This window comes from Brachypodium distachyon, chromosome 3 (genome assembly GCF_000005505.3).
Source record: "Brachypodium distachyon strain Bd21 chromosome 3, Brachypodium_distachyon_v3.0, whole genome shotgun sequence".
NCBI classification, from domain to species: Eukaryota; Viridiplantae; Streptophyta; class Magnoliopsida; order Poales; family Poaceae; genus Brachypodium; species Brachypodium distachyon.
The window spans coordinates 36,924,366-37,063,020 of NC_016133.3; the positions used below are offsets into that span (position 1 = coordinate 36,924,366).

Consider the following 138,655-nt stretch of genomic DNA (forward strand, 5'->3'; position numbering starts at 1 on the left):
AATGATTGTAGTCGACCCATCATGCTCATGATTTATTGGATATTATCAAATCTTGTTTATTCAATAATATCATTAAAAAAAATTAACCACGAGTGGTCGATTTATTTGTGAAATATTATATTATATTTGTGATGATTTTTCTAAATGACCTCGATCTAGTCAATAAATGTTGAGATGAGTATATGTTTACAGACTAACATATTACTCCAAGATACTCCCGGATGTAGTCAATAAATGTTGAGACAAGTATACTTTAATGAATCATCATGTTTCATAGTCATAGATATATGGAGATTTCAAACCCAAGGTATTCCCGGATGTAGTTACTCCCATGTTGAATATTCTACCATATGATAGAATATATTCTACTTTATCATTTTTAATAAATTCAGATATTATTTCTTAGGGACGTAAGTGTATATCCCACTTAAGTCGCACTTCCAGTTCGTTAGGGATTTACCAGATCAAATTTTGACTAAAAATTTGAACTAAAATTGAAAATTTGAACTAGATCGAAGTGGGACATTGGCAGGATCCCACTTGACACCCTATTATTTCTAACATACTTCAAAACAAACTACATGAAAAAAATGCAAGTTTTCACTATGTTTTAGAAATACTTTTATATTTGTACATATATACAATGGAGTATGTTAAAAAAACTTGTATATTCTACCTAAAATGTAGAATATATTCTATGTTCTACATACATACTACATACTACCTAAATTCTACATACTACATACTCCCAATTACGCTATATTCTCCCTAGTTTGTGTGGTCATGCATGGTGAGAAAGTTGTCATCTTACATGCATGTTAGCGAGCGGTGACTCCAGACATGCCCTTATAAATCAAAACTAAAACCACACAGCTCATATCAGACGACATATGAGTACATTTTCAATCCAGAGATGCCAAATGCTACTCTGTGTTTCGTACGTAACTAGCAGGGTAAATAAAAAGATAGCTTTAGGATTTTCATGACACACGAAGCAAGACATATGGGCTATGGCCCATAAAGATACGATTTCCAGATCGACCTGATCTACCTGCGGTTGAATTAGTAGTTAACCGTAGTTGGGGATTCTTGAGTCATGTGATCGCGAAAGGGTAGTTGAGCTGACTAAACAAGGATGTCACGTACTCAAACATGGCATGCTACCCGCAGTTAATAGTTAACCGTATTTGGGGACTTTGCAATTGCCGATCGAGTTAAGCATGCAGCACATGCATGCGGATCATAAAACAAAGCAAACGCTTATCAACTCGAGTATCAAGTCTATGTAGACATACATAAGTGAAACAGGAAAGATAACTTGCCAAGCGTACCGAAAACTCCGTGCAATGATTGATCATGGGCAAAAGCAGATCTGCGCAGCACATAAACAGTGCATTTATATGGATACGCAAAGTCAAGATTTACTGCTCCTCCGTCTCATATTAATTAACGAAATATTACATTATTTAAACGCTTTTTGTATAGATACATTCATATTTGAGCAAATTTGAGTCACTTAATATGAGACCGAGGGAGTAGAAAGTTACAACTTACAAGAGCACCGAAGTTTCAAGGACTTGACAACCCACAATCACATGACACATGGCCCTTGTCACTACGTCACGGTAGATAACCGGACGCATTCCAAAATGCGTCAATTTGGCTTTAAAGTGCGTCAAATTCATATTCGTGGCATTTTAAAAGTGTTGAATATACTCGTGTTGGCAAAAATATTTGACGCACTTTTATTGCCAAAATATACGGTTGAAGTGCTAAAAGTGCGGTTAAAAACCAAAATTAACTGCATTTGAGCAAAGTGCGGTTAGCAAAGTGTGGCTAACATAGTACGGCCGGGCAAACGTCTACCTGAGGTAGTGTGTGCATGTATTTTCTTCCTTGTATGAAATGGCAGATATCCGATCCTGACTTTAACTTAACATGGTGGTACTGTCTGTCTGTATGTCGAGATTGTTGATTTGCCAGGACTACTGATTAAAGTCAGAGAAAAGAACAATCACGTCAGGGTTTTACAACAACACTGATACTATACAAGTGTGGAATTAATATTTGGCATGGCCAAATCACAAAGACGACGCACACACGTAACAATTACAACCAGTTGGCCGATTGGCGCGGTTCATCGTGATCAGTGTGATAGGAATACGATTGCAGCGGCGACTTGGCCTGTCGTTGCCGACAATACAAGCTATCGTTCCTCCTGTAATTCGCTCCTGATACTCCATATTATATTATAATGAGGAAAAAAATTGTCCTCATGCAAGTTAACAGTAACAGGTGCTACTAACATGTAGTGCTAGCTAGCCCTTAATTGGCTTGTATCAGCAAAAAGTCAAGATTGCACTACTGTACACGAGTCAATCTCATTTCATGAACATGCATATGCTGCAGGCGCATGACATTCCAGGAGCATATGTTGAGTGTTAGATGCGATTATACACAACGAAGCGTACAATACCATGCATCTCTCAGAAGTCAGAGAGCTAAATACAAGACAGAAAGAATTTAAAGGTTTGGCTGCACGTACTGCAGCTTAGTCAACCGCCACGGCATCTGCAATTAATAGAGGTTTCTTGAACCCAAGGTGAGCAAATAAGGCAAGATACAATGCCATGCATTGGATCGAATTCGCATTTGTCTTTTTCATTTACTGCTCCTCGAGCATGGAATGGATTGAAATTAGATTGATATTTTTTTTTCTAACATGGTAGTCATACATAACTTCAGAGAACACTCAACATAACTAATCCATTGTGTAATTTTTTTTTCAATTCCATGCATTGGATAGAATTCGCATTTGTCTTTTTCATTTACTGCTGAAAAAATTACACAATGCATTGTGTAATTTTTTCCCCGAGAACATGCATGCTGTATCTATGTGACAAGAACCATTTTAGAAAATTGCAAAGCGTCCGCCCCATACATAACTTCAGAGAGAGTATTTAATTTGTGTATATCTTCTACTACTCGCTCCGTCTTCTGATTCTTGTCTCAAATTTGTCTAAATATAGATGTATCTATTCCTAAAAAGTGTTTAGATATATATAATGTTTCGACAAGAATTATGAAATGGAGTGAGCACTATATTTTTTGAGTATTTTTACAGTACCCTGGTACTCCATAAGGAGAACCCGGAGTACCAAATAAATCTAACCGTTGATTTAGGAGGGCATATTAGTCAATTTTGCATGACCTTTCGTCCAATAGAACAACCTATAATTTCCAGGGACCTTCGTCTATATCGAGGATCAAGCAGATCCGCTGGCCGCCGCTTGATCCTCCCAATGTAGAAGATACCTGGGCACGTTTTGGTTTCAAATTGGATCCAACCAATGTAATCGTTAATGCAGCCATGCCCATGCATGAGCAACCCGGAGCGTAGAAATCTGCTAGACACCGTGATCGCAGGCTGAGCAATTTTAATTTATGGATCAATCTCGTTATTCCCAAGAAAAATACTTCTCCTACATAGTATAGTCATAATTGCATGCACGATCTAAAATCTGCATCACAATCAAAGTCGCCGATGACATGATTTCCTAACTCGATCTGATTTTTAAGGAAAGTATGTGATTTGGCCGGCCAATCAGCCGCAATCGCCGCCTCTCTTGCCACAAGAAAATAGGAACCGCGAGTGAATTAAGTAATTTCTTTATCACAAAAGTCCTAGTAATTATCCTCTTGATTACTATTTTACCCCTAAGTCGTGGTTTAGTTTTTAGTGGTGGTACTCTATATTATGTGTGATGGAGTACCAACTAAGGTCATCCATCAGATTTAAACAAATAGACGGCTCATATTAATTCCGGGGTATTGTAAAAGAACCCTATTTTTTTTATCTGCCAGGTGGCACAAGAACTACGTCAGAAAATAAAACAAGAAAAGGGTAATCTTTCTCCCATTATGCGGTCGGAAAAAAGTTCAGGTAATCTTACCATACAAGTTTCAGAAATTTATTTTTGTACGGATGACAAGATAAGATAGTACGTCCTCTGAAGCTGCGTTAAAAAGAACGTGGAAAACACGACAAGGACCAGAAAAATATAACGCCGTTGCCGGGGATCGAACCCGGGTCACCCGCGTGACAGGCGGGAATACTTACCACTATACTACAACGACTTCGCTGTTAGATGAAAAACCTTATCTTATTTATTTATTTCATTAAAAACTCAGACTCCTTTTGCGAGTTAACACCAAAGAATTGGCATACGTAATTTCCTTGGCAGTTTACTTGCAAATACATCTAAGATATACTTGTTCAGCGTGTAGAAGACCCTGAATTTAACGACATAAATTCTCGTATTCATTTGGCACAGCTAGTCAAGTAACAGCAGCCGGATTCCCAATCATACGAACATACATTGTATTCCGTATATAGTAAACTGATTCTGTTGTCCAATTATGGGTTCATTTACATATTTCTTTACATACCAGGGGAGGGGCGGAAGGGAGAAAACAAAAACAAGAATGGACTATCATCGCCCCATTGTCAACAAATGAAATGAATAGCTTAAAGTCAGGGTACAGATAAGCCTTGGATTGAAAGGAAAAAATGCATCCAGCATTGCACACTTCTTGAGATCATCTTAAAGGTGGCCTTGAGAACGCCGTCTGTGCCGATGTGTATGTGGAGGGTGCGAGTGGAACCGTTGCGAAATCGGAGTCTGGGCGACCAAACTGATGTGGCTTTGTGGAGGGGCCGGGCACCAGATTTGCAGGGTGCTCTGGTTGTTGGAAACTTGACATGTTGCTTGTACTGGGCGTTTGGTTCTCTTCCTGCGAAAACCTAGCGGCGGCTTCTGAAGCTTTTTGTTTCTCCCTTTCTTCTGTCTCCTTGAGTAGAAAGTCAACCCAGAGATCCGCAAAGGACTGCAAAGTGCAAACAATAGAAAATCCAGATATCAATGAAACAGGTAGCACTGACAAAAAACATTTGTCAAACTTCTATGTCACTTGTTCCTTAATTTTTTTTATACGGATGACAAAGTAACAGAGATATGCTTAATACGTCAATGAATGCACCATCATGGCAAGAACAAACAAATATAATGGACATAAATACCCCACCTGGTTATCCTGAGATGCTTCAGCAGATTTGCCTGCTGAATTTCCACCAACAATTCCTCCAACTAGGCGTCCAGGAAGACCCAAAACACCACGAACGACACCCCTACCAGCATTGCTTTGTGCAGCACCAATTCTTTGTTTGTCTTCCTCCGAGAAGCCAAGCATGCGGACCATAAGATCCAATACCTGGACATAGCCGATATTTCAATATTAACTGATGTGAAATTAAAGTTGATAGGTCCATGGCACCACAAAGAGTTTGAAGGAGCCAGGCACCTCTTTGTTGTGATTCCTTTGGAAGTACGTGACTAGTAGTTTAATAACAATTCGTCTGCAAGAAAAAAAATCAACTTATCATATAGCCATTACGGATAGGTCAAACTAAAGGTAAAGCACAAATGGTATATACATCCTGTGACAAAGAAAGCTTGAAATAAAATGGGATCAACCGATTCTTTGATATATCTGAATTTTGCAGATGTCACAGTATGACAATAAAATAGCCAGCAGCAAGTGCAAAAAACTAATTACAAAAAAACAAAACGAGATGAAAACCGAAAAATAATACTCTTTTGTTAGTTGTTCCACTTTTTGTAATTAATTTCCTAGAGAGGATTGGGTATTAAAGTTTATCAGCAGGATTTTCCACGGACATAATTGGTTCTGCAATTTCAGAACATTTATTTAAGTATCGATAGTTTTTATCAGTTTTGCACCGAAATTGCCTTCCGCGCAGTTTGCATCCATGTCTCTTTTATCAGTGGATAAACCCAATACCAGCTGAGTGTTCATGTATGTACTCCTTAAAATCATTAAAGAAGGGAAGAACCAGCACCTGTCAACGGAGTTATCTGAATCAAGTGACATCCTATTGACTGTTGTCATGCTTTGTTCTAGCGCACGTCTTAATCTTGAATTGTCATCCTCAAGCTTCTGCATGGAGCGCTTCCCATCCGCTAACATCCTCTCAGCTTGAGAAAGTTTAGCAGCTATCTCATCTTTTTCTCTTCTTGAAATTTCAATTGTTTGATTTGCCACCTGCAAAAGACAAATTGCTTTAGCGATGTTATTCAGAAAATGGCAGCATAATTTTTTTACATGGTCTAGAAATCAAAGTGCGCACGCTCAAATGCAATATTTTTAATTACAAAGGCAATCGATCAACTAATTCATCAACCTAAGTGAAAATGAGTTAAATGATATTGATAATAGGCCTAATGGCAATTGTTAGGGATTAGGATGCGGAGGCAGACAACCCTGTCCTACCAAATAAGGGAAATATCACATTAATTAAGAGTATCTTATTATTACATAGTAGCATATTATTAGGAAATCATCTATTAGTTAAGATTAGACCATATTGTTAGGGGCTAATAATCTCCATATAAATAGATGAGGCGCACGCGCACCCTCCATGGTCAATCAAAGAAGTTTTATCCTTTTTCATATTAGTTTAGTTCTTTCTCTCGAGCCTAGTCTCATCTACCCTTAAGATCTGGCAAACACAACAGCAAGTTACAAAGTTGACAAATGCTTGCTGAAGCATTTATGGTGGAGGATGCGTTTGCACTTTGCAGTCCTTACCTTCAAAGACTCTGATAATTTAGTCAACTCTTCTCTAGCCATAGCTAAATCGCCCCCAAGCCGTTCCTGGATTAAAAGCGAGGACCAAAATCAGGGTGAAAATTTGCAATAAAGAGCACATTAAGCTTCAAATCAAGAAAGTCCAAAGAATTCGATCACCTTTGCTTCACTCTCAGCATAGTACTGTCCAAGGGCAGTCTGCAGATTAAGCAGCTCCAAGTTTTTTGATTCAAGTGCATTCATGCAGTTTGCAAGCTTGTACTTCAAATCTTCTAGTTGTTCGTTTGACCTCAGGTGTTCTTCATTTATGATCTTCTTACTGTCCTCCTGCTTTGCCATCTCAACCTTTAAAGCCCTTTCTAACTGCACTATGTGAGCTCTTTGCTGCTCACAGAATGCCCGCAACTCTTCAATGACTTTGCTATCTTCATCCATCTTTTCTTGGTCTTCAAGGTCCTATGAAGAATAAATTAGTTTGTATTAAGTTTGCTAGCATCAGCCCACCACTCCTTTTATTTTAAAGTAGATGAACAGTTTTTGCATAAGCTAGCACATACTAGAAGTTCAGATAAAGTTATCTGCAATAGCTTATGCAACACCTTATCCTCTATCCATCCCATTAGATGGCTGAATTGCAAGTGTGCAGACTAAGAAACAGGATTAGATTGTTACCTTATCTAACAAATGCTGCTTCAGCCGAGACAAATTTTGTAACGCTTTGTCTCGCTCATGAGAAGTGTCCTGTAAAGCTTTCTTCAATGAAGCCATCTCTTCCTTAACCTTCATAGTCCAACTACAAGCACATCAGTATTTTTATTCTCTTGACCATTCAGTAATACTGCACATTACCAAGCACATCAGCCTATTACTTCTGACAGTGTAAGATGGCTCTTATTAGCTAAAATTGTAGAAATATCGAGGCTATTGAGTATCACATTGAAGGTCTGAACCATCAAATAAACAACAAGAGATGGTGCAACTAGACCAAAGAATGCCTAGCAGTCTGTCTTATGTGTCTTCTAGAGACATGAACTACTACAATAGTACAATTCCAAATTATGCATGTAATATGTCGAATTTACAACAGAGGACAAAGATTTTACCTTTTCCATATCAGAAATATTGTTAACTGCAGAAGTAGCATCGTCTCCTTTTTGTGAGGTACTCTGCATACTTGCAAGATCAGCCTCAAGCCTGCCCTTCCCTATCTGCAGAAGCAAGGAAATCGGGTGTCATATCGCTATGTCGTATGATCATCCCAATTACAGTACTGGCATATCAATATCGGTAAAGCTGCAGTAAATTTATAATCATGTTAGGCATTATTTAATCATTTAAGTAATAACTACATTAATTTAGACCTTTAAATCTGAGTTCTCCTTCTGTAGAGCCATCACCATACTTCGAAGGCTCTGAAGTGATCCATCAGATGCATGCTCATTGTCCCTTGTGCTCAACTCGTCCTGTAAGCGTCTCAACTCTGCTTTCTTCTCACTTAGTTCCTTCTGTAACTCTTCCGTGGAAGTTGCTATCTGTGAAAGTGCAAAAAATTTCACATCCCCATTATGCAGCCAGACAAAAATAAAAATAAACATGGGTCGTATCCACCATCTATATGCAGGAGAGAATTCTAATGATATAAAAATATTAAAGGTAACAAAATAACAGGAGTTATTCTGATATATAGACCACAGACATGGATAGTGAATGTATCTATTTCTCTTACATTTATACTTACCCTATCTCTATTGACCTTCAGCTCATTTAGCTGCTGCTGAAGAAATGTGTTCCTCTTGTTTTCATCTGCAAAGTGGAAATGAAATATTAAAAACAAATTAAGTGCAGTACATCATAAGCTGGGCTGCAAACTATTTCAAGACAGAAGAGTATAGACTTCAAACTGGCATACCTTCTAACCTCCTTTCCATCTCATCTTCTTTATTGGAATAGTTACTGAGTTGCTGATTCAATTGTTTGATTTCATTTTCAAGACTGGCCTGTTTAGCAGCAAAGTATGATCTCTCTTCCTCCAATACACCTCCCTGTAAGAAGATATGCATTCAATAAGACATGGTGCCCCTTTTTTCAAAACTTCACTATAGAACAAAGCACAATTTTGTCAATAACATCAGGATGAGGGTGTGAACAGAAGACAAGCTATGAATTTGTAAGTTAGCATAAGGTGATGATACTGCTTATAACTTTACCTTATGCTGCCCTGCCAATGAGTGCAGACCATTTTGCTGGATACCCTGTGAAGCACTACCACCATACCCATTCTGCTTTAAAACATTCAATGAATTTTCTTGAACTGTGTTTCTTTGCACTCTGCTCGGAGATCTTTGTGAAGCACCCTATGAAAATTGAAGTTATTGATGTACCACACTGGATGCTAGTTAATCGGGAATAACTTAAAAGACGTGGACATAAAATCACTCAATTACATTAGAACTGCCTGGGACTGCCTTGACGTTAGAGATTTCCATACTTTTTCTCAATGAGCCATTTTCTTCACGTAGTTTCCCCAACTGTTCCTGTCATAACATATGCAAGGCTGGATGTTAGAAATCTTCTGTGCTATAAAGTCAATGAGATGATAAATATTTTAAATGCTTTGGATAATATCACGACTTCACCACAATAGAAATTGACTGTTTTAGTGGCACTAAGCGCTAAGCTCAAGAGTTGAGTATAGTATCGCTAAACAAGCTCAAGACATGATCTGATTCTGACAAACAGATATGCAATAAGGGGGTGAGAGAGAAGAGACCTTCCAATCATGCATACCTCCTTTTCCTTCAACATGGCAGCATAATTAAAGGACAATGCCTTTATTTCAGCCTCAGAAGATTGAAGCTTTTGAATATCTTCCTTGAGTTTAGAAATCTACAATTGGAAGCAATCCCATCAAAGGAGTATTTCCACAGCTAGCCACATAGAGAAAGAACACGAACATATGTTTTCAGAACAATTCTTCATCATGCAACCATGTAGTGAAAAAGCATTCACCCAATCATACCAACAACCTTTTGCTCTACATTTCAACAGTAGGAGAGCTCTGGATATTTTATAACATCTACAAGAGCCCTGTAATAACAATAAAAAAACTTGTAACAGCAACATATACTCCACTAGTCCAGTCGCGCCCCTTACATAGAATGCGTGTAAAATGTCCAGTTAAAAACAACACAGAACGCATTCATTTTGATCAAACCCACTAGCCTAACCATTTCATTTGCAATTGCCTGAAGTCAGCGAACTGGTAAGCGACTAGCTGTTAACAAACTAAAAGTTCTGCATTGCAAAAGTAAGAACAGGGCAATCGACACAGAAAAAACTATTACCACAACAGAACTTTGGTACATACTTGAATCGCCTTCTATTTGAATAACAAGGGTTAGCTCATCAGCACGAATTGCCTTGGCATATCCTGTCCGTGCGGGGTGAAGGTGAATCATTTGTACCTGACAAGCCTACGCACTACAAGCTCGCAAAGGAAGAGCTTCGGATTGGGACGTGTACTCGGGCCAATTCGAGACGGGACGGGACGAAACGTGCGTGGGACGGAGCAAGGGTACGTTACCTCGTCGGGCTCAGCGGGGTCGGGGCGGGAGTACCGTCTCCGCCTCCCGGACGACGGCGGCGTAGGGGCGTGGTCCCCGCCCCGAGATGGCGACGGCGCGAGGAGCTCGTCCTCCGCGGCGTCGTCGACCTCGCCGGCGAGCCGCGAAAGGCTCTCCCGGTAGGTCGCGATTGAGCTCCGCATCTCCGCCGGCGCCACCGCTTGTTGGCCGGTTGGATCCCACGGGAGGTTTGGGGGTCGGGGAACGAGTTCAGGGGAGGTGGTCGGGAGATCTGGGAGAAGTGAGTAACGGGGAGGGGGGCGAGGTTGGAGACGAAGACAAGTTTTTTTTCTTCAGTTTCTCGTTTTCCTTTAAATATATTTTGGAATTATTTCGATGTTCTCGCATAACCGTCGGCTGGATGTGATCATGTGAATATTAGAGCTTAGAATTCAGTATTCCTCCTTCATAATTTCAGGTTGGATGTCAAAAGCTCTGTCCAACAAAAGATGTCGCATCTTCCCCCTTCCAGTTCAATTGAAAATTTGCAAAAATATCCCTCGTATTTGAAATTTCGAATTCATATCTCAAATTCAAACTGAAATCTTGATTGGTCCGTCGCCATCCCGCTGCCTGAAAAGAGGAAGAAGAGCGAGTCTAGAATCAGAGGAAGAAGAGCGGTGTACTAGAATTCAAAAATACAATCGAAGTCTTGTGAAAATAAAATTTAGAAACACCGATTTAAAGGTCCGTCTGAAAAGAGATGTACGGGGGTTTGACTCCTGGTTGGGTACACGTGCCCTAACAATTCAACCAGTAATTGATTTGTTATTTGGATGTTCATAAAATTGAGAACTCTGAATTGGCACTCCAGTTCTTTGGTACTGTATTGGATTTGAACTAAAATAATCTTCTACCAATTCAAATACTAACCCTTCTAGTTGGGTGGAACTGGACTACGGCTGCACCTGCCACCGCCAGTTCTTTGGTATTGTTGAGCTACTGGGCTTTACATGACAAAATTTGGAAATTGGCTGCGGCTGGGCCCCCACTCGGCCCAACGTAAAAAAAACAGTTGTTATGTGAAGAACTAATGATACTTCAAGAAACTTAAACCATTTTACACCGGAGGTTCTTCTATGACGCATATCCATGATTCAGAGACAAAAAGGACCAGGTCATCGCGGCATCTCACTTGGAGAATGGAGACCATGCCTTCCTTCCTTGTCACCGGCGGAGGAACCCGTGAACCAAGCCTGCGGTCTCAGGACAAAGCAAAATAAGCCAAGTTGGCTTGGAAAGGGGCTAGAGCTGTAGTTAATTTCTGGAAAATTAACCACGAAAATTGCTAAGACGGGGGGAATGTAACTAGCTCTATGCCTCATTTGTCTGCCCCCCAAAACCAGCTGAGCTCCCATCCGAGCGCTATAGCTTTCGTCTTACATGACCTGCTCTCTTGTGGACTAAATTGGTTTAATTCTGGCAAGTTTGAGGATTGCAATGCAGTACGTACACTCAGCGTTAAATGTTCCCGTTTATAAGGTTCTTGGAGCATCTTCAGCGTTGAATGGAACTACTCAATTTGGGTTACAAACTGAAAATTCGAGATTGTTTAGATAGGCATTATCCACACCTAATAATAAAGGGAGGAGTGTTTTCTTCGTCATCGTCCGCCAGGCACATTTGCGTTTTGCCCCATCCAGTTTTCAAGAATCAACCCACGGTCCGCACATGTCGTTTCTCCCCTGTCAGCCAGTCCCCACGAAACGGATCCTCCACAAAAGAAGGAAACTCTAGGCCTCTAGAAAATCCTCCGCCACCGTCGCCCAACCCGGTGCCCCGGCCGTCGCGCCGCCCAATCCGACCCTCGCTCACTGCTCCGCGCCATCCATCCAATGGCCTCCTGCGCTTTATGCCGCCCGACGCCCGCGGCACAGAGGCAGGTAATAGCGCCAGGGGGCTGAGATCCGAGCGGCGGCGGCGGCGGCTGTGTGTGTCCAGCTCCTCCTCCGCCCACCAAGCACCACCTGTACCCTCCCCTACTCCTCCTCGCCTCCGTCCGCTCCCCGTAACCCTCCCGCCCACGTGCCCACGGAACAAGCACATCAACTCATTGCCCGCCCGGCCTCCTCACACCACCGGCTCGGTGTCGTCATCGTTAACGGCGGTGGCCTCCATGTTCTCCGCCGAGCCGAGCGTGGTGCTGCGAGCGCTCTACGTGCATGGGGAGCTGCCACATGCGCTCTAGCTGCTTGAGTCCTCCCCCGAGCCACCCAACGAGGACGCGTGAGTGGCGCTCTTCCACCTTTGTGAGTGGTGACACGCTGCGCCGCAGAGCACGGGTTGCGCGCGTGCCCGTCGCATACGCCACCTTCGAGCTCTGCCTCAGGAACGCCATGCTCGGCATGCTCGTCCGGTTTGGGGAGTCGTGGCATGCGTGGAGGGTGTTCCTAAAAGTGCCCGACTGAGATGTGAGTCGAGGTCAACATGTTAAATTAAATGCACTCGTGACTATGTATTCCAAGTGTGGTGATATTGAGGTTGTGCGGTGACTGCATCTCATGGAACATGATGGCTGCTGGACATTCTGAGAACCATGAGTGTGAGGCGGGGCTGGAGATTTTTCTTCACGTGCTAGAGGATGATCAAGTGGAGCCGAATCTCATGACGATAACCAGTGTGACTGTGGATTGTTGTCTGACCTTGATTTCGCAAAGGAAATATGCATGCATTAGTCGTAAACAGAAGCTTTGCCTGTAATCCTTGATGTCAAATTAAATTGTTGTTCTTTCTATAAACATGAATTTTTATGTGCAGGTGTTTAAGAGGCCGTGACAACGCACGGTCACTGTTACTAGTAAACTGAAAAGGATGTAGGACCACCGTAAAAGATATCTCCTCCACTAAGAAACCTATCAATGTCAATGCATATGTATGGTATTTTCTTTCAGTTTTTTAAGTCACATCCGGCATACGAAATGGTACGCAAGACGTGTGGAGTAGTACATAAATAATACTAATATCACTTGAGCAGATCAAAGATCGGGGGATGTTTACTTCACCGGTGGTCACTCCACAAAATCATTTACTACATTGTGACCTCAAAACTAAAAAATGCATTGCATAATCTCAGCAGAAAAAAGAAGGGGGGAAAAGAAAGAACATTGTATACAATGACTTTGTACTCATATTTCCCGGTTGAGGTAATTGATTAAGGTTACTTACCATGTCATGTCACAACGATAGATACCAAATCAAATAAAGGAGTAAATTATTACCACATCCTTGTATGCTTAGATCACCGGTGGTCAAGTGGCTAATTGACCTGAAAATACATACGGAGTAGCATAATCCCAGCAGAAAAAAGAATCGTCGTATGCTTAGATCACAATGTGGGAGTAGGGTTTTTTGAGTACTGGCGAGACGAAGTAGCCTTTTGAAATGGGAACTTCAGGGTTTTTTTTGGAATAAATCGATATTTCATATATATATTTTGAAACGAGGAAAACCCCGTCCTCTACAAAATCGATATTCACATGTCCCGCAATTAGACAAGTTTTAGCGCCTAAACCTCGGGACCATATATAAGTGGGCAAGCGATCTCTATCTTGTAATCAAAATAAAAAGTAGTTCTATACCCATGAGAAGATTAAAAATATGAATCTTGAGACAAATTTAGCGACTAAGCTAGTTTGACCGGGAGATCAACTGCAAATCCAGATAACTAAATATAGTCGGTGGTGGGGAAAGGTTCGGTCGGGCGCTATTTTCAGTTATCGTCCGGTAACCACATTTCCTGGCAGTTAGTTTACTATGAAAAAGATACCGTTTATAAAAGAAACTTAGGTTGCCTTAGCATTGAGGTGGATTCTTATTATATCATTTATTTCACCCAGTTTTGCCTATGTTATTGTTGGTTAAGCATTCTTTATCTGTTTGTTTTGTATTTTTCGCAGCAGATTATAACGTAAGTTAAGCACAACACATCTCAGGTCTCAGCTATCGCAAACCGAGTATTAGTCACGAGTGAGTAGTGTTGAACCCGTGGCCCCTTGTTAAGAGAGATAGCTTCATCCGCAGTGCCACATATAGTTGCATTTGTGAAATCACATAGATTCCGGATATTTTTTATTTGTGTCAAGAGTAGTCCCACCAAAATATGCCAACCATTGTCTAGCTAAAACATTGGTAAAGGATTTCCAAACCCATGAGTGGTCAAAAGTTTGACAAGATTTGTGAAGAAATTGTGGGATGAATAGACAAGATTCCATAAGCAACCAAAATTTTGACAACCAACGAAAACAAACACCAAATCTATTCGGAGGCTGCCGGACGTACCCTCGATCGATACATAACCATTTTCAAAACAAAACAAAAATCAAAATTTCATCAGAAATCCTGTCAGATAAAGAACCTTGGTTCTCAGCCAAACCAGCCGGTTGTTGATTTGATTAGATCAACTGTCAATTCGGTCCTCGCTCAGCCACGTCAGTTACCACTCCATAAACACCCATGGTTTGCTCTTTGCATACATTTGCACGAGAGCCCACTTGCAATGGCTGCTGCGCTCTCGTGCTCGCTAAGATGTTGGACTATCACTGGGCATCATCGCCTCCTGCGCGTCGTCGTCTTCCTCCTCCTCTCCCTCCACCACCAGGCATCGTCCCTCAATTTCCACTACGACTACATCAACACGACCAACAAGGCCGACTTCGGCTCGCTCGGGGACGACTGCAACATCAGCGACCACAGGGCCGAGCTCACCAGCCATAGCGACCAGAACTACATCAACAACCTCGGCCGGCTGGTGTTCCCCAACGCGATGCAGCTCTGGGATCCCGCCACCGGCGACACGGCCAGCTTCTCCACCGCCTTCTCCTTCGGCATCGAAGCCTTGCCGGGGATGGAAGTCGGTCACGGCATGGCCTTCTTCCTCACCGGCGCTCCAGTCGGCACCGCGTCCAACGTGCCCACAAACTCCTTCGGCGGCTTCCTCGCCCTCTTCGGCCCCGACATCCTGACTAGCCGTGGCAACGCGACTGGCTCCGGCGGTGACGACTACCGGATCGTCGCCGTGGAGTTCGACACGGTCAAGGACGACTGGGACCCCAGCGCGCGTCACATCGGGGTCGATCTCAACAACATCAGCAGCTCGTTGGGCAACTACATGGTCTTGCCGGACGACAGCTTGGTGGGCCGGGTCATGTCGGCGCGGATCGACTACAACGGCAGCACGGGCCGGCTGGACGTCGTCCTGCGCAACGGCAGCAGCAGCGACGACGGCAACACCACTTACGCTCACAGCACCATCGTCGACCTGCGAAGCGTTCTGCCGCCGCAGGTCGTCGTCGGCTTCTCGGCGGCCACGAGCAAGGATCGCGTCGCGCTGCAGTACGTGCTGTCCTGGTCCTTCTCGACCACTTCGCCCGTCGGCAACGGAACCTCGGCACAGCCACAGCAGCGTCGGAGGCACACGGGCAGCACGCAGGTGTTGGTCGGGGTTACCGTGGCGGCGGTGCTGGCTCTCCTGCTAGGCACTTTCGTCGGCGCGCTTCTCTGGCGCTCGAGACGCCGGCGGTCTGATGATGATGATGAGTCTTCTGACGAGGTGTCCTCGGGCGAGGAAGACGACGACGGCTCGTGGGCGATGGAGGAGGACCTGGAGTCAGGGGCGGGGCCGCGGCCGTTCCGGCTTCGCAAGCTGCGGGCGGCGACGGGGAACTTCTCGGAGGAGGAGAAGCTGGGGCAGGGCGCGTCCGGGTCGGTGTACCGCGGGCGCGTGGACGATCTCGACGTGGCCATCAAGGTGTTCTCCCGTGGCGGGTCGGCGCAGGGGAAGCGGGAGTACACGGCGGAGGTGACCGCCATCAGCCGGCTCCGGCACCGCAACCTGGTGCACCTCATCGGCTGGTGCCACGGCCGCAAGAAGCTGCTCCTCGTCTACGAGCTCGTCCCCAACGGCAGCCTCGACCGCCACCTCCACCACGGCGGCGCCGGCGCCACGTCATCATCATCGGCGCTGCTGCTGCTGACGTGGCCGGCCAGGCACCGGATCCTGCTGGGCCTGGGCGCCGCCGTGCTGTACCTGCACGAGGAGTGGGGCCAGTGCGTGGTGCACGGCGACATCAAGCCCAGCAACATCATGCTGGACGAGTCCTTGGACGCCAAGCTCGGCGACTTCGGGCTCGCCAGGCTCATCGACCACGGCGCCGGGCTGCAGACCATGACCGCCGTGGCCGGCACCCCCGGGTACCTCGACCCGGAGTGCATCGCCACGGGGAAGGCCAGCACGGAGTCCGACGTGTACAGCTTCGGCGTCGTGCTGCTGGAGGTGGCCACGGGCCGGCGGCCCATGGCCCCGCCGCCGCCGGGGGAGACGAGGATCTTCCGGATCGTGGAGTGGGCCTGGGCCCTGTACGGGCGGGGCGCCGTGCTGCAGGCCGCCGACGAGGCCCTGCTGCGGGGCGAGATGGGTTTCGACGCGCGGGAGATGGAGCGAGTGCTGGTGGTCGGGCTGTGGTGCGCGCACCCCGACGCGGCGGCCCGGCCCAGCATCAGGGAGGCCGTCGAGGCGCTGCGGTCCGGCGAGGCCGCCAAGCTGCCGGCGCTTCCGCCCAGGATGCCCGTGGCCATGTACGTGCAGCCTTATTACGACCCGGCTGAGAGTGAGAGGTACGTCGTCTACGACACAACGACGTTGACGGCGACAACCTCCGTGACGGCAGAGTACAACTACCGGACGAGCTCTCGCGACTACAGCACGCTGTATTCTACCTCGGGCATTCCTCCCGTGGGGTCAAAACAGTCAGTTCGCCTGCTCAGAGGAAGGTAGGTAGTTGCTCAATGGATGACCATTTCCTCTGTCCTCCTCGTGAACACTCTGAAAATTGTAAATTATGTAATGGGTTTTGCTATTTTTGTTTTGAGGAAAAAATAGAGGGTTTTGCTATTTTGAGTTCACCTGAAATTGAAGGAAACTCTGCTCAGCATATGATTACCCATGGTACTTCTTGCAGTGTAAGAATTCTCGTGTGCGCCGACTTCCTTCATGATGCATCACCAATGTAGTTCCCCTTGCCTTGTTCTTTTTTTTTTTTGAAGGACCCTTGCCTTGTTCTTGTCTTAGTAGATTGTTTCACATATGTGTCGTATCGTCTCGTGACCCTGAAACGATCCCGACTCCAATCGCCTGAGTCTCAAGGAAAGTGTAGCACTTTGATCACCAACATGGAAAACTTCATAACTGCAAACCCAACACTAATCCTGGTTTACTGACCACCAAGATTGTCGAGAACAAGCAGACTCTCACTGTCACTCGCTGCATACAAGGAACGAGAATCATCGCATTGCTGTTGTTGCTCTCGGGCCTTGGCAAACAAGGACACAACCGGGCCGCGGCACATAACGAGCCTCAGCAAGCGGTGGAGCATACTGGCCAGTGCCCGGTGATGAGGTCAAGGAGCGTAGCAGGAACTTTGTTAGCCTGCATCTAATTTTCTTTCCCCATTGAACAGCAGATGTTGCTGCTTGTCTATGTGCTAAACAAGCTTGTTTTGATTGGGAGGTGTACATGCATTAACTTAACATGAGAAAGCTACGACACTTACTACCGTACCAAGGGAGTATATATCTTCGTAGTATACTTATTTGCTATCGGAGATACTAGTACACACTTAAAAGAATTTGACTCAGGACAGTGCTAGAGCATCTTATATCTAGGAACGGAGAGTATTTGAAAGCTACTTAGAAGAGTGAGAGAATTGCATTGTGGTATCCAGTAGGGGGGTAACAGTCTAACAGATCATCCAGAGATTTTATGTTCACCAGTTTGAACTTGCCTACGAGCTTCAAGTAGCATATGCTATTGCTGTTGATACTTGGAAACCAGTTAACATTCTTGATTTGTATCTACAGCAATAAGACCAGCCAATACAAGCAGGCTGATCTCGTGATGGGACAAACCATCAGCACTTGAGAGATAAAACAAAATTTCTTCTGTAGTTGAGGATACAAAGTGCAAGGTATTATTGATCATTGTCTGCGCTACATCTTCCACTACATTGGTATTGCTATAAGTTAATCGAAGCAGGCTTCAGCTTTTGGTGTACACAGAAAGCTTCAAGACAAGGTTGTGTCCGTTTCCCTCTGACAAAACTGGAGCTCGCTCCGCATCAAAACTGAAAGCCTTCGAAGATATTACTAAACGACAACTGGACCTTATCCAGGAAAAAGCATGTTCACTCTTGAGAACTCATTTCCTCTAAGTTACACCTAGCCCCGCCAGCCCAATGCTCGAGAGAGCAGTACACTTGGCAGATTTGGAGAGTGTCATGTTTCTACAAAAGAAGGTGGCTCCATCTTCCGAGCAAATCCTGATCATGCCATCTGACTTTGGTGAAGAGCATACTTGACAACCTCGTAAAAGGATATGACAATTCCAACTGATGGGCCAGCACGTGCAACACGAGGACCAACACCGGTGAACAAGCCTTTTGGACCTCCAGAGCTAGCAAGTTAAAAACAGAGTGATGAAATGATCTGCTAAGTACTCTGCAATATATTGTGGACGGTTGTTCTAAGACTATGCTACGAAGTCAGAAGTTCTTTGTAGTTTTGTGCGTCATGGAGCTAAAATATCTATTTTAACCAATAGAAAGCCTACTCTTACTTTTCATAAGATCGTTCTGCAGTGCCCTAAATTCGTGCATTAACTCATATATACCCCTCCGGTTCAAAATAACAATTCGTTCTTGTGCCTGGGTTATGTGTAATCAAACATTACAGACTTTCCAATCAATATCTATTTGAATAACTAGATTGTGACAAATAAAAAGGTTGTGTGAGAAGATTTGTCTAGAAAATTATTTTCACACTATTGTAGTTTACTGTTATTTAAAATATATTCAATTATTATGGTCTGCAATATCATTCTCTTGATATTCAGTAAAGGAATGGTTTTTCTAAAACCCAACAGTTAATATTAATGCCCTCACTGACCCATGTTCCCAACAATTTATTGCCATGTTCACATACCTCACCCAGCAAGCTGCCCAACACAAATGGTTACTAAATCACAGCTACACTAAGGTATAAGCCCAATTGACCATTTTGTAGGTTGGGTTTTGGGCCACAAAAGCAGACATGTAGCCCTTTATTTGTTTGGAATGAAATGCCTCTGAAGTCTTAACAGTATATGGAAGACATACCTCCATATATCAACTAAGGTTTGCCTCGTCGTCATTCTCATTGCCTTCTGAGCATCCTTCTGAAATGAAAACAAAATAACATGCAAAATGAAAAGAGGAAAGCAACGAATGAATCCAACAAATGAAATTGATGGCAAGTAAAAATTATATGGTGCTTCATGAGGGAAGTGTACAAAATATGAAAGACACAAACCTCTATCTGTCTCCTTGTCTTGGCAACATCTAGAGGGCATGTAAGACCAGCTGCAAGACTACCTGCTACAAAACCAGCAGCAAAGTTTGCTCCCAACACACTAGCTGCATCGGCTTCTTCTCCAACAAGACCAAGAAGCTTTCTTCGAATCTACGTGTAACAGTGACAAGTTAAGATGTGTACCATTTGGCTATGATAATTATTTAGCATATCTAAGGCATAGACAACACGGACTCACCGGCTCCAGCGTTGACCAGCATATAGCAGAGAACGGAACATCCCGTGAAAGCTGTGCACCCACACCAGTCCATAGAACACGATAATTTTGTACTGTTTCAGAATTAACTAATTAATTAATCAACCAAACTAACGTCTTCCCCAAAAGAAAGAGTTATGTTAGTTCAAATTAAGATCCAGAATACTTAAAACTAACATATTTGACAATGAAAAACAAGCGTGACAAATAAGAACCGTTATACTAACATATGTGAAAACAAATTACAATATCATACCACTCTGACTTGAACTTGCATGTGGTGAAAGAACACCAAGCAATGTTTTCCACATTCCAGGAGGCTTTACTCCAGGCTGAAATTCCTTATATGCCTGATAACATAAAATAGTTACAATTTGAAACTCCTTATTTTACAATGAGGAAGAAAACACATTATATAGGCCTCTAAATTATCTAAACGAAAATATCCTCAAAGATATATGACATGAACTGAAATTTACTAACTAGATACTTGGAAGTTCCAATAGAGCATTACCTGCATCCGTGTCCTTGCCAATTCGATTGGGGAACAAGCAATGCATGCTAGCGAACGTGCAACTGATCCTGCTACTAGTGGGGCATATGGTGTCAAACCAGGAGCATTGCTTCTTGTAAAATCTTCAATTCTGTTGCGGAATATGTCATAGCAAGGCAAATATATTCCAACCTGCTTGTGCCCAAACGCATAATCAATGGACACCATTCAGTCCCGAGTGCGCAAAAGTATAAGTTCAGGAAGATATTGAGCATGTTAGATGATATCTGCCTTTACTTTAACAGACAGATATGGCTAAACACAAAAATGGTGCTGTAGACCTTATTTAGGGCATAGATTTATTTCGTTATACAAACTATAATTTGCAGATGCAGACTAGTAACAGTTAAAGCATGTAAGGCTTCTTCTATTAAGATGAGTTATACATGTAACAGCAACAAGAAATTTTCTCTTGAAAAACAAGTGCAAACGGCACGGCGAAGCACATGCTATTTTGCTTACTCCGCACATATCGGAGAGGTTGGAAGTACTAAATGATTGTCTACATTTCACGGAACGGAAACAAAATTAACACAAGACAGAAACTAGCACAACCAAATATAATATCGAGAACTCACAGTTGGAATAGCTAATGCCAAGCCTGCATTTGTACCTCTCCATAATCTACCAAATCCCTCCTGAAACAACCGATTAACAAATGTTTTGAGTATGTCTGTCCACTGTACGGTACTACTAACGTAAGAAGCTACCAAAGCACATTTGTGCTGCATTACCTGTCTAACAACTTTCAAGAATACGTCAACTGTGCCCTTGTACTGAAAGCAATCAGGGGGGCAGATAGGTTCCCTTCCCAAAATGACACCACGTGTGCACGATGGAGAGCACCTGAATTCAGACAGTATCTGGAAAGGATTATAAGACATCAGCAGCATTCCTCCAATGTACAACAGTACAAGAAAAATAGGTTATCCATTTGACAGCTAGCCCATAAAACCAACAGGGTCATTGACTAATGATTCATCCTATTAACATGAATAGATTTGTAATAAAGGAAAAAATCTTAGGATGTAAACGTGGATAACTTGGTTCAGGAATATGATGGCACTTTAACTATATTTCTCAACTCCATTTTCCATGACCAAAGACAAGATGCACATCCCAAATCTAGTTGCTTATCAGAATGAGGACTATATCACCTGTCAAATTGAACATAATTCTAAAACCCTGTGGTACAGTTTATACAAGCATATTCTAGCTTAATGACATTGTGATGTTATCTGTATTGCCCTGCAACTTAGATCTTTACCAGACAGTGACATAGCTAACATCATCCACTTCGAATCATGCGATATGACCTTATCATTAACTGCTTCTCAACAAACAACGAAAAATAAGTTGATACATGGAAAGTCCAAAGCTAATTAAAGTGCAAATGGTAGGCTGGCAAATCAATTACAGTGGCGAACTTTAGGGATCCACTATCCAGCAGAAGTTACCAGCAGTTCTAGCTAACTATGAAATTTAAGAAACCGAGTAACGAACTATCCTAGCTTTTGGACCAAACAAACAATTTTGTACACCTTCACATCCGGAAACATTAACGGTATCTCACACACCAACATAATCTATAAACCATAAATGACTAAACCCACACGGTTGTATCATTTCCCTTTTCAAATCTTCTCTCAGAGTTTTGCCATTTGAGATCGCTGGCCTTTTGTGCTTTAGTTTCCTGGCTTCACCGGAAGCTTGGGGGCAATAAAAAGCAATCAATTTCCTCCAGAACATATTGTAATTAGAGGCCAGCCAAAACACAACACAACACAACAGCAGAGCAGGCAGCACTAAAAATGAGATCAGATTGGTTACCGAATCCGGTCCGAGCGCCGCCATCTGTGGTGCTTGGTAGTAAGCCACCCCCGCCGCCTGCGCCTGCAACCTCGTCTGCACGTGGACACAGAAAAACCACCACCTATTAACCACCGCGAATCACACAAAAAAGGGCTCAACCGCGTAATGGAAAAAGGACGAGAGGCCCGACCTTGGCGACGTCGAGAGGGTTAACAATGATGGCGGAGATAAAAGCGGCGCTGGCGGCGGAGAGGGCGCGCTCGAACATGCCGAGCTCCTGGTCCGCCGGCGGCGGCCCGGGCTGGGAAGGCTGCGTGCCGGACGCGGCACCGCCGCCGCCGCCGCCAGAGCCAGAGAGGTCGACGCGCGTGGCGGCGGCGGTCATCCAGGCGGGGAAGCTGCCCCTAGAGCAGCCCGCCATAGCTCCAAGGAGCGCAGCCGGATCAATTGGTTGCCGAGGGGAGCGAGGTGGCGCGGGCGGGTGTTGCGGCCGTGGCCTGTCTCCCTCCCTCTCCCTCTCTAGAAGGAGAGAAGGCTCCGGGACGAGAGGAGGGGAGAAGGAAAGGGTTGGTGTTCTGTTTCCAGAGGAGTCCTTTGGGCTGGGCTGACTAATTAGGTTTTGCACGCCAGCTCGCCTCTCCTCCTCTCGCCACCTCCATGCTTACGGAAATCTACGTGACTGCGTCGTGTACACGGGGTACTGGTGTTTTTCAAAACAAAAAATGGAAAGGAATAAATTAGGGATCCGCAAATTACTCTTGACAGTCAATGTTCAGTGGAAAAACCGGCACATTTGATGCGCCTCATTTTTGTCCTGAATTTTTAGCCAAGAATCCAAGAAAGGCTATTAAAAGTGAACTTTTTTAATATAAAATGCTTTCTATATTTGGATATTTCATAAAATGTCACGTCTTATGACAATGGGCCGAATTATGCGTGGGTATTTTATCAAGTAATTAAGCGGAAAAAGGAAATGAATCGGTATCAAGATCTTGCTCAATAAAAGATGCTTGCATGATATAGTAGCAGATGATCTTCGCTCATTTTGTGTCAACGATCTGTGAAATGTACTATCAGATAGTATCGATTAAGAGATTTAAGGCAAATATTTTGGGCAAAGATCTATAAGACTGGTTGCATGGATGATTCGGAATTGCTCTGCGTACGATGAAATTCGTATGAACTCCATACGACAGTGCATCATGGGCACACAACAAGTGAATCGATGGCAGACGTGTAGTGTCATACAGAAATCTTACAGTTTTCGTCGGATGTATAGCAGTTCTCAGGATGATTTGCCCAAGCTTTGTGAGCCCGCGAGACTCTGCTCTTGCTCTCTCCGCTTTAAAATATGCAATTAGGTTTGTTTTAAATTAAATTTGTCGATCGAATATGTAGAAAAAATACAATATATACAAGTTACAACACCAAACTTATAGGGAACTTTATATTAGGGTTATTATCAATATATTTTCATATTGTATTTGTTTGCTATTATATTGTTAGTATTTTAGAAACACTGTTGAAATTAAATAAAGCTAGAATTGGGGAAAAAAATTGAGGAAAGACTTGGGAAATTCTAGATGTCTAGATACTAAAAAAAACTGAAGGGGTATTTGTTTTCTTGGAGCCTGGGGTCGAGCATTGGATATGGAGAAATATGAGAATTGTACCACAATTAACTTGCTGTGATATCTTAAATTAATTTGTTGGAATATTGTCACATGTCCATTTCTTTATACGTGAGTCCATTTTAGAAGTTTCTGATCGAACAACCCGTAAGCTACATACACTCTTTATACCTCTCCCACACTACAGAAAACTGCCTCATTATACTGCGGTTTGGCTGCATTCATGTGCACTTGGCCTCAAAATTTATGGAAATTTTTGGAGTACAACATTAACATAACACGGATCTTCATGCCATAAAATTCCAGGTTGGAGTCTAGAAAATATATTAAGGGACAAAACTGTTTGCGAGTAGTAGCATGTCGACAGTATCTCGACCTGAAAATTAGTGACGTGGTAGGTTCATGTTAAAAATTTCCATGCCCTTTTAAATACTCTCCAAGTGTCTCAAATTCAGTGTAACTTTGTACTTAAGTTAGTACAAAATCTGAATGAATCGGAGGGTATAGTTGATTAGAACACCTAAAATCGTGGGTGCATGCAAGACGTTGCCTGCCGCTGCTCAGTGCTCACCCGTGACGTGGACGTGCATCCTCCTCGTGTTTTGGTTGGCCCCAGAAAGCTTTCTTGGTCGACAAACAACCGGAGGAGGCAATCCATGATCAATCGTATTAGACGTCATGGCAACGGTCAGCCTCAAGAGTACTGGGGCAACGAAAACCACTTAAAATATGCTTGTTTCCATCGTTCGTCCCTCAAAACATTCTTACAAGGACAAGAATCTGTCACAAGTTCGAAATCTAGTCTCCACAAATTTTAAGCCTTGGGAGAATTGCATGGCCATGCAATATCCTACTTTTTTCCTCGTACAACAAATCATTATGAGCGGACAATACTGTTGATGCTTTTTCCTTGGTTTCAAATGGCACAAGTATACATGGCCTACTCTTTAACCTCAGAATAATATGTATCCAAGTTCACAACTATCACGGGAAGGCAAAAAAATGTGGAGATATACCCGACATATAAGTAAAAATAATTTCCTGAATTTGCTATTAAATTTCTATCACTCCAACATGGTGTTTGTCAGCAAAGAATGGTAAGGGTGGAGAGATCTACAAACGACACAGCTGGACAAGCAAAAACCATGATGCAACTTTGCAGAAGGATTTTAGTCAGCACTCATGATTCTCGGCAGTGTGGTCAAAGGTGTGACGCTTCTCCTTCGCGATAAGATATCAGATTCGGTATGAGCTGGCACTGCTTGTTCATGAATGCCACAGAAAAAATGGCAAAACAAAACAAAATCTATACAGTGCCGATTTGATCTCATTCTCTGCAGTTGGGATGTATCATTCAGTGTAAGCTTTAGCCTAACACGCTGTTCACAAAACTCTTCATCAGGAAAGCATAGCTCATCAAAGAGCTGAACACATAGCTCCTGCAAAGCCAAATTTTGTAGTTAGCTAGTGTTTGGACTATCAAGAAGTGTGAAATGACCTACTGATTTCAACAACACAAGTAGGAAGTATGCATAAATAACAGAACCACTATATCTTTTTATACTATCTCAGAAGTCCAGTTTACATTTCTTATGGCTTCGTCTTTTATCCACGATATTTAAATTTTTAATAAAAGAAGTATGTGCACCATGTCTTATTTCATAACAGTGGGACCCCAGATTCAAAAGCTACAATTGCACAGAACCAGTTCCTAACTGACAGCAGGTAAAAGTGCCAAGATGACAACAACCACTCCTAACTAGCTCAGAACACAAAGTAGATCACTTGAATATTTATGAGAAATCCTGACAACTGGAGCTAGGACACAAACAGCAAACATACAGCAAGCTGGTTTTGCCCAAGAACAAACTAGTTCGTGCCCGTTCTACCAAGCCTTGAAAGTTGAAACCATTACCCACTCACAGTGCAAATTATAAAACAACCATAACATGGCAAACCTGCTATGGTCTGAAACTAGAAACTGTGTCAACAAATATACCGTCTAAAATTTATTTTGAAAAATGGTAATTCTCAACTAGGGTAAATTGGTATGTTCATACATTATCAGTGACAGGTTTCTAGACGAGAGCCAGAGGCTGATCTTGTTGACAACCTTGTAAAAACTATGACAAATGCCGCAATTGCTATAGTACAGCAGCTATGATACCCATCTCCCCAAAAACCATTTTCTAGTTCTGCTCCTGCTGGTTTCACCACGATTAACAAATAATCCAGATTCCAGAATATATGCTGGCAATGGTATGTATTGTTAGGAGATCACTATAGTTACAATTTTGAAACTACGGGTGCTTTTCTTGAACATAGCTTTGCAACCTCTCTATCTTCTATGAACCTTCCAAGGAAATTATAGAATGCATGTTTATATATTTTAACAAGAGATTTCAATAGAACAGGACATCCAAGATATAGAAAAGTTCCTAGCTAACAAATGGCCCGAATAGTAAAGAGCAATTTATGAAGACTCATATCTTGACAAGAAAACTGGGTTGTTAAGATAACGTCCATATACAAAGTATTGAACAGTGAATAAAGGAATAACTAGGCCAAAAAAAAAACCCGAAGGAGGCAGGCAAACCTGAGGGCCATGAGGAACAGCATAGCTTTGCTTCATTTACATGCTTGACACCAAGCCCAATCATCCACGATCCTACACTAACATCATCATGGGCATATGTACGGAGAACAGACCTATCATAAAAAAAAAAGTGTCGCCAAAGATACATCACTAGAAGCATACTAATTAAAACTTCTCTTGGTTTCTACTTCTAGACCCTTGCTGCAGTAGGAAATTGGTATAAGTACATGAAGTATAGGTTGCGTACCTGTTTATAGAAATGAATTGAGCTACGGCTCTTGATATGACAAACATTTCACCAGAAGCATGTCGGAAGTATCTACCATTTGATACATTGAAATGGGTGAGCAACAACAGTAATTGTCTTGAATGTTCGATGTATTAAATAAAGAACGCATGTAACAGCTTAACGGGAGAGTTCACATTTACTAATTCAAGTTACTTACGATTTCCCGTCACCAAATTTCCACCAGTCTGGTTCATACCACTTATGAGTCCTGTTTTAGGGAAGCAGTTAGAAAGGCTTGTCTAACAAAGAAAGCATAAGCAAAAGAAAACATGGTACCAAATTCCTATGTTTCTTTACGTTGAAACCACTCACGCTTCAGAGAAGACCTCGCCTGATTTCATACAGCCTATGTAGACACGAGGCTTGTCCCAGTGAGTTCCGAGCATTGCACTCAAAGTGTCTGCATAAACATAAATGTGGTATTCCATGTTAAGTACTGTTTTTTCCAGCAGAAAAAGTGAGATGCTGTTTAACTATGGAACCTTTCCATCGAGTGCCAAAAAAGGTAATCCAGCATCCTAGATCATGCAGATTGACCATTTTTACAGGCCAGTGAAGTTCAAAAATATCGAGGCTCGTTGCTTTTTTAGATTTTACTGTACAGTTGCCATAGCTAACTAAAGAGGTTTTCCCAAGTTCATCACCATTATAATATCTCAATAAAATATTCTGGAGCACTTAAATAGTTAAATTAGCAATATCAGAAGTACTACTTGAAACACGACGTGCAGGTCAGCAAATGGCTGAAGCTCCTATATAGTTCAAAGGAAGTAGTTTCCTTTATACTATAATACAATGGGCACACACTCACACTAAATTTATGCTAGCATATTTATAGTAACTCGTAAAAACACCTTAAACCATTACAGTTCATGAATATTTATTACTTTCTCTGATCCATAATAAGTGTTGCTGATTTAGTACAATGGCCATAAGTATTTAGTACAACACTTTGTACTAAATCAGCAACACTTATTATGGATCGGAGGGAGTAGCATATTTTGGCAAACCATACTACTGGAAATAGTCAGAGAGATCAAGCACAGTCAAAATACGTCGAGTATTTTAAACATGAGGGAGGGAGTATTGCAAAAAATTGTACAGATATAAAAATAAACTAGATACTAACATACCGACAAGAAGTTAGCAGATGCAACTTACCAACATTTATGTATATATCATCATTGACCTTAGCATAAAATTCAGCATCAAATGTCTCTGCAGCATTAGCAAAGTAACTTTTTGTCTTCTTAGGAAGCTCTTCATCAGACTCTATATGATCATCCTGCAATGACATGTAATAGTCAAGAACTGCAAAGTGAAAAAATGTCCATTAAAAAAAGTGAAAACAAAACAACAGGCGTGCAAGTTATAAAAAAAAGGGCATGTGGAGTGGGGGTTCTATGATTTTCCCTTCTTGAAATCTGTATTCAACACTAAAAAAAGAAAAGAGTACGAAGCTCAATAAAGATGACATCCTAAACAGTGTAAGTAGGCTTACCAAGATCAGAAAATCTTTTGTAATTTTATTCTCATCATCTATTTCCCTGTCAAAAGTATCTCCCCGATTTGCACTACATGGAAGAGCAGCTGTCAGATATCTAGGCTTCATATGGTCGTTCCAGTAGGATAACAAAGTATGTGGTACCTTCTTCCAACTATGAAACGTACTATAATGCCTTTGTCTTCTTCTAATTTCTTCAGCATTGAGCCTGTACAGAGAAGTAAATTTAAACCACACAGATAACAAAGAGCAACTGTTAGTCCATTACTGAACATTAAGTTCGGAAACTAATGAAATACCCATAAGAGATTATTTCTTATCTTTATGAACCAAAGTTCAATTAAACTAATTAATAATAACCCTAAAAAGCTTTCATTGCCAGTGTCATTATGAAATAATTAGAACTGCAGTATTTGCTTCGAGATTATTACCCACAAATGCCAAGTGCTTAAAAGATTGTTGATCAAATAGTAATAATTTTACGCAAGTCTGGCTCTGTGTCCAGGCCTTTTGTACTATGAACACACCTTAAGAATTCCATCCAAGGGGCTTACTATTCTTCAGCAAACAACTACCCTATTGAATTGATGCACCTAACAAATTCTCCCAAAAGTTCGAAATGTTAGGGAAGGGTGCTTAATATATTTCAACACTCCCCCTCACGTCTAGGCTACTTCAGGCCTTATACATGGGATCTATGAAGGCCGCAACTATTTTAATTAATAGCGCATTGGCCGAGGTTTGAACTTGAGACCTCTCGTCTCTGATACCATATTCAATTGATGCGCCTAACCAATTCACCAAAAGTGAACTGTTGGGGAAGGGTGCTTAACATATTTCAACAGCCCCGTGCCTTTATATAGAACATTATATAAAGGCACAGGGCTGTTAGGGAAGGGTGCTTATTTTTTCCAGGGCTGTTATACAGAACATTATACAAAAGAGTCAAACATTCTGATAATTGACATAAATACAAAAAATATCAAGTTACTGACCCAAGACCCAGTAAGTGCTAATCTTCCAATGGTATTAAAATAATATTTTTTTTCTGTTTACATACTATGAACACTTTATAATTTGATTTCAACACTGAATTTAGAAATCGAACTACCACAGTAATTATATCGTGACCATGACTAGTAAGACATATACTCTGAAGTTGTACCTGTCGGAAGCCATGATTTCCTGACAGCATCACGATAGTTTTTTCTGCCAAAACTTGTCATTATTCCAATAACAATCAGTGGCTTCTTCCTAGAATGAGTCCCATTTGTCTCAGAAGTATATTTTCCAACAAAACCATCATGCTTTGCTGCAGCCAGCTCCATCTCAAGTGATGCCAACCGCTTGGCTTGCTGCCTAAAGATTAAAGCGCTTACTGAGTTACTACTATAGCTCAAAGTCCCAACAATAACAAAACAAAAATTGGCAAGCATACTACCACAAAAAATAAAATGTACACCATACCATGGCATTCAACAATTTGTCAGGTTGTCATTAAGAATTTGTATCATATGTATATTAATGTTGTCCTAGGTGACAGTTACCTGCATGCAACAACCTTCAAAGTATCGTCCACTGATATCGCTGACCGCCCCTGAATTTTACAGAACTCGAATGCTTAGGTCAGACAAAAAAGCAGCTAGTTGTACTAGTTAGCTGAGGATCTTAAGCAACATACCTGGCCAGTTCGCCTGTCAAGCTCTTTTATCAGGTAAACCCGATTCTGCGCGTCCTGCCACAATCTAGCATATCCATAAGTCAACAAGGTTTCCCTCTCAACGATCAGCAAAAAGTGAAAAACCAATCATTTTGGATTATTACATACAGCGAAGAAAGGATGGCTCTCTTGCATTGCTAAGGTAACAAGATCAAGAACAGGAACTAATTTAAATATTAACCAAAACAGAAACGCTACAAGTATGAACTGTGACGATACAAGATCCAAAGGAGCTGTACAATACCAAAGAGTCCGCTAAAGAAAAACCCAAGTTCACAAATTCTCCAATGCGACAGACATGGATTAAAAAAAATCCTAGCAAGATGACCTAGGATTCGCAAAGACACATTTCTCCCGACAGAATAATCCAATCCAACGATTGAGAATTCCCTATTAACTAAAAGGCCGACCAAACAAAACACCCGAAGAAAATGAACCGAACAGAGGAATCAGACGCGAGCATTTCAAAGTGCCGCTCGCAATGCGGCGAGAGAGCGAGCGGACTCACCGGCCGGCGACGTAGAAGGAGGCCATGGTGGCGAACATGGCGAGCATCATGGCCGACAACGGCGACCGCATCGCCCCCGCGGCCGACGGCGCCTGCCGCCGCGGGCCTTCCCGGATCTGCATCGGGCGGGATCTCTGTCGCCCCGCACTTCCCCCGCCGGATCCCCCGCCGCCGCACACGCGTGGGACTGGCGCTCCCGCTCCCCCGCGATCTCAGCAGGGCCGCCGCGCCACGGCCCTCCGCCGGCGTAGATCCCTGCGGCGCCCTGTGCAAGCCTCGTCAGTAACAGGCGCCAAAAGGGGTGCTCCGTGTCCCGGAAGCTTCTAGAAGCCGCGGGCGAGGTGGCGGACGCCGACTGGCTGAGGCAGCAAGGGGCTGATGGTGGGTACTGCCGCCGGTTGGTGCGTTGTGGACCGTTTCGGTCGGTGTCCCCAGTTTTTCTTTCTCGCAGCGATTTGGATTTTTCAGGGATTCCGATCCTGCTTTAGGAATGTTTCAATTTGGTACCGAAAGAAAAGAAAACCATTTGGTGAGGCACAACGTGTTACTCATGTACTGTCCTTCTTTGGTTGTGTTTCTTTAGCAAATAATAATGGGTGTTTATTTGTTGCTTGTAATCAGTCACAAATTGCCCCGATTAACATTTTGCAGACACAGTCAACCAAAATATTTTGCAGACAAGCTAAAAAAACATTGTGCAGACATATTTAGGCCCTTTTGATTCGCAGTATAAGAAAAAGTGAAAAACACAGGAACAGGAAAATCACAAGATTGCAACGTCATGCCCATTCGAATCCTAAATGATCGTGGTTAGACCAATATTTGTTGATTGAAAACAGGAAAAAGAAAGGTTTGAAAAGGAGATTGGAGTGGATGGAAAAAAAATCTTATGAAATGAAGTACAATGAAAATCCTTAGAAAAATTTATCATGGGGTTCAATCCTACAAATCAAACAACTAAGGATTCAAATTCTTTGAATCAAAGGAGCCCTCATGATTAAAACCAATATAAATATTCCTTTCTGCCAAAATTAAATTGCTCCAGCCGTAGAACAAAAATGCATCCAGTTATGAAGGAACACAAAAAAAAATACTCCGGAAAAAGAGAACACATATTTTGTCACACTCAAAGTACGCGCAAATTGTCCATGGAAGATTAGAATTGGGTAGTCTCGGGATTGACCACTACCACCTTGCTATGGGAGATGCATTGCTGCTAAGAGCATGTACAATGCAATGTGCTAAGACAGGTGTTTTCGAAAATAAACCAAGCATTTTTTTAAGCACCAGTGCTTTTTGTATAGAGGAGGTGCCAAGTTAGGTATCTACTTAGTCTAAATAAGCATCAGTGCTTAACAAAAACCGGTTAATTTTTCTAAGCACAAACCTAAGCATCTTGCATTGTACATGCTCTAAAGAGATAATTTGTTTTACAAGATGTCGACTATTAAAATGGAGTCGAGAGCTCATCTGCAGTTGGTGTCAATTTATACGCTGCTTTGTAACATCACCGTAGACAGAACTAATGAGCTTGGCCTAAGATCGGTAGCAAGCTAAGCAACCAACCGTCCAGCAACAAGGTTCGTTCATCCGCAACCTTTTATCATCACTGCATGCAAATTTAATGGGCCTGGTCCAAGGTCGCCAGTGATCCAAGCAACCAGCAACCCAACAACATCATTTTGACAGCTAGGGGACTCAAGAGTTTGTTGCTCTAGGAGATTGAACACTGGATCCCCAGTTGGTTGTTTCACTGGGCCGCATGAGACTAACGAACGAGCACACGATGTCAGACGCCTAGACCGTCGCGGAATTCAAAATTATAATTGGCTTCGGGATTAGCGGGAAGCTTGACTAGTCACCCAGAGACTCAATTGATGTTGTGAAATTGTTTTAAGGGGATAGTTATCAATCTAAATACTGTTATTTTAAATATAAATAAATATGCGAAGATAGAGAAACACGGAAGACACTTACACTTTGTTTGGACGTAGACATTGAGGCTTGGCATTAGACATTGGTATTGAGAAAGGACCCAATGCCAAGATTTAAGCTGTTTGGTTGTTTTAGGTATTCAACTTTGGTATTAGTGCTCAATATTGGACATCTGATCTGTAGGCGAAATGGGCTCCGTTCCGATTCAGAGATAAAAAGGCTCGACATTCGGTGGCATTCGGGATTCCTCGTTCCCTCAATCGAACACCCAGGCTCGAAACCCACTCAACGCAATTCTTTTTTCCCTTTTCCCTTTCTTAGCGACACACGGACTCATTGAAGGATGTTCTGAGCCCCTCCCTCCCCGAGCCACGCACGGCACAATGGGGCCGTTTGGTTTGCGTCCGCACATGCTGCTTTACCTGAAATTTGGTTTGTGCTGAAGAAAAAATAGCTAGCCTGGCCTGACGAGATATTTAGCCTGCAGTGCCTCACTGCATGTGCTTAGCCTGACTCAGGCCTCCAACTTTGAGCGCATGGGGGCTGCCTGAGTACTAATTTCACTCCAATTAGAGAAAAGAAAATCCACTTGTTCATCTTCAGAGGCACAGGCAGCAACCAAACAACACGTCCACATGCATGCCTCGTCACGGAAAAAATATTTACTTCCTGGTCCAACGAAAAATGTCTCAGCTAGTAAATTTGAATGCATCTATAGTTTTATACATTAAGTCATGTCGTCTACATACATCCAAATTTTGACAAACTTGAGACATCTTTTGTTGGAAGGAGTTAAAACATCTCCAACAGCATACTCATATTTTGAATACCCAAAACCAATATGGATATAGGAGAGAGAAAATATGGGTACTTAAATTCAGTCCAACTTTTACGGCATACCTAATACCGGCCCCACCTGTCATTAAGGGCATCTTCTTCCACCTCCACCCACACGAAGAACAGCATGAGGCAGGGCATGGAGGCGCGAGGCATCGACGGAGGAAGGACGGCGGAGCGAGATGGGCGAACGCGGCGGCGCTGGACCGTGGCGGCAAGGTCTAGGCGCGACTGCGGCGACGCCGGACCATGGGGAGCGCGTGGACGTGACGGCGGCTGGGCAGCGGCAAGGGAGGTCGCGGCGGAGCAGGCTGGGCGGCGCGAGGCTGCGGCAGCAAGGCTGACGCGCGACTTCAGCGGCGCGCAATCGTAGGGAGGGCGGCGGCGGCGCCGGGGGCCGAGCGGCAGCGGCTGGGATCGGGTGGAGCGGGGCAGCGGCAGCGCGGTGGAGGGTGCGGGCAAGGTGACGCGGGGCGGAGGCGGCAAGGGCCGGGCTGGGGGATGGCGGCGGTTCCCTACCGCCGGAATCGATGAGGAAGACATAAGATCGGGGTGGGCGCCGAGGTGGGCGAAGACGGCGGCGAACGGCGTCGGGGAGAAGCGCAGTGGTGGGGCGGGGCCGCCGGAGGTGCAGGGGATGGTGGCGGCGTACTCCGGCGGCCGGAATCGGCGCCGGCGATGGCGCATGGGATGGCATCGGTCGGAAGGATGTGGGTGAAATTTCAGGAAAGTGACGGTTTGGGGTGCCCGCTAACGTTTTGGGTCTTTTCGGTATCTTGGCGTAGAATATCCATATATGGGTATTTGGGGGGCAAAACATGGGTAGCTACCCAAAAAATTTTGGGTATCTAACTTTTATGGATATGCTGTTGGAGACGTTTTTTTTGACAAAATACTCATAACGGTTTTTGGCTATCCTCTATATCTAAGAGAGGAAACCCCACTACCTGATTTTCCTGTCTCCTCGTGCCTCCACGTCACCATTTTCCCTGCACCGTCGATCCAGCGATATCAAACGATCCAGTTCCCGCGACTTCACCAGTGCTCGTCAAAAAAAAGTTTGCACGCCACCGCGTTCTGTTCCAGACTTCGCCAGCATCTGGGCCAAGTTTCCGGCCCACCAAGTCCACCAAACCGTTCCCGTGGGCTTTCAGGAGCGCACCTTTCTCCAAGACGTCGACGTTTTCTCTTCTTCTCTCCAAACGAACATACCTCGATGTTTCCTCTTCTTCTTCTCCACTCCGCCACCACGACGGATGATCTCCTGAACCGACGAAGGGAGCTGAACAGGCGTGTTCCCTCCTTTAAAGACAACCTGCCTCCTCCTCCTTCGCCCACTGCCCAGACCTAGGGTTCGCCCGACGCCCTGCTCGTGTGGGCGCCGTGATGCCCTAGCCGCAGCCCGACGTCGCCTCGCCAGAGTCCAGACCAGCAGCTGGCACCACCTCCGCCGCACCAGGCGCCTCCCCCGCCGCAGATGTGGGGCCAGGTGACTTCGCCCCCGCAGGCCGCCGCGTACGGGCAGGCGTCCGCCTTCCAGGCCGCCTACAACGACGCTGGCGGCCCCTGGGATTGCAAATGTTGATGTGACAATCATGGAGGGCTGGCACGTTGAAAGGATTCTTTCACTTCTGATTGTCATGGGTGTTCCTTCTCTGTGGTGAGTTTTGCAACCCTGTTCACTGAGCTGCAATTGGTGTTTATGTACTCGGAATCAAGCTTCCTTTTTGCACCCCTGTTTAGCGCAAGAGAATATTGAAGCCAAATCTTAATTGCTTATTGAGATATTGTTTTGTATACCGCAACCATTTTTGCTGATTTGTTTTGTTGAATTAATCAGGGTTATTGAAATTGTAGGATTTGATTTGAAGAATGCACGGGTCAACGCAGGTCCTGCGGTACTGGATGGACGAGAACTACGTCTACGCTCACACCAGCGAGGTATGCGTCTCTATCATAGTTTGCATCAGATGAATATATGAGATGGATATATACGTCTACGCTCACACCAGCAAAGTCCCAACCTGACCTAAGGAGTGGCTAATTACATGATATTTGGAGAACTCGGAGGTTAGCAAGCTGCTTTATCTGAGTTTTTATTTGTTTCATTTGTCAAGATCGATATTGACTAAAACATGTCTGATTCATACCTGTTGTTTTTTTAATTTATGAAGCGTGAGATTTTTTGGTTGAGCTCAAGGCTGCTTCCGTAAATTGAATACAAGAATTCATTTTCCTACTTTTTTTTAGTCCAAGCTGCATGTCCATATTGACATCAGTATTTTCTCTCTTAACAAAATATCCAATTTTTCTTATCCAGATTATTATTATTTAGAATACACGTATACATTGATGGGACATGAATGCCATCTTAATAATGATTCTTTGTAAGTTCGTATTGAAGTGTATTTATTTCACATTTTCAAATTTATGTTGTATATTGCTACCAAATTGTATTTGTTTAGGCATATTTGCATATGAGTACATATAAATTGATAGTCTTTCTTCTTATATTTCTCATGTATTTTGTGTTTTTTTAAAGCTATTTATATTAAATAATAGTCCCGCAGCAACGCGCGGAGTATTATCTAGTTCTAACAAAATATAGGTACGATGTTCGAGATGCTCTAACTTCGTAGTGCCTCTCAGAGTGCCAGGGCTAGATTGGAGCACATGGTGGCAAGCAAACAGCCTCGAACTCTCCTCCTGCAGGCGGCGGCGGCACAACTAGGTCTCATCCCGCCCGCCTCCTCCTCCGGCGGCTCAGCCTGTCTCCCGCCCCCGCTGCTCTCCTTCCCGTCGTTCCTCTCCCGCCCCGTGCTTCTCCCCTCTCACGCCTCTCCTCTCCATACTACAGGTCAAGGACGATGAGACGGCCCGGCAGCCGCGCACCTCTCCCCCTCCTTCTCCTCCTTTTCCTCCTCCTGCTGCTACCCCGCCGCCCTTCCTCCTAGTGCTGCTGCTGTCCCGCTTTCCTTCCTTCTCCCCCCTTCGATCTGAGCACTACTGAAATCCGTTCATATGTGCAGACCGCAGGTGGTGCTCCAGGGCACTAGTGCTTTTTGGTAGTCAGAAACATCATACCCTGTATGTTTGCTACTCCGTTTAGCTATCAGCTAACTTGAGAATTATCTGGGATTATTGATCTTGATGCGAGCACAGAATAATTGTCCTAGTGAAGTGACGTCTTTAGGGCCATGAATCTCCTATGAGGATATTGTTGGATGCCTTGATGATATCATCTACTAGGAGGCTGGTAGCATGGCATGGATTTACCTCTGTACGTATTTGTCCGGATGAATTTGTCGATTTGGCATTCAACCTCAATATCAAGTCTGGGTTCCCAATATCTAAACATCCAAACAAAAATATTGGCATTCGGTTTCAATATCAATATCCCATAATATTGGTATTGAGACCAATTCAATGCCAAGCATCCCAATGTCTACATCCAAACAAAACCTTAGGTACAATATATGTAAACACCTATTCTAAGGAGATTGTGGTTTGGTGAAAAGATCTAAAAAGATGGGCTTAAGTGATGCCCCCGTGGCTTAATGGCTTGTACAATGGGGTGACTCTACCTTTTCTTAGCAACGCCACGCATGAAAGAGAGATAAATGCAAAAATGTTTTTGTTTTTTCTAACTAAGAGATGATCTCTTCGTAAAAATGATGAGGCAAAGATAAGTCAAATTTTCTATCGTAATAGATCTCACTTTTTATTAACATAATATTTATTTAATTTTATTTATCTAAGCGATTTGTGTTTTCTAAATAAAAAAAGAAAACAAGAGAAGTCTTTTTTCTTGGGAATGACAACAAGAGAAGTCAATCGACCATTGTACTGTACATATCCTAACTGAAAGAATCCTCTCCGCCTCTCTCCTTCGGCTCCTTGCCCCGAGCCTCCGACGCCCGCATCTTGGATTCCATCTCCTCCTGGGCTACTGCTCTAGCAGATCCGCCTCCCGCAGAACTTGCCACCCCTTGATCTGGCCGCCCACCGCGCCAGCAACAGCACGCAGCCGTGGTTCGCAGTGGCTAGGCGGCTAGGCCGCAAGGGGAAGGCAGCTAAGGTCCCTGGCAGCCACGGTGGTAAGCAATCCTCTCTCCCCCTTGCTTCCTCATCCTCGCATAGTTACTAACTGGATGTATCCGGATCGTCGCAAAGAAACGGGAGTGGATTTAGTTGATCTAGAAACAGTGGTATACAGATGCCACCAGACTTCAACCTGAATACCTGATCGTAATTTGTATCAGTATTATCCAACATTTTGGTATGATATCAGGAGCAAGCCGGTTAAGTATAAAGGGGATGAGGAGATCAACGTATCTGAAGATTGAAGCACTTGCTACTTTGGAAGTATTTACAGTCACCACCCGATTTGTTTTGGTGATCGAGTCCCCCCCTCTTGTGACCAAACTTATCAATCTAGAACAGACTGAATTCTCCAAAGGACAGAACCTGCTTAGCGAATTCCCATTTGGCTCTGTTTTTACCATTACCCAACATCTGCCGCCTAAACTGTTTATGCAGTACTCATGTACCATTCTATGAATCACTGCTATAAGTTCTTTTGCTGCAGAATGGTCTAGCTGAGTTCAGCATTGTTGTGTTGGTCCTATCCTTATAACTTGCAAGCGATGTTATGATACTGCCATGGGATGATCATTTTGAGTATTGAGATATTGAGTTACTCGTTAGTAAGCGATGTCACATCTCTAATCATTTTAGTAGCCAATTAAAACTCATAAGCCTAACATTTTGCTCCTTCTGCCGATAACTCTGTTGACCTCATTTTTCGTTAGTGCAGAAGTTGCTTGTGTCACTGCAGTTCTGTAATACCAGAGGAGCAAGATGGACATTTTTGTCATCATCTCACTTATCTTGCTTCTGGCGCTAGGAGCTTTCTTTGTAATCCCAAGATCCCAGAAAAAAGGTACCATCTGCATCCGGTGAATATAATGAGTCAGTGACTTAAGTTGGGAGTATTGGATTTATAACTACCATGGTATTGCAGGCGAAGCAAAAGAAACCGATTCAGGTGCTAATGGAACGGTAAGCTGTTCATCATTCAAAGTCATATTCAGTATACTAGTTTCTGAGCCTTCATGCTGTTGTACTACTGGCCAGTTTTCTTGAATGCCACCTTGAAGATCTGATGCAAAATTCTTGTGTTGGTTGTCTTTAGACATCCAGGAGCTATACAAAGGATGAGGTCTCAAAACACAACACGAGGAAGGATTGTTGGATAATCATCAAGGATAAGGTTGTAGAAATGCAATGGCCACCTCATTTACCCTTCTCTGGTGCACTATCCAGGTTTATGATGTCACTCCTTGCCAACTTATATTTGGTGGTTACACCAGGTTTATGATGTCACTCCTTATGTGGAGGAACATCCAGGCGGAGATGCCATTCTAAACAATGCTGGGGATGATTCCACAGAGGGCTTTTTTGGGTTTGTAGCTTCTTATCTTCTTCACTGTACTCTGTGTGTTCTGCCATTGCCATTTAAGGACTCATTGATTTTAAACTGTTGTTTTTTCACATACTCTGTATTTCCAAAGCAAGATAATTAGTGTAGGATCGTTAATAGATTCTTTATAGCGGGGTTCTTATGGCCTTTGAATATTTGCATCTTAGAATTATGGGTGCCTGAAGGACTAAATTATTAAAGGTTTAGCAATGATAAGCTCTATTTTCCTACCACAAGAACAGACAATGCCTCATGGACCAAGTTACTAAAGGTTTAGCAATTACAATTTCTTTTTTCTTCCTACCACAAGAATAGCAACTAAAAAAAAAACAGTTTCTCTCAATAAGCAAAGATGGTTAGGTTCTGAAGCTGCCTATCCATGAATTGGATTGCTACCGCTGGCACCTTTGGCAGTTTAGCTCAAGTAATTTCGTGCTCTGCTACTCATGTAGGGCATATACCAGAGAAACTGTTAACTGCTCTATGATATATAATGTTTATTTCTGTTGTTCTCCTTCACTTTGATAAGCTTCTCTCTTGCCTGCAGTCCACAACACGGCACTAGAGTATTTGATATCATCGAGGATTTCTGCATTGGCTTATTGAAGGCTTCATCATAGAGTGGTAGAAAGAGATTGTGTTAAGTTCATGGATAATTCATTGCTATCAAAGTATGAGAGGCCGCAGATTATCCATGTTTCAGTCTTGCAGTCAGGAGTTTGTTGTAGAGGTCAGAGTGAATTTGTTCTACAACTGCAATCAGCGCTGGGCTAAGCTCTTTTGATGTAGTTTTATTTTTCTACTGGAACTCCGTAGACATCATTGTAGCCACTAGTTGTGGTTATACGCTTCTGAATGTTTTCTTCTTGTCTGGAAGCATGAAACCATAAGGAAGTATTTAGATTTGATGTGCTCGATGCGTTTATTGATGTCAGAAGTCAGAACACTTGACTTGATTCATGCAATGAGAGGAAAATGTTTCTCATGCATTCCTGATAACTACATTTCTGTCTCTCTCATCCAGAGTCTTGTCAAAAAGGAGTAGAAACTTCAAAGTGAACCATTCAAAGTCCAAAGAGGGGCTTTACAGACTGTCCACAAAAACCAGTTCTCAGATTCAGCGGAACTTAAATTTCCACATCTTATTTTTTTTTCTCTCTCTCCCTTTTCATACATAAATCAACAAGATCGAAACCCAAACAAAAAAACTGTAGAAAAGAAATAAAGAATGGGACAAGATATGCTATTCAGAGTTCAGATGTCCTATGGCTCCCTTCTGCCTAGCTAGTGTGCTCCTGCTGTGATTACATCTGCACTGATCTGACCTTAGGAAGAACCATTTCTCTGTTCTTCCCTCCTGCCATCATGCCATGGACAATTTGGACAGGGGTAGGGGTGATCACACTTGCACTTGAACGATCCTCTGTTCTTCCTCATCAGAAAAGGCTCGGCATGTCGGCGCCGAAGGTCGGGTCGAACTCGAAGTAGTACGTCATGACGTCGTCGGTGTACATGGCGGGCGCCGGCCCTGACACGGCCGTGAGCGCCGACACCACCTCCTGGAGGTCGCAGTCCAAAGGCCACTCCGTGAAGGCGTTCACCGGGTACGACGCAGACATGGGCGTGAGGCCGCCGTTGGAGTCGGACGCCATCGACGGCGGCGTCATCGGCGAGGAGGCGTGCAGCAGGCTCGCCGTGTCCACGGTGAGGCCGGCGCTGAGGCTCTGCAGCAGGCTCTGCGCGTGCGGGTTGTGCTGCTGCTGCTGCTGCTGGTCCAGCGGCGGCGGCCTGATCCTACTGCCGGCGCCGGCGCCGGTGGATGATGCCCTGCAGGTGTGCTCGCCGTGGTAGACGACGTCAAAGAGCGCCGGGTCGTGGTCGGCGCGCTGCACCTGCTTGGTGGCGGCGCAGCCCTGCGAGTTGCGGTGTGTGCAGCGGTAGTAGCCCCTGGGGTGCTTGGCTCCCAGGATGTCCTTCTGCCCGTACTTCCTCCAGCTATGCCCGTCCTCCCCCGGCCCCTCGGCGCCGCCCGCCGCGCTCACCCTCACCTGGCTCGTCCACCGAGCCGTCGCCTTCCTGCCGATTCAAAAAGAATTCATCAATCAAATGCTCTGTTCTGTTTTTCTTTCGCCATGATCGATCGATTGAGCAGCAGCTGTGGTGTTTACCTCTTCTTGGGGTTGGGCTGCCTGAAGGGCTGCTGCTGGTGGGAGACGTCGCTGAGGGGGCTGGCCGTGCCGGACCGCGGCGTCATGGCGGCGGCGGTGACGAAGGCGATGGACCTGTCGGTGAGCGCGACGATCTGCGCGGCGAGGCGGCGGCAGTGCTCGACAGAGCCGGCGTCCGGCGCCTGCAGGTGCAGCTCCAGCTGCCGCACCAGGCCCTGCACGCGGCACAGCTCCGACACCAGCTGCTCCCCTTGGCTGCCGCCCTTCCCCTCCATGGCGCCCTCCATTGCTTCTTCCCCGCGAACGGTGCGTGTGTGTCCCGCGTCAAGCTCGATCGATCGGGTGAGAAGGAGCCGATCGAGGATTTGATTGGGCTTCTCGTTGGTGTGAAGGATTTTGCTGGCGAGTTGCGGTGAGAGCCTGAGAGAGTGAGAGGGGGTGGGATGGATGGAGGCGGGGAGACGAGGCTTTCTTATAGATGGGAAGGGGCGGGAGCGCGTTGGAGGAGTTCGAGTGAAGTGAGGTGGGGCATTACTTTGACTGACGGAGATTTGTCGGACTGGGATTTGATTGGCTGCTGCCATTGCCAAAGCCGGGTCGGGTTCAGGGCGGGCACCCGCAGAGTGCTATTCGCATTTGGGGCAGAGTCCTTTCGGCAAACGCTATTGTTTTCTGGTATGATCGCGGACATGAGTTGTGTTTTGGAACGGAAAGAGAATGTCTAGAACAGTTTCATCATGGAGCATGCAGCTAGTGATTTATAACTACTTTTTCTGATGCTAAATTCTTGTGGTGGACACACGGAAAAACACACTTTTGATACATAATTTTGGTTTGGATAAATTTGAGTAATTTTTTGTTAAAATTTGATCAAAATCAAAATTAGGTCAAATTAATGCAAAACTCAAAATGCAATTCAGAGGTTGTCATACAATTTTTTTTCTTTCATGTGATAAATTTAGTTTTCCAAACCAAACCAAAGCAACATCGAGGACATGATAACCTCACCACGTATGAAGGAAGGTAACCACGTCTCACATATAAGTTTGTAACTAAATCTTTACCGATCGTAATGCAATCTCGCTTACCCTCGGATAAGCGGGGCCCAATATAAGCACCTACTTTCTAAAGAAAAATAAAGTTCAGCATTCATAACACGCTATTGAGAGCAGCATCACCAAGGAATAAAATGTGTGCTGCATTAACATCCAAGGGCGGACAAGAACAAGGTTGATTAGTGAACTAGCCAGCAATACATGGTAACAAGAAAGCACCGAGACACACGTAGCACTTACAAAATTTGGACGTCGGCCATCTGTGCTAAGGTATGGGAAAAGGATGAGCCAGATCACACAATTATAAGCATGACAACGCCTGCATTTGTCTGTAAGTAGTGGTAATAAAGTCAACGCACTATTTACGTACGGTTAAATCATAATACCATTAAATAATACCAGGTGCATGCAGATGTTCTAGACTTTACTCTTTTTTTCTCAGGAAACAATTCAAAGTTTCTGCTCATCACACGATAAATAATCGGGAGCAAGTAACCCCAAAATCCAGCAGTCTCTCCGTCTTCTTGTCCATCCACCATCTTCAGGTCAAACTTTCTGCATCCGTAGATGGACATTGTCGTGACAAACTATAAAGTTCATGTCTGTGGATGCATAGGCATGATAGAGAAAAAATTTCGAGTTTTGTATTAGAAAAACAACTAGCGACAAACAACCAATTTACATGGAGTTGTTCGCAGTCCATTTTAAGATGTAGTATTAGTAAAACACAAGGGAATTGCGTGCTTCGATTACTATGCTATTCAACATGGTTAGTTCTAAAAAAAGTAAAAAATGATATGATCAAATCATCTAAATCTACTTTACCCTCTTTACTCTTTTCCATCGTGGTGGTGATTTTGGCACAAGCAGGACAATGGAATTTGCTTGCATTTCGTTTTCTGTAAGTCCAGCTCCAATTTCATGTCCTATTTCTGAATGTGGTGATTTTAGCACTCACACCCAAACACAACTGAACCTTCCTATCTTCTTTATTTAGCTTGAACTAAAACCACAACAAGCATTTAGAATTGAACTAAAACCACGACAATAATTGAGGAAATTTTAACTAAAAATGACAAATATTTAGGCTCGGAAGGAGTATATATTTTCGTGGAGCTGAAGCTTTTAATTTCAGTAATGCAACAAGATAAGAGTAGGAAACATCTCCTAAGTAGCATCAGCACGAAAAAGTAAATCTATTAATGACCAGCTCCGTTGATTAGGAGCTGTTCCAAACACACCCATAACAATTCTCAATTTTTATGTGTGTTAATTGAACCACCTTAAATTGAAATCCCACTGGTATGCAGGACAATGGTCTCATGTTTTTTTTAAATAAATAAATAAAAGTTTGCATGTGGTAGCATGATTTGCATTCCTTGCCACGGAATGGTTACAATAGAGTGTGTTTCAACATCCTCGATAAACCTTGAACCATTTTTGGCAATGGAATTAATATTGAACACCACGTAACCTTCTCGAAATGTAGTCGATGGTTCTTCTTTCCGGTTTCCGGTGTTTGACCATTATTGGAAGTTCCGGGTCGGTTTTGGTTGAGCGAGATGGCATCCACTAAAATCTAAGACTATGAGAATCTTGGACTAGTCCACGGTCTTTCTCTCCCGCTGCCCTTCCAGACAGAGATGCAAGTGACAATAGGAAGTCCAAATTTGCCAATAAGCTGCTGACCGATTCAACACTCTCCCCTAGCTAGCTCCCCCCAAATTCCACTTGCCTTGAATAATCATTTTGTGTCCTTTTACTTTGGTTTTCTTTCCTGCCTTGAAGTTGTTGTTTATAGAACGATATTTGGGTCAACCTGTAGGATGCATGCATCACTGTTAGGTGGCAGCAAAACATCGTGCAACTAATTCCAGTAACATTTCGTGAGTCGGTCTTGCGCTGTCACATTCAGATTATTTGTTTATTTTAGAAACGAAACATTCTGAGTAGATTAGATTAACTTGGACATATTAAGTCTCTGGATATTAGATTCATTGTATATTGTTTCTTTATAACGCCAAACTCATTATCTTAACATAATTTTCTTATTAAATGCTATTTTGGATCTGCTATCTGATATCTTCTGAGTAAGTACTATTCCTAAGTTAACTAAGTGATTGTACAAAGATTGGACACTACTAAAGTGTACTAAAGTGTCGGGCGTGACGAAGTTTCGTTATCTATATTGATTGACAAATATATAACGGTTCAAAGTGATCCCAGGGGAAGAGAGAAAGAGAGATGATTAGGGAGTTGTTGATTAAATTAACGGTATGAGATAATGGGAGTGAGTGAGGTGACGGTCAGTCAAAGATTTCTAGTCGGGAGAAAAAAAAAAGGAATACGTGGAAGCTTGACCGGCGTGTAGGAATCTTCAAGGCTCTTTGCGCGTCCTCTCCTTTGAACGGAAACAGGACGCACCAGAGACCGAGACGATCAGTGCGTGTGCGTGTGACTTCAGCAGATCGCAAGCAGCGCTACGTATGGGAGTTTTATTGTGGTCATGCGTGGAGTCCATGTGGTAAAGCCGTAAGCGTCAGGCAAAAAACAATTGCTGTTCACGGTCTTTTCTTTTCTTTTTTCTTCCTTCCCAATTATTCTCTTGCTTCTCCTCGGCTGTGCTGTGTCATCTCCTCCGCTGATCAACAGTGATCAACGCCGCCGAGCCCCCACAGTTTCCGCCTCTCTGCCGCGTCCAAGTTCTAATTCCATGTCAGGAAAATTCTACTGATATTTTCACCTGCCCACTCAAAGGACGCTTCCTAGCGTGCTTCAAAATTGTATCGACAACTTGGATCATCGAGAAAGAATCTTTATGTGGCGGTCTAGAGATGGAAAAAAAGTCCATGCATCTTATGACCAATAGTAGAAAATGCTACTACTCCGTACTATTTCGACCTAGGAAATTTGTACTACTACATATTTTGTGCTGACTGAAATACTAGGAGTAAATATATTGATTTTCAGGAAAAAGAAAAAGCTTCATGGATGCTTAATATTTACATCGAGGTGATACAAGCATAAAACATTGAACAGTACTCACTCCGTTCCAAAATAATTGGCGTGAATTTATATAAGAATTCATACAAATCCAAGTCACTTATTTTGGGACAGAGAGAGTACTAATAGTCTTAGTGGATAAAGCAACTGGCATGGAATCAAAGAGAGCATAAATGTGACCATACTTGGTCTAATCAGAACTTAAATCAAAATGTGGCAGGGATCCGAAGTTATCGCTTTAACTTGTTAGTTGTTTTACAAAATAAAATCAAAGTACTACTCCGTACTGTGTTGTTAGACAATTTGGTTGACCGCTAATTGAGAAATGAAACTGGACCGCAGGCCAAGTTGGAAGATAAGATTAGAGCCTTGTGCGAATAAATTAGCATTAAGTTAACGGCATAAAGTCAGATGTTGCATGTACTACTAGAGTAAAGAAAACAAGGTACTACCTTGTCAAAGCTGCTCTCAGTTTGGTTAGTTTCATGCTCTCAACCGGGTAACGCCATTGCTTTTTACATTCTATAATTAGTCATCGCTGTCTTGAGTAGAATTTAGGGTGCACCCATGCGCATCTGACTCATGGAATTCTGTCCGAATTCGACAGACAGGAACTCGATTAAAAAAGATATGAGGGTCGCACATGCCATCGTTTTCAATTGAAACACAAGCAAGGAATACCATCTTTGCTGTCTACCAAAATATGTCAAAATATTTGTATCCAATATATTAATTTGAAGGGTGTGAAAATCCAGCGGTTAAAATCAAATCAAATCATTTGGCGTTTGCCAAGTGGCAAAGCAAATAACACATGGAGGTGGAAACAAATTACGAGTAGTTGAGTTTATGCTTGGCTCAAAGATTTTTTTTTTTTTGAAAGGAGAGAGATTTTATTCATTAACAGCAAAGTAAATGTTTGAGCCTGTAAAGATAGTTCTGAGAGTTACAAAGAAATTTCAAGGGACATCCAAGAGACCTGTGATCACTATTAGTACAAGAGAAAGTAGGTTTAAAACTTGGACTACTCTTGGCTTTTTTGGCTAAATGGTGCGCTAGAGTGTTGTTATCTCTAGTAGTGAAGACCATTTGAGAATTAAGGGCAGAGTAGATTCCAATAATTTGGAGAAGATGAGGTCTAATGGACCAATGCCCCGGACAGCCTTCAACATCCCTGTTTTGGCAAGCCAGAACAAGGGCTTAATTGTCAGAAATCTGCTTAGCCTGATGTTGATGAAGATGGGAGAGAATATTGGCAGCTAAAAGAGCTCCCAAAGCTTCAGCCTGTATTGCAGATGACACTGGGGAAGAGATGGCCTGGATTTGCGCAATCCACCTGCTTTGAGGTTCCCTTAATTCGATACAAGTCCAGCTGAAGCTAGACCATCTTCAATACCTGGATCTTTCCAAGCTGCGTCTGACTAAATGTTAAATCATTGTAAGTGAGAAACCTGAGAGGTAGAGATAGGAGTGGTATTAGGGATTTGGTCTTCTTGTTCCTTCTCGATGATTGGATCAGCAGTGAGCTCAAGTTCGGTTCATGCAATCAAACTTTTGGCATTTGGAAACACCTGAGTGGGAAAGGTAAGTTTCCTGTTAAAGAGAAAATTATTTCTGGATTTCCAAATACACCAAAGAAAAGTGAAGATGTTCTGGATTGAAGCCTTGGGACGACCAGACTTGAAAATGGCAATGAGGGTGTTTATGATGGTGTTCTCAAGCTGCACATAAAATTCAGACTTGATAAACCAAGGAACTGCAAACCAAACAGCTTTAGCAAAAGGACAGAGAAAGAAAATGTGAAGTTCATCCTCTAGAGCTCCACACTTGGCACAAATTTTGGAGATATGTTTAGAGATCTTACCAGCTCTTTTACCTGTTGGAAGGGCACGTTGAAAGAGCTGCCATGCAAAGGTTTTAATTCTGGGGAGGAGATTCTTGCATTTCCAAATTTCCATAAGCGCCGAAGAGACCTGTGGAGATATAGAGATAGGAGTAGAATTCTGCAGGTTTTGAGCACAGTACCTGTAAGCTTCTTTGGTTGTACATCTCCCTGAAGCACTATGTTGCCAGCAAAGAATGTCTTTTCCTTCTCCTGGAAGAATAGGGGTCCTAAGGATAGCATCTGCTGCTGGGTTATCAAAGATCTGCAAAACAAAGTTAGTGTTCCAAGTTTTGGTGCCAACATTCCAAAGATCTTTGACTTCACCAGGATATCTGAAAGGGGGGAATGAATTTTAAGAGAGGAATGAATGTTTTCCCAGTGAGAGAACCAAGGAGTGCTCCAGATGGAAATTCTGCCTTCTCTGATCTGATAAAAGCAAGATTCAATAAGAATACGTCTGATTTTGAAAATGGAGGCCCAAAAAGCAGATTTGATGGTGTTGCAGTTAGGCCTCCAGAAGGAGAAATCAGGGAAATACTTGGCCTTGAGAATGAGAGAAAGATGGCTCTTGGACTCAGAAGCTAAACGCCAGGCTGAAGAAACTAAAAGACTTTTGTTCATGGCTTGCAAGTTCCTGATTCCTAAACCCCCCAATTGTTTCAGAGTGCAGATGTCCTTCCACACTCTAAGGCAGAGGGGTTTAGTCTGATCTCCATCCCTAACCCCAGTCCACCAGAAGTTCCTGATAATCACAGTAAGCTTAGCAAGGAAGTTCCTGGAAAAAAAAAATTGGACATATAGTAGACAGGAATGGAAGAAAAGACAGAGTTAATGAGAGTGACTCTGCCATCATGGAAAAGGCGATTGGCTTTATAACCATTGAGCTTAACTTTGAATTTGTCAATAATGAAATTGTAAGTTAAGGATCTGCTTTTGGGAGGGACAATGAGATGATGTCCAAGGTGAAGAATTGAACTGTTGAGGTCCTGGACATGGAAGATATTTTTGATTTGGGAAGCAAGAATGGGGTCAACTTTTTTACTAAATAGAATGAAAGATTTGCTCCAATTAGGAGTCTGACCCGAACAGCGACAAAAGTCATCAATAATGTGCAGGATGTTTGTCGCTTCTTAAATGGTAGCCCTTCCACAAATGAGAAGGTCATCTCCAAACATTAAAGAATGGATAGAGGGACAGAGTGGGCTTAAAGAAATACCGTTAAGATTCTGGGACCGCAAAGCATCTTGAATTCAGCGCAACATAGACGGCTCACATACTACAAGTCTACGATCACAGTAGGTATCTAGATGTCAGTACATGATTAAAGAGAGAAAGGAGCAAATATCGGTATTTCTGCTCCAGGAGAAAACAAAAAACAATATTTCATGTGTCGGTTGTCTAAAAAAATACTCGCTCCAATCCATGAAAAGTGTCGGCTGCTTAATACAAAATTTGTATTAACTTATTACAAAATGGGCAACATTTTTTATGTATCGAAAGGAGTAGTACACATGCACGCATCCAATTTTTTAAAAGTAATAAACATGTGTCCAAGTATGAAAACAACTTCATTGTTTTACACATCATCGAATGCTTTTATCCAGGACGCATACAAAGCACAAAACATTTTGCGTGCAAGAATTATTGACACTTGTAAATATTTTGTTTTGATTTTACTGCCCATACGCGAAGTTGAGTGCACTGTCGCACAGATGTTTTTTTTAACTGGACTGCACTGTAGCGCTACCGCACAGATGTTAATAGGCTGGAAACAAGATCCACGGAACAGGAAGGGCCGCAGTCCATAGCATTTCAATAGTTATGTACTTGTGTTAACGTAAACTTTTACTAGAAAGAACGGATGCAATATTAAAAATTGAACCCGGATGCCCCTTGCAATTAGCACATCTACAAAATATTGTATAGGAACCCAGCAACATGTTCCAAAAGCATTTCGCAATACCATAAAAGTACAATAATTGTATTTTGATCAGAAAGCTAACATCAGTGCATCACAGCGTACTCAACAGCAACACTAATAAATACGACTACCAGACCAAGGGTGCCTGATCTGGTAAATCTTTGTAGGCAGCCCTATGAGTTCACACCGGTACTTGCTAACCCCGAAGTGAAAACTTGTCACCTGAGCGCTAGTCTGTTTTGTGGTTCCCGTTGCTGGTTGGGGACCTGGACCGATCTCTGCGGCTTCTGTGTGAATCTCTTTCATGTGACGAGTTGCCCTTGCGATCCCTCGAGCGCGAGCCGTCCCTGCGCCGACCCCTCGAGCCGTCCCTCCGTCGATCCCTTGAGCGCGAGCGGTCCCTGCGGCGATCCCTTGAGCGCGAGCGGTCCCTGCGTCGATCCCTCGAGCGTGAGCGGTCCCTTCGGCGGTCCCTCGAGCGTGAGCGGTCCCTCCGGCGGTCCCTCGAGCGCGACCGCTCCCTTTTGCGGTCCCTCGAGCGTGATCGCTCCCTTTTGCGGTCCCTTGAGCGAGAACGCTCCCTTCTGCGAGGCCGGGCAGGTGATGGGCTCTTAGAGCGCTTTTCAGAACCTGCATTGCAAAAAATTGTAACATTTGGTTATAGTATCAATGACTTCTTAATTTATCTTTCTGAGTACACAACCAAGAGTGACATGCTGTTGATATGAATACAGCCAAGAGATCTAAGGTCAAGATATATTTTAAACTTTATAAAGATAAATTTTCCATGTATAAGTATATCACATGGTTGGATAAGTAACACCAGTGAAATAACATCTTCATTACTTAGTGATTTACTCTCAGCTTCAATCCTCCCAGATTCTGGTTGCTAAAATTAGAAACATCATGTTTAACAGAAAAATATTGTGCTTCAGTGAGATGTATGATTCCAACCATGTGATATATGTACTTGGAAGTTCTAAAGATCATTGACAACAAATTACAGACAAATCACAAATGGACATGATACAGAACCGACAATTGAAGAATTAATTTAAAGTACAAAATTAAGTTCTATGAGATAGTGTTAACAAAAAAAACATTGTACATTAACTACTCCGTCCGATCCATATTAGTCCCAGCTTTGTCTAGATACACATGTATCTAGACGCGTTTCATTGTGTAGGTACAGGCGTATCTAGACAAAGCTCCGACAAGTAATATGGATCGGAGGGATTAGTTAAAATGAAATGAGTGCAGAGTTACATGCTATTCTTCTCTTTCCTGCTCCAGTTTTACAAGTTGTGACAAAAGTGACAAAAGTAAAGGTAGAGTCTAGTAAACTAAAGAACCTGATCTTTGCAAGCTAAATACTGGGTACCTCATGCAGAATCATTGACCTTAAAGAGTGTTCTTTTCATGTGCATACCTCTTCGGCCGCAGTACTTTCCAGGAGTAGGAGTTCTCTCCCGAGTTCTTTTAGCCTGTCATAAAACAGCAGAGGAAAAGAACAGTCAACCTCATGCACATGAATAATATGTGGTACCATATGCATAATCTTAAGTTCTAGCACAAATCGGTTCTTACAACCAACAAAAGAAAGAGATAAGCAAAGTCACTAAACTACTCTGTATTCCGGTCATACAAGAAAGTAGATGGAAATAACTTTACGTTGCGTTTCAGCTCAACCAAAGCCAACTTTTATGCATCCTCTCCATAGTCGGTGAAGCCATAGTCAAAGAAGCATCATATGTTGCCTCTTGCTGTCAGCATCCGATCAGGGTGATTTATGTCGATGAAGCATGCATCACTTCAGGTAGCCTGGGTAGTGTTTGTCCGCAGCAGCATGCACCATGTAAGCCCAGTTGATGTAGACAAAACATGTGGATATTTCTTGATCATGAGGTCGAGGTCGGTGATGGTCCCAGTCGATGTAGACAGAACGTGTGGACTTTCTGGATCACGTGGTCGAGGTCGGTGATGCAAAGCACAGCACCTTTCAGTGCCACGTGTTCAAGACTCCAAGATTGCTAAATGGCAGCAGCCCTCAGGTTGGTGCAGAGAGGGTAAGCAGTGTTGGTGAGGGAGGTGTAGACGACAAGCGGTGAAGAAGAACGCGGTGGGGGTGGTGATAAGCACCAACAGGACAGCGGCACAAGCAGTAAGCATGGCATGCACCAACCAGGTTGACGTCGAGGCAGTCGAACACCATGCAAACTGGAAGGTCATAAGTCAGCATGAGAGGAGTTAAGACCCCAGTTTAAGAGGGACCAGAGGTGTTCCTCCATTTGAATACTAGGATTACATCAGAGCACAACACAAATGATCCCCTTCTAATTTACCCCGATCAATTTCACCAGGGCTGAACTTCTGAGCAGAACTGTCTCAGAATATAACATATGGTTTTGTTCTTTTACTTCTAATATACCCCATCTCAAGAAAATTCACCAAAAACTTTTAACTGAATAGTACAAGTTTCTATTCAGTTTCAATTTTAAGTTTTTAATTGACCAAATATAGCATATTCTCCATAGGCACAAAACAAGATGTCACTCAAACATGAAAGAATCCAATTTATTTCTCAAATAAGAACAAAATACCATGCAGAAAAACCATGTTCAAGATAGCAGATAACAGTTAGCTCTATCTTGGTTTTAACAGTTGCAATGCTTTCCAAATTTTAAGTTACTGCATAGATGAGACCTGTAAAAAAAACTAGACAGACTCTTCAGCAGGAAGGTGACAGGACAGAATAATGTATTGGATCATTTCAGTTAGTGTGCACTGAATGGTGTCCTACCTTCTCTACGGTGACCAGGCGGCCTTCAAGTACAGTGCGATGCAGGCGCTTGATGCAGCGTCTTGCATCCTCAACAGTATCCATACTCACAAAGGCAAAGCCCCGAGATTCTTTAGTACGAGGATCAAGAACAACATGACAGTTTTTAACCTGCAAAATATCATGTGATGGACATATAATCAGATAAAAAATGAGAAACGTAAAAATTAGATGATAGCACAATTGAGACCACACCTTTCCTTCCGTACTAAAGAACTTCTCAAGTTCAGCTTCAGTTACACGTGTGGACAACCCAGTGACATAAAGATTATTCCCAGGATTTCTTAAATCATCTTCGCTCTTATCCCTGATAAAGTAAGAATTAACAGCATTCCCCATGTTAGTGTGAAACTACAATTTGCAACTAAAATAAGCATGATCCTTCAGAAGCCATCTTGAACAGAGAATGTACTTGCCTGGATGGACTCCTATCCCTTGACCTTGATCTACCACGCCCTCTAGGACGAGGAGACCCTGAAGTACTGTGTCGCCCTGGCCGTGGAGATCTTGAGGCATTCCTCTTTGGAGGAGGTGACCTTGAAGCACTACGTCTCACTGGAGGGGGTGACTTTGAAGAACCATTTCTATTTAAAGGAGGTGTGATGGACCGTGCAGTGTACCTAGAAAAAATATTTTTGTGAATTAGATCACACAAAAAGTACAATGTATATCAGGAAATAATTTCACAGGGAGAACTAACCTCACTTCCTTCAATTGCGACATCTGATAAGAAACATACAAGAGAGGAGAACAGTATTAGATAAACAGCCACTAAGTTATGGATGTACGTTCAAATGAGTAGATGTATATAGAGATGATAGGTGTGAACCCATTACAGTATAGAAATGGATCAGTTGTAATCAAAGCTTATTGTAAGTAAGAGAAAAGGCAAGTAGTCTCGTCTTTTGGAAAGAAAGAACTGATATACACTGCTTTGATAGAAGAATGGCAGGTACAAAAGCTCTAGCCTAGTTGCCTAGTTTACTAAGCTTTTGTAAAAATGCACCTTCCATCACTGCAATGTACAAAAACACATAACACAGCCAACTGGCAACTTGAACGAAAAATGGTTCAAGGATAATTAAGCAACGAAAACTGTTCAGCAAGGAGTTCATAAGGAAATGTAAGATAGTCTGTAGTTAGCAAGAATAGCAAGACATGGGTGAATATGTTCTTTCCATTAGAATAGTCAGTATCCTAAACCAAAATTTAATAGAGTGAGTTCGTAAGTACAGGTCAAGTAGCTTCTGGACATCAACCATCTAGTTCTCTCACCCCAAGCCAATCTGTCAGGCCCACCAATAGTTATCCCGTTTGTGAACCAGGCATAATCCTTGTTAGTTATGCCGTTGTGAAACAGGCAAAATCATTGTTAGTTATCCCTTTATGAACCAAGCATAAACCCTGTTGTTATGCTAGGTTCATCAAGTAGGAGCTATGTTAAGGGTGAGGAGTAAACTGCACACCAAGGTTATCCAATGACAAGCATGGAAAACAAACCATCAGCATACTCAAATAATGTTAAGTTATTCTTTGAAGTTTCCATTCAACAGTCCAAATGTGTGATCATATGGTACGCGATGCTCAAGTATCATTAGTTACTTTAGAAATGCAGAAATAATGCAAGAGTAAACACAAAATAAATCCCGAGTACAAAATGCAAAACAAAAACGCAAGGAAACATGATGAAACCAGAATGACAAATAGACTTTCTCACTCCTTGTCATTCTGGTTTCATCATGTTTCCTTGCGTAATATTATTGTAATATTTAGTTAATGAACTTTCGAGCATCTCCTTAGCTTAGCATGCTACTAGTAAATATTAAGATGGATTAGCAGCGACAACAAAAAATTCAAGGATCCAGTTACTTCCTCACTCCCAACAATTTTCCCAAATGAGTGAAGGGATGCGACAGTGAGTACCTTGATTTAAAGTCCAATTAAAACATCGGCTGATGATAAGCTAGTCGTGGCCTACCTGGAAGGCAACAGAATGAGGAGGCAGCCTTATAAAAGCAAATTTGTAATACAGGAACGTGGATTACACAATTGGTTCAGCAAAGCAAATTTAGACACTAGAGCTGCGGATTCACACGTTGAATCACAGATCTTCGGCATGCGAACTCTAAATCAATCCCCCATCTAATCTAACCTCATCTAGGGAGCCATGGAGTCACGAACGCCCGATTATTGAAATTCTATCCACGGACGGATGGGTAGATTGACTATGCTATTGCAGCAAACAAATCCAAAACTCGGAAAAGGAGTATCGAGGAAAGAGAACTTCGGATTTGAGGAACGAACTAGGGCAAACTAGTCTAGAATAAAAAAAAAACGGGCGCAACGAGGAATCGAAACAAGAAGATTTCGGTTAGGCCTTACGGGTGCTCCCTGCGGATCCGCCGGAATCGAGCTCGCCGAGGCCAGATCTGGCCGGGGGGGAGGAGGATGAGCGCGGAGGTAGGTGGGAGGGGCGGATCGAGTTTCTTAAAATAGGCAGTAGTTGCATTGAGCACCCTACGTTTTGCAGTAATTCGCGGAGCTTTTCTACGGCCTGTCTATATATACGCTCCCGTGACCCGTCGCGCTACTGGGCCTGTCTGGGCGGCCCGTCTTATTTTTTTCGTTCGGTGTTGTTGTCTCGTCCGCTTTTGCTGGTTGGTCCATTCGTTCGCTAGCTCGCAGCCTCGTTGATTCCTTGCGCCGTTCTAAAAAAATGAACCGGTTCTTGTTTTCCTCATTTTTTTATAAAAATAATGCTAGCTGTGACCTGCCAGAATTTTGTAGATTTGCGAACGGAATCATGTAACTTCTAACAGCTCGTTGGTAGCCTCATTTCATTCCATTCCATAAAATTTTGATCGCATTATTTGGTTGAATTTGAATTCTGACCGGATTCAAAAATCATGTTTGTCTGCCACATGGATTTGTAGAATGAAAATTCGAGAGAAAAAGACATCTTTTAGAACGGAATTTTGGTTAGGTATAGTATGATTTCATAGAATTTCAAATTGAATTCTATGCCAACCAATCAAGTTGGTTTCTGAAATACAAAATGAACTTCAGAATTTCAGACCCAAAATGATGGGATCCAAATGAGTTGTAAGACGATCTTCATATCCAAAAGATATAAACAGATCCCATTTGCATCCACAATGGCAAGTCGGTTTTCCTAATTTCTGTGGCATTGAAATCGTTACGAGAAGTCATATGAAAACTCCTGCAGAGTCGCATGGGGTGGAGGATAATTGTACCTCGCGTGGATGCACATGTGCATTGTTGGCACCTATCTCACATGGAGCGGAAGCTCGGGTTTTGAAATCACAAAATTATAGATCTCAGGTCCAAGTGATTCGAGCCAAACGAGTGCACACATAATTTTCTCTCAATGAACCAACTTCTTAGGCTGGCATGAAATTGGATACATAAATTTAATCCCAAATTTCAATACAAAATTCAAATTTAACCAAATGAGATCCTATAAAAATATTAATTTATTTTTACTTTCTAACATTGAAATGAAACGAGTGCTTCCAAACAAGTAAAAGTTTTTGTGTTATTATATGAGTAAAATGCCTCTACAATTATAATAATTGAACTTTAGTCATCAATCCGAGTTATAGCAGCTGACGGGGCGACCCTCATTGGTCATGGGCAATTCTTGCTCCAAGTTTTGCTCCATGTACACCCAACTCATGGGATGGAAATGTATCTTCTCTTTGTTGAATAATTAGGTAATTTTGATGAATATTTAATCCAGAAAACAATGTGTAAAACATGTAGCACATTATATCATGCAAACTAGACAAATTAAATAGCAACGCACAGCAATAAAACTCATCTAATTTCACTGCATGAATAATAGAACTACTAATCAAAATCAGCAAGAAAGAGCAGATTACGTACGGTGCTGTACTCTTTTCTTGTGTTTGTTTGTTGAGGTCGGTGACGAGTCTGGAGGCGTCGATGTTCACGCCGGCAGCAGCAGCAGCCTTGACTACCTCCTGGGCAGCGGCCCGTGCCTGCGCTTGCACCTGTGCAGCAGCAGTTGCCTGGGCTTGGAGTTGGGCAGCCTGCTGCTGCTGAGATAGAGCGTCAGTCTGAGCCGCGGGATCTCCGAGGTCGTCGGCCATTGGTGATTAAGATGCCGACGAAACAGGGATGTGAAGAAGCGAGCAGTCGCGTGAGAACGCTCCCTAAAAACCTTATCGACCGTCTAATGGGCAGGATCTCGAAGCTCGGAGTTCCGGAGGCCTGCTCTCCCAACGATCTGTGCACGCAGTCGACGGGATGGAGTAGCAGTTGGCGGCGAACAACGAGATTGGATCGTGGGCGTGACGGCTAGGATTGTGGCATGGTTCGTCCGGAGGCCGCAGTCGTCTTATTATATAGGCACGCAGGCGGACTTCGGTTCGGTTTTGGAAACCAAAACCGACTCCGCAATTATCGGGATTTGTTACGCGTCCGCAACGGATTCCGACTGCCAAAAAGATAAGCACGACCCCACCCCGCACCGCACCGAACCGGCATGGCTCGAACTCGAAATCAATCAACGCGACGCGCACGCGCGCGTCGTGACGAGGCGAGGCGAGGAGCGCGCGTGGGGATTTCCCTTGCTCACTTGCTCAAGAGGTGAGAACCAACATATCTTATATATTGGTCTAACTCTCCCTAAATTAGCAAGGTGGGACTATTCTCACTTTCTCATCCCACTCCATGAATGGGCTTTTGAGATTTTTTAGGAATTAATTTCAGATTGGGCCTTGGGCCTAACCCAAAATTATAACAATCCCCCGCAATATCTCATAAGCACATAAAATTGCATTGATCCAAAACTCTGTTTTTGATATACCAGCGTTTCAGTGTTCAGTGGAGACCGGTTAAGGTTGAACATCCACCTAAACAAATAGCTTCACTCACGCACAACTGAATAATGGACAAACCTTGAATTGTCAGTTTTCTGTGTTAGAGCTTCACTAAATTGTTGTCTGGTACTAGGCTGCTGAATGATAACCCGCGGTGTGGAGCATATAAGTCATTTTCCAGGCCTTTTCATGAGCTTATTAGAGACCACCCAAATCTCATAGACTGCGACCAACAGTCAGGCTCATATAGGTGTGTTCTTTAGAGACTACTCTGTAGGACAGTATCTCCTTTGCAAATTAATGCAATGCGTTAGAACACATTAAGTTAAACAACCTACCATACAGTACACGAGAGTAATGCATCGTCCACGGAGTGGGATAAAGAATGTACACTCTCCTCAGTTATCCAATGACTTGTTTCCCAGCTCCTAATTCACGGGATCTCCGATCACCTAGGTTGATTTACCGCCATGGTAACTCACGTGGGTCACAACCCCATCTCCCTTGATGCAGATTGTATCACATTCCTTGATAGACTCTTTGTAAAGGGATCTGCCAGATTTTTAGCCGTTGGGATATATCCCAATGCTATTATTCAGGAATTTCTCATTGCTCTGACAGATTTCAGACGTCTCCTGACGTGTCTTGATGACTTCATGTTATCTTTAGAACTGTTCACTTTGACTATCACAGTTTGATTGTCACAGTTCATAAGAATCGTCGGTATTGGTTTTTCAACAATCGGCAAGTCCATCAAGAGCTCACGAAGCCAGTCGGCTTCAACCGTGGATGTATCTAATGCTGAAAGTTCTGCTTCCATTGTTGATTTGGTTAAGATCGTTTGATTGCAAGACTTCCATGAAACATTGCCCCCTCCGAGTGTGAACACATATCCACTCGTGGCCTTTAGCTCATCAACATCAGATATCCACTTTGAATCACTATAATCCTCAAGTACCTTGGGGTACCCAGTATAGCGTATACCATAGCTCATTGTGCCTTTTAGATAGCGCATGACCCTCTCGAGTGCACTCCAATGATCATCTCCCGGATTCTTATTGAACCGACTCAGTTTGCTCGCAGCAAAAGAGATGTCAGGTCTAGTTGCGCTAACCAAATACATGAGCGAACCAATAATCTGAGAATATCTCAGTTGGTCTCTTCCAATTCTGTGATTCTTTCGAAGCAGAACGCTTAGATCATAAGGAGTTGGAGAAGGTTTACAATCAGCATAGCCGAAACGACTCAAGATATTTTCCACATAGTGAGATTGCAACAAAGTGATCTCACCATTGTCGCCTCTCACGAGCTTGATGTTCAGAATAACATCAGCTACGCCAAGGTGTTTCATGTCAAAGCACTTCGACAAGAAAGTCTTAACCTCTTCAATCACTTTGAGGTTAGTTCCAAATATTAGTATGTCATCGACATACAAACAAAGTATAACTCCCTCGCCCCCACCATGGCAGTAGTATACACATTTGTCAGCTTCGTTTACAACAAAGCCAACAGATGTTAAAGTTTTGTCAAACTTCTCATGCCATTGCTTAGGAGCTTGTTTCAGGCCATATGGAGACTTTAATAACTTACACACTTTGTCTTCATGACCTTTTATTACAAATCCATCTGGCTGGTTCATGTAAATTTCCTCGTCCAACTCTTCGTTAAGGAAAGCTGTCTTAACGTCCATTTGATGGACGATCAGACCATATGAGGCAGCCAGTGATAGTAATACTCTGATTGTGGTCAATCGAGCTACAGGTGAGTAAGTATCAAAGAAATCTTCACCTTCTTTCTGGGTAAAACCCTTGGCCACAAGCCGCGCCTTGTACTTCTCAATAGTACCATCAGGCCTAAGCTTTTTCTTGAATATCCACTTGCATCCTACGGATTTGCACCCGTACGGACAGTCAACGACCTCCCAAGTACCATTAGCCATGATAGAATCCATCTCACTACGAATGGCTTCCTTCCAATAGTCTGCATCCGGAGATGCAAAGGCCTCATTAATGGTTTTAGGGGTGTCATCCACAAGGTACACAATGAAATCATCACCAAAGGATTTAGCAATCCTTTGTCGCTTACCCCTAATAGGGGCTTCACCGTCATACTCCTCAGAAATCTCATCAAGTGTTTGTTCAAGATTTTCCACTTGGATGGCGGGTTTAGGAGCTACACCATGATCCTGATGTTCCTCTGAACTGACGGGTTCAGCAGGTACATCATGATCCTCTCTAAATGTGCTATGCATATCTCTCATGGGAAATATGTCCTCAAAAAATGTAGCATCCCTAGACTCCATAATTGTACCGACGCTCATGTCAAGTACTCCAGAATTTACAACCAAGAATCTATAGACAACACTCCGAAGTGCGTAGCCAAGAAAGACACAATCAACGGTTTTTGGTCCAAGCTTACGTTTTTGATAATTGGCACATTGACTTTCGCCAAACAACCCCAAGTCCGTAAGTAAGAAAGTGTGAGTCTCTTCTTTTCCCATAGCTTGTATGGGGTGACTTCTTTATCTTTTGTGGAAACACGATTTAGGACATAACATGAAGTCAATAGCGCCTCCCCCGACCATGCCTTGGATAAACCAACAGTGTCTAACATGGCGTTGACCAAGTCAATCAGCGTGCGGTTTTCCTCTCAGCAACCCCGTTTGACTGGGGCGAATAGGGAGGCGTCCTCTCATGGACTATGCCATGTTCCTCACAAAATGAATTAAACTCACTGAAGATATACTCTCCACCGCGGTCAGACCGCAAACGTTTAATTTTCTTCTCAAGTTGATTCTCGACTTTAGCTTTATAGATCTTAAAATAATGCAATGCTTCGTCCTTTGATTTTAATAAATACACATAACAGAATCTAGTCGCATCATCAATGAAAGTCATAAAGTAACGTTTTCCACTTTTGGTTAGTACAACGTTCATCTCACAAAGATCAGAATGTATGAGTTCTAACGGTGCTACGTTCCTTTCCTCAGCAGCCTCACAAGGCTGCTTCCCTTGCACACAAGCTTGGCACTTCGAACTTTTAGCCACGGTGATTTTAGGGATCAAACTCAGATTTGCTAATCGCGTCATGCAACTAAAATTAATGTGACAAAGTTGTGAATGCCAAACATTAGACTCATTATTAATAGAATTGACGTTGTTCACGACCTTATTACAAAAATCCGAAAGGGATAAGCGGAACAAGCCTCCGCACTCATAACTTTTACCAATAAATTGTCCATACTTAGACACAATAACTTTATTGGACTCAAACACTAACTTAAATCCGTCCTTGCAAAGAAGGGATCCACTAACAAGATTTTTCTGAATGGAGGGCACATGCTGCACATTCCTCAGCTGCACGATCTTTCCCGAAGTAAACTTCAGATCCACCGTGCCAACACCATGAACAGAAGCATGGGCGCCGTTCCCCATCGTCACTGAGGAGCTGATGGCCTGATATGAAGAAAACAAGGAAATATCAGCACACACATGAATAGTTGCACCTGTATCGACCCACCAATCGGTGGACTGACATACAGAAAAATTACCATACCCGCCTGCATCTTCATTGTTGCCAATGGTCAAATTAGCAAACTTGTCCTTGTTGCCTCCTTTCTTCTTCTTCTTCTTGAAAGTGGTAGTGTTCTTTGGACCAGCATTGTTGAATGCCTTTCCCTTTCCCTTGTTGTTACTGTTGTTGTGGTTGTTCCTCTGAACCATGTTGGCAGTGGACGTACCCTCTTGTGTGTTGCCTTTGGGGCCAGCATCTTTTGCTCTCGCCTGCTCCTCAACATCAAGAGTCCGAATCAGGTTCTTCACAGAGATTTCTTGTCTCTTGTGTTTTAATGAACTAGCAAAGTTCCTCCACGAGGGTGAAAGCTTGGCGATGATGCCACCGGCGACAAACTTGTCGGGTAGTGGACACTTGAATTGCTCAAGTTCCTTAGCCATAGTCAGTAACTCATGAGCTTGTTCCACTACAGATCGGTTTGCAACCATCTTATAGTCAAAGAACTGCTCCATGATGTACAGCTCACTGCCAGTGTCAGATGCGCCAAACTTAGCATCGAGTGCATCCCACAACTCTTTGGCATCCTGATAGTGCAGATAAGCATCAACGAGCTTATCTCCCAGCACACTATAGATCGCACCGATGACTACAACACAAGCCTCAACATACAACTGTTGAGGAACAATTGTTTGAGTCTTCCCGTGTTGTACCGCCCACCATGCGCCCATAGCCACGAGCCACATATGACATTTATACTGCCACCTCTTAAAGTGCAGTCCAGTAAACAAAGGTGGTTTCAATGCGACAGCAAATTGAGACATCAAAAATTGCCTACACGAATAAGGTTTTTGGATTGTTGAATAATTAGGTAATTTCGATGAATATTTAATCTAGAAAAACAATGTGTAAAACATGTAGCATATTATATCATGCAAACTAGACAAATTAAATAGCAACACACAACAATAAAACTCATCTAATTTTACGGCATGAATAACAGAACTACTAATCAAAATTAACAAGAAAGAACAGATTACGTACGGTCTTGTACTCTTTTCTTGTGTTTGTTTGTTGAGGTCGGTGACGAGTCCGGCGGCGTCGATGTTCACGCCGGCAGCAACAGCAGCCGTGACTACCTCCTGGGCAGCGGCCAGCGCCTGCGCTTGCGCCTGTGCAGCACCAGTTGCCTGGGCTTAGAGTTGGGCAGCCTGCTGCTGTGCTTGGAGTTGGATAGCCTGCTGCTACTGAGCTAGAGCGTCAGCCTGAGCCGCGGGATCTCCGAGGTCGTCGGCCATTGGTGATGAAGATGCCGACGAAATAGGGACGTGAAGAAGCGAGCAGTCGCGTGAAAACGCTCCCCAAAAACCTTATCGACCGTCTCCCGGGCAGGATCTCGAAGGTCGGGGTTCCGGAGGCCTGCTCTCCCGGCGATCTGTGCACACAGTCGACGGGATGGAGTAGCAGTTGGCGGCGAACAACGAGATTGGATCGTGGGCGTGGCTAGGGTTGTGGCGTGGTTCGTCCGGAGGCCGCGGTCGTCTTATTATATAGGCACGCAGGCGGACTTCGGTTCGGTTTAGGAAACCAAAACCGACTCTGCAATTATCGGGATTTGTTACGCGTCCGCAACGGATTCCGACTGCCAAAAAGATAAGCACGACCCCGCCCCGCACCGACCCGGCACGGCTCGAAATCGAACTCGATCCACGAAACGCGGCGCGGCGAGAGGAGGAGGAGCACGCGTGGGGATTTTCCTTACTCACTTACTCAAGAGGTGAGAATCAACATACTTTGTATATTGGTCCAACTTCTCCTAAACTAGTAAGGTGGGACTATTCCCACTTTTTCATCTCACTTTATGAATGGACTTTTGAGATTTTTCAGAAGTTAATTTCAGATTCGGTTTTGAAGCTGACCCAAAATTCCAACACTCTTTTCCTTTGGAATCTCAAGTTGCGTCGGTTCTTGGCTTGGCATGGCTTCTTCCTTGCATGCACGCTCGCCGGTCGGTTCGCGACAGCTCTGGCTCCCACGTGCACGAGTTCCCGCGTAACAGGGCGACACGTTGCAAGCAATCCTCTACAGGTGTCACGGCCACGTAGCAGCAAAGCACGTATACTTAACGAGCAAAGGTCCCCAATGGGAAGACAAAAGCCAGCACCCAATTCGACCCAAACCCACAGCCGAGCGAGCACGATCGCCATGTCGGGTGCACAAGGCGCACAGCCCAAGGGCGCTTTCACGGCGACCACATACACAACCGCCGGCACCGGCGAAGGGGAGAGCCGGCAGACACCCAAGACGGAGCTACGGTCTAGCGAGGACGAGCACGGGCTGCCGGTGAAGAGGCTCGAGGACAAGGTCGAGGACGCCGCCGGGAAAGGCGGCCCGGTGTTCGGCGCCGGCGCTGAGGACGGCAAGCCCGACCTCGGCGTCACCGGCACCGGCGGAGGATGACAAACCGCTTGCCGGTTAAACTGTGCTCCGTCCATGTGTAGCACTTTGCTAAGTAGCGTGCTATACCCAGCACGTACAAGAATGAATGATGTAAAACTGTGTGTAGCATCAGAGTGTGGAATAAAAGACAACATCATCAGCAAAGCTTTTATTTTATTCAGATGATCAGAAGTTAAAAGGCATTACAGGAATTTTAATCAGACAGTAGTAAGTTTTTGAGGGTGTCAGCGTATACGTCCCCCAACACACAAATCTTTTCGGCACACGGGAATACAGGCAGGATTTACAGAGGTCGAGATGACCGTGTTTTCTTTCTGTCTGGGTGGGGGCAATGAAGTTACTACCATGAGTGGCTACAGAAGCTTCAGCATTTTCAGCCGCTCCTCGTGCTCCGGCTCGAGCTTCGGCGCCGTGTAGCTGCCGTGAAGATCTTCCACTACGTATTCCTGCATGTGAAGAAACAAATATAAATATGCTAAGTTCGGAAGAATGATTATAGCCACTCCACAGAGGAACAATGGTTTGAGGGGGGTCTTGCCTTTGTGAGTTCTCTTTTGGTCAGTATGTGATAATGCCTCTGCCAGATCCTCTGGACGGCCATTGTTGCCGCGAGAAAACCATATGCGATCCCAAGGATAGCGAAAACGACGATGAAAACCACCACAAGGGCAAAGCAGGCCTCTAAAGAAGCAGGGAGGCAGTCAAGTATGCCCCAACCGTAGCAGCAGTTCCGGCACCCAGCCAGACATGGATCTTGGTTGTCGTTGAAGGATGAGCAGTGCACTATCAACCCGAAAAATCCAAGTAGCACAAAGAAAACTACAACACCTGGAACATAAAGACATGCAACATTACTACATTAGAGAGTGATTCAATTAAGGAGAGGTGCATACTGCTGTAACCACCAAAGTGTAGGTCGTAAACATTGATTGTACGGATGCAACACTTATAAGAAACAATTTGAATACCTATGCAGTAATAGAAAGGTATTGGATGCTTTGACAAGATGCGATCCCAACCATCACTGAAACTGTTCCGAAAACTTCCATCCCTGTCTAGAAAGTACGCAATAGCACTGATGATAGCAATAGTCTGCGAACAATGAAAAGCGATGTGAATAATTCTTTCATCTGTTTGATTTTGCAACGAAACAAATGACATATTATAGTAATAGTGCATTAGTATCTCTGTAGTCTCAAGAACTATCATACGTATATATGATAAATAAGTGCTTCATGTAAGTTGTGCAGCAATAATCCTAAGAGCATCTCTAGAATTGGATTCCATGTTATGAAAGAAAAGAACATGACAAGAAATACTTTCAAATGTTAAAGCTTACAAGTTGAACAGCAAGAAAACCAAGTATAACATCTCTAGCGACAAAGATCCGGAATTTTAATTTGCGCCATGAGTTATCCTCCAAAGTTTCCACTCGGAGATGAAACTGAGCTTTGCATGTAGTGCAATGTGAAAACGCAAATCCTTCCTGCAAAGCAAGCATAAACAACAGAAATAGCAATTAACTTTGTTCAACATTCATAATGGATATATCAATGAAAAAAATATTTATCTACATATCATCTTGTCAGGAAATCCATAATGCCAAGAGAAAAACTAAAGCTCAGAAATGAAGTATAAGATCAACCTAGATTCTAATAGAAGGTTCCAACAATGATGACAAAAGTCTTCAAGTGGCACAAATATAGCCGCCGAGTGTCTAATAGTACCCTCCAAATCAAGCCCAATGGCGATAGCTTGGAGAGATGCAGCTCGACTCCTAATGGATATTGCACTGCCAATAAGTGTTTAAAGCTGATAGTGATAGCATCTTTGCAATCTCAGAATCTGCCATTTGAGAACAACATTAATGAGGCAAAGTGGCAGGTTTTAATGCCATTACTATCACCAGAGTTGAAAACAAATCTTTGTATTGCCATTTTCTCCTCTAAGTAGAATAAACACGTTTACCAACTACAGTGCTCTGCGGACCAATATGACACTGCCTTTGCATGCTCTAGCCTCTAGGTGATAACTTACCTATCTCTCCACTACTGTCTCGATGTGGTAGTTTAACTAACATAAGATATATAGCAGTGTTGGCAATAGAAAGCAACACCACAAACCATGTGATTGCTTTGAGAAAAGCATCCTGTACTCTGTAATGTCTGACACATGTATACAAATTTACATGATCAGTAAGGCTAACTATCATAATTCCATTAGGGAATGATATGTAAAATGTAGCATTGGAAGAAACAGTACCTTAACAGATCTCCAGTGGTCTAGGCATGAACGGTGAACAAACTGTTGAGTTCCCTTGCACATGCAAGGTGATATCAGGTCATCACCTGCATACAAAAGAACCCGCGTGAATACAGAGTCTTAGAATTAGATAACATGTTGATCGGAAAGAGAAAGGACAAATTAAATCACTCAAATAGTATGTGCTATCCAATAATTACTGCACCTCCAATTATATAGGGCGGTATTGGCCCAATGTACATCCTGGCGAAAATAATGTTACACTATCTGGTCAACTTTACATAATCATGAATCAAATTCAAGAACGCGCGATTGATGGCTTGCGGCTGCTGATCGCTGCTGCAGCTGACTGGCTCATGCGACATGGCCTCCAACATTCGGACGTTTGTCCCCTTCGCGACCAGTAGAATGAAGCCTTGTCCCTCTCCTCTCGGGTTGTGTCTTCTCTCGCCAGGTTTGGCACCAGGTGCTGACAAGGTCCTAAGTGCAATCAAGCTGCCCACAGCCTGGTTTGAGAGTGCTGCTGTTCGCGCCAGTGCAGAAAGGCTGAAAGGTGCCCATTCAGTCATCATCCTCATTTTGTAGCGCTTCTGGAAGCTTCACAATGACCACACCTTCAATAGTGCCATCCCAGACTGTGCAGAGCTGGTCGAGTCTGTCCTATGCGAGGTAAAGCCTTGAATGCTGGCTGGCATAATGCTCTCGGATGCTTGTCACTACATACCAGCCCCCCAGACCTTGTCACGTTTTAGGCTAGCTAGGTATGTGCCAAGGAAACAAAAACAAAACTAGAAAGCTGGTTTAGTGTTGCCTTAGGTTTCAGATCTTTTGCTGACTCCAGGGCAGTCAATGAAAGGATAACGTATGGCGTAAAGCCAGATTTCTATTTCTATAACAAGAGCACATACAATGTGATGACCTTCAGTCAAAACTTGCATTGTAATTCAGTGTTACCTTATTCCCAGGCATACATTATATGACCTAAACCTTGTCTATTAATCTTAAAAGAACTTGCATATCCAGTTATGATGTGGAGCAGATTGGAGCATATATCACAAAGATTTGGACCCCACATGAGGTTGCCAAACCAATCTGTGCATGTAATCAACATTGCACACACTTTTGTGATTATGTTTGTTGTACTTGCCATGAACAAGAGCATTCCCAAGCTGAACTAAAGCAGGCTAATTGACACGACAAAATTACATAAGATCGTCACCTATATCAGACTCGGCCTCGAGGCAAATGCGGCAGCATGCAGCAGAAGAACCATCGGTCTCCTCATCCTCAATCTCCAGGGTGCTCACGGTTGCTGGCTGTGGCGGTGAGAGCTGCGGCAATGGGTCTGCCTCCTCATCCTTCCTCTCCAGGAGAGGGTCTGAATCACTCGGGATCCTCTCTTCACCGCTCATGTCCATCGGCAGCTGATTTTTTCTAGTCTAGGTTACAACAAACATAATCACTGCATTAATGAAGAAACAGAAATCCTGAAGTCAAATTATGGTTGAACAGCTACTAAGCATTCACATAGGGAGCCAAAGAATTCAAAGCAGTATCAAATTGCGAAAGAATAATCAAAACGGGAGCAGTGAAAAGGATTCCCTGGCCTATGGATGGAACCAAGAAATCAAGGCTTAATAATAAAATAAAAATCGTGGGGGAAAAGATTAAACTCCACACTATTCACCGAAAATCGACCAAACTATCCAATAAAACACCACCAGAGTTCGAGCAGAGTGCCCTAAGATACGGAGCGAAATCCCAAACACTAATTCGGACAAGGCGGAGTCCCGAAGCAAAATCTCACCGATTTTCTCCACAAAAACAAAATAAATGGAAGGATCGAGAAAAACTCACCAGGAGAAACCGAATTCCAGATGGGAAACCAGCAAGAGACCAACGCGTGAAATCGTCAGGGTGGGGGAAGAAGAAGAACTGCAAGTCCTAAATCCGCTTTGGAGCTTTGCCTCTCGTTGGGGCTTCGAAGGAGGATTCTTCTCCGTGGGAGGACTGAGGAAGCGGGTGCGATAGTACCAAACGTGGAGGTGGTAATCGACAAAGTGGTGCTGTACAATTTTCTGCTAAGCACCTGCATAAAAAGAACTATCCCCCAAGAGGACAAATTAAGAAGAAATTATCACTTATGTATATTTTCTTCACAACATCAATAAAGCAGTATTGTAGCCCATGCCATATGTACGGACTATAATAATCCAAGCATTGCTGACGAACTTTAGTTCATTTTTGTTACTCCTATCAAGTTTGGTCAAATCTTGGACAAGCATGGCTGGACTAGATGTTGGCCTGTGCTCCCTAGAGAAGGTGGTGCAAGCGGGCTAGGAGCATCGCAATGGCCAACGGCTTTCTTATTTCTCTGCTATCTCAACCTCACCCTCACGCTTGTCCTCTAGATTGGATTGCTCCCCTCACCTCAAGGCTAACCGAAGAAAATCCTATCCGACCCATACCCGTACGACCTAGCCTCTGGACCCGTTCCATCATCGTTGGATCTAATAATCTAATCCCAACAAAATCTCAACTCCCGCGCCTTGCCCCATCTGATCAAATCTAACGGCCATCACACGGGTCCAATGTAGGTCGTAGCACACAAGGTCGCATAGGATTTTTTTGCAGGGCTAACATTTCTTTCTAGCCGGGTTCGGTTTGTCACCGACTTTGGTTCTGTGGCGCCAACCAGTTAGGATTCACCCTAACGAGGTTCTGCTCCAACCCTCTCTACACAATGTTTAACAACTTGTTTGATCTCTGATTTCAAATAAAGTTGTTTGATTTTCTAAATTCCCTCGTGAACTGGACTTGTGAATTTCAGAAAGAATACAAAGTAATTAGTGGTTTTAGGTGTTTCAAGTATGACAAAGTGCAGTGAAATATCTTCGGCCTGAAGCTTCTGGATCATTCTCCGGTAGGTGATGCATGTTGCAACTGTATCATGCCGTGAGTGTTTTTAGCACAACTCCTGGGGATCATCCGTCCAGTAAATATGTCACCGCTATTCTTTTTATTGTTCTGTGTTATAATAAAAGTTTTGTTTGATTCTTGAACGATATAAAAATCATAAAGATAAAACTCGAGAATTTGCACATTAAACACGCATACTTATATTTTCCACTTAACGTTATCAAGAAGAACAAAAGTAACATCATTTTGATTCCCCTTATCCTAATCATCTATTCAATGATAAAAATTTCAAAGAAAATGTAAAATAACTTTACATAAACATGCAATGAAAATAAAACGTAAAAATAGATATATGTAATACAACTACAAATGTGACGAAACAAAAATGTGTCGACATAACATGTAGATTCTAAGAAAAATATGTAAATAATTATTCATAGTCACAGAAATAAAAATGATTATAATAATTTATGCATCACCAAAAACACGTTTGCATAAGAAGTTTGGACACGCCAATTTATCACTCATAACACTGTTAAAAAACCATAGAAGTTATATTGCATGAGTTACATTACTTTATGTATTTTAGGTTAAATCACTTTTGCTTACAAATATGTAAAAGTTTATCCTAAAAATGTCCTACGCACTCATTATTTGAGTGGTATGTCTCCAACAAATACAATTTTTTTACTGATAACTATTGTTTCTAAGACCAATGTAATTAGCTAACAATCTATACTAGCAAATGAAGACCACATGAATGAAGAGAATAGATCATTAATTTATGATGGACTAAAAGGTTGTCATCTTGGATAAATATATTTATAACATTGGATACATATGCATGCATAATTTGGAGGATATTAATAAAACCAATTTTACCGAAGACCCTTGTGTGATTCTCGGTACACCATTCACATGTTAGGTTTAATGGAATCAACATTCCACAAACTGCAACAGTACCGGTCAACCGTTATCAACCCAAAATAAAGCGGTACATGTTGACAAATTACCCCTTAATGGACTTTTCTCGCAATACACTACAGCGTGACACGGATGATGTGGTAATATTAGTTTTCCTCATATGCTGATTGTATGCGCTCATGTTTTACTTCAAATTGCCCATGGTATACTATAATTGGTGTATTTGACAATATTTATAATTAGAGTATTGGACAATATTATTATTCTATGGGTGCACTCATCTATTATTTCAACTTAATGCTTTATTTTTTTATCAGACAATAACATAAAAAACATCAGTAGAATTTATGGGGTTTGTTGATAATGATTGGATAGTTCTGTAAGTTAATTACTTATCTATTGTTTACCAAATCTAGACACGTGTTTGCGATTTGGTTGAATGTTATAAGATGTTAATTTTCTTCAATTTGTATTTGCTTGGTTGAATGTTTCAATTAACCTGAGTCAAAATCAACAGCTACAAAATGGGGAAGCACCCACTAAGCTGCTCAATTTACATGAGAGTTATTATAATGTCATTTTCCTTCCTTCTGAATCAGGATCAGATTAATTTGTTGCTACACTGGCAGATCCGGAAAATAAAGTTAAAGAAGGGTCAGTTAAGAGACTTAATTAGACTAATTTACATTATTATCTTTATCCATGTTTCAGATAAACTAGGTACTCCCTCCATTTCGGTATGGGGGCTGTTTACCTATTTTCAGAATACGGGGCCGTTTTGCTGATTCCACGTGCGAAGCCCGAGGTGTCGGGCTGTTGATTTGGTGAGGAAAAGCCAGCATTTAATTCCTGATTAAACAAGCGGCCTCTCTCCTCCTCCCACCGGCCCATTTGCTGATGAAACGCTCGCATGCGCAGTTAATACATACGGGCCCAACCAATCAGGCCACAATTACCGCTAATCGAGGCTACGTTGGTGCCGGCCGTTTTTTCCGTTCGATTGGCTCGTCTCCTCTAATCGTATTCCTTGGTTACAGTGAATTGGGAGAACAGCCCCGTATACTGAAACGGAGGGAGTAACAGTTTGTCTTGCCGGAATATTAAAAACACATGGTTTTGGATTTTGGGCTTTCTTTCATGTCGATGTTAGTGTGACGACACATGGATAGTGAAGGAAGTAATTAATATTGGAAATAAGATTCAGCTTGGGGTCTATCTACTTCGATTCTGTAACATGCTAGCTAAGATCTTCAAATGCTGACTTGAGCTTCAACCTAGAATTTTTTTAATCTAGTTTTGCCTGTTCTGACTGCTTGCGTCATGGTGTTATTGTTTGCCCTTTCAGTGTTTGGTACATGAAGATTACTGTTCTCTCCAAATGCAACATATGCATGTTATTGTTGTTGTTGTTAGATTTCCAATTGATGAGAGAGGAATGGGTGTGACAATTGGGCCTCCACTACAGTCTGGAAGTTATTCTCGACATTTATATTTACCTATGGAAGTCCAGTATCCATGGCTCCTTCCGCATCTTTTATTTAGGCATGGTTTGCTGAGACCTTTCCTTTATATTTTGTAGCTCATGTAGCTTAGAATTGCCTGTTCTAGAGATACATATGTCGTTTTCTTGTAATGAGAATTATTTCTCATAACAACATTATTTTTGCGTTTCCAATTTATTTGGTTATGTACAATGGCTATGCACAAGAGTTCCCGACCGTGTGCTGCCACCGCCCATGGTAAATATACTGGACTCTTGTTCATTTCTTTGAGCTGCTAAAATGTGAAGAATTGCGAGACTTACATCATTTGTTATGTTCAATAGAATAAAATGATGTCAAACTTAGTTTGATGGTATCTTGTTTTATAGTGATATGCAGGATGGATTGGCTATACCAAAACTACGTCATGTGAATGATGAGATCATTATGGAGGATGGGTGGCCGCACCTACCAAGCTGTCATATGTAAAATGTTGATGTTTTAATCTATCGGTGGCGTCGTTCAGTGTCCGTGATTTTAATCTATCGCTGGTTGTTTAATATCTAGTGACATTTAGTTATGCCATAGAACTTGTTATGTATCCATGTGCAAAAGAAACGGCATGTTGTTAATGTCCATGATTTTACTCTATCCGTGGATGTATTATTAGTCTCTAGTGTGCATGAAAAATCAGACCCACACACCATCACAAAATCTTCGGAGCAAAATCCACGTGGCACGCCTCTCTTTTCTTATTTTTTTGGGCTCAACTGCTACAACCTTATACTCGTACAAAGCAACATAAACATAGTGCACATGTATATATATACACGTGCCAAAACTAGAAAATCACATATCCCGATCGGTCACCTAGGAACAAAAACGAAAAGCCAAACGAACTCGACTACAGTACAACTAAGAGCAGCAACTCCCCATCTTCCAGCTTCCCTAAATATTTTCACAGCAGCACCGAACACCCTAACTCCGCGAAGCAAGCTAAAATTGTTGTACAAAACTCAGTATGGCTAGCTAGCTCTCGACTCTACATAGGCAGACGGCAAGGTTGAGGCCGATAGGGATTGGCAATTGGGGAGATGCCGGACAGAAAAGGGATTTGATCGAACCTATAGTCGTTGCAGATCGACTCGACGACACGAACACAACCATGGTTTCTGATATTCCATATGACTTATGGTTAAAATAGACAAACTTTTGTCAACAATTGCGGAAGATTGAAGCAAACTTATAGTCAAACTTTGGCCAACTCGATGACACAAACTCAACCACAGTCTTCGATATCACGATTAAAAAAAGTCAAACTTTGGCCAACTCTTGTGATGGATTCGAGCGAACTTATAGTTGTTGTCGATCGACTTGACGACACAAACTTAACCATGGTCGCCAATATTCCATATGACTTTACATTTTTATAACACATAATTCACATTTTGTTAGTCTAATTAATGGTCAAAGTTGAATCTCAAAATGCGTAGACGCTTTATATTATGGAACCGAGGGAGTACATGACTATACGGGATTTGTTTTGTTTTTCTCCTTATTTCAGGCAACACACCTTTTTTGAAACAAAGGGCACACATGACGAAGAAGGGTCTGAATCCCCTAGATTTTGGAGAAATTACAGTCCGGCGGAAGTGGCCTACGTCTCATCTCAACCTTGATAGATTCCCACGGCACACAAATCACGGTAAGCCCTCGGTGGCTCACACGTCTCCAAATCTTTCATGTGTTTTTTTTTCACTTCTCTCTGACCAATAAAGAGCATATGCGCAGATTGATGTAAAAAAAAAAAGAGATACTAGCACAGAACCTGCTATAGAACAACAGATGTTAGGCGAGTATTGGACGCACCCCACTAATGCCGATCCTTTCCTGCCAAAAGCCCGATCCTTTCTTGAATTTTCTCATGTATTCTGGCATGTGATTCGTGTGATTCATTTTATTTTGCATCTCCGGCGACGAAAATGTGCAGTGATTAACAGTTTGATTAATGTAGCGGCTGCATCATGGATTTCAGGCGTGGCCCGGCCGTAGTTTTTTAATTTCTTACAAAATCCATCAGTGGCGTTTGTGGTTTTGCTCGCCACTATAAGCACCCCCATCAGTGACGAGTGCTCGATCGCCACTAAACGCACCCTCCATTAGTGTCGAGAAGAAGTTTGTGGCGATCGGGTTAATGGCCACTAACCCACTTTTCTGCACGTTACTAATGGTCTGTTCTGTGCTAGTGGGATCATGCATTCATCAAAGCTAGCAAGGAGTAAAGCATGGTGATGATGCGCGCCGCATTTTCATGCACTGATGATATGTCAAAACCAGATCTTTGGATGCCGTGAGAGAGAGAGAGAGAGAATGAAACGCATATATGGATGTCTCATCCTTGCCAAATTTCTCAAGTCGTCCGCCGCACTACACCGCCGGCCGGCCTGATCACGATTCTAGAAGCTCACGTGCTCAAAAGTACGTCTAGAAGCTCCTTAATTAATTGCCACACCGTCATCCTTAATCACATCCTTGATCCTCCGAGGATGACTGACACAATGTTGAAGGGTCGGTACAGATTAAGGTAAACTGTACTCCAATCCGTAGTACATATGAAAATTTGAGAAGATTATACGTACGCTGCCGTTTGTGCCATTTTTTTTTATCCTACCGCTTCTGTTAGATTCAACGGGGTGTTGCATGTTTGTTGAGGTGGGCAGACCACCGTCCGTTATTTATGTCCTTACACAATAAATAATGGGATTGACTAATGGACAGTCGACCGAGAATCCTCAATTCTCAGTAGATGTACCAATCAGCCGTTCGTGCGTTAGATCCACTGCAAGGTTTTCACCCTTATGCCACGAAAATGTTAGCCACAAGATGAATTCGGATGCAATAGATAGGGTATGCTGCAACATTATTCGGTGTTGGTTGCGATATGGGGTCTGGTGGTTGCAATAGCGGGTAATGTTGCAACGGATTTGTATTGTTGTGTTTTCAATTATTGGGGTTGCAATAATTATGACATATCGCCCCGATACATGTTTGCGTTGCATTAAGATCTGCGTTATTGCCACTTGTTATGTAAGGGTTGCAAAAGAGCATTTGGTACAACAACAATTGTTGGGCGTTGCGAAGGACCTATTCGATATAATAATGCCAATGGTACTTGCTGCAAAAGGATTTTCTATGGCAACGAATATTTCCGAACGACCCATTAGAAATAGCAACGTAAAGCTGAATGGTGGCAAACGGTTATTGGATATAGCAACCAAAATCAAAAGCGATGCAAACGTGCCATTGGAAATGGCAACATGACGTAGTCGTTGCAGAAACATATTTTTTATAGCAACGCAACCCTTAATGGATGCAAGAGAGTTTTCGATATAGCAACCATGCTCTTACTGGGTTGCAACAATCGAAGTTCTATTGCAACACATGTAAGCGGTCGCTATTTGGTAAGGCAAAAAAAAGAAAAATTCTCAACCCTTTTTTTTTATATGGGACCGAATCGGGTTCTGGTGTCCACCAAGTGGAGAAACGGCGGGGAGATAACGGGGGCAGGCGCAATGTGCCGGCAGAATTATGAATTAGCTGCACGTTTGTGAACATGACATTAATTTGAGCTGCGAAGGCACATATTTATAATAAAATAATATATTTTTAAATAAATACTGTAAAAAAATAAAAATATGCCGCCAATAAATGAGACTTCATGAAACAAAAGCAACCCAACGATATTGGAATTGGTAGGTCCAATCTGTCAATTCCCGTCCGTGTTTGCCGGAAGCCCGCAACTGGCGCACAGCCTAGTTGAAACAAATGTTCAAGAACAGGCCCAATGATGTAAACAGGATAAAAAAATTGTTTTCCCCTCAATAGCAAGCAAGAGTTGATAGCTGAGGTGGCTAGCAGGTGCATCCTCATGGGAAGAGATAGGTTGTGAGTTCAATCCGTGCTTCTCGGTCGGTTTGGCCTAAACCGTCCGGTTCGCCGGTTTTAGTAAAACTGCCCGGTTCACCCAGTTTTCTCCAGTCCAACACCCGGTTCATTTTTCCAGAACAGCACGTACGTAAGGCACGCACACAGCCTTGCCTAACCCTGACTATACAGTGCGTGTCCAACACCTATTAGGATTGCTCATGGTACCGCATCTATATATATTGGACAAATGCTTGTAATTAAACAGCAACCCAGAAAATCGAGAGGATAAGAAAAGCAGATAAGAAAAGCAGACGCACGTACGATACGTGAGACGACGCCTCCCGCAGGAATCGCACACCCAGGTATGAGATCGATTATCCATATATGTTCTTGAATATATGATTACAGCCCTCTTCGGTTTACAATTCATAGGAAGGAACTGAATAGAATGCCCGGACCACTCAAATCCTATGGAAACGTACAGGAATTCACTAGCTGTTAGCACCTTTAATTAATTGCCTCAACTAGCAGTTAGCTTTGAACCCAGCTCACGAAGGATGTAAAATCGAAGGGGCTTCATGAATCGCTAGAAGGGCTTCACAGGTACCCACCGGACTGGATACCATAAAAGTAGATAGATGCCTGCATACCATAAAAGTAGATATTAATTCCCTTCACAAATCAAATGATCAAGCCCTATATGCCATAGATGAAAACAGGTATAACACAATTCAAATTCTACCTGACAACTAAGTGAATGACATTTGTATATATTCAAACGAAATGGTAGTACTCCTGTAAGAATACCAACTCCCAATAAAAATAAAGCTATGATTTTTAACCATGCCAACACATACAGAATGAGATGACCCCTTCTCAAACAAGAACCTCTGGACACACAAGACCAGCACGGAACAATAATTTTGTAGGAAGCAACAAAAATGGGACGATGCCTCCTCCGACGGCAATCTCTGAACACCCGATCAGTAAATTACTTCTAGCAGTTCAAAACTACATCTAGCAATTCAAAACTTCATCTAGCAATTCAAAACTACACCTAGCATTTCAAAACAACATCTACCGGTTCAAAATTACAATTAACATACTTCGATCCGTATCAAAGCTATTTATTTTGTGCGCGAAGTATGTATACTGGTACTTGTCACTCGGTGGAGTAGGAGCTACTCTCCAGATTTGGGGCAAAGTACAAATTTTAGGCGTGAACATCCACAAATAAGCAGTGTTGCTAAATATAATAAGCATCATCCGTACTGAAAGAAAGCCTTACCTCTTTTAGCTCGGTTCCTGGAAGAGGCTCACCTTCCTGATCACATGGCTGATAACTCATGAACTTATTCCATTTGAACCCAAATACGGAGTAAGTTTCAACCTACCAGACAAAATTAGAAGAGGAATCTGTAGAGACCAGCCCTTTCAAGTTTCAACCCAAATAAGTATCAACCCAAATAAGTTTGTCAATATATATATGGTTAATTTACATATTCATGTTCATTAATTTGAGAAGAGGGAAACATTTGTTTGGCATGTGTTAAATCAGTTGGTCGCTCTTTTTCCATCGCTGCAGGAACTGTAAATTAAGATGTCACACGATGCTGATAGGAGTTGGATGCTATTGCCACATACAGATGAAGCGTGGCAAGCCGGTTTCCAGCAATTCATTGAGAAAGAATTTCAAGGGAACTATCCAGGCCAGACCGCGGCATGTCCATGTCGTAGGTGTCGTTGCCTAGTGTACATAACAAAAACAGAGGTTGAACAGCACTTGCTGACAAAAGGGTTTGACAAGGATTTTATTAAACAGAAACATCGCGTTGCTGAACCTATGGATGAGGATTGTGACTTCAATGAAGCCGAAGCACGAGATGATTCAGGCTCTACCAAAGATCTTTTTAGATCACTAATCAGTGGTGCTATAGATGGAAAAATAACAAGAAGTGGTGATAAGGAGGAGCCAAATGAATCTGCAAAGAAATTCTTCAACTTAATGCAAGAAGCGAAGAAAGAATTGTACCCAGGTTGCAAGGAGGCTACCAAAGTATCTTTCATTGTCAGGCTATTTCAGATTAAGTGCATGTTCGGTATTAGCAACCAAGGCATGGAGCAGATACTTCACTTGTTCAATCTTTTGCTCCCAGAAGGACATTATGTTCCAGATAGCTTGGATAAAGTTCGAAAAGTAGTTTGAGATCTTGGTCTGGACTACGAAAAGATTCATGCTTGTGTGAATGACTATGTGTTATTTTGTGGAGCCTACAAAGATATGGACGAGTGTCCAACATGTGGGGAGAGTAGGTGGAAAACGAGAGATCCTGATGGAGCAAAGAATCCGCTTCCTCGTAAAATACTTAGGTATTTTCCACTTGTTCCTCATCTGCGAAGATTATATATGAATGAGATCACATCGTTGCATATGCGTTGGCACAAGGAAAAATTAGTGCATGATGGGAAAATGCGGCACCCAGCCGACTCACTAGCATGGAATCACGTTGACGAGCAGTATAAAGAATTTGCATTGGATCCACGTAATGTTAGGTTGGGACTTGCATCAGATGGCTTCAATCCTTTTGGGATGCTCAATGTGACTTACACTACATGGTCGGTGATCCTAATTCCTTATAACCTGCCTCCTTGGTTGTGCTTGAAACAATCTTACTGGATGATGTCCATGCTGATACTTGGGCCTAAATCTCCAGGAATGAACATTGATGTGTATTTGCAGCCTCTGATCGATGAGCTTAAATTGCTATGGGAAAAAGGAGTTGAAGCATGGGATGCGAAGGTGAAGAAGAATTTTACTCTACGTGCACTACTGCTTTGGACAATAAACGATTTCCCTCCATATGCGATGTTATCTGGTTGGAGCACGAAAGGCAAGTTTACTTGTCCTTACTGTCACCAGTATACTGATCACCTTTGGTTAAAATTTGGTTTGAAGCATTGCTACATGGGGCATCGCCGTTTTTTGCCCTTGGACCACTGGTGGCGAAGAAACAAGGACAACTTCAATAACAGGTATGAAACCAGGGAGCGTCCAGTGCCGCTCAGTGGTGAGGAGGTATTGCAGCAGTACACTAGTTTTGAGCAAGTAACTTTCGGAATTGGTTCAAGGAAGAGGAAGCAGCGTGATGAAGATAATAGGTGGCACAACTGGAGGAAGAAGAGTATTTTTTTTTTGAGCTTCCTTATTGGAAATCATTGCTTATATGCCATAATTTAGATGCGATGCATGTTGAGAAGAACATATGTGAGAGCTTGATGGGGACATTGCTTGGTATAGATGGTAAATCTAAGGACGGTGAGAAGGCTCGACTTGATCTGCAACATATGGGTATAAGGACGGATATGCATCCAAAGATCGCCGATGGTAAATACACTTTGCCGCCAGGGTTGTACTACTTAGAGAAAGAAAAGAAGCAAATCATGTACAAATTTCTATAAGAGGTGAAGATGCCGGATGGTTATGCCTCAAATATCAGGCGATGTGTTGACGTCGCCGGTTGCAAGCTTGTTGGAGTTAAAAGTCATGACTACCATGTTATGTTACAAAAACTTATACCCTTGGTGGTACGCCATATATTGCCTGAAGTTACAGCGATCCCATTGATCCAGCTCAGCAGCTTCTTTAACTCAATATGTTCGAAGGAGCTGGAGGTGCCTGAACTCGAAAAACTTAGCATTTTGATTTCAGAGACCCTTTGTCGCTTAGAGATGATATTCCCACCAGCGTTTAGCTGAAGAGGCTAGACTTGGAGGCCCGGTTTGCTATAGATGGATGTATCCAATAGAGAGGTATCTACGTACCCTGAAAGGCTATGTGAGGAACAAAGCGCTGCCAGAAGGTTCAATAGCAGAGGGATATATCTTGGAGGAGTGCACTACATTCTGTTCTCGGTTCTTTGATGACATTTCTACAAAGGAGAACAAGGCAGATCGTCATGTACAGAGCGCTGATGAACCACCTTCTGGGCTAAGTGTATTTGGGAAATTGGACTTCGATCGTGCCATAGTAAGTCTCGAGACTGTACCTGATTCTGTCTTGCAGAAGATGAGGTACTACATACTTTCAAACAGTGAAGAGACCAACGATTGGATAGAGTAAGTTTCATGTGAAATTTTTATTATTAGAAATTTCTAGTATTTATGTGCTGACTATACATTTAACTGAGGAGATTATTAACAAATTTTCAGACAGCATATGGCTGAATTGAGGAAAACCAGCATGCACAAAGTTGAAGAAAGGCACAAGAAACAATTTGTGTCTTGGTTTGAACGTAAAGTGAGCGATATATCTCGGATCATTTGTACCTTGTCAATTTTGTATGTATATTACTAATATATTTCACATGTAACTGTAACTGCAGATTGGGACACTGCATGAACAGGGAGAAGTCGAAGAAAATCTATATAATCTATCTCGTGGTCCAGATCATCGAGTTCGTGTGTCCAATAGGTGTGTCATTAATGGCTTTCTCTTTCGGACCATTGATCTAGAGAAATCCCTAGTCACTCAGAACAGTGGTGTTGTTGTCATGGGTGATGGCATGGAGTGGTACGGAGTTCTTAAAAGAATCATTACCCTTGAATTTCCTGACAAGAAGGAAGTCGTATTGTTCGAGTGGTTTGATGTTCCTGGAGCAAATAGGACGAAATCAAGAGGGTTCAATAAAGATCAATATGGGATCATCGATATTGATACCACTTTGCGTCGATATGCAGACGAGCCATACATCCTGGCCACACAGGCAGAGCAGGTGTGTTATGTGAAAACCGCTAAGAGAGCTAATTGGTGCAGCGTCCTTAGACTGAAACCTAGGAACCTGTTTGCAATGCCTGAAGGAGAAGACAGTTCTAATATTGTTGCTGATACCGATGCTGACTCACTCGTAGTAGGAGTGGAACATATGAATGTTCAACATAATCAAGATGAGTTGACAGTTTGGCGTAGGACCGACGTGGAAGGGGTCAGTGGTGATGCTTCAGTTATTGAGAATGTGCGTGCTTCACCCATGCCTGAACCGGTGATGAGGACATAGCAGACGAAGACCTTGATCCTGATGACACCTACATTGATGATGGAGTTGTCGCTCCAGTCAATATCCAAGACGAAGATGACCAATATTTTTTTGTGTAAATCTTAGATTGGTTTGCATTTCTTTTGAGTTTCGAGTTGACAATTTGAAGTCTTTAAGGATATCTTTACTTTTAATTAATCATATAAACCTCTCATATATTTTTTGTGTACACCATTGACTGTTCTGCATTTCGACGAGGCAAGAGCCCAATCTACTAGCAAAAAGGGCCGGTTAAGAAAAAAGGCATGTTTAGATCTAAACTTTTCATATATTTTTTGTGTACACCTTAGACTTCTCTGCATTTTGATCAAGGTTTTTAAGTTGACAATTTCAGAAATGGACGAGACTAGGCAACCTATATATTAGAACCAGGTAACCTATATATTGCAAAAACAGATCTCTTTTTTTCAGCAAAAACACTGAGAAAACCAGATTCCCACAAAATATAGATCTGATGATAACAACCAAATAACAGAACTGAAAAAAGAGAACTAGTTTCAGACTTTAGGCAGACTTTTAGTCTATATATGGAGCAATAATAGTTGAGTGGCCCAGAAGCAAATAATTATGCAATTAGCCTAGCAACTCATGATTCAACAAAGTTTAGGAAGTTAATTTTAGCCTAATTTGGTACAACTTCTAATTCAACACAGTTGCTTGAGGAAAAATGTTCACTATAACCTATAACTAAATTGGCACACGACGAATCGAATTGGGGATTAAACCTTGAACCTGCACAATTAGGTACATGCAAAATTGATTATCCACATCAAATTAACCTAGCCTGATTTGAAAACATAGGGATAGCTTGACCTAATCTGCATTTTGGCTCTTACTTTACAAGAACAATATCGATACATAGCACAAAACGAAATCGAATCAGGGGCAAACTTAATTAGAACCCGACCAAAAAAAAACGATAGAGAAACCTAGGATAGATCTGGAGGGTTTGGAGGAAGATGTGAGAAGGATCTAACCTAACCTTGATACAACTTTATGCTCTCGGTGTGCCCGATCCGTGGGCCGTGCTCGATGCGCCCCGGTGAAGCTCGCACTCGACGGTGAACTCGGCACCTCCTCCCGTCGCCGCCAACCTCTGGCGCTCCCACACAGCCGCTCCGCGCTGCCCTCTTTCTCCCCTGAACCGGATGCCCCCGTTCCTCCGCTCAGGCTGGCGGTGCTGGTTGAGGAGGCGCCAGCGAGGCGAAGAGGAGGCACCGACGGTGGTTGAGGAGGTGGCCGCGACAGGCGCGGCTCAAGGCGGAAGTGGCCTCGATTTGCCACGGTGGCGACGGCCGACAGGACATAGCAGACGCGGCGGCGAAATTGGCCCCGGCGGCAGCAAGGCGGGCCTGGGCGGCAGCGGCCGGCAATCCCCGGGCGGTGCTGAGATGTGAGATTGGGGATTCTGTAAGGGAAACGAGCGGCGGCGTTTTCTGTGAGATTGGGGATTCTGTGAGAAAAAACAACGTGGTCAGGAAAAAAAAAAGAAACCGTGGGATAAGATGGAGGGTTCACGTGGGTGCCTTATGATTTTGGGTTCCTGCCTTGTGGGGCTCATGTCTGGAGGGCCCACGCACTAGTGAAACACAATCGCAAAGCACAGGTGTAAAAAGCGATCGGAGTGAGAATCGGAGAAGACCAGGATCAATTGTTCGATTGATTTCTTTCACCCGTATGGATGTAGTCATTTTTTGGATGACTAGCTATGTGATGTGGGTTTAAGCTACTCTCCCCGATTCATATTAATTGTCGAAATATTATATGTATCTTGTTAGGCATATATACATCCATATCAGGACAAATTTGACACAATTAGTATGGATTGGAGGGAGTATATGATTTGATCCTACGAATCAAACGAGCAACATAGGAAAAATTTCTAATGATTATTTCAAGCCTCCAAAATTCGTATGAAAATCCTTTGAACCACATGAGGCCTCAACATGCAAGCATGCCACATCATCACAACTATTGGAGTTATCTCAACTTGCAAGCATGTCACATTATCAAACGAGCAAAGTTGATTCTTGGAGCATGCAACAACTATTTGATTCATAGGATTTTGTTTGGAACAAAGTTAATTTGTTTGATTGGACCAAATAGGATTTCTTCCAAGAGGTTGGAGGGATGTAATTTTTCCTATAGAATGTATAGAATATAGTAAAATGAATCTTTAGTAAAAGTTCCTATATGGTTTGAGATAAATATAGAGCCTATAGCAACGAAGCTTTTCCTATATGGAATATAAGTCATTCATACATAAACTAATCAGAAGTCTAAACCATCAAAATAAAACGGCAATCTTGTAAATTTTCCACTCACACAAAAATCCCCTTAGCAATAGTGAGTCAACGATACCAGGCTTGACCATGACCACTCTGACAATCACTATTTGTATACATTTTTAAGGTCACTAAAACCATGAACAATAAGACTAAGGTGTTGATTTCAGCGATTAGGAGACGAAGATTTGATTGCGACCGGCCCTACAAATTTAAATTTTTCAACAGACTTTAGTGGCAACAGCCAGTTAGCGATCTCAGATTTGACCGTGTCCACGTGGACAAACCCTGTGTTTATTACACTTGCAAATATATCGCATACTCGTATGACAATTAGTATGATCCGTGCCGATGCACCGAGGAACTATTGAAACATGAGGGGAGATGTGGCGAATCTGCAGTAGGAAATGCACCACGTCTTCGGCATGCCAACCTGAGTCCATGGCCTACGAGGGACTTCTCCAGTGCCTGGTGCGTGGCCTACGAGAGCTCGTTCCCTCTGCCGACGACTCCGGCAACGGCGGAGGGGATCAGATTTCAGTGGCGTTGGAAGTTGCAGAGAAGAATTTGGTTTTAGTCCTATTTTTAGTTTCTTTTGGGCTTCTCTGTTTCTTGGTGGAGGCTGGAGCTCCTTCCGTTTCCTTTCTTTGGCGTATTTGTCTGTGTTTGTTTTCCTTGTTATATAAAGTCGGGTAGCGTTTGCGGTCCAAAAAAAAACCGAGTCCATGGCGGCCGTTCGGCATCCCTTCCCCTCCGCACACACACCACCTCCTTCGCTACGCTAAGCAGACTCCCCCACCATGCCACTGACACCCCGCGCCCACCACAGTCCCCAACCGCCATGGACCACGACCTCAAGGACCGCCACCTCCTCCCGCCCCGCGCCGCCTCTAATGCGCCTCACCGCCGCGACAAGCCCGCGGCGGGCAGCGGCAGCGTCGTCGGAGTCGTCGCCGGCGGTGGCGGAGGGATCGGCGTGTCAACGGCCTGAAGAAGCGCGGCGGCAGGCGGCGCTCGTGGGTGCGCGTGGACGCCACGACGTGCGCGTCCGAGGCCGTGGAGGTCGCCAAGCTAGCGCTCATGCGGCGGCTAGACCTGCCCGCGCACGACCTCCGCCTCTCAGCAAATTAACTTCGGTATGAAGCCTGAATATTTACATTAGCCTCTTGTTCAGCTTTTCTTTTCTTCTAAGAACATCATTGCTGGACAATTTGTTAGATTGAGTTGAAAACAGCTGGTATAGTCCCCCAATTCCATCCTCTGTCAATCAAACTTGGCCATTGCTCAGAGTTCATATGACAAATTGAGTTGAAAACAAAGTTGATGCTCATCCAAAAATCTGCAGGTTTCAATTATTTGGTCCTACAACAAATGATAAAATGATATTCCTGATCCCATTTTTTATTTATTGGACTGATATCCAGCTTCTCAATGGCACATTTCAGGATAGTTAATCCTATGATTACTTTCATATGCTTTTTCAGTACTCCCTCTGTTCCTAATTTTTCAGTACTCCCTCTGTTCCTAATTTTCAGTACTCCCTCCGTTCCTATGATTACGTTAAGATTTTCGCCCTTATTTTTCGCCAATCAAGATGTAGTTAAACTGAGAAGGAATCAACTGTTAGAATCTAAGGCCCTAGCACACACACGAACACGGTGGATTAACACAGGAGATTCAGTCGCTGGTTCCCAATTCTCTCAATTGCTCTCTACTGCGGCAGACTCTGCAGCAGCGAAGGACACACACAGGAAATGAGACTGGTTTTTTTGCGACGCGTAACCGTGCGTCTTTTCTGCTTCCTTCTTATTCCTCGGACTGCGCCGTCTTAGCGAACGCACCGGCATCTCGCCACGATCCTCAATGCCGCGCCATCCCACGGATCCGGATAGTGCCGAGCGATCTCTAACAGAAATCAAACGGGAAAGCTGCCCCTCGTGAACTAGCACAAGTCAGGCTTACAAGCAAAACTACCTAGCCTTATTTCGCGTCCTACCTAATGACATGGCAGCACACACAACAATCTAGATCACATTCTGGACGTGACACAGACACAAGTTCATAAAGGAAAACGAACTAGCAACAAGATTAAACTGGTAACATCAACCACACGAGGAAAATGTAGATCAGTTTTGTGTTGCCATCTTTGCCACTCGCCTTGTATTGCGTTGTAAAATTCTTTCAAATTTAGATGCCAAATGTTCCCCCACCAAGCTTTGCCGCCATGTCTTGCCCAAGAAAATTTTCGGCCGCACGACTTGCCGCTGGTTTTTCCATATAAAAGATCCATAACCACCCCGAATTATCTCCCCCGCCCCAACACTTTCCCTGCTAAACAAGCGCCGTAGGAGACGGGATAATTACGATCGAGAAGGCAAGGTCTCCATCGCGTTCGGTTCCTCCTCTCTGCCCTGCTTGCTTCTGCTACCGAGGCTTCGATCCATGGCATCTATCTCCAATTCCAGAAACGCCGATGCCGACACAACCCCACGAGCTGGTACGGCCCAAACCCATGAGGTCAAATTTGAGGAAGAACTGATGATCCCAGGAGGCTTTAGGTTTGTATCTGCCATAAAAACGCTTTCCATAGTTTATCGCAAATTGATTCTCTATCTGGATTTTTGTTCTTTTTGTTTTCAAATCGATTGATCGTGGCGTTTCAATTTATTCGTCTGCTCGATCATTAGGTTTTCGATTCCCATCCATGGATCATCTAAATTTTTTCCCATCGATGCATGTCATATTCATGTATGTCATATAGGACAGATTCATGTATACCGCCAATTACTGTTTTTCTGTACCGATGATTTAGGACACAGAAATCATTATAGCGATGAACATGCTGTAATCTTTTTCATGAGACGAATTTAACCATATATTAGTTTGTTTCAAGGTAACCTTAATCTGTTGAATACGTTCGAAACCATGTACAGAACAATTATATTCAATATGGCTCTATTGGTGCTACATCAGTGATTTTTTTGTGAACATATAGGGCACCCAAGTTAGGTGAGATATGTACTATAACCGTGCACTGCATGAGAGCACCAGGACTGCCTGAACGGATCGTCCGAGGACAAATTGACAAGTCCGACATATCATTTGAAGCCTTGGTAGGTTTCAAACAACAACTTGGGTATTCTGCCAGGGACTACCTATACTACAAAAAGAGACATGGCCGTGATATAGCAACTGTGGTAGTGATTGATTTCCCCGCAGATGCAGTCCGAATGATGACGGCGCTGGCTGAAGAGAAGGAAATCATGGCTATACTGAGAGAAGACGAACAACATGACAAGCATGTCCAGATTACACCCATTAAGCGTCCCAGGGAGGGTACGCCTGATGTCGATGATGATGCTCCTGGTTCTGATGAACCAATAGATGCCTATAAAGATTGGCTTCTCGAGAGGGAAACACAAGGTTTTGTGTTGCCATGCATATATATAATTATCTACACACTGTGCTTTAGTAGACTAACTACTTGTACCTATCGATGCACTCTTCATGACGTATAGTTTGGACATCACAGATCTACATGATGAATTCAGGAGAGAAGCAATCACATCATACGAAGAATGGTTAAAGGAAGAAGGGCTTCTGGAGGAAATTAGTAATTATTTTGTACTTCAATCTTATTTCTTAATTATACAATATGTGAATGTACTAACTGTTTTTCTTTCAAAAACATTCAGTGGCTTACAAGACATGTGTTCCAACTGAAGAACCTACACAAGTAGATGGTGACGGCCAAGAGAGCAATGAGAGCAAAGACAGCAGCACAACGCCACCGCAACAATGGCCAAGTCATGCTAGACACAACAAGGATAAGGCAAAAGGTTTCTAAAGCTTCCTCAATATATCTTTACTGATTTCTATAGTGCAATTTTTGGTTCTTCAACAATTAATTAATCTGCAAGTGCAATTCTGCATCTTTCATTTGATGTAGCTCCCAACAAACGTGGACGAGGTACGCTGAAAGGGCTAGCTGCGTCACGAAAGAGATTGAAGAGTCGCACTCAAAAACTTTCAATTGAATTCTCCCCAAACCTTGGTGGTCCCTGTGGAGATAACGCACGAACATTCGTGGATGAGGTGGTGACGTACACCAGGTTAGCTGCTCCACTAATTGGAGTTAAACGCTGGAAAGATATACACCAAATCGTGAAGAATAAAATAGTAAATGGATGTAATGGTATGTTCATAGTCCATCAGTTTCTGTTTATTCGATCATTTAAAATATTCGGTCTCTCATCTGTTCATTTTTGTACAGCGTGGATGGGACCTGGCGAACAAAGCCGATGCAAAGGAAATAATATTGCAGATTGCCAAAGAGCGCTACAAAGGATGGCGATCTTCTTTGAGTGCTACCTACAGGGCGTACAAGAATTACGATGACAGAATGAGACACACGCCTGGAGACCTACACATTCTGGAGTGGCACTATTTGATCCTCTACTTTGGATCTTCAAAATTCAAGGTCATCAACTTCTTCCTAAAATTAAGAACTCAAGCAGTCGTACAGTTTTTGTTGCTTAACAGTAATTGTTCATTTGTTGCAGAGGGTTAGCAGCCAAAACTCCACTAATCATAAACAGATGAAGACCCAACATGTGATGGGTTCAAAACCTCTCTCAGTGTAGCTGGGAACAAGTAAATATTAGTTGCATTTTTTAAAACTTCAGATACAACCAACAGTGATATGTACTGACGTTCAATATTGCCTTCGTAGAGAGATGAAAATGGTGTCAAGCCACGTCCCGTGGAACTTTGCAAATCACTCACAGCAAGAAAGGAAAATGGTCAAACGACGTTTCTGAAAGAATTTACGTGAGTACAAATTTCTTCAAATTATTGCTTCACATTTAAATTTAAATATTCTTTCACAACATGACCAAAATTATGAAACGCACTTGTTTCTTTCCCTCAGCTAAATGCACGCGAAAAGTTGGGTGCGGCAGATTCAGAAGAGTTGCTGGAAGGAGAATCAAGAACGATGAAGCTCATAGCAGGTGAGGAAGACATTGTTTTGCAGTCTGCATACAAGGAGACAACAGGAACCAAAACAACCAAGTTACATGGTCGTGGATATTTGTCGACCTATCCAACCAAAAACCAACTGCTTCAAGAAAGACTGGAACTACAAGCCCGCGAGGTTGAAATATTAAAAGGAAAGCTTGCAAAGGAAGCTGCTGAAAGGGAAGCAGAGAAGGAAGACCTAAAAAAATCCATTAGAGAAGAAATGAGGCAAGAGGTTCATGCTTTGTTGGCTCAGCACAGGTTATCAACACTTGTCCAGAAGGTAATCAACTTTGATTTATTATGGCAATGAACATATTTAATTGGTTGTGATCCACTCCTATCCATATGAAAGCTATCTCACCTGCCCTTTTTTGTAAACATGTAGAGTGCCCCTGAAACCAACAATGCAGAACATGAAGCTACAACCATTCATGAAATAGAACAACACACACAAGAACCATTGCCAAAGGTAATGAAATTGAAGAATGTTTGCAACAATCGTGGATTTATGCATTTCGTTAGAGCTAACAATCTGCATTCGCTATGTAATTTGGAAATCAGCATACGATTTTTAATAACTGCCCTCTTGTTTTAAAACGTAGAGTACCCCTGTAACCATTGAGGCAAGAGACCCTGCAGCTATGAAGACAACAGATACCTATGATGCAACAAAACTTGATGCTATAAAGAATAAGGTTACAAATGATGCAACAAGACTTGAAGAAACAAAGACCATGGATATAAATGATGCAACACAACTTGAAGCTACAAAGACTACGGATATAAATGATGCAAAGACAACAGGAACACACCCTCAGGTAATGGCATATAACAATGCTTCCAAGCATCAAGGATATATGCATCTCAATATATAGTGCTAACATTGTTCCAACAACTTTAAAATGCCAGAAGCAGCCAGCAATCACTGCCAAGACACAAAAAGAAAATACGCCACCCACAAATCGCAATACTAAATCTTTCAAATCTAAAGGTCTGGCGTTCTCTAAGGAAGCAGCTAAGGGGCCACATCAAACATACATTACTCCACAGCATTTGGCGTTACAGCGTGCTAAAATGCAATCAACAAGCAAGTTCAAAGATCAGGTAACTAGAACTGTGTTTTCTAATGCAAATCAAACTTTGCATTTCCACTTTAGTTTTAAATTTTGCTGCTGCTTAATTGCAAGACATGTTCTATTTGGTTCATGTATCTCTTCAACAGGACAATGAAAACCTAACGGGGCTAGATGTTCCACAATCACAACACTCAAGATTGGTGATCCCATGAAGGCTGCCATGTTGTTCGATTGAATGAGTGGACAGTAATTGCTAGGTTCCATAGCTTCATATATACAATGTATTTATTATGGATATGATCGTTATGTCCATGAGATTGTAAGAGTGAATGCTGGATTTATTTCAATAGTGGAATATTTTTTTTTGCATCATTTCTATTCTGGTCATTTAATTGCAGTTGAATTACCAGTTAAATATCCAAAACAATGCCGTTGCGCCAGTCCTAGATCGTACAACGTCGTGCCATATTTCGTTGCGATGTAGAGCCTATAGCAACGTCACATTTTTTTATGTGCTATCGGTGATCATTTTTTGTTTGAGCCTGTAGCCACTCCTATAATTTCGTTGCCATAGCCCTTCGGGCCTTTTGCCTCGCATCCCTCAGTTTGTTGCCCTAGCCTTTGCGCCTGTAGCCACTCCTATAATTTCGTTGCCGTAGCCCTTTGGGCCTGTTGCCTCGCATCCCGGAGTTCGCTGCCCTAGCCTTTGAGCCTGTAGCCACTACTATAATTTTGTTGCACTATCCTTTGAGCCTATAGCCAGTCTCTTAGAACGTTGCGTTAGCCCTTCACATGTAGCGACGCCATGTTCCTCGTGGTTATAGGCAGTCAGCCTACAGCAACGTGTCATATGACGTTGCGACAACATGTAGGCCTATTGCGACGACACATGGTCTGTGGCAATACCCTTTAGGCTAGTTCTGACGTGCGATGTGTCGTTGCAATACTATGTAGGCATGTTGCTACCTCTTATGGATCGTCGCGATATTCTTTATACCTCTAGCCACGAGTCTTATTTCGTTGTGAAATCCTATACGACTATAGCCATGACTCTTGTTTAGTTGTGATATCCTATGGACTATAGCCATGCCTCTTATTTTGTCGTGATATCCTATACGACTATAGCAACACCCAATAGGGTTTCACCACACCCATATATCGTTGCAAATTACTGTATTGCTACCATACTCTGGCGTCGCAATAATGCTTTTTCACAACTAGCATGGGTTGTTGCCATTAGATCTATAGCAACTCCACAATACAACTTATGCATCGCAAAGATCGTTGCATAAATACCCTATTGTCACGCCTCCCTTAGTTGCAATAAAGCATGTGGTATTTCGACACCCTAAATTCGGTTGCGTTACCTTATAGCATCGGTGTTTCTTGCCACGCCTACCAACGAACATTATTAGTTGCGATTGTGCACTATTGCAACGAAAAACCACTTATTGCAATTAAAACCGGCCGTGCGTTGTGGTGTTCGGCTGACATTTTTTACCTTTGCTAATGGCTGACATTTTTACCTTTGCTAATTCTATGTCATAAAGCACTTTGGGCTTAGCTTCAGAAAAATAGACACTGCTAGGTCGGAAGCTAATTTTTTTTTGGAACACGTACCACACTGCAACGTTGCAACCATTGTACAACCATAAAAATTATAGTTGTAGTTATGGGCAATCAAGAAAATTATAGTTGCACTCATTGTGCAATTGAAAATAACAAGTGCAAATAAAAAACCTTACAATTGCAACCTCATGCAACGGAAAAAATTTATAGGTGCGATTGAAAAACTACGGTTGCAACCCCATGCAATGGGAAAAATAACGGGTGTGACTAAAAAAAATTACAGTTGCAATCATGGTGCAATTGAGTAAATGAAAGTTCTGCAAGAAAATTATAGTTGCACTCCTTGTGCAATTGAAAATATCACAAGTGCAAATAAAAAACCTTACAATTGCAACCTCATGCAACGGAAAAAATTTATAGGTGCGATTGAAAAACTACGGTTGCAACCCCATGCAATGGGAAAAATAACGGGTGTGACTAAAAAAAATTACAGTTGCAATCGAGAAATTACGGCTGCAATCATGGTGCAATTGAGTAAATGAAAGTTCTGTAACTGAAAACATTATAGTTGAAACCATTGCACAATTTAAAAAATTACAATTGCAACGCCCACCCAACTAGAAAATTACAGTTGCAACCCGCATGAAACTGTGGTATTCGGGATATGCAAGTCGTCAAAAACATTAGAACACAAAAAATAAAATAAACGTGAAATTATCCTAGTATTCCTATTTTAGTAAGTGCCAAATATTTAAATTGTAAACTCAGAGTGTGGAGCTTGTAAAAAAATAGACCTACATAAATGAATTATTAAGGAAAACACATATTGGCTGCAATATTAACTTTACTTAACTGCTCACTCTAAACAACAGAGTTGCATATAAAAAAATAGAAGGCATAATAAAAACAAAGGAAAGACAAATAAAGCAAAAAGAAAAAAAGAAAAGGAAGTCAAGGGAAAAATTAAAACAAAATGGATAAAAAACAATGGCAATTGGGCTGCAAAGGACTAGAGCCTGGACCTGTGTAGGTGACCAACTATACAGACCACCAAGCCAATCAACAAAATCTTCCTATTTGTCTGGGGTCTTTCCTCACATGATCTTTGACACGAATCATGATGCTAATCTGACAGTCCACACCATCAACTGAGAAAACAAATTTCTCATGCGACCGTTCCCTAGCAATTCTGATAAATAATACTCCCCATGTCCCATTTTAAGTGACGAAATATTACATTTATCTAGATGTCTTTTGGATATAGATGCATCAATATTTGGACAAATTGAGTCACTCAATGTGAGACGTTGGGTGCACTACTCGCGTTTGGTTTTTTATGGCCCTTGATCGATTCTACTTGGTCATGATGAAACAAAGTGCATGCATGCTGATGAAAGATGAGGGAAAGTACCATACGAGCTTTGGAGGAATATTGCATCGTCCCCTAGCAATTGATTTAGCGTTGAGAAATCGGGAAACCCATATCAATATCTGACATTTAGTTTTTTTTACGTACATATCTATTTTGCTAGGTGTGTGTTCTTGGCGTTGGCTTGAGGAATAGTGTTCTGGCTCAATCCTTGTTAATTGTGTCATCCATGTAGTTAGTTGTTCTCATGATTTTTTTTGTATGTTTTATTTTTGGTATTTTTTCTCATCGATTTAGTGACAAAGCATTGGTTTCACATCTTGTTTTGCGAGTGGTGTGTATCCTGATAACGGTGTGGTCAATGATCTTACGTTCTTATATTTTGAATTTGATGACTCACGTGGCTTTTTAAAACCTATTTAGGTTAGTTCATCTTGCATAAACATGTTTTTTTTTGAGAAATCTTGCATAAACATGGCAGTTTACAATTTCATTGGCCATTACTTTTACTACAACCGGCCCTGAGTCCTGTACTGAAGGCTCACGGGCTAAACGGGCTTGACAGGCAGTTAAGCGGTATGATCCAGACCAGTGGACGAAGTTCCAAATTGTACAGAAATTCCCAGCTTGTATCCAATTCCCTCTCAAAAAAAAGAAGAAGCTTGTATCCAATTCCCAAGAGCACCTGAATTCGATTCATCATTCATCTGTCCAGCAGCAGACAACTTGGATCATAACAGCCGGGCGTATTTTCGTCTTATACATATGCCTGACAGTGGAAATTTCCATACAATATTAGCATTCCTAGTCACTCTACCATGTGCATGCGTTCTCATGTACGGTACAAGCCAGTCGATATAGCGTACCATGGGCCGGCGTCGCGTCAAGGTTTGACCCGGGAGGCCGTCCGGTTTCCACCGGGAAAAAAACGCGCTCCAGTGAATGGAATCCGGACGTGGTGTGTATCCCAACCGGGCCTCGCCCCTTTCCATTACTTCAAGCAACGGAAATACAAAGTTTCAAACAGCTCCAGCAAGATAGAAGTCTTTAAGCACACTAACCTATTACTTGGGCAGGAAACCCACTGACTAGCATCCGCAATCGGATGCTAACTATGGAACGAAAACCTGCCCCTACCGAACCTACACTTATTTAGACATCAGTTCATTACAAAATGGAGCAAACGAACAGAGAAACAAAACATCAACACTGAGGCAAGCAGATTATCCTTCAGTCAATCTTGGCACTGTTGCGTCTACTGGCATCATGGATGGACCTTCCTTCAAGCGCTGCATCAGCAACTGAGCATTCGCAATCAACTTCTGAGCACCATCACGAAGCAGCTCCGCATCCACGCCCTTCTGAAGACCTGCCCAAGACAAAAGATTTGCACAGGCCGATAAAATAATCTCAAAAGGGGACCTGAGTTTATAAGCCTCAAAAGTCACACGATTCCTACATTTCCAGGTTGCCCAAAGAACAGCAGCTAAGCCCACAACAAAGAAACGATCACCACCAGGCAAATAAGCATGCATCCAAGCAAAAAATTGCCACAAAGAGGAAGGCACAGTATGAGCCCGAAACAAAGATCCACATACTCCCCAAACCACTTTAGCAACAGAACACTGAAAGAACAAATGCCTAGCAGTTTCCTGCTGCCCACAAAAGGAGCACACAGTAGAACCTTTCCAGTGTTTTCTTAACAGCACATCTCTTGTTAAGATAGCATTCTGAAAGAGCAACCACAAGAAAATCTGAATTTTAAGAGGAATCTTAGCTTTCCAGATCCACTTATGATGAGCACCAGCTAAATTTCTTTCAAGCTAACGATACATAGATTTAACAGTAAAGGTACCAGACTTTCCTAGGTGCCAACCAACCACATCCCCCTGATCAGACAACTCAAGATTAGCCACGTTTTGCTGTATACTCTCCCATTGCACAGCCAAGGTAGGATGTAACTGTCTTCTAAAGAGCCCCTGGGCCCCATTATCAAGAAAAGTTTTAATAGTAACACAAATACTATATAATTCAGGAAATTGGGTAGCAAGAGAAGTATTAGAGACATCCCAGGCATCTTCCCAAAGTCTTACTAAGTCACCACTTCTCAGTTTAACCAGCCTCCCATTAAGGTAAACAGCCCTAACCTTAAGTAAGGCTTTCCAGATGGGGGAATCATTTTGTTTTACTTTCACAGTTGGAACGGAATAATGGACCAAATACTTCTTTTTTACCGAATCTTGCCATAGGCCTTGTTCAGTTTCTAATCTCCACCACCATTTGCATAGAAGGCTAATATTTTGTTTTCTCAAGTCTTTCACCCCAAGCCCCGCTTCCTTTTTGATCTACACACTCTAGACCATTTAACCAAATGATATTTCCTCTTAGCTTCATTTTGCTGCCATAGGAACTTTCTCCTATGTTTGTCCAGTTTTTTCATAAAAGTTTTATTAAACAGGAACATGGACATATGATAAGAGGGCAGATTAGAGAGGAAAGGCATTAAGCAGCACCACTCTCCCTCCCATAGAAAGACAACATCTTTTCCAGGCTTCTAGCCTTTTAAGAAATTTGGTATCCAAAAAGTCCCAATCTTTATTTTTAATGGGAGCAAAACTCACAGAAACACCAAGATACTTCAGAGGAAGGGAACTAATCTCACAACCAAACGTGTTTGCATATTCAGCAGCCACCTCATTATCTCCACCAATCATAAAGATCTCACTTTTGGAAAAATTAATCTTAAGACCAGACATCAACTGAAAAAGATACAGCAACAGTTTCATGTTAATAGCTTTCTCATAATCATGTTGCAAGCAAATAACTGTATCATCTGCATATTGCAAAATGGCCACTCCCTTCTCTACCAAATCAGCAGCCAGACCCACAAACATATCATTATTCTGACCTTTTAACACCGTTTTAGTAAAAACATCAGCAGCAATAACACAGGGGAGAAGGGGTCTCCTTGTCTTGCACCTTTACACCTTTAGCATGGACCAGGAATCGATCCATCAGTCCTCAGGAATCCTCGTTGAACACAACGTGCATGCCAGATCACATCAAACCTGGCCTCAAGTCCTTAACGGTCGTCAAATTCGATGTAGTACTGGCCTAACAAGTCCACACGACCAGCAGGCAGGGCCCGAGAAGATCGACGGTAAAGCGAAACGCATAATTAAGCGGTCGCTTTCTCCTAGAAGGTCGATCGATCCATCGATTGTGTATACATGTCTCCGGCCTCCTCCTTTTGTCTTTAATTAACAACAACTCATTTCCCCGTCCCTGAAACTCTCCGATCAGCTGCTTCGAGCCAATTAAAAAGCTAGGGATTGGAAAATTGGAAAGAAGAGAAAAGAAAGATCTCCGGGAAGAAAATTTGCCCGACCCGAAAAAAGAAAATTTGCCCGACAGAGAGAAGCGTACCAACTGCTTTTGAACATACTGTTCTCCTCTCTTTTTTCCCGTGGAATTATCCCTTGTTTAGTTTGACTTCCTACATGGATCCATGTATGGTTCTCACTTAGTGTTGTCAGCCTTTTTCTTCCACGTTTTACTTGGGTAATTATAGTAGTATTGTCGTGCAATCCCACCTTTCTGCTCGGAAATGGTCCTTTCCACACAGCTGCTTTGAACAATATAATTACAATCCTACTGGCGACAACTTGGAGCAGAGCAATGAGTTTGTTGTTTCTAGTGTTTTAGTTTTTGTTTTGTACTACGTAAATAGCCGTGTTTTCAATGTAATCTTCTTAGCTATACGGTGCCCAAAGAAGTTCTAACTTTCTCCTAAACCAAACTTAATTAAACTTTGACCATTTTTTATAGAAAAAACCAATAACATTTGGGACTCTAAATTAGTTTTATTCAATTTATCATGCATATATTTTCATACTATACTTATTTGATACGGAGTATTATAGAGTTGATACATTTTCTTACAAATTTGGTTAATTTTAAGAAAACTGATTTACAACAAAATTAGAACGTTTTATATTTAGAAATGGATGTACTGTTTTTTTTTAATTGTACCCAAAAGTTTGGACGCCTCAGTCCAAACCATGCGCACGTACATTCCAGCCAAAACCTGTGTTCACTCAGCTAAGCTGGTTAAACTTTTTTTTGACAGCAAGCTAAGTTAAAGTGTTCAACTTTATAGAACCTAGCAAACTTCTGATGACTTTAGTGCGCAGGAGAACGTATTGTCATAGTTTTATTGATGAGTGGCATGCAGCATCTACTTTATTGGACATGATTTTCTTAGGGGTTTTTACATTGACTATATATGTAAACAATTAAACTAATGATTTCGTGTAGTCATTTCTTGCTGCAAGAGGGTAGCTTACCTGCCCCAGTCCGCTGACGTCAAGCACAAACTGAATTCAGTTTTCAAGGGTCGCCAGGGAATAGACTTTTTTTTTATCGCGGTACAGGGGTAGCTAGCATGCACCTAAGGATCTTTCTTACAAAAAAAAAACTGGTGTGACAATCTTAAAGAAACATTCTGCCTAACAATCCTGTTAATTACTGCTAAGAGCGGTTGGTGTGTGGACTTTCACAGACGCTACTACTCCAGTAACTAAAAAAATCTAGAGATATCTACTCTCAGCGTGTAGTGCATGGTTGTCAATCATTAGCCTTTTCTCCATTAAGATAAGGGCTCCCTTAAGATAATGCATGCGAGGGCGTTGGCAACGACAAGCGTGGCCGGCGGACCTGGCAAGGCCAGATGAAGCAAAGGAATTCAACGGTCGCATGCACGTACCTACCACACGGCTACGTGTCAGCATCGTCCCGGAAACGTGCGTATCTTGCGAGCAGGCACAATTGCTCGGGTGTTGTCACATTTTGGACTTCGGTGCAAAGTTCTCTTCTTTTAACCGGGGGTGGGTGGGAATTTTTTGTCAATCTTATTTATCTTATTGGAATCAAAATTTCACGGCACGGCTGAACCAGAGATGCACGACATGAAATAAAATATGTGCTAAATTGGCTGATGTCCACCTCATTGATCGACCCGACGTGTTCTCTTGGGATTTAAACTCCTCGGCACGGTTCGCAGTGAAATTTTTTATACGGCGTTAATTAGTTAGAACTGTCGCTTTCATCGCAAAGCCACTTGGAAACTCAAAGTTTCTCGTAAGAATATTTTTTGCATGTACCTTTGTAGGGTCGTGGTGTTCACGAAGGATAACTTAGCAAAGCCTAACTAGAATGGTTGCAAAATATGCGTTTTTTGTGAAACATATATAATATTAAACCAAGATATATAAAAATATATTTGAAAACTGATCTAGTGATCTTCATTTCGCAGCACAGATGTTAATATTTTCTATTATATGGTTGGTCAAATTTTTAAAAAAATTGACAATCAACAAAAGTTACGTTGTGGAACATAAGGGGTACAGTTAAGGGTGCAAATGGGATCCCGCGAAAGTCCCGCTTCTAGTTCAATTCTCAAATCTTCTATTCATCCCTGGTACAGTTGTAGAACCACGTACAAATAAAAGGTGGCCCACATTTAAAACTTCTACTTGTACTAGGTGATTGATTCCGTATTTCTGACAATCAATCATGCTCATGATTCCAACTTCATTTAGATTTAGTCCAAAACCACGTCAGACACACCATGTCAGCATTTACAAATGGCTGGCTGGCCTACCCTGAATTGAACTATTTCTTATACCGGTCTGGCACATGTGACACGCATTTAACACTTGATTATTTAAAACAATATCATAACACATACATACACGTCAAAAACAAAGATGTATAAAGATATATACTCTTCGCGTGTTATATCGTACTACCTCCGATCCTAAATTCTTGTGGTGGTTTTAGTTCAAGTTTGAAGTAGAATCACAACAAAAATTTAGGATCATAGGAAGTGGTATTATTATATTTCTTAAAAGTACTAGTGCAGAGGAGTTCCTCGAAGAGGAATAAAATGATTGGATACATATTTCTCCAAAGATTTGAGAATATGGAGAAGAGAATTTCATTGCAAGCTAGGCTGTGGGTTGACTCTGTTCCTGCTCTCCCCGGCACTCCACTCCGATTCAATTGCTTGCGGACGCCCCCCCTCCGCAGGCTCCCCTTCCCGGACACGCGCGCTTTTGCCCGTTTGTTGGAAGCTTCCCTCCTTTCTCCCTTCTTCGTCCTCTTCCTCCTCGCCAGTCGCCACCACTTTCCTCGTGGATTTTATCCCATTGCCTAATGCCTACCCTCCTCGCCTTGACCCGCCGCCGTTGAAACCCTCCGTCTCCTCCACCAACCCAACCCCAATACGTACCCCATGGGCACAGCTACTATATCTACGCGGCCCCAACCGCTCTGACCCAACCAAGGAGCTGCCGCTGCTGCTTCTGCTGCCAGGCATACAGACTCCACAGCGCTCTCCAATCTCCATTGAGCCAACAGAGCAGAGCAGAGCTAGCTAGCGTCAGAGAGAGTGGCTTCTATTGAATCTTGATCGACTGATCGGGCGGCGGGCGGCGGCCATGGCCACGGGGGAGGCGGCATTCGGGGTGGCGAGCCTGCGGATGCGCGGCTCGTACCGGGACCGCGGCTCGTACAGGGACCGCGGCGGCGATGACGTCTTCTCGCGGGCGGCGTCGTCGCGCGCCGAGTCCGAGGGCGACGAGGAGGCGCTCATGTGGGCGGCGCTCGAGCGGCTCCCCACGCACAGCCGCGTCCGCAAGGGCATTGTCGGTGACGACGGCGACGGCAAAGGCGGCGAGGTCGTCGACGTCGCCGGGCTCGGCTTCCACGAGCGCACGCGTCTGCTCGAGCGCCTCGTGCGCGTCGCCGAGGAGGACCACGAGCGGTTCCTGCTCAAGCTCAGGCAGCGGATCGACAAGTACACAACCCTTTCCTCTGTCAATACAAAGCTCAATTGATCATGTTCTCCACGAAGAACTTGAAGAAGAGATGCTGAATTTCTTCTTCTTTTCTTTCAGGGTTGGGCTGGACTTCCCGACGATCGAAGTGCGGTACGAGCACCTCAACATAGAGGCGCTGGCGCATGTGGGGAACAGAGGCCTGCCCACGTTCCTCAACACCATCACCAATTATCTCGAGGTAGTACTGCCGGCAACGTTTTCTGAAACTCTTCTTATTTTTAATTAACTATAGCAAAGGAATGTTCTTCAAAATCTGACCTGTTTGTTTCTGTCTGCCTCCCTCGTCCAGTCACTGGCCAATCTTCTCCATATCATTCCCAACAAGAAGATACCGTTGAATATCCTCCATGATGTCCACGGAGTTATCAAGCCAAAGAGGTAAGCTGCCGACTTGGACGATCGATTAAGACCATGATATTTTAATTCGAAAATCTGCATGTTATGGAATCCTGGTACCACATGGTCATATCTTTCAGGTGAAAATGAGCACTGTATTTATGTTAAATTGGAGACTTTTTCTTTGCTGTAAAACATGCTGTATTATCTGCACTGCCACTGCTATACCACTCGTCCATTTTCTGTATTTGTGTGGTTTTTTTAGCAAAGTATTTCAGTTGTGCTTGATGGATTGACGTATCGGTATCCATTCAATATTCAGGATGACATTACTATTAGGGCCACCAGGATCAGGGAAGACTACTCTGCTTCTTGCTTTGGCAGGCAAACTAGGCTCTGATCTCAAGGTTAAACATCCGTACTTGTTAACGCAACACAACCGATTCCAGCAATCTTGTCCTCAAGCTCAGGAAGCTGACTTTTGGTGTGACATGAACCAACCAGGTTTCAGGAAAAGTGACATACAACGGGCATGGAATGAACGAGTTCATTGCTCAGAGATCAGCAGCTTACATATCCCAACATGACCTCCACATCGCTGAGATGACGGTACGGGAAACCTTGGCCTTCTCAGCCAGATGCCAAGGAATTGGAAGTAGATATGGTGAGCTCAAAATTGACCATGTTTTGGGAGATGATTTTCTTCTGTGACTGTACAATATGCTAATTCCTGATCAACTTTTCCTAGACATGCTGACTGAGCTTTCCAGAAGGGAGAAGGCTGCAAATATCAAACCGGACCCAGATCTTGATGTCTACATGAAGGTTAGCTCAAAATCTTGTAGTGGTAGTCTTGTTGGCCCTGGTCAAATCTAATTATCTAACCCTGAAACTGCTTGGCACAACGGGGAAAACGTTGCTCAGTGACATTGTTGCCCCACATGTCATACTCACGTTCCTCGGTTTCCATCCATTTTCCTCCTCGTCGTCTTCTATCAACCCCCCTCTGTATATTTCCTCCTCGTCTCTATCAGCCCTTACATCTTACAGAGTCGTCGGCATCCGATGGCGGGACGCGGAGCGCCTCCTCGGCCCCGTCGCAATCTGTTGTCCATGCATACTGCCTTCGTCGATGCGGGATTCATGTCCGACACTGTCGCCGCGCGCGGAATCGGAGCCTCAGTTCGTCGGCGGCGATGGCGTAACGTCGGTGGCGATGGTGTACGGCGGCATAAGACGAAAAGGCGACCATCGATTTTCCGTCGTCGGGCCTGGTTGGCGAAGCTCGAGAGGCATCGGCGGTTGTAGGAGAGGACCAGCGGCGAGGGCCATGGTGGGCGGAAAGCTCGGCCGTGACGGAGCAAAAGAGGGGTTCCGCCGGAGGATCTTCCTGGGCGAAATTGGGAAGGGGGTTGGGTACTGAGGGGTGTTAAGAGGCAAAGGGAGTAAGGCATTGAAGCGGGGTTGGCCATGGTTGACGAATTCGGCCAATTTCTTGCGGCGGCGGGCGTGGCAAGAATTGTTTTGTTGATACTTTTGCTTACTGCATTTATTCTGCAGACATATCGTACTTCCCATTTCATGAAAGCAAGGATTGTTTTGTTAATACTTTTGCTTTCTGCATTTATTCTGCAGGCCGTATCAGTCGGTGGCCAGGATACGAATATCATCACGGATTACGTCCTCAAGGTACTGCATCCCACAACGAGGTCCTCTTCTTCAATGTACTAAGCTCTAATTGTTCCATTGAATCCTGCAGATTTTAGGGCTTGACATTTGTGCTGACACCATGATTGGAGATGATATGCTGAGAGGAATCTCAGGGGGTCAACGCAAACGTGTCACAACTGGTATTGTGAAAACTCCTGACCTTCAAATGCCTGGACGAAAGAGCAGGCTTAATCCTCCTGTCGGATGGGCAGAATATGAGATCTGAATATTTGCTGAGCGTTGATTATTACCTGATTTTTGTTTCTGAAGGTGAGATGATGGTTGGAGCAGAAAGAGCACTGTTCATGGACGAAATCTCCACTGGCCTGGACAGCTCTACAACATTTCAGATAGTGAAGTCACTTGGGCTAATCACCAGTATACTCGGTGGCACAACTGTCATCTCCTTGTTGCAACCTGCACCCGAGACATATAATTTGTTTGATGACATAATCCTCCTGTCGGATGGTCACATTGTGTATCAAGGGCCACGTGAACATGTGCTTGAATTTTTCGAGTCCATGGGCTTCAAGTGCCCGGAGCGGAAAGGCGTCGCTGACTTTCTGCAAGAAGTACGTCAACTGAAATTCTGTTTCAAAAGTTTACTTAGCTTGAAACTTCATGGTTTTGGTCATTTCACTATCTTGGTTCTAAAGTCAACCTATTTTTGTACACTCTTCTTCCCTTTTAGATTTTTCATGATTATATATAACACGTTTCTAGTTCTTCCATTCCCATACCTTCCACATTCTGGTTCTCCTAAAGTTCCATCTTCTGAACATTTCAATTCTTGAACACTGCATTGTTTTTAGTTAGTCTCAACTCTAGTCCTTGCATAGCTGTGATGATTTTTCTCAACTTCTACTGACATCAAGTTTATGAAACTTACAGGTGACATCAAGAAAAGATCAGCAACAGTACTGGGCAAGGAATCACCAGAGATACCGCTACGTCCCAGTTCAAGAGTTTTCTCATGCATTCAAGGAATTTCACGTCGGCCGAAGTCTGTCAACCGAGCTCTCTCGCCCTTTTGACAGGAGCCAATGCCACCCTGCTTCACTGACGTCCTCAACGTATGGCGCCAGCAAGCTAGAACTGCTGCGTGCATGCATCGCGAGGGAATGGCTCCTCATGAAACGGAATATGTTTGTCTATAGGTTCCGTGCTTTTCAGGTAAAACAAATTTAGCCTTGCAGGAGACCCACTTCAGGAATATATTCATAGTTTAAAACATGTGCTGATGAGATTGATGAACTAATGGTATTACTTGATCTCCAACTGCAGCTTCTAGTAATCACACTCATTGTGGTAACACTGTTCCTGCGCACAAACTTGCACAATAATACGGTGAACGATGGCATTGTTTGCATGGGTGCTCTGTTCTTTTCTCTTGTTGCCCACATGTTCAATGGTTTCTCTGAGCTAGCAATGACCACCATAAAATTGCCGGTCTTCTTCAAGCAAAGAGATTACCTCTTCTTCCCTGCATGGGCTTACGCGATACCAAATTGGATTCTCAAGATACCCATATCTTGCGTCGAAGTGGCCATCACAGTATTCTTGAGTTATTATGTTATTGGGTTCGATCCAGATGTTGGGAGGTACGCATCAAATACCATCTTCTTTATAAAAGAAAAGTCTTTTTGCTATGGCATACTGACAGTAAAACCATATGTTACTATCCTGGTTCTGGATGAAGAACAAGAACATCACAACTCATGATCCTGCATGTACTGGTTAGGCTATGGTAACTAATACTGTTGTTGTTTTCTTCTAGGCTGTTCAAACAGTACTTGCTGCTCTTGCTTGTGAACCAGATGTCTGCAGCAATGTTCAGGTTCCTCGCAGCATTGGGCAGGAGCATGGTTGTTGCAAATACATTGGCATCCTTCGCACTTCTAGTGCTGCTCGTGCTCAGTGGATTCATCCTGTCGCACGGTAATGCTCCTGGAACAACTTGTTCACTAGGTTCAACTGGAAATTTCTGAAGATTATTAACACAGGTTGTTGTTCATCGCAGATGATGTGAAGGCTTGGTGGATCTGGGGCTATTGGATGAATCCTCTACAGTACGCCATGAGTGCCATTGCTGCGAATGAGTACCTTGGAAAGAAATGGCAACATGTTCGTAATTTCTTCCACGGTCAATACAATATTATTCGCTGACTCAGGTCCTGTAGTTCTGATTGTCAAAACCATTTTGCAGATTGTCCAGGGATCCAACAGAAGTTTAGGAATAGAAGTGCTCAAGTCCAGGGGGATGTTCACTGAGGCAAAATGGTACTGGATTGGCTTTGGTGCAGTCTTGGGATATGTCATTGTGTTCAACATTCTCTTCACCATCGCGCTAAGCTACCTTAAACGTAATTCCTAAGTTACAGAATGAATATGAACCGCATATTTTGTCCAAGCACATTATCTGAATTTGTTTTTATCCATGCAGCATTGGGGAAATCTCAGCAAATTCTTTCAGAGGATGCACTGAAGGAAAAGCATGCCAGCATCACCGGCGAAGTACCTAATCAGTCAAACAGCTCCACATCTGCAGGTAAGGTCATCAGCAGTAGCATTTCTGCATTTGGACATGCACATGACAACATTTCATTTGGTGAATTCCATCTAAAGGGCTAAATTGTGTAGGACGCCTCAACAACTCAAGGAGAAATGCTGCATCAGGGGCTGCTGCTGGTGACAGTAGGAGAGGAATGGTCCTCCCTTTTGCGCCGCTTGCTGTTGCCTTCAACAACATGAGATACTCTGTTGACATGCCCGCGGTAATGCCCTTAGACAGTTTTACAACTTCCACATGATTCGAATTTAATCTGAGCATGGAAACACTTAGCAGCAGGACTTTCGGTTGCAAAACAGTTAAAGAGTAAAAATAATCAAATCTCGTTCTATTTATATCTTTTTATTTATAAATTCATATGCATATTGTTTCTGACGAAATAATGTGCACCATCAGTTGATATCACACAATACATGGTTCTTTCCGAGAGCAAATCAATTATTATTCTTTCATTGAGTTCTGAAGTTTTCAATTTCCGAACAGTAACGATTACTAATTGATTTTATGAAAAATATTGTTATATAACAGGAAATGAAGGCACAAGGCGTTGATCAAGATAGTCTGCTTCTGCTTAAGGGAGTCAGTGGCAGCTTTAAACCAGGAGTCCTCACAGCACTGATGGGGGTCAGTGGCGCTGGCAAGACCACACTGATGGATGTCTTGGCTGGCAGGAAGACTGGAGGCTACATTGAAGGTGACATCTCAATCTCTGGCTACCCTAAGAAGCAGGAAACCTTCGCTCGCATCTCCGGTTACTGTGAGCAGAATGACATCCACTCGCCGAATGTGACCGTTTATGAGTCCCTGGCCTACTCTGCTTGGCTCCGGTTGCCCTCTGATGTTGAATCAGAAACAAGAAAGGTAAACAGTCGGTGTACAAATTACTAAACCGAGTCACTCAGGATATACTTTTCTGAACAATGCCATTCTTTTTTAACAGATGTTCGTCGAGGAAGTCATGGAGCTGGTAGAACTGAATTCACTGAGGGATGCACTGGTTGGACTACCTGGAGTGGATGGTCTGTCGACAGAGCAAAGGAAGAGGTTGACTATCGCAGTCGAGCTTGTCGCTAATCCCTCTATAATTTTCATGGATGAGCCTACCTCTGGCCTCGATGCAAGGGCCGCAGCTATTGTCATGAGGACAGTGAGGAACACTGTCGACACAGGAAGGACTGTCGTCTGCACCATCCACCAGCCTAGCATCGACATTTTTGAAGCCTTTGATGAGGTAATTGCAATAAATTTTCTCAGCATGTCGTAGTATTAAGCAGCTTTTCCATGTTTCCAAAGAATTCGCGATCCTAAGATTTCCTTGTATTGTTGATTGGATGTAGCTGTTCCTGATGAAGAGAGGAGGGGAGGAGATATACGTGGGTCCTCTAGGACACCATTCTTGTCAGCTCATTGAATACCTCGAGGTAAAGTCGCTCTCTAAACTTTCTATTCCTGAGATATTGATCTTGTCATGACGTTGGTTGCTGAACATCAATTTTGGGTGGTATTTATCAGGGAATCGACCGGGTGAGCAAGATCAAACCAGGGTACAATCCGGCAACCTGGATGCTAGAAGTGTCCTCACAGGCACAAGAAGATATACTGGGTATTAGTTTCACAGAGGTCTACAAGAACTCAGATCTCTACCAGTAAGTCAAGCATCATCAACAACATATATTCAAACCCAAAAGAAAATGGAGAAATGACAACTATTAATTCGGTGCTGATATATTCAATTCAACAACAATATTTATCAGGAGAAACCAGGCTGTGATCAAGGACATAAGCAGGGCCCCTGAAGGCTCCAAGGATCTCTACTTCCCGACGCAGTACTCGCAGAGCTCCTTGACCCAATGCATGGCCTGCCTGTGGAAGCAGCACCTCTCCTACTGGAGGAACCCTCAGTACACGGTGGTCCGCTTCTTCTTCTCCGTGGTGGTTGCGCTCATTTTCGGCACCATATTCTGGCAGCTGGGCGGGAAGCGGTCGAGGCAGCAGGACCTGTTCAACGCCATGGGTTCCATGTATGCGGCGGTGCTCTTCATGGGGATCTCCTACTCATCATCGGTACAGCCCGTGGTGGCGGTGGAGCGGACGGTGTTCTACAGGGAGAGGGCGGCGGGGATGTACTCAGCGATGCCCTACGCGTTCGGGCAGGTCGTCGTGGAGCTCCCTTACGTGCTGGTGCAGTCGGTGGTGTATGGGGTCATCGTCTACGCCATGATGGGGTTCCAGTGGGACGTCAAGAAGTTCGCATGGTATCTCTATTTTACGTACTTCACTTTGCTCTACTTCACCTACTACGGCATGCTCTGCGTTGGCGTCACCCCGAGCTACAATATCGCCTCCATCATCTCCTCCTTCTTCTACGGCGTCTGGAACCTCTTCTCCGGCTTCGTCATCTCACGCCCGGTAATTAAATTACTGAATCATCTTCTTATCACTTGATTAATTACGGCTTTTGGGGGCAAGGATTAGTTACTGATGATGGGTGTAAATATTTTCAGACTATGCCGGTGTGGTGGAGGTGGTACTCGTGGGCGTGCCCGGTGGCGTGGACGCTGTACGGGCTGGTGGCCTCGCAGTTTGGAGACATCACGGAGCCGCTCCAGGACACAGGGGTGCCCGTCGACGCCTTCCTCAAGAGCTACTTCGGGTTCGAACACGATTTCCTTGGTGTCGTCGCCGTGGCCGTGGCCGGCTTTGCCGTGCTCTTCGCGGTTTCCTTCGGGCTCGCCATCAAGGCGCTCAACTTCCAGAGAAGGTGATCGATCCATTGATCGATCCGGGCGTGCCATCCAATGGCTAGGAAACGAATGCTGTGCTGTCCGTGTTTTGCATTGGCTGACACACTCGACACGTTGTTACATATCTTTTTCTTTCCTTGGTTTCCATTTGTTTTGCTTACCCGACAGATCTTGTGTGTACATGCCTATGTTGTATACGTAAATGTTACATAGCAATAGTGTAGTCTGTAGCAAGAAATATACAAGTATATAGTCAGGAGTTTTTTTTGTCAACTGGAAAACGCCACTGCCAAATGCCCAATCTCAGGAAGAAATATTACTGCAGATTGTTTATCATATACTGCTCCAGCTATGGCTTTTGTTTAATTAGAAATGCCATTTCACTCCATATTTTACGAAGTGAATGCACTTGCATTCTTTTTTGTCCTCCATCACCTCACCTCATCTCCACATGCACCATGGGTGGATCTAGAGGGTGGACAGAGTTAGCCACTAAACCGTGATCCACCCTGAAATTTTCACAAGCCCGTATATATACCATAATAAAAGAAAGTCTAGCTGGCTAAAAATCCATATGAACATTCACTACTGGCCCAAAATCTGGATCCGCCAGAGTCCACACTAGGCGATTGTTGTAGCTGTTGATGGCTCTCGCAGCTGCTGTCGATGATAGCCTGCTCGGATTATTGTAGTTTTAGTAAGAGGGTTGATATTTTGTTAAGTTTTGGGGCAGGCGGAACCAAATATCAGCCCCCGACATTAAAAAAATACTAGACTCTATGTTCCATGATTCTTGACGCAAGTTTTTTTTAAAATAAACGAATCTACCACTAAAACGACAAAGTTGTGTCAAGAATCATGGAAACGAACGAAGTTTATTCCAAGCAGGCCTAAAGATCTTTCTCCCGAGTTATTTTATGACCTCTAACTTACCTTCGAGGCAAGAGAAAGATTTGATCTTACACGTACATTAATTGATTAAGAGTAAGCTTAGCATTCACATGGCAAAAATGTGAGAAGATTTACAATAATGTAATTACCTCTGCAGAGGCAAGCGGGATCCCGTTTATATCCCGCTTAAGTCATCTCTAAAATCACAAGTATTTCTAATATAAACGGGATCCCGCTTGCATCCCTAGATCTATATCTCTTTCTAATATACCAAGTTTCAAGAAGGCCTGCATATGACACTTCATTCTGGCTGGCCTACTGGTACAATATTTAATCTATATTCTTTATGTGCAAAGTTAACTCTCCCACAGTCAACACCCAAACTAACATATATTGTTGTTGTTGTCAAAAAAATTTGCGCACGGAACAAATTGTAGTTGCTTGTGTAAAAGCATGAATATATGATTTCTGGGTACAATAGAAACTACCAAGGTGCAAGTAATGGCGATGCTGGCAACAACCAAATGAATATATGATTTCTGGGTACAATAGAAACTAAAATCAAGATATCCCAAATATTAATTGGTCTTATTTTGTAGATCTTGTCAGGAGGAACATTTGCTCCAAACGGATTTATGATCGGGCACTCAATTTGAAAGATATGCACTTTGTCTTGATAAAAATTTCTTTCAAAGCTCAACTGAAACTAACCAAATGGAAAGATGGAAACAATATTAATTAGCATCATAATAGTTCCTATGTTCACGAATTACGATTCTGCTTTAGTGACCATGATTTGTTTTCCTATTTAGACAAATTGTGGAGTCCATATTATAATTATGGAATTGTTGATAGCTTGGAGAGGGGCTTTTTGGCTCCCTAGTGCACCTGCACCTGGGATGAACAATAAATACCAAAATATTTCAAAAATTGATGAAGTTTTTCTTGTGTATGTACATGTTCAAGTTACCGCGCTTGTAATTGTCATGTCAAAAGGAGCAATCGATGTCCTCGAAAAAAAATAGTGTTAAAAAGCAAACTTTTTAGTACTAAATTTTGCCATGTGTGATATTTTGAATTTTTTCTCATTGATTTTTTCACCTGGGAACATGTGCTCTGCGAGGTGTATAATTCCAATTGATAAGATACAGCTCCCCGTTTTGCAATAATTTTATAGGGACCGATGTAGCGTGGTGCTAGCTTGCCTCGTACTTTAAAACGATGGGTGCCTTTGAATGGGCTTACCCTCAAGTAAACAAGATCCCCAATCTGCATATGCACTTCACGACGCTTAGGATCTACATACATCTTTTGCCTCGATTGAGCAGCATGGAGTCGATCGCGTATTACCCGAACTTGTTCCTCGGCTTCCTTAATCAAGTCTGGACCATAGAATTGTCTCTCACCAGTCCCGGACCAGTTAAGAGGAGTTCTACACCTTCTTCCATACAAAGCTTCATAAGGAGCCATTCCAAGACTTGACTGAAAGCTATTATTATAGGAGAACTCGGCATATGGCAAACATTTTTCCCAATTGGAGCCAAACGTGAGAACACATGCCCTCAACATGTCCTTGAGAATCTGATTGGTTCTTTCAGTTTGCCCTCCTGTTTGTGGATGATATGCAGTGCTAAAAGAAAGACGAGTTCCCATAGCCTCTTGTTGCAAGCTTTTCCAAAATCGGTTTGTAAATTGGGCACCCCGATCAGAGACAATTCTTTTCGGTATCCCATAAAGGCAAACAATCTTTGAAATGTATAACTCTACCAATTGACTCACTTTATATGTGGTCTTCACGGAAATGAAGTGAGCAACCTTTGAGAGATAGTCCACAATCACCCAAATAGCATCGTTACCTTTTTGTGATTTCGGCAAACCAACTATAAAATCCATGCCAATTTCATCCCACTTCCACTCAGGCACGGGGAGAGGTTGTAGTGTTCCCGCTGGTCTCAGATGCTCAGCCTTGACCCGGCAACACACATCACACTCGGCAACAAATTGGGCAATCTCCTGCTTCATTCCAATCCACCAAATTTTTTGACGTAGATCTTGGTACATTTTGGTGCTCCCAGGATGGATTGAGAGGGGTGTATTGTGTGCTTCATGCAGAATCAAATTCTTCAGTTCTTTGTCCTCAGGCACAACAAGACGCTTGTCGAACCATAGGACACCATTCGCATCTTCAGAGAAGCAAGTGGTAGTGCCTTCCTTCACTTTCTCCTTTATCTTTTGCACATCAACACTTTTGAGCTGAGCATCTCTAATCTGATCTTCTAAGGACGGTTTCAACGCAAGGGCAGCAAGGAAACCTTTCTCAACCAGTTCAAGGTTAAGCCACTTAAACTCCTTGTGGAGGGCTAGTTGATTCTCCAAAATCATCAGATTATTACAATAGACCTTCCGGCTTAACGAATCAACAACGACGTTGGCTTTACCGGGAGTGTAGTTGAGGCCTACATCATAATCTTTGATGAGTTCTAACCATCTTCGCTGCCTTAAGGTTCAGATCTGGTTGGGTGAAGAGATACTTCAAGCTTTTGTGGTCTGAAAATATTTCACAACGATTACCAATGAGGTAATGTCGCCAAATTTTTAGAGCATGGACCACTGCTGCTAGCTCTAAGTCATGTGTTGGATAATTAGCCTCGTGAGGGCGTAATTGTCGGGATGCATAGGCCACAACTTTCCCCTCTTGCATCAACACACAACCAAGGCCGTTGCGGGAAGCGTCACAATAGATTTCAAAGTTCTTATGGATGTCTGGAAGGACAAGAACTGGAGCGGTGGTCAATCTTTTCTTGAGTTCTATGAAACTCTCTTCACACTTTGCTGACCACACAAACTTTCTATCTTTCTTTAGCAAATCAGACAAGGGCTTGGCAATAGATGAGAAACCTTCAATGAATCGGCAGTAATAACCGGCCATGCCAAGAAAACTCCGAATTTGAGTTACGGATTTTGGTCGTTTCCACTCTTGGACAGCTTGTACTTTACTTGGATCTACAGCGACACCATCTGCTGAGAGAACATGACCCAAGAATTCCACTTCATGCTTCCAAAATTCACATTTTGAAAACTTAGCATATAGACGATGCTCTCGGAGTTTCTCGAGCACCAATCTCAAATGCTCTTCATGTTCTTTCTCAGATTTGGAGAATACGAGAATATCATCAATAAAGATGACAACAAACTTGTCCAAGTACTCCATGAAAACTGAATTCATGAGTTGCATGAAGGTCGAAGGAGCATTGGTTAATCCAAAAGACATCACAGTATATTCGTATGACCCGTAACGAGTGGTGAATGCTGTTTTAGGAATGTCTTCGGATCTGATTTTTATTTGATGGTAGCCCAACCTCAAATCAATCTTGGAGAATACACAAGCACTGGTTAATTGATCGAAGAGATCATCGATCCGTGGTAGTGGGTACTTATTCTTCACCGTTACTTCATTCAATGGACGATAATCGACTACCATTCTCAAGCTCAAGTCTTTCTTCTTTACAAACATGGCGGGATAGCCCCATGGAGAGGAGCTGGGTCTAATAAAACCTTTATCCTCCAATTCCTTGAGTTGCTTCTTCATCTCAACCAACTCATTTGAGGGTATCCGATATGGCCGTTTGGAAATAGGAGCAGTTCCAGGTGGAAGGTCAATGACGAACTCGACCACTCGGTCGGGCGGCATACCCGGCAACTCCTCAGAAAACACATCCGGGTACTCACACACCACTGGAACATTTCCAATTTCAGGAGCTTCGGTGCCAGAAAGGGCAAAAAGGTAAGGTTTTGCAATCTTGGGCCAAATTTCCAACAATTCACCATACTCACTTGTAAGCTGAACGGACTTTTCAGCACAATCAATTTTTTCCTTGTGCTTGGATAACCAATCCATACCAAGGATCACATCGATACCCGCAGATCCAAGGATGATGACGGATGCCAAAAATGTAACTCCTCTAATTTCTATTTTAACACCCTCACACACGTGTTCGGTCCTCATATCCGAACAAGGTGATGAAACAATAAGAGGAGTATGCAAGGACTTGAATGGAATGCCATGATGCTTTGCAAACCCACTTGATATGAAAGAGTGTGATGCACCAGAATCAAATAGAACAATGGCGGGAGTTGAGTTGACAGGGAGCGTACCCAACACAACATCTGGTGCATCCTCTGCATCCTTGGCAGTTGTATGGTTCACCCTCCCACGGCCAACACCTGGAGACCTGTTATGAGCTGAAGTTGGGACTTGAGGTGTCCCACGAGCTTGCCCTTGGTTCTGCTTCGGGGAGAAGGATTGCCCCGTGCGAGGACGGGGGCAGACGTTGGAGTAGTGCCCCATCTTCCCACAGTTGTAGCACATGATTCCAGCAGCATCACGAGGAACTCGCGGCTGCCCTCCTTTGTTCGAGGGCTGATACCCCTGTTGTGGAGGATGAGGGTTGTTGCCTTGAGTTTTCGGAGGTGGACGCACTTGATAATTCGACGAGGAAGGCTGCCCCACATGCTGCCTCTGGAAACTGCTATTTGCCGATTTTGTAGCCTCCCTCTCGCGCTTGCGATAGTTATCCAAAGCAATTGTCTTGGCTTCAAGCTTGATGGCTTTGTCGACAAGGTGCTGGAAATCCCGTACATCATGTGCAGCAAGTTCCTTTTGCATAACCTCATTGAGCTTCTCCATGAACCTTTCAGTCTTGTCAGAGTCACTGGCCACCTCAGCCGGTGCATATCGAGCAAGGTGGTTAAACTCATGGAGGAACTCAACCACTGTCTTTTTCCCTTGCCTCAGATTGCGGAATTCTCCCTTCTTCAGTGACATTATGCCATCAGGAATGTGGGCACGACGAAAGGCCATGCGAAACTCCTCCCAAGTGACTACATGGTCAGGTGCTTGCAAGGCGAGGAAGTTGTCGTACCATGCAGCAGCAGCCCCTTCTAGTTGATGGCCAGCGAGGGCCACCTTTTCTCCCTCAGGGCAGCGAGCAAGTTGAAGTTTCCTCTCAATGGTGCGGATCCAGTTATCCACATCGAGAGGGTCCTCTGAGTGATCAAACATCGGAGGTTTGGTTCTCTGAAAATCAGCGAACGTGCCCTGAGCTTGCCCGCCTCCTGCAGGTTGGTTGCGAACAAGTTGTTCAAGAATACGATTTTGATCTGCCTGGTTCTTTTCCATTTGAAGGAGCAACTCTGCCATGGTCGGGTGGTTTGGAGGCGGAGGTGGGACATCGTCCTCATCATCCTCATGGGGACCATTACCGCTACCACGACCACGAGTTTGACCTCGAGTTCTCGCTGCCATCCTGCTGCATCAACAGTGCCTTAACAAGATGAATTGACATACAACGAGATCTGGAAGGATTTAGAAACAAAAGGACGGTGGGAGATACATGAGTAAAACACATCATTCCATTCAAATTCACAGAGGAAAATGAAGCTCTAAATGAGTGGTGTTAACCATGAGAATCAACACAAAGTAGTATTGACACATCCAAAAAGGTCCATAAATGTTACTGATTTCTCATCGCCTAAAGGCGTGATAAACAACAAGGGTGGAGCCAGAAGAATACAACCACACATTAAAACAATTTTGAATTGGAAGAGATTGAAGAACTAAGCTGATATGGAGAAGGATAAGGAAAAGATGTACTTGCTGATTTTTTTTTAATTCCTTTTTAAATTTTTGAAAATAGTTTTCTTAGCGATGCCAAGACCTAAACTAACGACCACCCACCATGGCTTACCTACGGTCAGCCTGGCTCTGATACCGACGCTGTCGGGACCCCAGGAATTTAATTTGTACATGATAAAATCAACCACATTGGGGCAGGTCAAGGCAGCAGCTCATGCCCATAACTTTGGATGTTATGAGTCAAATGAAGCCCGAGTGATCAATCTTATCCATGCACAAATAAAATTTCCAGCGCCCGCATACACATCTGACCACCCCAGGATCACATACACGCAGATTATACATGGTGGAAGGATGTGTATGGAAAACAACATTGGATATCAGAACACAAGCTTTCTACAAGATAGAGAAAATAAAGGTACATATTACATCTGTCATACATAGAGCAAACAGTAGGTTACAGCCCAAAAGACCTGAAGGTCTCGAGTAGTAACTTAGTACATAAAAGTTCAGTAGCGGAAAGGTAGATAAGAAACCAGGATGGCAGCCACAAGCCATCTCACAAAAGCCCACAAAATAACCCACAAGATTCAGCCAATCGCGATAAGCCACTAAACGTCGTTATCATAAAAGTCTGCAATGCTTGGGTCACCTGCAAATCTAGGAAAATCCTAGGTGAGTACAATTGTACTCGCAAGACTTAATCGTGCTTGATTGAGAACAGAGCATGTAATAAAATTCTGAAGCATAAGCATTGTATCAAGGTGGCAGCAATACTATTGACCATGAGTATTGAAAATATGCAGATAATTAATGATACCTCGACCAATTTTTCTAACAAATGACCTCAGGTCCAGCATGACACCATTACTAAGAACATTTACAAGCAATCAAGTTAACAATTTACAATTTTCACAAGGAAGGAGCCGCTCGTTTACAAGCACCAGCAGGTGTTCCGGAGGTTTTTCCCAAATGAGGGTAGCAAGTCCTCAAGAGGGAAAAACTGATCCGGAGGCACTCCTAGTGCGCTCAAGATAGGTCCCTATGGTTATTGGTAGCATCTTGGTGATCAACCCGGTGGCCTCCAAAAATGTTAGATACTCGACGTATGGTTCGAGGCACCAAGTTAGATACCCGACGTATGGCTCGGGGAACCAGCAACTTGCCACCGTTTGTCACGACATGCTACCACGCCACTCTTACTTGTCAAATTTAAGTTGATTAGAGCATCCATTTAATGCCAGCTACTGCTGGTCCAGAATCAAACAACTCCTAACATACTAGTTACCAAACTCTGTACAAAAAAATACACACAACAACTTCTAAGAGCAAAAGTAATTAATTGCTTGAATAGAATTGGTAAATGAATGCAACAAGCTCTGCTTGCCTTGTTCAGTAAACTCCTGCTCCTGTTGAAGATCAAAAGAAGCGGTCCCTTCCTCTCCAAATCTACCAAAATCATCGAATAACACCGGAAAAGAAAGGAATAAGGAGAAAATAAATACCAGCAAATGTGCATGATGAAAGATGTATGAAATGCAACATAGATGATGATAAGATGGAATGTAATATTACTGCAGTTTGTTTCACCAAGTTTTGATTTGTAGAACAAAAGATATACTGCCTGGAATAGAACATTAAATCAAATAGGGGTTGATCTGGTACCCTTTGTTAAAACTAACTTTCTGGTAATAATGTAGTGCATGAAAATGCTAATAACAGGTTCTGCACTAACTCTGAACATTTGCATATTGATTTTATATTACTTGGTGCCAGGATACAAACAGGTTGTGCACTAACTCAGAAAATTCACAAGTTTAAGCAAGTTAACTTGAGTTTCTTTCAAAATTCCTGATTTATTTCGAAAATAGCAACAAACATATATATATTTTTGTAAAGAGAGAGAGATAGAGAACCTGAGTACAACATGTGTGCCGAAAATGTAGGGATCTTTACATGTTAACCATTTTTCTAAAGACCAATTAGATAGTTGCATGCACACACATTAATTTAAAATCAGTTTTACTGTCAAGCATTGATAGACCTGGGCATGATTTTTAGTTTAACAGCAAACAAAACTATTATACAAGGGTACAATCAGATTTTTCCATAGAAGAAACATTCAAAAGGATAAAGAAAAGAGAGCAGGAAAAGAAATACACACTGAAACATGCACACACACTACAGATCTAAGCTAGAAAGGAGCAGCACTACACATGCATGTGTGTGTACATGCATGCAGCAATGTTGGCAACTTTCCCCATCATCAGCTCGATGCATGCATACATGCTTACTAACAGCTTGCAGAGAGAAAATGGTGGGGGCTGGAGATGAACATTCAGAGGTACTGGACAGAACCAAAGCAGGAAGAGATTTGATTGTTTCAGTGTCTCACCTAGCTTATAAGGAGAAAGCCAGCAGAGCTGCAAGTAAGGAAACAGGTTGGGAGAGAAATTGCATCTTGTGGTTCCTGAACTTGGAGAAATGGAGCTCGATCTACTCAGTTACTGTTCAGAACTCTGCTGCCGATCCGTACGGCAAGCGACGATGCAGCCGCCGCGTTGTCCGAAAGCTTCGTCTCCCGGAGGACCTAGTCGACGGCCAGCAGGGAAAAACATCCATGGGAACAGGTTCAAGGAGAGAGATCGAAAGAAAACTTGAAATCAATCCCTTACCAAGGGGAAGAAGCTAGGCTTTCTCTGCCCCTTTGCTTCCAGGACGAGGAGGGCACAGAGGTGGCTCTTCTGCTGCCTTGGTTGTGAAGGGGACTAGCGGCCAGACTGAGAGAGCTATTGGGGGAAGATGCAGGTGTGAAGGTTCTTGTATTGGCCAGCTTGGGTGGTGGGGAGAAGAGAAGAAAAGAATATAGACACAGTGCTGGTCGTGCTATACCAACAGGTAGGTGTTAAAGGTTTGATGGTCTGCTAAATTTCTTTCTTCTCTTGCTTCAATTAAATTTTTTAAAATCATATAATCCTTAATGATACAATATATGTTATTTCCTAGAGCCCATAAATAATACCCCACATATAATATATATAATTGCAAGGTATTCTTATAGATAAAACAAAATATACTTTAGTGTCAAATACCAAAACTGTATATTTTTATTTGAACATATTCAGAGTACTTTATTAGCATAAGATACAATCGAGCAAAATAAAGGTACTCAAGAATCTTTTTTTTAGAGCTATGTTGTCACAAGACAAGTTATTGAATAAATACACTATTGACTTAAGCTAACAGGATAAATCTTGCATGATGCATATAATGCACAAATCATAAAAATTAAACATGGTATGATACGCATGCATGAATGCTTACAAACTTGGTTTATTTTATTTGCAAACTGGTTCGTTACATGTAAAAACCTCTCCTAACCCTAATCCCCACCACACCTCCTCCTCTCTACCCCAGCCGCCGCATCCTCCTCCTCATCTCTTCTGTTTCTCTCCCACGAGCTCCTCTCTTCTACCCCTCCCGAACTCTCTTTGCCTCCCTCCCTCCTGACCTCCTCCATCTCCCTCTCTCCATCCCGCCGGCCACGACTCCCTCCTTCCCCGGCCTCCTCCCATCCTGAGCCGAAGAGGCCAGATCCGGTCTCCCATGGCCGCGTGCCGCCGGATCCGCGCCCCGTCGGGCCGCCGCCGCCGAGCAGGAGGGCGCGGGCGCAGCCCCCGATGCCGGCCCCCGCCGCCACCGCGGAGGAGGGCGCGAGCGCAGCCTCCGATGCCGCCCACCCCCGCCATCTCTGCCGGATCAGGCCGACCCCGGTCAGCTCGTCGCCGGATCCGGCGACCAAGACGCCGCTGCACACCGCCGGTACGTTCTCCCCGCTCTTTGTTCTCCCTTGCCCCTCTGTTCTATCCCTCTCTCTCTCTCACACACACACACAGATGGTGGCTGCCAACTGCCAACTCGCGGGTGGAGAGGAGGAGCTTGTCGTCGGTGAACTTGCGGATTAATGTATGTCTTTCTCCCTCGCTCCCTTCTCTCGATCTCTCCCTCTCACTCTCTCTCTCCCCACTACTGCAGTCGATGAGGGCGCCGCCGCCGAGGAGACGAAGCCCGTGGGTTCCAGTTGCCGTCGTGGAGATGAGCCGCCAACGCCGCGGGTTCCAGTGAATTGATGATTTAGATTGTACTGTGATTTGTGGATTTAGATTGTACGCAGCCGGATCTTTTGCTTCATTGGATTAATTTGTTTGATTTGTGATTATTGAATAGAAGAGAGGGCATGTGGCCTGCTTTTTTTTATTTTGGCAAAACTGATATCACTGTCGGTTCCTCACCTGCTGCCCGCCACTGATGTGGTAGACACCGTTACTGATAGCCGTTTCTGTAGTAATTTGTGATTCCGAATTCTTGGCCAGTTAATCACATCATCGGCAAGAAGAGTCAAGCAGATTTCCATGAAATGCATCAGCTAAAAAATTACTGGCTAGTTTGTGATTCCGAATTCCTGGTCGGCTAAACAATCGAAGAAACAAACGGGTTAGTCCATGTTCCATAAAAAATTCGTGAGCAATGGAATTCAAAATGGTTTGCATGCGCAATCCATTCAGTTAGACGATAATTAGAAAAATCAGATCTCTGGAACAGAAGGAATGAAACATGTCTCAAAAGATTTGGACATGGCGAAAGATGCACATCCTCCATGAAGAAATCTGGAGCATTGTACCCACAAAAAATAAGAAAGAATCTGGAGCATTAGGAGCATGCGGGCATGGCGAAAGTCTGGAGCATGCGGTGCGGGCATGATGTTGTCATCTCAACGACGGCACAGGCGACAGCGCGCGCCTCGACGCCGCTGGCGCTCAATGGTATGCGGCCCCGACGAGTACAACACTGCCACCGAGACCAAGGCCCTGGAGGAGGGATGCTCCACATCGGGAGATCTCGTCGCTGCCTGTCCCCCGCCCGCGTCCCACGCCAAGCCGGCGAGGAGTTTCCCCATAATTTTTGGGGCGAGGAATTCCCTGGAGACAGACGAGGCGCGCTGAACAACCTGAATCTCGTCGTGAGCCTCCAAGTTGTCATCCCTGTCCTCGAGCGCTCCGTCGCATCGCCGTCGTATGATGCCGCCACCGCAGCAGCAGCAGTAGCCAGAGGAGGAGGGGGCGCTAGCCGCAGCGGATGGGGCGCGACGGAGTGGCAGACGACAGTGACAGCCATGGCTCGTCGACTTCGGCATCGGCATGCTCAAGCCGGTGGCGGCGACGGGTGTGGCGGCCATGATGACGTCTACATCATCGGCGATGTGGATCTAGAGGTGCAACATGGTGACCCTCAGGTACCCATTGATGACCCTCCTTAGTTCAAACAAATGAACTAGTTTTTCAATAAGTTGTTTCATTTTATTGGTGGCCATGGTAGTTGTTGCCCCGAGCTTCACCCGACGGCTGCGCGGTGAGGCCGAGATTCACCACATCGCTCAAGTCCAGACGATGCTGCGGCAACAGGGTCGTCGGCGGGAACCCAGGGCTGTCGTCGGCGGATACATGGAGAGGCTGTGGCGGGAACCCAGGGTCGTCGGCGGCAGGATCACGCTGCCGGAGGGGCAGCATCGACGAGGTGCCCTGCTGCGTGACGGGATCGGGATAGATGGGGTGTAGTTGTTGTGGATCGGGTGGGCCGTGGGAAGGGATGATGGAAAGGGATGGTTGAACAGGAAGGGCCTGTTTGGTTGGAGGCTTGATTACCATGTGAAAAAAAGACGTGGCTGAATGGAACCTTTTATGTTAAAGTTTTGTCACTGGTCAGGCTAGCCTTGTTGAGAGGTGTTTAGTTCATGCTTGAGCTGATGGTGTCTCTAGCAGTATAATGATTGCTCATGTCCATATTGTTTTCACTTTAAAAATACTCCATGTGGCAAATGTGGTTAACAATTAAAGATGCAATAAAAAACCCTCAGAGATTGCTAGGTTTGTGATTAGTGCCAGGCACCAGCTGCAGCATGCTCAGGTGTGGAAAATCGGAAACCTGATGCATGCTGGCAGACTAATCACACTATGTATATGGCCAGGTCAGGCTAGAATCTTTTCTCACAGGCACCAACCAAACAATCTTGTGGATGCTCTCAGGGACACCTTCGGCCAGGCATGATTCCTTCGGGACGTCATCCAAACAGGCCCTTACTACGTATGTCATCTGACATGTTCCAGGGTCCCACCGGTACAGGAGCAACTCAGGCCAATTCAAAAATCGCAGCAGCCACGGTCCACCTGGGCCATCCACTTGGTACAGTATAGACAATGTCGCAGTACAACAACCTGGGCCAATAGGCCGAGAATACTCATTTTGGGACTGTTTTTCACTACGTTGCAAGCATAAAAGGACAGCCCATCATTTCGAATCGGACTGACCAGATGAAGGGTACCGAGGCGCCTGTGTGGCATTCGAAATATGGACTTGTTTCCACGGAAAATGATGGGACCAGCAGCCCGCCCATTCCGGCCAACCAGCCATGTCCATCTTCTCTAGTTTATCTTTTTTTTTTCCTTTCTTCCCTGGCTACACCCTTTCCATGCCTTTTCTAGTTAAAAAAAACAGCCCGAACAAGCCCACGTCTCACATTCCCTCTTTTTTCCTTTTCTTCCCGGGCTGTACAAGCCCAATGTTTTTTAATTAAAGAAAAAGACTACAGGCCGAAACAGGGCTCGTATGCCTTCGGGTCTCCTTTTTGGCATCCAGACACGTGGGCCAGCCCAGCACAACTCGAAACGGTTTCGGGCCGAATCGGTCCGTGCCATGCCGTGCCGGGCCGGCCCGATGGCCAGCAGTAGCCGGACGGTCACGATTTCGGGCGTGCGGCGTGCCTATACCAAATGGCAAACACGCATTAAAAAAGGGTCTGCGAGGAAAATAATTTTTTCCACCGTCTCCCTACCACTCCGCGGTTCCGCCTCCAGCCCTCCGCACCGTCCGAGACCGACCGACATGGCCACGGCCGCCGACGCCCCTCCAGCCTCCCCTCCAGCAGCCGTGCTCCCGGCGCCGGTTCCTCTGCTCGTCGGTGGGCGCCCTCTTTCCTGTTCCTTTCGTACTCGCGCTGTTAATTTTCTTTATCGCTGCAATTGGGGCGGAGCCAGGGTTCCGTTAAACCCAGGTTATTGCTTCAAATCATTGAAATTACCGAGCAAGTCCCTGGCCAAATCCTCCCCAGGCCGTGTCCCGGGCAGCCCGGTGCCTGTCTCCGCCCTGCCGTACATCGTTCTTGGTTTTGCTGTCCGATTGCCGGATATTTTCGTTGTTTCTCGCGTATTCTCGTGGATCCGTAGGATCTCCTGTTGTACTGTTCCATTAGATCACTGGCCGTCATGGACTCATGGTAGCTTCCGATTGCTCGAACATTTCGAGCATGCCCTGTGCTCAACCAGCTTAGTCGGTTTGGATGGAGTGTATTCTTAGGGCTTGTTTCTATTCCACTTTCTTAGGACCTGTTTAAATGTAGGGTATTCTTTTTCTGAGAGTTTTACTCCCACAAAACATAATCCTCATCCAAACAAGCACTTACTCTGTTTGTTTGCAGTTCGTCAGATGTTTAGTTAATCCGGCTTGGCTGTCTTTACAGTTTCCTTCTATTGTAGCACATTGTACGATACAAGGATTGGATGCTCACGTAGGGATCAGTAAGAATTGCGTAATTTTCGCTTGCAGTTGTGTCCAAATTGTTGCATCATGATGTACAAGAGGTGCAATGTGTGTATTCTCTTGGTTTTAGTAAATAAACACTTATTTCTTAGTACCAAGAGGTTATTTACCTTCTCATTGCTGTGTCGAATGTTGTTCTCTGTAGCACCTGCTATTGCAATGTTAGCTGGGCTAAATAAATTGGTAGCACAAGTGCCACTGTGTTGGTACAACTACCAGATGGCATGCTAAATGCGGCAGTTTAACGTAGCTCTTCCTGTGTTAAGTGTGTCAGATTAAACTGGATAAGAGGGTCAGCACTGGATTACATGGGGGACTCTTAGCATAGAGTCACAGGCCGTTAGTTCGTTAACCTTTGCATCATTGCATGCACAACCGAACTCATTGCTGCTTTCTTGTTACCATGGTTGCATTGTAACATTTTCTAGCCAAATGATGTTTATTTCAAGTTTCTTGAGCCAACACCTGAAGACCACAATATCGTGCAAGAGTATTGCTAAAGAAAGTACCAAGAATTAATATGCGGTTTACTATGTATACATTCTCTGCATTTTATTTATAAATTATTCTGGAATGCCCACTCTCTTATGATAGAATATGCTCTATTGTACTTATTCTTGAGATCAATTATGCAGACAAATGCAATTATAAAAACCGCTTGCAAGAGTTGGCTCAACGGGCACATCAGAAGTTGCCAGTTTACCTTACTGAGAAGAAAGGCGACCATCATCAACCTGAGTTCAGAAGCACTGTTGAGGTGTGGGGTGACCAGTTTTCATCAGCTCGTACTCATGGTCGCATCAAGGATGCAGAGCAGGATGCTGCCAGAGTAGCCTATGAGATCTTGGTGGCGAAGATAATGGACGCTGATGCTGATGTTACAGATATTCTTGGGCTGATTGATCAGGTATTTTTATTTTTATTTTGGTTCTGTTCCTTCTTGTCGCTGTTTATCATCTTCTTATCATGTTTAAATACGTTCAGTGAATTGCACTTCAACATATCCTCAATCAGGTGACCTCATCATTTTTCTCTTTTGTGGTTTACCTTACAATAAACATCATTAACACAAGTTGGCGTTGTTTACCGTTTTCCACGTTTGCCTGGTTGTGTTATATTTTTCAGTCATGGTATTAATGACCTTGCCACATGAAACTGTCATGTGTGCAATTCCCTATAGATGCAGTGTTAGGGCTGAACTGGTTCCCTGATGGATGCGAATTAAATTAGGATCCATATCCTAATAGATTGAGTCTCAAACTCTAGTTTGGCCTCCTATTATCCTATATAAGGAATTAGGGAGGGGTGGTCTTCACTTTGCACTAGGGAACAATCAAATAAACAAAAAAAAAATCTACCTCCTGCCCCATCTATACTTCTGCTAGCTTTTCGAACATGGCACCCAAGCGCTGGCCTGCTGGTCTGCAAGCACCACCAGGGGTACAGGGCACAGGATATCTCTGAAACCCCGTTTGGATGTAGATATTGGAGCAAGGAATTGAGAATTGGGATTGGATATCCCCAATTCCGTGTTTGGATGTGACTGGAATTGATCGCTGGAATCAGGACCGAATTCCGAACCGTCTCCTGCACACTTCGCCCACTCATCCCGCAATTCCGACCCCCTGAGCTCTGTATTGCCCCAAATTCATCCCGCGTCCTCTCTCTCCCGAAAAGTTTTCTTCCCCAAACCTCTCCTTCCCGTAATGCAGAGGGGCGAGTGATATGACCATAGTGCGCGAGGCGGTCGACGGCAGCAAGCTGCGCACGGCGCAGGCAAGAGCTCTCTCCAGCCAACTCTCCCCCATCCGCCCGACCTGCCGTGTCCCCTCCGGCCCTCCCTGTCAGGTGTGGCGGTCGACGCCAAGCTCGACCCCAGCGTGAAAGTCATCGTCACCCGCCCTTCTCGGGCCATCGTCGCCCGTGCTCCTCCAGCCACCGGGTCGAGCTGGACCAAGCTCCCCGCCCCTCCCACGCACGCACATCCACGGGAGAAGAATTAGAGACGAATTAATCTCAGATCTAGGAAAGAGGGAGGGAGGAGGAGGACGTAGTCGACGCCCATCTCGTTGATGCCCTGCAACATGCTCTGAACCACCGCGGCCATGGATGTTGCTCTTCCCAGTCTCTCCTTCTGTAACCTGTTATGCTAGTGGTTCATGTTCAAGTTCCTAACTTATGCACGGTTCAAGGCCCTTCTCCTTGTGTAATTGATTGATGCATGGAGCATGGTTAAGTTCATAACTTGTCGTCCTATAACTTGATTGATGTAATCTGTTCTGCTAGGTGTTCTGTGTATCTGTTTCTTGATGTTGATATTTTTTCTTGATTTACATTTTCTCTTTGATTCCAAGTCGAACATACATCCAAACAGGGATTGGAATTGCCTCTTCTCTTTGATTCCAAGTATCAATTCCATGGGCAGCCAAACAGTAGTATTGAATTCAAAGCTCAATTCGAATTCCCCTCAGATTTGGTATTGGAACCCCAATTCAATTTGTTGGTTCAATATCTACATCCAAACAAAACATGAAAAGCAAGGTCTTTCCCAGAACCAGATGTTCGGATTTTGGAAATGCCAACATTTATAGTTTTAGGATTCAGAATGTGCTTATCTTGCAAGTGCAGATAGTTAACTCATCTGAAAAAATTCAACTTAGTTTATACTTTTCTTTATTGTTTTTTTTGGCAAAAAGTTGTGCATATTTCTTCTGATTCATCTATACCATACTGTATTCTTGTAAGATTATATTTTTGTTCTCATTCTGGTTTTCCATCTCTGTTTGGTGTTGAGCATTAACTGCTATTCGATATGTCTCAATTCAAGAAGAGAGGATCTCCTTGTCTTTAATTTTCAGATTCTAGTGTTGATCAGCTAATAGTACTATTTTAGTGTTGCATGTGGATGTTTAAGATTTCTGTCCAGCTTTCATGTTCAGGATCATAGGTCTCGTACAGTATCATCTATCATGATTTGAAGTTACCTTTTAATAATCATGCCTGAAATGAAGGAATTGATTTCTGTATAACTTTCATGTTCCCTTTTCTTCTGTTCAGGATGTGCTGTTCTGCAAATCAATTCTCAATGAATTTGCTGTTAAGACAAAAGCCACTCAGCCCAAATACTCTGTAGATCGTCCACAAGGAGTATCGCCCATATCCCTGTTTGTTTCATCTGTGGTGTTTGATGGGAAGACATATACTGGTGAAGCTGCAGTCAGTAAGAAGGATGCAGAGCAGAAGGCAGCTCGTGCTGCAGTCAAATCTATTTTAGGTAACTTTTGTTTCAATACTCATGGTTAAAAAGAAGGCTCCAAAACCTTTTTTTAACTTGTATTGGGAATTTGTAGGATTAGGAGTATGACTAATGATTCACTACGATGTTGCAGCTACAAAAAACACTTGTATGATGCAAATTATTAAATCGAAGGAAAACCTTATCACTGCGATCACAGCTTCTGGGTACAACAAAGAAAGAGGAGATGTAAGCCAGGAAAACTGCAATGCTCCAAGAAACGCTATATCTCCTTTTTGTCCTATTAAATTTGTGCCCGCTGTTGGATCTGCGTATCCAACCGTTGATCAAGGAGCCAACACCATTCCAAAAGCTGGTCCATCTGCCCAAGCTGTACCTGGTTCGAAGAAGCGCAAGAAGAACATAACTACATGACCATAGGCTACAGATGGAAGGGTTGACAAACAGAATCTCACCCCTTGCGACATGAGGCAAGTTTTTTTTCAGTTTATGCTATGTTTAAAATGATATTGAGTTTTTTTACCATAGGTCAGTGTTCTAAAGTACTTCGGGTTACAGAGTTTTAAGCCGGTTCTTGGAGATACCTTTTTTTTATTCATGTGGTCTCAAGCAATGAATTATGAACTATCTATTCCCATAGCTACCAGTTGGCAAAATAAAATTAATACCATCGTTTTGGTTTAACTATAACTATAGCTACCAGATTGTCATATCCGCAATCCATGTACCGGAACCTTGATTATTTCTTTGTTTGTGTGTTTACTTCTATTCTCCACAAATTTCTGTTTGGGTTTCATATCTAGCCTACCCCAACTTGTTTGGGACAAAAGGCTTAGTTATTGTTGTTATTGTTGTTTATAGCTAACAGATTGTGAGTCCATGTCGGCCACCATTCCCATCAACGCAACTCACTTCGCACAGATGGATCACATTGATTAAGGCTCAAAGAGCTAATATCTTTGCATGGAGAATGGTTTAATATTTTTTTCGTGCGTTAATAGAAAAGTTGCCACTTTGGTGTGATTTGAAAAATATGATATCTTGTGTTCATAACATTTTATGTGTCATGTCTTGTATCTTTCATATATGGGAATACATAGCCAAATGTCCCATGCGTCGCTACGGACTTCACCTTCCATGCAAAAAAATTATCCTGTGGAACTCCTATGTTTTCTTTCCAAAATCAAGAAATGGAAATATAACATGAAAATACAATTTGGCTTTTGTCTCTCGTTGATATGACCCAGTGCCACACCTTTCTACTCTAGTCTAGACCTACGGCTTCACTAAAAGACTCTTCACACTTAATACCCCAACCCGACATTCTCTCCCTCTTTCCTTTTTCAGTCCACCCCTGATGACTCACACACACGCGCGCACACACACACACACACCACTGTCGGGACCATGCACTATTGAAGCAAATGGATGGTGACAGGCAGGCGGCAGCATTGGCAGGCGCCACCATGCGAGTACCGTGATGTGATGGCAGTATGCTGCTGGCATGGAGCCAGAAATTTGGCACGATTGGGGTGAGAAAAATCAAAGCCACAAAAATGTACTCCATAGAAGACATATAGTTTCGATATCCAATACATATAGCGTAGCAAATAGAGTCAGGTCTATGTCTCTATGAACTAAACTGGTCTCGTCGTCTTGATCCGTCCTTGGAGGCAGCAAGGAAAATTGCCCTAGGCCGGCCGGTGGCGGCTGGGCGTCAGAGTCGAACAGACAAGACGAGCACATGCAGAACGATGGATATGAATCGATGTTTCAATCTCAGCGATCGGAAATACTGGTAGCACCTGGCACGTCCCATTGTCTTCCCCTGCTGGGCTGTTGGGCTGCTAAAGAGTGTATTGGGGTTCAGTTGGGGACAGCCTGGTTGGGGAGGGCGAAACTAAGTACTGTATCTGTTTACTTCTTCTTTTTTTGCGAGAAAAGTATCTGTGTACTTAATCGTGCATCTAACTAGTCGCTGTCAAGTGTAAAAAAAAAGGTCGGAGGCAGTGATGCCCCTGCTTTACCCCCCTCCCCCCGCTCCGTCCCTGCAGCTACCTACCTCGCCTTCGTACGCCATCTATGGCATGCTTCAAGTGCTCTGTGAGCAATAATGGAGGAAGATTATGAGTTGAGGTTAAAAACTCCATAGTAGCAATCTGGTGAGTTGATTTAGCCAAGCGCAGTAACTGAAGCCAGCCAGGAGGAGGCACACGCGCAACGGACCAGATAAAAGAATGCTCTGTTTTTGCGCGAACAAAGATGGTGGTGCAAGCTAGACCTGATAAATTAAGCCTTGCTGCATCGAACATGCCTTCTCAAATGTTAAACAGTAGCAGAGGCTCTGGCCAGTGTGTCAACAAGCAAAAAAGTTCAGTTTATTTTAGTCCAAACTGCATGCCGCTGGTGAGGACTATGATACGTTGTGTGCTGCAGATTAGCAGGGAAGCTCTATCTGCGAAATATCTGGGTTTGCCGATGGCGTTGGGGCGACTCACAGATAGACAGTTTGATCATATTGTGGAGCGAGCAAGATCTCGCGTCCAGGGATGGTGTGAGAAAAAACTCTCATATGCAGGTAAAGAGGTGCTCCTTAAATCAGTGGTTCAAGCTCTGCCGGCCTATTCTATGAGCTGCTTCAAGCTCACTAAAGGCTTATGCTCCAAAGTTACGGCTGTTATGTCCAGATACTGGTGGAGTGGATCACTTGACAAAAGAGGTATGCACTGGAAAGCTTGGGATAAGTTGGCTATCCCAAAGAATCGAGGCGGGCCTGGCTTTCGAGACTTTCAAGAGTTTAATGATGCTATGTTAGGAAAGCAAGCTTGGCGTCTTTTGGAAAACCCTTCTAGCTTATGTGCAAGAGTGTTAAAAGGGAGATATTTCCCTGATGGTGATATATTCTCTCCGCGACGTGTCCTCGCAGTGCCTCCCGGACGTGGAAGGCAATCTTATGTGGCCGTGATGTGATTAAGAAAGGATTAATCTGGCGAGTGGGTAATGGACAATCCACTTCTATCTGGACCGATCAGTGGCTTGCTGGGAGTCCTACTCGTCAGCCGCTAGGTACTCTAATCGAGTCGAATGCTGTGTTGGTTGCCGATCTGATCGATGTGAATTCTTGTGATTGGAAGGAAGAGTTAATAAGGGAGACATTTTTCCCTGCTGATGCTGATGCCATTCTCAGTATTAAGTTGCCTCGAAGCGGGGGCGACGATATCTGGTCGTGGGCAGAAGAAAGAACTGGCCTTTACTCTGTACGGTCAGCCTATCGGATGCTGATTCAAGATCGGGTTGACTGGTGGCGCATCCTGAAGGATATTATGCCATGTTTTGCAACTTTGACAAGTTGACATGTCATGGATTGTGGAGTTTGTAAATTATGCAAGCACTCGGATGAGACGATCTTACATGCCTTGATCGAGTGTGAGCATGCGAAGCTCTTCTGGGCAGAGGCGGTTCTTCAACGTGGAATCAAATTACCAAGGTTGCACCCAGCTTCTTGGGCAGGTGACATCCTCCAGCGTGATCTCCTGTCCAAAGAAGATGCTGCAGTAGCGATCACCGTCATGTGGTGTATCTGGAGTAGCCGTAACAATTGTCTGCATGGGAAGGAGAAGTTCCAACCGAAGCGGTCACTGGAACTTGTTGGTGAACTTGTTTCTGCCCTGGAGCTGCCAGCGTCAAAGCAGAAGGCTCCTGCTGTGAAGCATGTCTGGCGCTCGCGCCGGATGGCTCTTTTGTTGTGAACACCGATGGGTCTCTTGATCTGGTGAGTCGGCGTGCAGGTTCTGGCTTTGTTATCCGAGGAAGCCAAGGACAGTTTGTCGCCGCTGGCTGTACCTTGCATAGGGGCATCAATGACCCCTTCATGAGTGAGCTTCTTGCTTGCAGAGATGGTCTGGAGGAGGCAGCGCATAGGGGCCTTCAAAATGTCATCTTGCAGACGGATTGCTCAAATCTCGTTGACCTCTGGCATGATCCTCGACGGCTGAGGTTGGATGGTATTCATATTCTGGATGATCTGAAGATGATTAGCCGATCTTTCCAGGTTTTCAAGCTTCTCTATATTGGGCGCGAAGCAAATTCAGCGGCACATGTCTGCGCAAGAGAAGCTCTTAGCATAGATTCTCCTCGTTGCTTTGATATAATACCTGGTTTCCTGTCCGACACTTTGCGGTCAGATTGTAACTCGAACTCGTTTCAGTAATGAAGTCCGAATTCCCTCAAAAAAAAATGTCAAACAGTTTAAAGTGCTTTAAGAGTTATAGTTATAGATGCGACTCTTCAGAGGGTCTTATGCCTGTGAATACACAGACATAATTTTAAATATTTGCTGAAGTTCTTATAATGTCATGGGCGTACTGTTTATAGCTATAGCAAATATGCAAGGTCACCCTTTTGCACTCTATGCAATAATAGTTTTCTTCTTGGATGGAATTCCAATGCGGTGCCCCCCCCCCCCCCCCCCCACCACCTTCTTGAAACACATCCCGAGCATTTCAATTCATTTTAAAGGCTCGCCGTCTTGATTAAAACTAGATGAGATAATTTTGTATACGCCAGTAATATGTGCTGTTGATTAGGGAATTATTCGGATTATTTCCGTTCATTTGAAATGGTCATGACCTTGTCCAAGACCAGCTGAAATATTATTGAAATGTACTTGGACCACTTAGGCGCAAATCTGGTTGAGTAATTCCTTGTCCTTCTAGAAATCTTTGCTATTCCATCTTTTAGAATGTGCTGTTGTGCAGTGTTAAACTGAACTAATTGAGCCTCTTACTCGATCGGCAGGTTTACATGAGGCCTCGTCATCAATGGTGGTGGAAGTGAAGAGATTTCTGACAATGTGGTGATGATTGTGGATTATCAGTGGGACTCTAGATTCCGTGATTAGTTTCTGTGATGTAGCTTCGTGGATCTTCAGTAGCATCCTTGTTGGAATGACGTTTGTAAAATTAGCCATCTAGCCTGCAGGTTTCTATGATATAGTTTTGCCCCCTGTCAGGGACTCCAGATTTCTGTGATGTAACTGGAGGTTCTAATAGGTGGAATCCTGGTGCTTAACTTAATGCCATAATTAGCTTGTTGCTGATGCGTATGGTATGTCTTGGTTACTTGTGGTTGTCTGTTCTTCAGACAAGCTACTGAGATAAATCCGCATTACAATAAAGTTGGAACTTAGGATGCAAACGGATGGCAGTTGGTTGGCAGCACCTATATTTAACGATTGGAAACTTCTGAACTTTCATGGTAGCACCCGACTTAGTAGAACGACCAAAAAATTATGAATGCATTTACACAATAGAGAGATATGTATCAAGAAAAAATATCAGGTTCAAATTCGATCTACACATTGAGAAATATAAAAAGAGAAATGTTAGTGAATACAAACTCTGATCCTAAATTCTTGTTGTTTTAGTGCAAAAGTGAACCAGAACAAGGAGAACAATTTAGGATCAAAGGGAGTAGTACCATCTAGTACCTTTTGCTGCTCTTCATCTCAGAATTTCTTTTTTTTTTGTTTCTCAACTTGTGTGTTGAATTCTTGCATTTGAAATTTTGTAACATTTTTAATAGAGTGTCGGTACATACAGTAAAATACAGAAATTTTAAAAAACTTTTTAGATGTGCTCCCATCCCAGGGCTTGGGAGCATGGTAGGGCCACAAGCTATGGGGGCACTAAATATTTTGATTGTCTAGGATTGATTTGAATTTTGAAATTGCAGGGATCATACAGAAATGACTCTGTATATGGCTCTTCAGTTTACACGGGAACACTAGATATTCTGATACACCGGCTATGGAACAGCCACTTGGATTGATTTAAAATTTGGAATTGCAGGAATCGTACAGAAATGACTCATCTATTTAGATGGGAGAAGATAAATTGATAAACAACTGTTACTGGTAGTTATATCTCATATTCCATGGATAAAATAAAATGATCTTCCAGTCATGGCAACTACAGGAAAAAAAAATCATCTCTAACTTCTGTCGGCTCGATCAATCAGTTTGACTAGAGTGGATTGTTAAATCGTTGATAACAGTGAATTGAGTTAATTGTTAACTACCCAGATCAGAAAAGGAGAGCACACCCCAGAGTAGCATACAGATAAATATTCCTAAATTAAATCACATAAGCTGTAGTTTAGGACTATCTGCAGCTCAAGAACCACATGCTCCCCTTCCTCTCACTCGGAAGAACCTCGGTATGTGTCGATTTTGCCAGCTCCAGGGCTAACAACAGCAAGAATAACAAGAGCTCCCAGTAGTACCAGCAGCATCCCCAGTGAGTTCATCAACATTGCTTCCATGGAGAAGCGCCCGATCATTTTTGCAGTCTGCATGAAGATTGACTTCTCCAGAAGTCCTGAAATGCTTGTGGCGATGGCAAGAACGTAGAGAAATACACCAAAGAAGACATGCCAGGGGAGCAGCGATGCTCTGCCGCTCCGTGATCCACCAGGGTACCAGAAGGTCCAAAATCCACTAGCCCACTGCAGAGGTTCAATGATAAGGAGGAAAATAATTTGAAATGAATCTCTTTATCTCTATATTAAAAAAACACAGCATAACTACACGTGAGAGATTGGTGTCCCCTGCCTACCTGCAAGGTGAAGAAGATGATGCAAGAAAGTCCCAACCAGGAATGAAGTGTGTATAAGTGATCAATTCCCTTTTCGTCGTGGAACTTCCAGACAGCCCAGAGGCCAAGTAGACTCAAAAACATGGCAAGGAACTGCAACGAAAGGTGTACTAACTTCTTCAGTTTCTTGGTTCCTGGTACTGTTTTGTAAGCCAAAAGAGCTGCATGAAGCACCATAACTGATCAATTTGCTAATCTCTATAAATATGGACACAAGTATACAACAAAAACTTATAAGCTACATATCTGATACAAATTAAATAACTCAAATCAATTCTAATGCCACTGTCCTCGAACCGGTCTTGGAGTGGTTTCTGCTAGGTGCCACTTCACGGTTTTATTAGTTGCAAACCGAAATGGCCAATTTTAATATTTCAATTTGGAAAGCAAGTACTTTGGAACTCCACTCGACTGGAACAAGATAGGACTCATATCGAATTTCACAGGCAGAGACAGCTAAACTTCTGGAATACTGTGGAAGATGATTGGTCAATTTTTGCTTTTAAATTTTGCTTTATATTTCTGAACAGTACTTATGTGGAATTATTTGTTGGTTTGGGTGAATTAAATTATTGTATACCACCATACTAAGGTCATTCCAGCAATGAAGTTTTATTCCTAGTTCAAGAATTGACATCACAAACCTTCACCATTCAAGACTACCAGTCCAATCAGCATCAGCACAGGGTGTACCTGAAAAGAGAATGAATATTAGTATCATGAGAAGATGAGCTTGATATAAACAATAATACTTACTATCTAGTGAAAGTAATTATAACTACCGTCTTTGATTTAGTATGCCAGACCTGCACGACTAAGTGTTTCCGTGAAATACGGCACACTAATAGTTCATAATCACTTGAACAAAACTCCATCACTTGGTACTAACATTTACACGGTTGGCTGTACATTTACTTACGATCAGTCTATCGTTCATTTCTTTACTATCCACCTAAATTTCATGACCCCTGACACATCAGGTGCACATAAGTTTATGTCCCTAATTAATTTCCATCTTACAAAAGAAGTTTATCTCATGATAAAAAAATATTAGTTAGGCAACTGTATCTGCATTGGCATGATCATGCAACAGTTTTGCGGCAAATGGCATGGACCAAACCTTTTTCTGATGGCCATAGCACACAGACATGATTGAAATAATCAAAAACTTGCACGCTGATTGCACATAAACATATTACATAATATGTGCACAACTGCAAATATGTACAAACACAACTGCAGAAATCAAGTACTACACAATAGTAAGTAGTTCTTTTCTGAATGGATCTTTTCTTGTTTATTTCTCAGTTGAATATCTAACACCAAAACTTTAGTGGAGTTTCAGAGTTGCCATTTTCCAGTCAGATTTTCAACTTCTGCACAGACGCACGTTTTGTCATGTGTTATTTTCACAATCCTAGTCTCACACCTTCTAAACAACAAAAAGAAAACTAGCCTAGGAGAAGATTACCTTCCTAATTTCTATTTCCAGGGTTAGCAACTAAGACTTGGTGACCACTACCCAACCTACTGCTCTAGTCCCATATCTTTTTTTTTGTGACAATCTAGTCCCATATCCTTGACCCCAACTGAAAGGAATAAGGAAAAGAAACAAAATTCTGCCCCCCGATGTACAACAACCCCAGCACCAAATCCAAAACGAAAAGAAATGATGGAAAGAAGAAGCCTTTTTTCTGTAAACTTCACAAGGTTGCAATGGTGATAGGCCGCAGGAACTTAAAATAGCCCTTGATCACATAGTAAGTATTCAGTAGTCACTACAATCACCTGTAGGCTTAAATTTCCCACCATACGTCCAAACCAAATCTTTTGAAATGCATCAAGCTGTGATGCTACAATTTCAAGAATTATTCATCCTTCCAGTCCCAGCTTCTTACTTTCCCACTAGGAAATATTTTACACGGTACTGTGGCGGAGCTTCTATAGAGCCATTGGGTTCAAATGAACCCAATGAAAAAAGTAATTCCTTCACTAATTTAGTCTTTGTTTTGCTTATTTAGTGAAAATTACACCATAATTAAACGGATCAAAGCCAATAGCCTAATTCTCTAACTTCATCGGTACTATGCCTCAAAGAATCGCAGTGCCCAGAACCATTTCTTCATGATAATCTGAAGAGACCTGGTCTAGGTTGGTCTTATGGGTTGCTCCGTGCAAAATTGTGGAAGGAACCCGATCAAAGGGCACAGAGTAGTCATCAGGGAGAAGGGGGCGGGGCTAAACCCCTAGATCCTGAAATTTCCCACTAGCAACGGCAACGTAAAGAAGTAATCCAACCGACTTGGCGACAGAAAGGAAGGGTATAGTTACATTGAAGATGAGGAGCTTGTCTTTCTCCGAGGAGAGCGCCATGCCGCCGCGGAAGTGGATGGCCCAGACGAGGATGGCCGCCGCCGCGACCACACCAAGCAGCCGCGCGATGCCGAACACCGGGAACCTCACCGCCGGTGCCGCCGCCATCGCCTCCAATCTCCCCGGCGGCGAGCCGAGATCGCGAGATCGAGCGCGTACAGTTCAGGAATCAGGACTGGCAATTGGCAAAGCAAAGAGGGCGAGGCGTTGACGGGTTTCGGGCGAACCCGACTAGGAATACGTCTTCACTGTTGGGAAACCGTCTATCATTCGACGGGCTTTCAGTGCAGCTTTTACTTTACTGCTCACGTAGTCAGGGAGGATCCGATACTGTTTCCCAAATGGATACCTAATCTTTTTTAACAAAATTCAAATACTAAATACTCCATCTGATTCTAAATTCTTGACTCAAATTTGCCCAAATATGAATGTATCTATTTTAAAAAAGTCTAGATACATATAATATTTTGACAATAATTTAGGATCGGAGAGAGTAAGATAGATGGACGTATCTAGTGTAAACCCTCTTCGAGTGCGCGCAAACTTGCAAATTTTTATCCTTAACCATCCGATCTATAAACGTGTATAAATGTATCGTCCATCACTTAACACAATTTCAAGTTCCTATTTGTTCTCCTTAAATAAACCATCTGAAAAAGGATATGAAGAACATTTAATTGCTACCTGCTCTGCTGTTGGAACCCATGTGCAAGTCCTGCCCCCAGTTTTAACCATTGCACCTTTCAATAACAAGCAGGTAGATGAAAACATTTCACGTCTACATATCTCTCTTGACAGCAAGGAAGATGTCCCGACTCTAGTTCAGTTTCTAAAAATTTTTAGCCAAACATTTTGAACTAGCAATTCTCTAATGGTCTAGAAACGAAAGGTATAGTAAGTCCGGTTGACTTTTCCGAAAACATGAAACGTACTATGTGCAACCAGCCAATAACACTACGCGCATGTTGTGAACGTCTGTCTTTATACGTGTTTCTAAAAAAACAAGCAATAACATGATGCACAAAGTTTGATAGATAGAGCCAAATTTCTATTTCGTTGAAACGGTGACAAAAATTTATAGTTGGAAGTTGACAAGTTCAATATTTTTTATGCTAGGACAATTTTCATTACATAGTTAATGAAACATGATTGATATTTCCAAGTTTGAATTTATTCTCATGTTAATTTTCATATGGCTAGTGCAAAGACAAATTTTGACCACATTTTAGTGATCCACTAGCAGTGATTGATTGGCCCGTTTGGAACAGACGAGGGCTGAGTTTTCACCCAGTCTCCCGGGGACTGAACTAATTAATGTACAGTACGTACATTTTATTTATTTTCTGAAACAGTTGCTTGGAACTCGTTGGTTCGTTCCGAATAGGTTCTGGACCATGGGTGACAGACACGGCCTCTGTTTAGGTCCAAATCTGAAGGAGCTTTGAAGGTCTCTCTCCTCATTTATTTTTTATCTTTTGCATTACAACAAACCGTCTGGAGAAATAACATGGACCTTTAAATGAGGACCGTGCTTAATTGCTACCTGCTCTAAGAACACTTGCACTACACATGTGCAGGAGTTCCCCTGAGTCTTAACCATTGCACGTTTGAAGAACAAGCAAGTAGAGTACTTCTATATATCCCTCTCAATCGCCAACTTCCAGACTCCCATCTCACGCACAGAACTTGTATACATCCCATTCATGCTATCCATCGTTCATCGTCCTATAAGATCCCTCCTGGTCAGGTTTCTAGGAATGAGATGCATCAGGTGCGCACACTTGCTCACGGGCATGCCTGTTCACCAATCACCATGGTCCATGGAGACAATGCTTGAGTGAGAGTCTAGCGTAACGGGTGGATAGAAGCTTTAGCAGATTTATATCTCATTGTAGATGTAATCCACATATTTTTATCGGTATGTCGTGTATCTTCATTTTGCACTTTTGCATGGAGTTTTGGCAACCAAATTTGTAAAGTGTCGATCGAGGGTTGTGCATGTTGCATGCCTAAATGCCCGGGCAAAAAATAATAACTTTTCCAAAAAAAATTAGCAATACATAGGGAACCAACACATGACTACAAAAATTGTCGTCCCTTCAAGTTCACCTCTGACGCACATAGGCAAAGCTTCAGACGAGAGAATTGTCAAGGATCAGACCCGGAAGTCCGCCATTCAAATCATCTCGATGCTTGATCGCAGGACGTGTCATTGAAATGGTCCTCGCACTTCAGACCGAACTTTCCTCTAGTGGTCCTCTAGTACCAAATGAGCTCCAAGAGTTCCACTAAAATTTAGGGGAGCAAATTTAATATGCCAAATAAAAAACAGTAATTCAACTAAAGATGGAAATAAAACTCAACTTTTAATTGATGTTTTCAGAGATAACTCAACTTATTTTTTTCTTCTAAAGATCCAAAGATCTAGTCTGTTACTTACATGTACAACATCAATCCGTGTTGTATCCACTAGACCTTTAAACCATGATGTTATTCTTTTTCTTTGCAAAACGCATGCAATAGTTTCAGTTTTGACGGATTTTCCAAGAAAGAAGGAATAACAGTCAAAATCAGAGCACTTTAATAACCGAAATTGATTCCAGATGCATAATCATTTTAGAGGTGTACCGAAGTAAACCTGTTGCTATTAACTTGTTCCAACATAAGTTTGCACCCTGTAATTAGGGATACGAAAGAAAGCTTGACATTGCAGGTAAGATGTCCTAATTAAACCAAAGTACTCTAGGGACAAAGAATGTAAAGTTGCTCTATTAACAAAATATTTGTATTGGTCTGGCAATAAACTTGCTGTCAGATCAGATGTGGTCAACAAGCCGTCCAGCCACCTAGGAATTAAAGGGGCAGACAACAGCATTGTCATCATCTGCATCGTCTCGTAGTAATCTGGCTAATCAGCAGGCACAATCAAGGATTCAAGGGGCAAGTAAGATTCTCTCGGTTTTCTTGGAATCTTTGATCCTATTGTTAATTCGGACTATACAATAGTATTATCCTTTAAACCTTGGTTGGCTACAACTACATCGTCCCTTACCAAGACCCAGTAAGAAATAAGCGGCAGAATATTCTCATAATTGAGTTGCTCAGAGTGGGTTAAGATCAATGTAGATCTTAAACTTGTGGATTTGGAAGTTGGAGACTTGTATATTATGATTAATTTAAAAATAGAACTTACGAAACCAATACTTGGTTTCCCCAAAAGAAAGTATGGTGTTATCTAGCTGGTTCGTCTCTGTAAAGTTTTGATTCAGGCCTCTAAAATGCAATTTTGATGATTATTAATACTCCTATTTATAGTGCCATACTTATAGTTATATTTATAAATCCTAGTAGTACAAAAATTTAATGGCATGGAAGCATCCGCGAGAGTGAGACGAATTGGCTGGCGTAAGGGGGCATGGAAATCTGCAGTGACCATATCGATCGATCAGTTACACAATCAAGATCGATCCATGATCCCAAGAAGCATGGGTCGGTGAAAACTAAGCTCCGGCCAGGCAAAACCAAAAGTGCCATCAATTCGATCAATTCATTTCACCTTGTTCGACCGTGCTCGATACAGACAAAAAAAATATTGAAACAAATTTCGTGATTATTTACACACATATCGTTGGTTCATCTGATCACATCAGCTTGTTTTTATCTGCAAATGCCTCGAACGTGGCCTCACATTCATCACAGAGGTCAAAAGAAGCGCATGGTTTCCATCACACGTCTTTGTAGAGTTCACCTCCAAAATCTGTCACCCGCATTACCTCCCTAACCCCCTATATATAGATCTTCTACCTCCACTGCATTCCCATCAGTTAATCCACACAGCTTAATCAAGCTAGAGAGAAAGTGTTAGAGAGATCTCACAGCTTAATTAAGCGGCGATGGGAGAAGCTGCAGCCGATGTGGCCGCGTCGTACGAAGGGTTCTTCGGCGTGGGAGAGTGCAAGGGGCAGGTGGTGATCGACGGCGAGCAGGTGCCGTTGGTCCTGACTCCGGCCCAGGCCCAGGCCCAGGACCAAGGCGTCGACCACTCGGCCCTGGTAGCGGCCCTGAAGGCCCAGCGCGGGTGGGTGGAGGAGAAGGTGATTGCCAACAGCGGCGTGCTCCTGCGCGGGTTCGGCGTGCGCGACGCGGCGGAGTTCGACGCCGTCGTGGACGCGCTGGGCTGGGCCGACATCCGCTACGTGGGCCCGGCTCCCCGCACCCACGTCCACGGCCGGATCTGGACCGCCAACGAGGGCCCACTGGAGGAGTTCATCTACTACCACCACGAGATGGTCCTCATCAAGGAGTTCCCAGGGTTCGTCATCCTCTTCTGCGAGACCCCGCCGCCGGAGGGCGGGGAGACCCCCTTTGTGCCCAGCTTCCGCGTCACGGAGCGCGCGCTCCAGGAGTTCCCGGACATGGTGGAGCAGCTGGATTCCAAGGGCCTGCGGTACACGTTCACGGCGCTGAGCAAGGACGACACCAAGTCGATGCGGGGACGCGGGTGGGAGGACGCCTTCGCCACCACCGACAAGGCCGTCGCCGAGCAGCGGGCGAGGGCGCTGGGGATGGACGTGGAGTGGCTCCCCGAGAATGGAGGCGTCAGGACGATCCTCGGGCCGAGGAAGCTCACCAGGGTTTTCCCCGGGAGGAAGGGCCGGAGGATGTGGTTCAACACCGTGGTCGGGATGCACGGCAAGGAGCTCAGCTCGGCGGCGTTCGCCGACGGGTCGGAGATCCCGGCGGACTTCGTGAAGCGGTGCGGGGAGATCATCGAGGAGGAGAGCATCCAGTTCCGGTGGGAGAAGGGCGACGTGCTCATCCTCGACAACCTCGCCACGCTCCACGGCCGCCGGCCCTCGCTGCCGCCCCGGAGGGTCCTCGTCGCCACCTGCAAGGTCACTACCCCGCTCGATTGATATGCTTGGTTGATTAATTAAGCTTGGGACCGAGCTTAATTGGTTGAACTTGGTTGGTGAATGGTGATGGATGGATGCTACATTTGGCTCTTGTATCATGGAGCACTCTAGTACTCCTGTTGTCTTGTTTACTACGGAGGGAGAATAAGAGCTGCAAGGTTTGGTCAAGCCAGTGGGCTTGATAGTTTATTAGCAGCCAGAGAGAGAGAGAGGGGAGTGTACTAGTTTTCCCTTCAATAATTTTTATTATTAAGAGAGATATTATATGTATGTAGTAGTTTTGCATGGATCGATCATCATGCTGTGTGACATGCACTATGATATATGCAAGGTTTGTTTTTCTGCAAGAGACAAGTACTCATCGATGTATGCAGCAGTGCTGTGGATTTACTCTTTGTTAGTTATGGGTACAACTTTGTTCTTACTGGACCATTATTTCGTAATAAAACCATGAGCGATGCATCTTATGGGCTAATGTTGGCAGGTGGCACTGCAACAATGCTTACTAAATGATGTAGAATGTTGGTAGGTGCCTAGGTGGCACTGCAACAATGCTTTGCTTGTTAATACTCTGTATGATTTGACGAGATATTGTACTGCTAACATTGCTGCAAGTGCACTAATATTTTGACCGGACGGTTGCAACCATCTATTACCGGGGAGTGTCATCCATAACGAACAGTGCACAATACGACACAAGGAAGCACCTTGCATTCAAGACAATAGATCACTGGCTTCAGCACTACAACCACGGAAAATTGTCAAGTTAGAAAATTACACGGGTAAATGGAGTAACTTCTGGCACGGCACACACGGTGCCATGATACTACATCAGTCATACAGTCAGGAATACGGTAAAAGTACACCAGTCGCTAGAGAGCTTCAGATTATTAGAGACACGGTAACTGAAATCACACCGGATTTACATTGTACATTAAGCATGCACCAGACCTAAAAGCACAATCCCCTAACGGCAGGCACACATTACCCCTAGTAATTTGCCAGCGGAAGTACCCCCCATATTTAACTTTACTGAAGCTACACCACACTGAATCACGAACTGCCCAAGCCATGTTCCGTTTGCGACTGGGGTTGCAGCTGCAGTTGAGGTTCCTGGGCTTGGGGTTGCAGCTGCGCTTGAGTCGGCTGCTCTGATTGATGATGGAGCTGCAGTTCAGGCTGTGGGGGTGGTTGCTGGGGCTGAGGTTGCAGCAGTGGCGGTATGGTCTGTTGTGGTTGCGGATGGAACTGCAGTTGAGGTTGCACGGTTTGCGGTGGCTCGGCCTGAGGCTGAAGCTGCAGTTGAGGTTGCGGGTGGAAGGTTTGCGGTGGTTGAGCCTGAGGCTGTAACTGCAGCTGAGGTTGCAGTGGCTGTTGTGGTTGAGGATGCAGCTGCACTTGAGCATGAAGGGGTTGCTGTGGTTGAGCCTGAGGATGCAGCTGCACTTGAGCATGCAGGGGCTGCTGTGATTGAGCCTGAGGATGCAGCTGCACTTGACCATGCAGGGGCTGCTGTGGTTGAGGATGCAGCTGCACTTGAGCATGGAGGGGCTGCTGTGGTTGAGCATACACTTGTGAAGGCTGATGTGCTGGAGGATGCAGCTGCAATTGAGATTGCTTCTGCGGTTCTAATTCAGACTCCTTTGGTTTAGCAGCTCCATTGTTCATCCTTGCTCGGGCCTCAGCAAACATCCTCTGCTGTTCAGCGACAGCTTCTTCTTCTGACATCTCCACACCAGTGAACTTGCTTGCTTTTGGAGAATCCTGCTCAAGAGAAATATATTGTTGTCAATATACTTTCTAACGTTGAATACTAGCAATAGTCATGTGGTGAAAAGAAGTACAAACCAGAGTATCAAGCTTGTGTTGTTCATAAGCTGCATAAACCTCTTCAATGTACTCTTTGAAGCCAAGATCCTGAGATAGAAAGAAAATTGAGAAAAAAATTAGGAATTTTACATGCTGGTTAGCAATATACTCCAAAGTTGTTGAGGGGAGTGAGCAATACAGTAGTTCGTCAACATTATCAAAATCTAGAAGCAGAAACATAATTATTGTTGTGTTGAGGAAGCTAGTCGATAAGTAAGCTTGCAACCCTAAATCCTGGGTTCAGGATTCCATTATCCAAGGGAAACCTGGGTGGTTAGCAAACCAGTGGCTTTTGGCCTGTTCACAGGTGATTTGTAATTTTTTCCCGAGATTTCAATTATGTTTTTCAAGAACTGATGCTTGGCTCATGTGTAAGTGAAATTGCACAGCCAAAAATGAGGATCGTGAGGGCGGCATTTAACACCCTGAATTTGCGCTTCTTAAATAAAAGCAGTATGACCATTTGACTAATTTCAGCAGATTTTCTCCAGTTTATTTCACAGTTGACTGAAACTGCCAGATCTAATATATTACGAAGCAAAAGCATCACCCAGGATTAAGGTCTCTGAACTTTCCCACAGATATTCAGAGCATTTGATTTTCAAATTTTAGTCACAAGTCGCAACCAAAGTTACGAAATAGACATTCAGATAAGAGCACATGAAAATGAGTACTTACAAAATCTAATGAATGTGTTCACCTTTCACTGGCAGAATATCAAAATAATATAGATTATTGCATCCCACAGAAAAGGTGTCCTTTCT

At 43.4% G+C, this 138,655-nt stretch overlaps 15 protein-coding genes, 2 long non-coding RNA genes and 1 other non-coding gene across 27 annotated transcripts in view; 8 read left to right on the plus strand and 10 right to left on the minus strand.

Annotated features, from left to right (window-relative positions):
• Positions 1-4,065: 4,065 nt before the first annotated feature.
• Positions 4,066-4,137, minus strand: TRNAD-GUC. Its single transcript has one exon. It is a non-coding gene; the product is annotated as a tRNA-Asp (tRNA).
• A 218-nt stretch (positions 4,138-4,355) lies between these two features.
• LOC100821026 (golgin candidate 3) lies at positions 4,356-10,569 on the minus strand. Of its 2 annotated transcripts, XM_010236780.3 has the most exons (15): positions 10,253-10,569; positions 9,457-9,555; positions 9,114-9,203; positions 8,877-9,023; positions 8,579-8,711; positions 8,408-8,472; positions 8,031-8,201; positions 7,773-7,877; positions 7,342-7,449; positions 6,829-7,125; positions 6,670-6,735; positions 5,921-6,123; positions 5,362-5,416; positions 5,086-5,271; positions 4,356-4,887 (listed from the first exon to the last, which is right to left on the minus strand). In XM_010236780.3, exons 1-15 carry the CDS (start codon positions 10,433-10,435, stop codon positions 4,600-4,602), a joined length of 2,196 nt encoding a protein of 731 aa, XP_010235082.1. In that variant the 5' UTR covers positions 10,436-10,569; the 3' UTR covers positions 4,356-4,599. The 2 variants fall into 2 exon arrangements, with proteins under 2 accessions (XP_010235082.1, XP_003574415.2); XM_003574367.4 differs by lacking the exon at positions 10,253-10,569 and having other exon boundaries at positions 9,440-9,555.
• A 3,922-nt stretch (positions 10,570-14,491) lies between these two features.
• Positions 14,492-18,450, plus strand: LOC100833494 (L-type lectin-domain containing receptor kinase IX.1). The gene has a single exon (XM_024461304.1). The coding sequence runs from the start codon at positions 14,788-14,790 to the stop codon at positions 17,062-17,064; it is 2,277 nt and encodes a 758-aa protein (XP_024317072.1). The 5' UTR covers positions 14,492-14,787; the 3' UTR covers positions 17,065-18,450.
• LOC100821327 (mitochondrial carrier protein MTM1) lies at positions 18,204-22,861 on the minus strand. Its single transcript, XM_003574368.4, has 10 exons — positions 22,443-22,861; positions 22,271-22,345; positions 21,175-21,303; positions 21,019-21,078; positions 20,402-20,572; positions 20,144-20,237; positions 19,870-19,961; positions 19,632-19,781; positions 19,439-19,497; positions 18,204-18,738 (listed from the first exon to the last, which is right to left on the minus strand). The coding sequence occupies exons 1-10, from the start codon at positions 22,671-22,673 to the stop codon at positions 18,609-18,611; spliced, it is 1,191 nt and encodes a 396-aa protein (XP_003574416.1). The 5' UTR covers positions 22,674-22,861; the 3' UTR covers positions 18,204-18,608.
• A 1,904-nt stretch (positions 22,862-24,765) lies between these two features.
• On the minus strand, positions 24,766-30,942 carry LOC100821629 (hydroxyproline O-galactosyltransferase HPGT1). The gene is made up of 12 exons (XM_003574369.4): positions 30,501-30,942; positions 29,954-30,017; positions 29,820-29,869; positions 29,438-29,631; positions 28,417-28,480; positions 28,270-28,342; positions 27,930-28,053; positions 27,081-27,168; positions 26,926-26,976; positions 26,727-26,798; positions 26,480-26,592; positions 24,766-25,322 (listed from the first exon to the last, which is right to left on the minus strand). Exons 1-12 carry the CDS (start codon positions 30,620-30,622, stop codon positions 25,300-25,302), a joined length of 1,038 nt encoding a protein of 345 aa, XP_003574417.1. The 5' UTR covers positions 30,623-30,942; the 3' UTR covers positions 24,766-25,299.
• A 6,178-nt stretch (positions 30,943-37,120) lies between these two features.
• On the plus strand, positions 37,121-39,688 carry LOC100821947 (cytochrome B5-like protein). Its single transcript, XM_003574370.4, has 6 exons — positions 37,121-37,369; positions 38,089-38,214; positions 38,296-38,333; positions 38,467-38,544; positions 38,645-38,736; positions 39,302-39,688. Exons 2-6 carry the CDS (start codon positions 38,133-38,135, stop codon positions 39,372-39,374), a joined length of 363 nt encoding a protein of 120 aa, XP_003574418.1. The 5' UTR covers positions 37,121-37,369; positions 38,089-38,132; the 3' UTR covers positions 39,375-39,688.
• A 108-nt stretch (positions 39,689-39,796) lies between these two features.
• LOC100822256 (probable WRKY transcription factor 53) lies at positions 39,797-41,388 on the minus strand. Its single transcript, XM_003574371.4, has 2 exons — positions 40,923-41,388; positions 39,797-40,830 (listed from the first exon to the last, which is right to left on the minus strand). The coding sequence occupies exons 1-2, from the start codon at positions 41,207-41,209 to the stop codon at positions 40,191-40,193; spliced, it is 927 nt and encodes a 308-aa protein (XP_003574419.1). The 5' UTR covers positions 41,210-41,388; the 3' UTR covers positions 39,797-40,190.
• Positions 41,389-48,731: 7,343 nt separating this feature from the next.
• On the minus strand, positions 48,732-54,151 carry LOC100833800 (serine/arginine-rich splicing factor SR45a). 3 transcript variants are annotated; one of them, XM_010236783.2, is made up of 8 exons: positions 54,005-54,151; positions 53,546-53,600; positions 52,323-52,345; positions 52,039-52,242; positions 51,818-51,929; positions 51,584-51,733; positions 50,213-50,267; positions 48,732-49,413 (listed from the first exon to the last, which is right to left on the minus strand). In XM_010236783.2, exons 3-8 carry the CDS (start codon positions 52,343-52,345, stop codon positions 49,013-49,015), a joined length of 945 nt encoding a protein of 314 aa, XP_010235085.1. In that variant the 5' UTR covers positions 53,546-53,600; positions 54,005-54,151; the 3' UTR covers positions 48,732-49,012. The 3 variants fall into 3 exon arrangements, with proteins under 3 accessions (XP_010235085.1, XP_014756885.1, XP_010235086.1); XM_014901399.2 differs by having other exon boundaries at positions 53,546-53,596; positions 54,005-54,101; XM_010236784.3 differs by lacking the exon at positions 53,546-53,600 and having other exon boundaries at positions 54,005-54,143.
• Positions 54,152-62,140: 7,989 nt separating this feature from the next.
• On the plus strand, positions 62,141-62,617 carry LOC100822566. The gene has a single exon (XM_003574372.4). The coding sequence runs from the start codon at positions 62,203-62,205 to the stop codon at positions 62,455-62,457; it is 255 nt and encodes an 84-aa protein (XP_003574420.1). The 5' UTR covers positions 62,141-62,202; the 3' UTR covers positions 62,458-62,617.
• On the minus strand, positions 62,591-66,762 carry LOC100823188 (E3 ubiquitin-protein ligase MARCH9). Of its 3 annotated transcripts, none has more exons than XM_010236786.3 (7): positions 66,577-66,762; positions 65,939-66,153; positions 64,720-64,805; positions 63,797-63,943; positions 63,426-63,549; positions 62,996-63,285; positions 62,591-62,903 (listed from the first exon to the last, which is right to left on the minus strand). In XM_010236786.3, exons 2-7 carry the CDS (start codon positions 66,135-66,137, stop codon positions 62,811-62,813), a joined length of 939 nt encoding a protein of 312 aa, XP_010235088.1. In that variant the 5' UTR covers positions 66,138-66,153; positions 66,577-66,762; the 3' UTR covers positions 62,591-62,810. The 3 variants fall into 3 exon arrangements, with proteins under 3 accessions (XP_010235088.1, XP_003574422.1, XP_010235087.1); XM_003574374.4 differs by having other exon boundaries at positions 65,939-66,158; XM_010236785.3 differs by having other exon boundaries at positions 65,939-66,181.
• Positions 66,763-74,320: 7,558 nt separating this feature from the next.
• On the minus strand, positions 74,321-80,546 carry LOC112271605. Its single transcript, XR_002964881.1, has 2 exons — positions 75,259-80,546; positions 74,321-74,612 (listed from the first exon to the last, which is right to left on the minus strand). It is a non-coding gene; the product is annotated as an uncharacterized LOC112271605 (long non-coding RNA).
• A 1,793-nt stretch (positions 80,547-82,339) lies between these two features.
• LOC104583703 lies at positions 82,340-87,766 on the plus strand. Of its 5 annotated transcripts, none has more exons than XM_010236787.3 (14): positions 82,340-82,484; positions 84,344-84,461; positions 84,568-84,771; positions 84,881-84,961; positions 85,044-85,187; positions 85,298-85,543; positions 85,622-85,828; positions 85,911-86,001; positions 86,081-86,178; positions 86,279-86,650; positions 86,756-86,839; positions 86,973-87,188; positions 87,280-87,474; positions 87,593-87,766. In XM_010236787.3, exons 10-14 carry the CDS (start codon positions 86,345-86,347, stop codon positions 87,656-87,658), a joined length of 867 nt encoding a protein of 288 aa, XP_010235089.1. In that variant the 5' UTR covers positions 82,340-82,484; positions 84,344-84,461; positions 84,568-84,771; positions 84,881-84,961; positions 85,044-85,187; positions 85,298-85,543; positions 85,622-85,828; positions 85,911-86,001; positions 86,081-86,178; positions 86,279-86,344; the 3' UTR covers positions 87,659-87,766. The 5 variants fall into 5 exon arrangements, 4 of the variants coding, with proteins under 4 accessions (XP_010235089.1, XP_010235092.1, XP_010235090.1 ...); XM_010236790.3 differs by having other exon boundaries at positions 85,298-85,460; XM_010236788.3 differs by having other exon boundaries at positions 84,574-84,771.
• Positions 87,767-96,728: 8,962 nt separating this feature from the next.
• Positions 96,729-104,983, plus strand: LOC100823692 (ABC transporter G family member 44). The gene is made up of 22 exons (XM_003574375.4): positions 96,729-97,243; positions 97,344-97,464; positions 97,576-97,664; positions 97,945-98,029; positions 98,127-98,286; positions 98,371-98,447; positions 99,258-99,311; positions 99,382-99,472; positions 99,603-99,904; positions 100,224-100,505; positions 100,617-100,933; positions 101,110-101,270; positions 101,353-101,456; positions 101,539-101,695; positions 101,776-101,880; positions 101,973-102,106; positions 102,430-102,762; positions 102,842-103,132; positions 103,239-103,322; positions 103,414-103,547; positions 103,656-104,310; positions 104,406-104,983. The coding sequence occupies exons 1-22, from the start codon at positions 96,885-96,887 to the stop codon at positions 104,664-104,666; spliced, it is 4,356 nt and encodes a 1,451-aa protein (XP_003574423.1). The 5' UTR covers positions 96,729-96,884; the 3' UTR covers positions 104,667-104,983.
• A 9,613-nt stretch (positions 104,984-114,596) lies between these two features.
• LOC106866436 lies at positions 114,597-115,432 on the plus strand. The gene is made up of 3 exons (XR_001406796.2): positions 114,597-114,993; positions 115,068-115,137; positions 115,207-115,432. It is a non-coding gene; the product is annotated as an uncharacterized LOC106866436 (long non-coding RNA).
• A 2,591-nt stretch (positions 115,433-118,023) lies between these two features.
• On the plus strand, positions 118,024-127,276 carry LOC100834719 (double-stranded RNA-binding protein 4). The gene is made up of 5 exons (XM_003572106.3): positions 118,024-118,186; positions 119,460-119,731; positions 121,882-122,098; positions 122,214-122,550; positions 126,878-127,276. The coding sequence occupies exons 1-4, from the start codon at positions 118,111-118,113 to the stop codon at positions 122,492-122,494; spliced, it is 846 nt and encodes a 281-aa protein (XP_003572154.1). The 5' UTR covers positions 118,024-118,110; the 3' UTR covers positions 122,495-122,550; positions 126,878-127,276.
• Positions 127,277-127,974: 698 nt separating this feature from the next.
• Positions 127,975-131,297, minus strand: LOC100824001 (probable transmembrane ascorbate ferrireductase 2). The gene is made up of 4 exons (XM_003574376.4): positions 131,065-131,297; positions 129,378-129,426; positions 128,695-128,894; positions 127,975-128,584 (listed from the first exon to the last, which is right to left on the minus strand). The coding sequence occupies exons 1-4, from the start codon at positions 131,212-131,214 to the stop codon at positions 128,279-128,281; spliced, it is 705 nt and encodes a 234-aa protein (XP_003574424.1). The 5' UTR covers positions 131,215-131,297; the 3' UTR covers positions 127,975-128,278.
• A 3,553-nt stretch (positions 131,298-134,850) lies between these two features.
• Positions 134,851-136,446, plus strand: LOC100835025 (clavaminate synthase-like protein At3g21360). The gene has a single exon (XM_003572107.4). The coding sequence runs from the start codon at positions 135,000-135,002 to the stop codon at positions 136,020-136,022; it is 1,023 nt and encodes a 340-aa protein (XP_003572155.1). The 5' UTR covers positions 134,851-134,999; the 3' UTR covers positions 136,023-136,446.
• A 289-nt stretch (positions 136,447-136,735) lies between these two features.
• LOC100835335 (nuclear transcription factor Y subunit beta) overlaps positions 136,736-138,655 on the minus strand; it is a 4,829-nt gene continuing 2,909 nt past the window's right edge. Inside the window, exons 5-6 of the mRNA XM_010236792.3 lie at positions 137,871-137,939; positions 136,736-137,786 (exon numbers count right to left, since the gene is read on the minus strand). Of these exons, the coding sequence (XP_010235094.1) occupies positions 137,076-137,786; positions 137,871-137,939 (780 nt within the window). The 3' untranslated portion in view covers positions 136,736-137,075. The remainder of the gene's footprint in view (positions 137,787-137,870; positions 137,940-138,655) is intronic.

Bases quoted from the DNA above. Each gene is read 5' to 3' on its own strand.
- LOC100834719 (XM_003572106.3), top strand. From the start codon at position 118,111: ATGGCCACGGCCGCCGACGCCCCTCCAGCCTCCCCTCCAGCAGCCGTG. The intron at 119,732-121,881 runs GTATTTTTATTT...TCTTCTGTTCAG, and splicing joins TTCTTGGGCTGATTGATCAG to GATGTGCTGTTCTGCAAATC. The intron at 122,099-122,213 runs GTAACTTTTGTT...ACGATGTTGCAG, and splicing joins TGCAGTCAAATCTATTTTAG to CTACAAAAAACACTTGTATG.
- LOC100821947 (XM_003574370.4), top strand. From the start codon at position 38,133: ATGGACATTTTTGTCATCATCTCACTTATCTTGCTTCTGGCGCTAGGA. The intron at 38,215-38,295 runs GTACCATCTGCA...ATGGTATTGCAG, and splicing joins CCCAAGATCCCAGAAAAAAG to GCGAAGCAAAAGAAACCGAT. The intron at 38,334-38,466 runs GTAAGCTGTTCA...GGTTGTCTTTAG, and splicing joins ATTCAGGTGCTAATGGAACG to ACATCCAGGAGCTATACAAA.
- LOC100835025 (XM_003572107.4), top strand. From the start codon at position 135,000: ATGGGAGAAGCTGCAGCCGATGTGGCCGCGTCGTACGAAGGGTTCTTC.
- LOC100821026 (XM_010236780.3), bottom strand. From the start codon at position 10,435: ATGCGGAGCTCAATCGCGACCTACCGGGAGAGCCTTTCGCGGCTCGCC. The intron at 7,126-7,341 runs GTAACAATCTAA...TATTCTTCATAG, and splicing joins AGCAGCATTTGTTAGATAAG to GACCTTGAAGACCAAGAAAA. The intron at 5,272-5,361 runs GTGCCTGGCTCC...GGCTATGTCCAG, and splicing joins AAAGGAATCACAACAAAGAG to GTATTGGATCTTATGGTCCG.
- LOC104583703 (XM_010236787.3), top strand. From the start codon at position 86,345: ATGAAGCTCATAGCAGGTGAGGAAGACATTGTTTTGCAGTCTGCATAC. The intron at 86,840-86,972 runs GTAATGAAATTG...TTTAAAACGTAG, and splicing joins CACAAGAACCATTGCCAAAG to AGTACCCCTGTAACCATTGA. The intron at 87,189-87,279 runs GTAATGGCATAT...TTAAAATGCCAG, and splicing joins CAACAGGAACACACCCTCAG to AAGCAGCCAGCAATCACTGC.
- LOC100833494 (XM_024461304.1), top strand. From the start codon at position 14,788: ATGGCTGCTGCGCTCTCGTGCTCGCTAAGATGTTGGACTATCACTGGG.
- LOC100824001 (XM_003574376.4), bottom strand. From the start codon at position 131,214: ATGGCGGCGGCACCGGCGGTGAGGTTCCCGGTGTTCGGCATCGCGCGG. The intron at 129,427-131,064 runs GTAACTATACCC...TTCTCTTTTCAG, and splicing joins ACAAGCTCCTCATCTTCAAT to GTACACCCTGTGCTGATGCT. The intron at 128,895-129,377 runs GTTTGTGATGTC...TGCTTCATGCAG, and splicing joins GGTAGTCTTGAATGGTGAAG to CTCTTTTGGCTTACAAAACA.
- LOC100823692 (XM_003574375.4), top strand. From the start codon at position 96,885: ATGGCCACGGGGGAGGCGGCATTCGGGGTGGCGAGCCTGCGGATGCGC. The intron at 97,465-97,575 runs GTAGTACTGCCG...TCCCTCGTCCAG, and splicing joins CCATCACCAATTATCTCGAG to TCACTGGCCAATCTTCTCCA. The intron at 100,934-101,109 runs GTACGCATCAAA...GTTTTCTTCTAG, and splicing joins TTCGATCCAGATGTTGGGAG to GCTGTTCAAACAGTACTTGC.
- LOC100821327 (XM_003574368.4), bottom strand. From the start codon at position 22,673: ATGGCGGGCTGCTCTAGGGGCAGCTTCCCCGCCTGGATGACCGCCGCC. The intron at 19,782-19,869 runs GTGAGTCCGTGT...TGTTACACGTAG, and splicing joins GCTGGTCAACGCTGGAGCCG to ATTCGAAGAAAGCTTCTTGG. The intron at 19,498-19,631 runs GTTTGTGTCTTT...TTTTCATTTCAG, and splicing joins AGACAAGGAGACAGATAGAG to AAGGATGCTCAGAAGGCAAT.
- LOC100833800 (XM_010236783.2), bottom strand. From the start codon at position 52,345: ATGTCGCAATTGAAGGAAGTGAG. The intron at 51,734-51,817 runs GTGTGGTCTCAA...GATATTTTGCAG, and splicing joins TCTTTAGTACGGAAGGAAAG to GTTAAAAACTGTCATGTTGT. The intron at 49,414-50,212 runs GTATGCACATGA...TTTGCAATGCAG, and splicing joins AAAGTACTGCGGCCGAAGAG to GTTCTGAAAAGCGCTCTAAG.
- LOC100822256 (XM_003574371.4), bottom strand. From the start codon at position 41,209: ATGGAGGGCGCCATGGAGGGGAAGGGCGGCAGCCAAGGGGAGCAGCTG. The intron at 40,831-40,922 runs GTAAACACCACA...TTGAATCGGCAG, and splicing joins CAGCCCAACCCCAAGAAGAG to GAAGGCGACGGCTCGGTGGA.
- LOC100821629 (XM_003574369.4), bottom strand. From the start codon at position 30,622: ATGCAGATCCGGGAAGGCCCGCGGCGGCAGGCGCCGTCGGCCGCGGGG. The intron at 26,799-26,925 runs GTAAGTAACTTG...ATCAAATGGTAG, and splicing joins AAATTTGGTGACGGGAAATC to ATACTTCCGACATGCTTCTG. The intron at 26,593-26,726 runs GTACGCAACCTA...TTTTTATGATAG, and splicing joins CAATTCATTTCTATAAACAG to GTCTGTTCTCCGTACATATG.
- LOC100823188 (XM_010236786.3), bottom strand. From the start codon at position 66,137: ATGGACATGAGCGGTGAAGAGAGGATCCCGAGTGATTCAGACCCTCTC. The intron at 63,286-63,425 runs GTATTCAAATTG...TTTATGTTCCAG, and splicing joins ACCTTTCTATTACTGCATAG to GTGTTGTAGTTTTCTTTGTG. The intron at 62,904-62,995 runs GCAAGACCCCCC...CTTCACATGCAG, and splicing joins CCAAAAGAGAACTCACAAAG to GAATACGTAGTGGAAGATCT.
- LOC100822566 (XM_003574372.4), top strand. From the start codon at position 62,203: ATGTCGGGTGCACAAGGCGCACAGCCCAAGGGCGCTTTCACGGCGACC.